The 139,808-nt window shown below is 48.2% G+C and overlaps 7 protein-coding genes and 2 non-coding genes across 24 annotated transcripts in view; 4 read left to right on the top strand and 5 right to left on the bottom strand.

Moving 5' to 3' along the window:
* Window positions 1-15,050, bottom strand: part of AMBRA1 (autophagy and beclin 1 regulator 1) — a 189,589-nt gene extending 174,539 nt beyond the window's left edge. For all 6 annotated transcript variants that reach the window (XM_027837760.1, XM_027837762.1, XM_027837761.1 and 3 more), the window contains exon 1: window positions 15,006-15,050. The gene's annotated coding sequence lies outside the window, so the exon portion shown is untranslated. The remainder of the gene's footprint in view (window positions 1-15,005) is intronic.
* A 4,089-nt stretch (window positions 15,051-19,139) lies between these two features.
* On the bottom strand, window positions 19,140-28,483 carry HARBI1 (harbinger transposase derived 1). Its single transcript, XM_027837767.1, has 3 exons — window positions 28,396-28,483; window positions 25,214-25,993; window positions 19,140-19,838 (listed from the first exon to the last, which is right to left on the bottom strand). Exons 2-3 carry the CDS (start codon window positions 25,881-25,883, stop codon window positions 19,462-19,464), a joined length of 1,047 nt encoding a protein of 348 aa, XP_027693568.1. The 5' UTR covers window positions 25,884-25,993; window positions 28,396-28,483; the 3' UTR covers window positions 19,140-19,461.
* A 929-nt stretch (window positions 28,484-29,412) lies between these two features.
* Window positions 29,413-67,638, top strand: ATG13 (autophagy related 13). Of its 4 annotated transcripts, XM_027837675.1 has the most exons (18): window positions 29,415-29,516; window positions 45,391-45,472; window positions 46,454-46,534; window positions 47,002-47,121; window positions 48,017-48,063; window positions 49,315-49,455; window positions 54,026-54,066; window positions 54,559-54,655; window positions 54,958-55,056; window positions 55,824-55,917; window positions 58,521-58,619; window positions 59,374-59,484; window positions 59,917-60,053; window positions 60,875-60,989; window positions 61,570-61,647; window positions 61,861-61,977; window positions 62,720-62,848; window positions 64,780-67,638. In XM_027837675.1, exons 2-18 carry the CDS (start codon window positions 45,404-45,406, stop codon window positions 64,855-64,857), a joined length of 1,653 nt encoding a protein of 550 aa, XP_027693476.1. In that variant the 5' UTR covers window positions 29,415-29,516; window positions 45,391-45,403; the 3' UTR covers window positions 64,858-67,638. The 4 variants fall into 4 exon arrangements, with proteins under 4 accessions (XP_027693474.1, XP_027693473.1, XP_027693475.1 ...); XM_027837673.1 differs by lacking the exon at window positions 59,374-59,484 and having other exon boundaries at window positions 29,413-29,516; window positions 62,723-62,848; XM_027837672.1 differs by lacking the exon at window positions 59,374-59,484 and having other exon boundaries at window positions 29,413-29,516.
* A 1,926-nt stretch (window positions 67,639-69,564) lies between these two features.
* Window positions 69,565-90,202, bottom strand: ARHGAP1 (Rho GTPase activating protein 1). The gene is made up of 13 exons (XM_027837800.1): window positions 90,098-90,202; window positions 82,897-83,062; window positions 82,625-82,720; window positions 76,826-76,913; window positions 74,252-74,383; window positions 73,891-73,977; window positions 73,685-73,783; window positions 73,478-73,585; window positions 73,314-73,390; window positions 72,876-72,953; window positions 72,048-72,176; window positions 71,727-71,830; window positions 69,565-71,569 (listed from the first exon to the last, which is right to left on the bottom strand). The coding sequence occupies exons 2-13, from the start codon at window positions 83,033-83,035 to the stop codon at window positions 71,387-71,389; spliced, it is 1,320 nt and encodes a 439-aa protein (XP_027693601.1). The 5' UTR covers window positions 83,036-83,062; window positions 90,098-90,202; the 3' UTR covers window positions 69,565-71,386.
* Window positions 90,203-93,989: 3,787 nt separating this feature from the next.
* On the top strand, window positions 93,990-108,697 carry ZNF408 (zinc finger protein 408). Its single transcript, XM_027837746.1, is given in 11 exon segments — window positions 93,990-94,075; window positions 96,457-96,515; window positions 96,760-96,849; window positions 96,851-97,002; window positions 97,937-98,033; window positions 98,065-98,679; window positions 98,681-98,822; window positions 98,824-98,969; window positions 98,971-99,270; window positions 99,272-99,446; window positions 108,641-108,697. Coding segments are annotated over 10 exon segments (1,833 nt in total). The 5' UTR covers window positions 93,990-94,075.
* Window positions 108,698-108,775: 78 nt separating this feature from the next.
* F2 (coagulation factor II, thrombin) lies at window positions 108,776-118,515 on the top strand (the record flags this gene model as incomplete). The annotated part of the gene is made up of 14 exons (XM_027837745.1): window positions 108,776-108,962; window positions 109,563-109,726; window positions 109,873-109,897; window positions 110,196-110,249; window positions 110,861-110,966; window positions 111,107-111,243; window positions 112,769-113,080; window positions 113,606-113,728; window positions 113,854-113,980; window positions 115,304-115,471; window positions 117,166-117,339; window positions 117,466-117,644; window positions 117,833-117,903; window positions 118,229-118,515. Coding segments are annotated over 14 exons (1,971 nt in total), but the record flags the coding sequence as incomplete, so codon positions are not given.
* A 4,680-nt stretch (window positions 118,516-123,195) lies between these two features.
* The window catches only part of CKAP5 (cytoskeleton associated protein 5), a 97,613-nt gene continuing 81,000 nt past the window's right edge, over window positions 123,196-139,808 (bottom strand). For 7 of the 8 annotated variants that reach the window (XM_027837682.1, XM_027837681.1, XM_027837678.1 and 4 more), the window contains 17 exons: window positions 138,986-139,111; window positions 138,015-138,164; window positions 135,434-135,637; window positions 135,118-135,253; window positions 134,395-134,588; window positions 133,234-133,406; window positions 131,911-132,084; window positions 131,561-131,681; window positions 130,850-131,029; window positions 130,297-130,484; window positions 129,161-129,236; window positions 127,508-127,696; window positions 127,274-127,411; window positions 126,267-126,350; window positions 126,008-126,167; window positions 124,645-124,796; window positions 123,196-124,556 (listed from right to left, as the gene is read on the bottom strand). In XM_027837682.1, the coding sequence (XP_027693483.1) occupies window positions 124,308-124,556; window positions 124,645-124,796; window positions 126,008-126,167; window positions 126,267-126,350; window positions 127,274-127,411; window positions 127,508-127,696; window positions 129,161-129,236; window positions 130,297-130,484; window positions 130,850-131,029; window positions 131,561-131,681; window positions 131,911-132,084; window positions 133,234-133,406; window positions 134,395-134,588; window positions 135,118-135,253; window positions 135,434-135,637; window positions 138,015-138,164; window positions 138,986-139,111 (2,694 nt within the window). In that variant the 3' untranslated portion in view covers window positions 123,196-124,307. The remainder of the gene's footprint in view (window positions 124,557-124,644; window positions 124,797-126,007; window positions 126,168-126,266; window positions 126,351-127,273; window positions 127,412-127,507; window positions 127,697-129,160; window positions 129,237-130,296; window positions 130,485-130,849; window positions 131,030-131,560; window positions 131,682-131,910; window positions 132,085-133,233; window positions 133,407-134,394; window positions 134,589-135,117; window positions 135,254-135,433; window positions 135,638-138,014; window positions 138,165-138,985; window positions 139,112-139,808) is intronic. The other variant, XM_027837680.1, reaches the window with a different exon arrangement.
* Window positions 131,406-131,515, bottom strand: LOC114024766. The gene has a single exon (XR_003566948.1). It is a non-coding gene; the product is annotated as a small nucleolar RNA SNORD67 (small nucleolar RNA).
* LOC114024765 lies at window positions 137,333-137,439 on the top strand. Its single transcript, XR_003566947.1, has one exon. It is a non-coding gene; the product is annotated as a U6 spliceosomal RNA (small nuclear RNA).

The following is a 139,808-nucleotide window of genomic DNA, read 5'->3' as shown; positions in this document are numbered from 1 at the left end:
AAATCATTTAACCCTGTTTGCCTCAGTTCCTTAACCGTAAAACAAGCCAAAGAAGGGAATGGCAAACCACTGCAGCATCTTTGCCAAGAAAACCCCAAAATGGGGTCCCAAAGAGTTGGACACAACTGAAAAATGATGGAACAACAACAAAAGGGAACTAGTTGGAGTATGGATAAAGCTCCCTGTTCCAACACTTACCATGTGTGACTCCTTCTGTGTACCACTGGGCAAGGCACTTCACTGTTCTCAATCTTGGTTTCTTTATCTGTGAAGTGGTGATATATGCACTTCACTTAACCTGTCTGCCTTAGTTTTTTCACGTGTAAAATGGGAGTAATAATAGCACTTACCAGGCAAGGTTGTTTGAGAGGACAAAATGAGTTAATGGACACAAAGCTCATTGCAAACTACAAAGTACTATAAAAGGCCAGTTATTATTAACTTCAAAGTACAGCCGCTGACTTTGGCCTTTGAATATCCCAGGTTATTTTTCCTTCTTCTCATGAATTCAGTGTGTGACTCACAATCTCCCTCTCCATCCCAATTCCACCCCTTCTGGTAGAGATTTCAGTACTGATGCCCCATCTCCCAGGTGCTCAAACAGCTCCTTCACTCTACCTCCACTCCCAGTAAGAAGGCTCATACCCTTGATCTTGTCATCAACCACCAGGGCTCCACTTAAATAAATCAATGGTCTGCCAGTCAGTCAATAAACAGTTATTAAGTGCCTGTTCTGTGCCAGCCATGTGCTAAGCAGAAAGGCAAAAGATAGTCCCTAATCTTAAAGAGCTCCCAGTCTAAAAAGGGAGACAACTTAAAACAGTTATGTATAAACAAGCCATAGACAGGATAAAGTGGAAATAATCACCAGAGGGAAGGTACTAGAAGGAAAGGACATCAGAGAAAAGACTACACAATTCCTTTATCCTATCATAAACTCCTATTACTCCATCTCTCCCTGAGCCTAACTCCTCCCTAACCTCATCCTTTGTTCTCACCATCTCTCCAATTCATCCACCCCACAACATTCTCCCAGGTTATCACCTCAGCTCCAGCTCTACTCTCTTCCCTTCTCAATCTTCACCTCTTGGTAAGCAAGGTCACATTGCACTATCCTCTACCCTTGAATCCCTCCCCCCTTTGTCATATCAACTACCATGCCTTGTAAACCTGATCATCCAATTCCTCCACTCGTATGCCTCCTGCTCACAAGCTTCCTGACCTGGGCTGGAGGAAGGTATACAATTGTACTGACAGGAGTCACTAAAAATGGATGGCACCTCATCTCCCCCCAAAATGCAATAAAACCATCCTTTTACTTCTCTTTAATTTATGCTCTATCTCACTCATGATAGCTGTTTAAAACCTGCTCATCTCTCCTTAAGCCTCCCATGGGCACCTCTCAGCTGAGGACCTCACCTCCTACTTGACCAAGAAAACTGAGTTCCCTCTTCCCTCCTTATCTCACAATTCCTTGACATCATCTACCACTATGTCCTTCTTTACTTTAGTCTCTGATGAAGAGAAGGCCTTTGTCATTGCTTACCACCCTCCATGTACACTTGATCCCCTATCCCTCCTTTCCTTTTCCAGCAGACTTCCCCCTCAAGAATCACCTCTTGCTTATCTTTCATCTTTTACTGGTTCTTTCCCTGCTGACCACAAACAAATCCGTGGCTCCCCATCCTTCACACACACACACACACACACACACGCACGCACGCACGCACGCACGCACGCACGCACGCACGCATGCACGCACACACACACATCATTTTCCACCATCCCTTACAGCTATCATCTTCTATCTTTCTTCCTTTTCTCATCCAAACTCCTTGAAAAACATTCAGTTGAAGAACATTCCATTCTTCCACTTCCTCTCTTCAGACTCATTTTAAAACCCTCTGCAATCTGGCTTCTGACTTCATCACTCAGCTGAAACTGCCCAATGACCTCAACTGTCAAATCTGAAATTATTATTATTTTTTTTTTGGCTAGGCAATGGGGTTAAGTGACTTGCCCAGGGTCTCAACTGTCAAATCTAATAGCCTCTTCCCAATCTTCGTCCTTCTGTGCTTCTCTGATTGCCCTCTCCTCACTTGAGTTTTGTGACCCTGCTGTCTCCTGATTCTCTTGCTATCTGTCTGGCCTCTCCTCAGTCTCCTTATCTGTATCTGCATCTATGTTACACTCCCTAGCTGTAGGTGCCCCAGAGGCTCTGTCCTCAGTCCTCTTCTCTCTCTACAATCTCACTTGGTGACCTCATTAGCTCCCATAGCCGATAGTGTCATCTCTATAGGAAGAATCCCAGATTTATATACCAAGATCTAGTCTCTTTCTGGCCTCCAGTCCCACATCAAAAACTATCTATTAGATATTTCAAACTGGATACCCCAAACTCTAAGGAGTGAGAAACCTGCAGCTTTGAGGCCACATGTGGCCTTCTAGGTCCTCAAGTGTGGCCCTTTGACTGAATCCAAACTTCACAGAACAAATCCCCTTAATAAAAGGATTTGTTCTGTAAAACTTGGACTCAGTGAAAAGGCTGCACCCAAGGACCTAGAGGGCCACGTGTGGCCTCCAAGGCTCAGGTTCCCCATCCCTGCCCCAGAGGCATCTCGAACTTAACAAGTCCAAGATAGAACTCCTTATCTTTCCCCCCAAATCTACCCCCTCTTCTCACCTTCCCTATTACTGTTGAGGGCACTATCATCCTTCCTATTACTTAGGCTTGAAACCTCAGCGTCATCCCCAGCTCCTCCTCTGAACTCACCCGACATATGCAATCAATCAGTTGCCAATTCTTGTTTCTGCCTCCATGACATCTTTCAAATATGTCCCTTTCTCTCCATTCATAGTCACTGCTCTGATATGTGGCCCTCACCGTGTCAGGCCTCAAGTATTTATAGTCAATAGGCTTCTAGTTATTCTCTTTGCCTCAAGCCTCTCCCCACTCCAATCCATCCTCCTCAACTCAGGGCTGCCAAACTGATTTTCCTAAAGCATCTATTGTATGTCTGATTCTGTCACCTCCCTCCTGGATAAGCTCTGGCTCCCTACTGCCTCTAGGATCAGATATAAATTTCTATTTAGCATTTAAAGCTTTTTACACCTTGGTCCCTTCCTCTCCTTGCAGTGTTCTCACATATTATTCCCTTCCTTGTACGCTACAATCCCTTTACACAAAGGTACAAATATGTTCTTTCATCTGTACCTCTGCACTAGCGTCCCCCCAAACCGAAACATGCTCTTCCTCCTCTTCTGTGCCTTTTAGAAGCCCTGGTCACCTTGAAGATTCAGTTTCACCTTTTACATAAAGACTTTCCTGGGCCCCTAGCCATGCTGTTACATGGTACTCATTTTGCAACGATTTCATATATATTTATACAAGTACACATTGTCTCCTTTGTTAGTACGTAAGCTTCTCATGGGCAAGGACGGTTTCACATTTGTGTTTGCATGCCCAATGCCTAGCACATTACCTGATACAATATACTGCTTAATAAATGCTTATCACTTCTATGTGCCCACCCCTCACTCCCAGTGTCAATCTCTCACACCAGCTTACTCCCAGCTGTTATTTTCACTGCAACTGCAAATATTTTCTAAGACAATAGTGTCACTAATCCATAAACCAGTATTCCTGTGATTGACTTTGCTTTAAAATGTAACATGTTTTCTTGTATTTTTATCTTGTTAAATAATATCTCCATTACATTTAAGCTGGTCCAGGCTACACTAGGAAGTGCCTGACACCTCTGCTCTAAGTCACAGTTGTCCCTTCATGGTCTTAGTTCACTTTTTTCGGTGGACAAGGCACAGGATGTACAATAGGTGCTCAACGATCCTTTACCAGACTTATCCATTCAAGTCTATTTAGATCCCAACCTAGACTAGAACAGGAATGTTAATTATGTGATATTTGGTAGGCTTTTGTAACAATGTAATTGCTACATAGTTCATACGGGGGCCTGAAGACAGGAAGAGTGGAGTTCCAATCCCAACTCAGACACTTACTAGCCCCGTGACCATTAACTTCTGTTCTCAACTGTCTCCTCAAAATAAGGATAATAATAGCACCTATCTCCCACTGTTGTGAAGATCAAATGAAATAATACTGTAAAGTGCTTAGCACAATGCCTGGCACATAACAGACACAATAAATGATTATCCTCTTCCCCCAAAACATCAAAAAATTCCAGAATCTGTTTCTCTTTTCATACAAAGAATTATAGAGGTGAAAAGACTTTATATGTCATTTTAGTTTAATTCTCTTATTCTATAAGAGAAGGGGAGTATAATTTGCCCAAGGGCACACAGCTAATGAATGGCAAAGCTAGGACTAGAACCCACATCTGATTCCTAACCTTGGGCTCTTTTGGCTATGCCATAGTATATTTTCTTTAAGTTCAACAAGCATACTTTTTCTCATTAGTCCTAGGTTAATTGTCTCTAGGATCACATAACTAAAGTAGCTTAAACAACTTCATCTTATCAAGAAGCATGTTAGATATCCATTCCAAATGGAAAGATTACCTGGTTTTGCTGAGGAAGAAAACACGTCATCTTTTTTTGGGGGGAGGGGGGGAAGAAACATCACCATATATTACACTAAAAAAAAACAAGGTAATAAGTGAGAAAAGCATTTTGCTGCATGTGCAGAAATGTTTCCACATCATTTTGAGCTATGACACAGTTTTCTAGCTGACATTTCTAAAAATTAGTCTCACCATACTGCAGCTCACAACAAGGGCTATTTTTCTCCACAGTTACTCACAAGGGTAGAAGCAGCCTACTTCAAGGTAATTCCCTTGTATCCTCAGTGTCCAGCACAGTGCCTTCTATACAATACACAGGCATAAATACTTGTTCACTGAAAAGGAGGCCAGAGATTTGACCTCTCCATACCCTACAAGTCCATCCAGTATCCTCTTAAAGCAAACTCAAATATCTGTTGATATGATGATATTCTTATTTCCTGATTAACCAAAAAAATACTCTCACTTCTCCTACCACTAAAGTAAGTTAAACCTATGAGACATTTCCTAGAAATACCAATACAAATAGATCCCCCCGGGTCAGTTTCTCAATGACCTACTTTGTACCAAAACTATGTGTCAATACTAAGACAAATTTCTTCTAGGATGTCTTAAGACAAACACTAAGAATGAGGTCCCACCACAGAAGGCTGACTACAAGATAATTACTTTTTTAGCCATAGCAAATCATGAAGCCCATCTACTAAGATAATATAGTAGGACTGCAATCTGCCTTCATGATGGAACTACTCACACCAATGAATTCATGATCTTTACAAAAAATGAAGAAACATGAAGCAGATGAATTAATGTTGTTTTAAGAACTTTAACTTTGGCATTTCCTGAACTGAGAATTTAAGCTGGCACCCTTCATGAGTGTTTTATTTCCATGTACTACACCAGCTGGGTTTGGTGTTCAGCCGTGCTTTATTACCCCATCTTTTAACCTTCAGTTTCTCCAGGCTCCAAAACTCCAAAACATCTAAGTATCCCTTCCCCCAAGCAGTCTCAGACTGGACTAAGCATGGTCATCAAGGATCCATTACCTTAATCTGTTACTGATAATTTGTTCCCATTTATATACATGCAACTGAAACCCAAAACAATTGAACCCATTTTTATAAACTCAAAGATACTCAGTTCCAAAATAAACCCAGCTAATGGCTTTCAACTCATACAATCTATGGTAGCATTCACTGCAGGAAACAGTCTTAGTCCCCATGGTTTAGGAAGGCTCACAACAGTGCTATATTTAGAACCAAGAAAATACTCACCCAAAGCTGGGAGTATTTCCCTATACTTTCACCAAAAGAGTAGGAGCCAAGGAGTCTCAACGCCTCTTATCTTGTATTTTAATGGATGATTTTGACCAACTCACCTATACTCTCAGATTCAGTCTCATCATTTGAAAAAGTGGAAATATATTCACTAACATATATACCACTGGTAAATTAAGCAAGAAGGGAAATCAGAGTGGAAATGAACTTCAAGAGATCATCTAGCCCCTTCACATAAGTCATTTAGCTAGCCACACTTCTACACAAGGCCTCACCTATCTATCCCCAGTTGTCTACCCTTTTCCCAAACCTCTGAAGAAAGCATTTCACAAGCTCCAGCCATTCCAGTATCTCACAACCTCTGTAGTCAGGAAGTAATCTACATATCTTCTGTTGCAATTAAAGACATTCCCTCTTGTCTTCTCCTCAGTGGAAAGAGAACATCTGCTCCCCACCACCTGTGCAATCTCCCTTCCCAGTGATTAAAGTGTTTAGAAAATAGAGGAAGGCCCATTTCCATTTAATGCAGCATCACTCTAAATGAGTTAACCTAAACAGAGAACACAATTAGGAGCCTTCTATTCCCAGTTCCATCACAGGCTTGCCATGAACCCTGTTGGAAGTCAAAACCACTCAGCTTCCCCATCACTAAGACACAAATAAAGAAGGGATATTGGAAGATGTAATAAAGATACCGCCCATATAGTGCATACAGCTTCTCAGTCAAATCATCATCCCAAAACCAAAGTGGGATTATATGTATACTCTCAATTTTCACTCTCAATTTTTGTCCCAAAGTGCCTAATTAGATCCCACGTACCAAGAGCAGTACACAGAAAAATGACAGTAAGTCAAAATGCAATACACCTTCAGACCTAGCAAATACTGTGTTATATGAAAGGCAAAGCTAGAAAAAGTTAAATAAGCATCTTATCTGACTACAGCAAATAATGGGATTATAGAAAGGCAATTTTAAAAAATTAAGATGAAAAAATGAATCCACAACCCATTAATACAAATGGCCAAAGACAAAAACAGTAAAAACAGTACCCAAAATTTTACTTGAGTATCAGATGGCTATCAAGACAAATCTATGAAGACCATTTGAAAGATAACTCTAAAGACAAGATAGAATGAAAAAAGGCAATAAACAGAGAGTAAAGGAATAAGACAGATGAATTCAACATCAACTGAGACTGAAGACAATTACCGTGCCAGCTAAGAGGCCACTTAACTGCATCCTTGTTTTTTTTGGGGGGGGAGAGAGAAGGGGGTTTTCATAACTGTTTCTTCTTTTTTAAAGAACTTGTTCACTCTGTCATGTGTTGGGTTTGTTTCTTTAATTTATCTTGATGTCATTTATTTTTTATATCATCTTAATTTCTGAATCTATCCTTTCCCCATCTTCTGTCCATGGAGGCATCCCTTACAACAGTTATGGCTTCACTGCAAATGGTATGGCAACTTTGGCTGTTACGCTAATATCCTGCCTTCTCTCCCTCCCTCCCATCATTTCTTCCCACTACTGTCACCTCCCTTCTGCTGAAGGATCCCATTTGTATCCTGTCTCAACATCAACAAGAGGGGTTATCTGCACCCCATGCTACCCAATGACACCTCCCAAGGCCCAAAAGACAGGACTATCTGGCTACCAAAATCCATTACAAATTTCTGTATAATCCGCCATTCATGCTTGTCTCCTGATTTCTTTCCAATCTTGCAGCTTTCCAAGTTTCTTCTGCCCCTTGAAAATCAATCATTTTATTTTGACCTTAAAGGTTATCAGGACCCCAGGAGATGGGGGAAGGGAGAGGGAGAGGAGAAGAGAAAGAATTTCTTTTAAGTTTTTTTAGATACTTTTAACTTTAAACTCCCACTTATCTCCCCCCCCCTTCAATAACATCTCTTCATGGAGTTATTCAAAGAGTGAAGGGGGCTGTTCTTGTCTTTGGGAAAAGATCTTGTCAAATTTCCACCTGTGCCAAGTAGGAAGAAGCATTCCTACCCAACTCTAGAACTTATACATGTTAACCAAACTGACTTTATGAAACTTACTGAGTTAAGACTTAACAGAACTTCAATTGCCTCACACCATAAATGCCTCAACAGAGTGACTTAGGATAATGCATTTGAACACTGCACCAGTTCATTCCACTGATGAAGATACAATGCCTAGGAGTATTATAATTATAGAACTTTGACTTAAGCAGAAAGCTCCATTCAAGATCAAAGTATCATTAAGTACACACTAGGCAACAGAATTATGTTCTGAAATTTCTCTCTAGCTTTCAACCATGACTGCTAGTTATATTCTCTTACATATTCTGGCTTATTCCTTGACACAGATCCAGTTCCATTAAACAGGAATTTATATACCTACTCTGCACCTGATACTCTGCTAGGCCCTGGGAGAGAAAACCAAAACCAAAGCAGTCTGCCCACAAGGAGCCTCCATAGTACTGGGGCGAGGGAGTGCCGAGGGAAACAATATGTCCACAAATGGGCAGTCCATACAAAGTATAACAAAATAATACAAAGTAATTACAGGGTGAGAGCAGTGCCAACAAATGGGGCAATGAGAAAAGGCCTTATGTTGGAGCGGGCACTTGAGCAGAGCCTTGAAGGGAGAGGGCATTCCCACATGAGGGTCAGCCCAGGAAAAGGCCTGGTGACAAGAGATGAAACCCTGTGTAGACAGAACAGAAAGGAGGCCACTGTGATTGAGCCGAGAGTGCACAATGTATAATCAGCCTAGAAAGACAGGCTGGCATCCAATCAGGAAGGGCTTGAAATGCCAGAGAAGGCCCATTATTCTGGAGGCCACAGATACCCCCGGAAAGCTTCTTCAGCAGGAGAGGATCTGTATGTCCCACTTTAAAATGGCCTTTTAATAGAAGAAAAATAGGTACTGAAAACTTCCAATCGATGACACTTGGTAATGGGTTTTATCGAGGTACACTAAAGAAACATTATCATCTGCTGTGCCAATGCACCCTAAGGACCACTGGGCTTTTCCACATGACCCAAAGTTAAAACCTCCTTTATGCTTTGTCTCCCCTCACAGAAGGTGAGCTCCTGGACAGCAAGAGCCATCTTGCTTTCCTAGTTATATCCTCAGAGTTTAGTCTAGTGTTTGACACACAATTATGACTTAATAAATGCTCATTCATTCATTTATTCATTCAATGCCTCCATCAAAACACTGAAAATCCTTAAGTTCTGATTCTCATAGCTGGCAAAAACCAATGTCACCACATATATGGCAACAGACACAAAAGACACCATCCTTCTATCCATCTGAAAGAAGGCATGGAGTCAGGATGACAGCAGGCTAATTTCAACTTCCTGAATCATGGCGGGTTAATGCTCCAACTTATTTTTTTTTTTCAGTTGAACCACTGATGCCACAATTGAAGAATGAGCACCCTGGGGAAAATCTTCATCTCCCTTTAATATCAAATCTTGTCCTCTCATCCTCAATACTCTCTAACTCTTTTGGTTTTTATGACACTGCTCTCTCCTGGTCCCAATCTAGTCCATCTATTTTACTAGAACATCACCTATAACTGGGTAGGTCTGTCATGAGTCCTCTTCTTTTTTCTCTCTACACTCTCTCTGTGACCTCATCAACTCCCACTACTTTAACACCCTCTTCTATGCAGATGATTCCCAGACCTCTAGAGTCAGCTCTGGTCTCTCTCCTGATCTCCAGTCCAGAATCATCAACTATTTATTGGACATCTCAACACAGATGTCCCCCCAGCATCTCTAACTCAGCATGTCCAAAATGGAATTCCTCATCTTTACTTCCCCAAACCCTCCCCTCTTTCTGTCAAACACACTACTGTCCTTCCAATCTCCCAGGTGCATAGACTCAACATTATCATCCATCTCTTGCTCTCTCAAACCCCTCTCTTTAATCACCTTCCACATCTTGCCATTTTTATCTCTACAATATGATTTGCCTATATGCTTTCCTCTCTACTCAACAGCCCCACCCTAGTTCAGGCCCCAATAGCCTCTTAATAACAGCCTCTTCTTGGATCAGTCTGCCTCAAGTCTTTCCCCATTACAATCCACCACCCTCCGCACAGTTGGCAAAGGGACTTTCCTAAAACACAGATCTCACCGTGTCACTCCACTACTCAATAAAATCCTGTGGCTTTTTATCACTTCTAAGATCAAACAGAAGTTGGGTTTGGTATTCAAAGCTCCTTTCCAGCCTTATTCCCTTATGCCTCTTCTCCCCCTGAGGGTCCAACCAGATTGGCCCACTTATTTCTCCTCACACATCACTCTGTCTCCCACCTCTTTGACATCCACTGGCTGTCCCCCGTGCCTGGAATGCACTCCTTTCTTGTCTCTGCCTCTGAGAATCCCTATTTGCTTTCAGAACTCAACTCAATCTGCATCTTCTGTATGAAGTGCTTCCTGATGTCCTTAGACTCCAAGCTGCCTTGAATCTCTTTTGTGTATGTTTTGCATGTACCTATCTCTGTATATGTTTGTCTCCCCTGGGGAGATATCAAGTCAACAAACATTTATTAAGCACCTCCTATGTGCCAAGCACTGCTGGGGATACAAAGAAAGGCAAAAACTGTCCTTGTTCTCAAGGAGAGCCCCTGTTGGGGAGAGGGGACACACAAACAACCTTGTACAAACTAGGTAAGTACAAGATAAATTGGGAGATAAATTCCAAGGGAAGGCACTAAGATTAAGGAGGACTGGGAAAGACTTCTTACAGAAGGAGGGATTTTAGTTGAAACTTGAAAGAATCCAGGGAAGCCAGGAGGCAGACAATTCCAGGCATGGAACATAGCCAGTGAAAATGCATAGAGATGGGAGACAGTGTCTTGTGACAGTAACAGCAAGGAGACCAGTGTCAATGGATCACTGAGCAGGGGGTGGGAGGTGATTAAGACGTAAAAAAAACTGGAGAGGCAGGAAGGAGCCAGGTTATGAAGGCTTTAAAGGCCAGAGATATTTTTATCCTTGATACTGGAGGCAATAGGGAGCTAAGAGAGTTTACTGAATAAAGGGAAGTCATGGTCAGACCTATCCTTTAGGAAGACACATCTGATAGCTGAGTGGAGGATGGACTGGAGCGAGAACAGATGTAAGGCAGGAGCCTGCTGCAATAGTCTGGGCACAGGGTGATACGGGCCTGAACCACAGCACTAGTACTATCACATGAGAGAAGGGGGGTGTATACCAAGGTAAGATCAACAGGCATTTACAGCACACTGGATGGGGAGGTAAGAGAAAATAAAGATTTGAGGACACCACATGAACCTGGTTCTTTGGAAGGATGGTAGTGCCCATCAGTAATAGGGAAGTTCAGAAGAGGGGAAGGATATGTTGAGCTTAAGATGTTCAGTCCAGAAGTCCACTGAGCAACTGGAAATACAAGACAGTAAGTCTGCAGAGAGGTTAAGGCAGCACATGTAGATTGGAGAATCATCTACATGGAAATGATCATTCAATCTATAGGAGCTGACAGATTACCTTCTACACACATTATCTCATTTGACCTTCACAACAACTCTGGGAGGTAGGTACTATCCTCATTTCCATTTTACAAACAAGGAAACTGAGGTTAAGCAACCTGTCCAAGTCCTAAGGTCCTGAGGCAATCCAGACTCACTCTCAAGCCAGCTCACTATCCATCACACCAGGCAAAAAGGAGTATACTACCAAGAGAGTGAAAAGTTTAGGTTACAATGTTGAATAACTGTCACAGCTAAGAATTTTCCCATCCCTGAAAGTTGGGACAACTGAGAATATCAACATTTTCTCTGACAGAGCAAGTCAGAGAAAATGACTGCTCTGCTAAAGCAGGTCAGGTTACAGATCATGTGACTGGGACTAAGTGGAAAAGGGATGACAAATTCCCCTTGGCCCTCCCCAATCTGCCTTCACCTCCAACCGGCCTTTCCTCACCACCCTAGAATGTGCACTTACTTCTTTTGGCCAACATAAGAGCAGTAAGGGACTTCATGCTTGTTCAACTGTCTCTACTGCTCAGGCCTGCGGACCTCAATGTTGGCAGACCAGAGGCAAGTTCTTTGAAGGGGATGGTGGGCTCTGTCTACACCTACGGTCTACAAGCTCACACACTGCCTTATCCTATTTAACACCAATACTTTCTCACAACCTTACCCTCCATGACTAATACTAACTTTATGGTAAACTGGGTAAAAATATATAAAATGTCTGGAAGAAGGAAATGAAAACTATGCCTCCTAAATCACAGATGATAACATGAGACTACAGTACAATACTCCAACTAGAACAAAAAACATGACAAGAAAGTTTCTGAGTTTGGAAGTGACAATGGGGAGGGGACAAAAAATTACTAGGAACTGAAGAAACTTTGGAATCTTAATTATTAGTTAACCACCTAGGGAAAAAACTGTTCATCTCCCATTCCATAATAACTCTATCAATACTGATGCAACTCCAGAGGAAGAGACCTTCTGAAACATCTCCTCTAGTTACTAGGATGAATAACTGCTATATTAGGATTCCTAAGGATTTCTCATATCATAATGCTCAAAGGAGGCAGGGCTAAAAGAGTCTTCAGAAATCATCTAATCCAGCTCTTTTGTTTTACAGAGAAAGAAATTGAGGCCCAGAGAAGTTAAGTGATTTGAAGAAAGTGGCACAGGTAATAACTAATAAGCAAAACTTGGGCTCAGATCCAAGTATTTCACCTCCAAGGTAGGCTGCTCCTTCTACAGTCATGGAGTATTGAGGCAAAAGGTCCACCCCTGTCACTATCACTGGAACACCTAGACATGTTCAATGTCTGGCTTCAGGGCTGATAAGTTGCATGGAAAATCCCAAATACAGGTAGTATACCCCTAGAACAGCCAAAAGCATGACTTTATTTTTTATATTCAAGGCACTAGCCTCTGTCCCCGACCTGATTCTGAAGCACATTCAAAGCACCCCCCACCTGGAACAATCCCAAACAAAGTCCTCACAAAAGAAGAAAGCCCAAAAGGTCGCAAGCCTTTGCAGAGTAGTCATCAAACCAGTCAACTGCTGAAGGTGCAAAAGGAAACAACAATGTAACCTTAGTTTCAGAGAGAGAAATGTATTTCAACTGTACCAAACAAAAAGTAAATTAAAATCTCACCTTCAATTTCCACAAAAAGCAAGAGAAACAATAATTTTTAAAATATATGTCCTTACAAACTCCAGTTCCTGACTTTCTCCATAACAAGTTTTTTTTGTCCTTATTTCAATAATATCCCTTTGGGCAATGATTTCCTCTAGGAATATAACTGGAATCCCCTAACATTTTCACCCTCTTAGTGACATTCACAATAGCTCTATTTAAGTCTTTGCTCCTCTATGTAGAAAGCAGTTCTCTTTTAACATTCATTAGCCACCAAGGGGATTGCATTTTAGGCAAGGTATAGGCTAGGTACTTACTTTTGCAATACTCTAAGGAACAATCGGGTACTCCCGTTCCTGAACTCTTCCTACACTTCACTTCAGCCACCTATGTCTCCCATTCCAAGAAAATGAAAGTTGCTGGCCCTTCACCTCTGATTTTGGGGCACCGGATGTCCTGGCTAGGAATAAATTTATGACCACATGCTCTTCATTTAGACCTGGCTGAAGACCATAAGAACTTGAAAACTCAAATCTTCTACAAAATCGCATCATGGAAAACTTTAAAGTCATCTAGTGCCTGCTGTCCCTTTTGAGCTTCTCCTGCCTAAAAGAAAATCAGGTTTGTAGACAAAGGCTATCCTATAGACACCAGCATTGTTTTTTAAAGGCATCTTCCTTCTTCCTTAAGACCTCTCTCCTGTTCCTTATACAACTTCCATCCATTGAGTTTACCCAAGGAACGCTTGTTCTACAGAGAAATGAAATGAATTAGGAATATATCACTGATGTCGCTCTAATGAAAAGGAAATGGAGAGGACCATTACAATGGCATGGCCTATAACCACTTGTCCCAGGTATTATACAGGCAATTACTATTAAGATAAAAGTTATACTAACGACTTCTGAGGGCTTCTCAGTCTCTACTATTCTATGCTTGAAAAAAGTCTGTAAGTTGGAAATAAAAGTAGAACAAGTCATTCGATTTCCAGAATGCTAGCTCCTGATTTCAACTTTTTATTGTACATGTGTTTTTTCCATCCCTAGCATATTGCAATGGCTGAGCCACTGACACCAAACCAAATGCTGTTACCAAGAAGGCTCTTCTATTTTCTTTGAAGGCTTCTTGGAAAGCACAGCACCGAAGGCCAAACATCTGCCATAAACTCCCAAAACATTAACTTGTCAGTTCCTGGTCACTTTAAAGAAGCATGCATCGTAAGAGCTGAAAAGGACCCAAGAAATTATCTAACGCCAAAAGCGCACATTTTAACAAATGACACTGAGAAGAGTCTCAGGCCACACAACTAGCTCGTGACAGATGCCACCTAATCTCTAAAACCAACTTCTTTAGCGGAAGCATCAGTAACAGTAACTCAGACTGACACACACAGCCTTCCTCGCAACTCTTTGGGGTAGGGCAAGGTTCAAAAGGGCTGGCCCGGGACCACATGGCTTCAAGCCGGTGCGAGGGAACCTGGTTATTATTGCCATTGTACAAACCAGACCGAGCCTCGTCAAGACCAGACGTGCCGGCCTGGAGAATGGGAGACCCAGGTGCCTCCTTCCTGCCCCTCCCTCTCCAGAAAGCCAGATGACTTGGTGAGGAAGGGGGTGGGTCGGGCGTCGCTGGCCGATGTCACCGGGGCACAAAGAGACACCTCCCCGTTCGAAGGCACGGGAGCTGCCGCCCCCGGACTCCCGGGGTGACCCGGTGACCGGGACGGGGGGGAAAGCACGAGGTGCGGGCGGGCGGCCCTGGCGGGGCGAGCACGCGGCTGCAGGCGGGTGGGGGGCGGCCGGGGCGAAAGCCTGCAGGCCCCGGGCTGCGCCGGAACGCCGGGCCGGCTCGGGCCAGCCCCGCCCTCTCTCTAGGCCTCAGTTTCCCCTAGTGTAAAGGGGCAGCGTTGGGCCTCGACCGTCGCGCAGCCCCCTCCCCTTCCCTCCCTCGACGTTACCAGTGAGAAAACTGAGAGCCAGGCGGGGGAGGGCCAGGGGCACCGCTGCCGGTGCCCCGCCGTCCCGGCCGCCGAGCCCGCCTCAGTTTCCTCGGCCGGGGCCTACCTACCTGCCTCCCTCGGGGAGGGCGGTCGGCGGCGGCGGCGGCGGCGGCGGCGACGGCCGGGCCTGGGCTCGCGCGCCGGCCGGCGGACTGCGGGGGAAGGGAGGGGCGGGCGCGGAGGCGCGCGGGAGGGGGGGGCGCGGCAGGGGGAAGGGGTCTGAGCGCGGGGACGCGGCCGAGCCTTCAACCCTCGTCCGGCCCCGGCCGCCGCCGCCGCCGCCGCCGTCGCCGCCGCCGCCGCTGCTGCTGCCGCTGCTGCTGCTGCGGAGACATCGAGCGAGCAGGCCGCGCAGCCGAGCGCCGAGCCGGGAGCGCCCGGCGTCCGGCCAGACAGCACACGCCGAGCGCCGAGCGCGTCCAGGCCCAAGCAGCAGAGCCCAGGCGCCATGGATGGAGCCCCAGGCGGAAGCGGGCTTGGAGCCCTCGAGCCCACAGCCCTCCTCGTTTCTTTGAGTGCTGCAAGACTTAGAAGGCACACTCCTAAAAAATGATTTTTATTAATGTCTTTTGTTCTCCTCCATCCCCTCAGAACCATCCCACATGAAAAAAAGGAAAGAAAAAGGATCAGTGTAACTGACCAATACGGCGCGGGTGGGCAGCGTGGAGAAAGTGCCGGACCCGAGGCCAACGCTAAGAACCCGCGGACGTGGCCTCCCTTCCGCAGAGCCCCCAGGAGCAGCGCCCGGCCACAGAGAGGAGCCCCGGCCACACCGGGAGGGCGCGTCCCCCGCGAGCAGAAGGATGGGATGGCCTAGGTCCAGCAGCGACGCACTGAGCACGTGGCTGGTGTCCGACACCTCGGGCTGAGCCGTCGTCCTCTGCTGAACGAGGGGCTTGCGCTGCGCAGACCGTCCTAAAGCCCGTCCAGCTCCGCTCTTAATAGAGGCCGGCCTCCCCCTTCCTCTCTGAAAGGTTTGCATGTTGACGCAGATCAGCTCACCAGGAGACAGAATAACAAAAATTATTGTTACAAAAGCAGTTGATGCTTTGGATCAAAGGTATGGTTGGTTAAGAATCGTTTATTTTTATGCAACGGTGGTCTGAGACTTTCATAAGCTTCTCCCAGAGGAATTTTTTTTTTCTATTTTCACACATAATCTCTGTGGTATTGGATGCAACTCCATCCAGTTAGGATTCAGAATACTTACCCGTATGCTATTCCACGAACATTAAGCACCCATTCTCCCATGAGCTAGGCACTAGGGGTAACAGGCTAACAACAAAGTAATACCACTTGTCCTCAAGGAGCCAGTATGGGGGGAGGGGGATTAGGGAAGAGAATACGGCAGTAGAAAGTAACTGGCACAGGGCCTTGGGATGACAATAACGATGCAAAAAATGGCACAAACCAGCTGGACAAGTAAGAGGAAAAGAGTTAAGCAAACTAGGATATATTAACAGTGTGATTATATGTGGGTGTACGCACACATACTATAAAAATAACTATGTGTCACTAGCACAATTAATGGAAATTTGTACATGAAATAACGTTCGGTGAAAAAAAATCAGAATGCAAAATAGTATGTACACCCTGGCCCCAACCGTGTAAACTGTCATGTTCAGACAATCTTGGAATCTCATAATTGCCAGATACCTCAGAGGTCTTTTACTCCAACTCTTTATCTGAAATGTTCTCATTAGGTTAAGGCTTTTGGTATTTTTGTTCATAGTAAAACAAACAAAAAAAACCATGAGGTTTGTTATGTAATTCCATGTTATCTTTCAGACAGTTCTGAGCTGTGTAATTAGTTCCAGGATCATTTATTTGCTTTCAGGTTTTGAGTGATCAGTCTATGGAGGGCTAGCCTTTTGCATTCTTTAAATGTTGCAGGCTTCAAGACTCTCTTCAATACTCTTCAGTTCTTTTACTGGGAGTTTCCCTGCTGAAGGAAGCAAAGTTAATTAGCTGTGGCTGACACTTTTGGGAAACTTCCCACAACCCAGTCACCCCCATCCCCAACTTCTGTGGGCCCTTTGACCTCATTCTTAACTTGGTAGACACATAAGCCTGTACCTCTTGAGAAACCCTCAAGATGGCACCTCTACACCCCAGTCAACTGTTAAGGAAGGAGATCAAAGTTACATGCTAGAAAAAACATACCCCAGAAACTGTTGAGGAAGAAAACTCAGCTTCTTGAGATCAGGCTGTCCCCAGCACTTAGCCTCACTGAGTGACAGACTGATTGAAAGGATGCTGGAGCTGGGAGGAGATGCCTTGGCTCAAACAACAGCTCTAATTTTCTATTATTATGGGTAAATCTCAGAACTCCTTAGGAATTCACTTTTACCTGTAAAATAAAGAGTTTGGAGAGGATGGTCTCTAAATCCCTTCCATATCCGTTGAGCATTTAATCAGTCAGGTGCTAGGAATACAAAAAGAGGCAAAGGGCAGTCCTGGCCCTCAAAGAGCTTACAGTCTAAAAGGGAAGACAACAGACAAATATGTACAAAGCAAGCTATATCCGGGATGAATAGGAAATAATTAACAGAGGGAAGGCAGTGGAATTAGATGGCGTTGGGAAATGCTTCCTGTATAAAGTGGAATCATAGCTGGGATTTAAAGGAAGCTGGGAGCTCAGTAGCCAGAATGGAGGGAGAGCATTCCAGGCATGGGGGACAGCCAGAGAGACTGCCCAGAGCTTTTTACTTAAAAGTAAAAATGCCTCTGAAATCTGTCCAAGATCTTCCTTCCTACTTACTCAAGCCTCCTTTATGTTATAATCCAGAGTTTGATTAGCCAAGTCTTCATTTGCTTTAAAAGGTTCTTTTGAGGACAGACTCCCACTTTTGTCCCTCAGGGCATCAATAAGTACCAACTTTTTTTGATGCAGGGGGTCATAATAAGTGTCAAACCCAGATGTGGGGAACAGAGGAGAGCTGAGGAAAGTGGCTTGTGAGAGCCAGAATAGGCCAGGGACACCGGTTAAACTTTACAGGAAAAAAAAAAAAATAACTAGGACAGTACTATTGCACAATGAGAACAGAGCCGAAACTCGGCCTTCTTTTATTTATTTGCCCCACCTCAATGACGTCACCACCCTCATGACCCCTTCCATAGTGTGCCCAACCTCATACCTGCCTTCCTGCCAAATATACCCACTAGCTGCACAGCAGGAATCATAGTGACGGGAAATAGCATTCAAATTGGAAATCAGCAGCAGATGATAATCCCCAATTGTCTTAGTGAGTCGCCTCCATCTATGTCCCGTTTCTGTCATCAGCTGCTCATTTCTTTGCTTTGACAATCACCAGACTAACACTTCTGACAGCAGATAGGAGCAGATCAAGAGGACAGGTCAGAGACAGCACATGACTGGCTGCTAAGAATCTGGGAGTAAGAGAATCCTAAGGAAAGGCTCCTTTCCTTTCATGAGTGAAAACATGAACCTGTGAACCTAATTCACACATTCGTTATTCCAATCAGGTTATTTTTAAATCAGTATAATTTTAGAGCAGGGGCTTAGTTGAGGATTGTTTATTGCCTGGGAAATTTGTGCATCACTTGGTGTTCACAAATAGGATTTTAACCCTGCCCCTGCCATTGGGAGGGGCCAGGCGCATTCCAGAACCCACACACTAGGAACCAAGTTTCCTTAATTGTCCTTTTCGATCTCTCATCTCTTGCCTTCTGTATTAGGAAACCAGAGAAGGGAAAGGGCAAGCCTTGTCTCAGTACCATCTTAACATTAAGAACCTTGATCCACTCAGGTACAGGCTGTCCCCAAAGTGGGCAAACTTGTTTCCCTATTAGTAATAGTGAGGCTGCTACAAAGGAAATTGCTTTAATGAGATTTCTTTCGAAAGAAAGGATAAGATGGCAAAGGCTTCTTTGATCGAAACTCCTCCATCTATTCTGATGTTCTACATAAAAGGATGGGGAAGGTAGGAGAACAAGAGAAAAGCATTCAGGTTTGGTCCACACAGATTAGGTCCAGATATCTGGAGACTTGCTTCAAAATTTGAGTTGAAAGGTCCAGGCTGCTATCAGTCTGTAATTATCCTAGTTGGCAAGATTCTCTTGTCTGGGTAAAGCTTCAATCAGTAATCCGTACCTTGTAGCAGACCATTTCTTGGTCAAAATCACATTGACCTCAGGTTATGTCTAAATGAAAGGTAGAAACAGAAGCACTACATTGATAATTTAAGACAAGAAAATTTACTTTTATTAGAAATATCCTGATAACTGATGCATAAGTGGCATCGGGATTTGAATTAGCTGCTAATTACTTTAGTTTCCCCTTTTACTTTGTGTATGTAAACACTTGAGATTTTGCCAGCCATTTTGTTTCAAAATAAGTGGATTTCAAACTGGGGTTCACCAAAAACCCTAGAACTGTGGGCTTGATTTAGTTACTGAATTGGCAGATAGATCCCATAAAGCGCAGACATTGAGTACAAAGGGATGACAGGCATCCTCCCACTGGCAGAAGTGGCTTGGCCAAGCCCCCTGTTCCACTCCAGACTAGCTAAAGTGAGTGAGCATCAGCTCCTGCCGCATGCGGTCAGCTTCCGCGTCCAGGGCCTCCATGTGCTCGTGTTCCTCCTCTGGCTGCTCCAAATGTCCAGTCACTGGAGAAGACCACACATCCATCCCATGTTCCAGGGACATGTTGTGGAGCACACAGCAAGCTAAAATGATGTGACTGGACTTTTCTGGAGAGTACTGCAAGGCTCCCTTGGACCCGTCCAGGCATCGGAATCTCGACTGGATGGTTCTAAATGTCTTCTCAATTACATTATGAGTTGCAGAGTGGGCCATGTTATAGCGATATTCTGCAGGGGTTCTCGGAATATGAAGTGGAGTCATCAGCCAGGTTCGAAGAAAGAAGGAGCTATCACCTATATGGAAGAGAAAACATCAACATTTTTTATCAGTGCTGTACAACCTAAAAAGGGAATTGCTGAGAAACCACTCTGAGACCACGTGAAGAAAAGCAATAGATCCTAGGGCCATGGTCCATGAAAAAGACCAATGGGAGAACTGTAAGGAAAGCCAGCATCAGAGGCAGGACCTCTGGGCCTGGTTGGTAACAAACAAGAGGGGAAAACCCTAAAATGGTGGCCTCCAGGACAGCGCACATCTTCAAGACAATGGGAAGGTAAAGCTAGCAGAGGAAAAGAACCCCGGGAAATTTCCATGACACTGAAGATGTTGCACTTTAACAAAATTTCTTCACTCCAACTAACTGTCTAACAACCCAATGCTCCTACCCACAGAGTTCACGAGAAAGGTGTCTCAAGACACCTTTGTGAAGATGAAAATTCCTAAAAACAAACATAAACATTGGATTCAGAAAACATCAGTACTTCCCAAATTAATTTGGCCGTGGAATAATTTGAGGCTTAAAGTATAACTGATGAAACTCATGAATGTTATTCTGGGGAGTCTGGAATTTTCCCCAGGGATAAAGGAGGGGGTCATAGATATTTGGGGGCAAAAGCTAAGACGTTAAATCTAGTCCCAAGTCAAAGACTAGCACATACACAAGTTTCTGTTTGATATTTTAGAGAATGAATGAAACATTGCTAGCATTCACATATTTTCATCACATACAGCAGGATTTGTGGACAACAGATCATTCACCTTTCCCAAACACCTACTACAGGGATCAAAGGATCATATATTTAGTAAATGTGTAAAGGACCTCAGAAGGGATCACATCAAATCCTGTCACTTTTCAGATGAGAATCTAAGGGAAAACAATGTAAATGAGGCCAAATAGGCAGAAGTAGCTAAGCCAAGCTTCCAACCAAAGTGCTCTATGACTCCAAATCCAGCACACTTTTGTCTGCTGTATCATGGAGGAACTAGGCATAGGAAAGAAAATGAAATGCATGGTCTTAGCATAAGTGGCAGAAAGTAGAGCAGAACCCAGGATTTCAAGGGGATCCTATTCAATACAACCATATCATTTTTCTAGACCAGAAATGTTCACAGAAATACCAAGGCCTGAAGAAGGTAAGTTGGTATGCTAGAAACAGTTGTTAGAAAAATTAAAGCAGAGATCAACTGAACAATATAACTAGGGCATTTGGTCTTAAGTTACTGTCCTGATTGAATGACCCAGGAATGCTGCAAAAAAAAATTGGAGTACAATGTCCTAATCTAACACTGTAATAAGTGTATAGTGATATTTAATGATTATGACTCACTGGTAGGTGAAAGGCCACACACAGGGTCACAACCTCCTGAACCTGACATAAAGAGCCCTTTGTCAAGTCTCCTCTTGTCCAACCGCTGATCCCTTGACATCTACCCATGATCCATTTCTGTGAATATCTATGGAATGCTCACAGAGCAGCGTACTAGGCACCATAACAAACAGACAAAAGATATAGAAAAGTTCCCTCTCCTTTAGATTTGCTATCTTGAAGAACTTGATGACTTTTAATAGTTAAAATATTTCAAATTGTGAAACATTAATACCATAATACCCAAACTGAAATTCTAAATACCAGACCAAGTCACGGTTTCATTGACAGTTTATTTTATAAATGTATTATCATTCCTTGAAAATGTGCCCAGAGTTCTGCAAATGGGCAAATAGTTTGATCTTCAGTCTAAAAAAATTTCAAAAACAGTGCATTAGATAGAAAAGCTTTGAAATATTTTTCCTTGGCTACTTTTTTTTCTCATGGTTTATTTGTTCCTTATCCAGTCTTAGAATTGCTGACATTGGCTGGAGGGTAAAATAACTATTTAATTACCTAATTCATCAGGCACCTGGAATTATTTTCTAATCTTTAGTTTGAAAAGAACAATTTGAGGTCTAGAACACAGTCCCAAACGTGTCTTCAGCTTGTTGAGAGGAACTGAAAATTCACATCAGCGCCTGGAAGGAACCCTGGACAACAAGTCAGGACACCTTGGTTCCAGTCATGCTTTTGGTAGTTCCAAGGTTTTCTATATTAATTTTTTTTTTTTTTGGCTAGGCAATAGAGTTAAGTGACTTGCCCAGGGTCACACAGATAGTGAGTGTTATGTGTATGAGGCCAGATTTGAACTCAGGTCCTCCTGACTCCAGGGCCAGTGCTCTATCCACTGTGCCACCTAGCTGCCCCTTTCTATATGAATTTTGTGGTCTTTTAAAGCTGCCTTACTGACACAATTGTGCTAATTGTAGATTATGTGTTTTGTTTATTCTGCACCACTTCATACATGTGTTCCTGTATTTCTCCGAATTCTACAAACTAACCCTTCATGAGGGCATAGTACCAGTCTATTCATATCATCATCATCATAGCTCATACTTCATCAGTCAGCAAACATTCATTAAGCATTTACTATGTGCCTGGCACTGTGGAAAGTGACAAACATATAAAGACAAAAATGGAACAGTCACTACCCTCAATTAGGTTGCAGTCTTCTGGCAGAGACCCATAGGTACAGAGGGAGAGAGATGAGATCTACCATACCCCAGAGATCTCCAAGCAAAAGCTAAATGACCACACTTGTCCAAGAAGTTGAGGATCCTGGGCAGATACAAATTGGATACATCCATAGCTCCCGAGTCTCTGAAGCATCAAAATCAAAAGCCAAATTATAGGGAAAAGAACCTATTTGTACAAAAATATTTAGGCTGAGAATTGGAAATTGAGAGGATGCCCATCAATTGGGGAATGGCCAAACAAGTTGTGGTATGTGACTCTAATGGAATACTACTTTGCTATAAGAAATGACAAGCAGGATACTTTCAGAAAAACCTGGAAAGACTTGCAGGAACTGATACAAAGTGAAGTGAGCAGAACCAGGACAACAACGTACACAGTAACAGCAACATTGTACAATGAAGAGCTGTGACTGACATCCTCAACAATACGATGATCCGAGACAGTCTCAAAGGACTCAGGATGAAAAATGCCATCTGCCTCCAGAGAAAGAACTGATGTTGTTTGCACACAGACTAAAACATACTTTCTTTTTTTCTCCCGTTTTGAGTCTTCTTGCACAAAATGACTAATATGGAAATGTTTTATATGATAGCACACGTCTAATTTATATCAGCTTGCTTACTGTCTCAAGGGGGGGAGAGGGGAGGGAAGGAGGGATAGAATTTGGAACTCAAAACTTAAAAAAAGAATGTTAAGAATTGTTTTTCCATGTAATTGAAGAAAAAAAATTAAGAAAAAAAGCCAGATTATATTGGCCAATATGATCCGCCCAGGAAGGAACGTGGGCTGAGACCTTTGGGGAACACGCCCACCGGGGTGGAGCAAAGAACTCAGGCTTACCTGTTTGGAGGAGAGGTAAAGCCAGAGCAGGAAATTAGGTCATTCAGTCTGGAGAAACAGACTCCATGGAGTCATGTATATAGTAAGCCTCAGCCTTCAGGCCCAGCTACTCCTGTCTCATGTCCGACAGATCTCAGGGTGTACTCTGGACTGGGAGTATAGCCTTTTTCAGAAAACTTTCTATAATATCCTGGGAAGACGTGGGTTAAATCCAGCCTCAGTTTCCTCAACTGTAAATGGGGATCATAATAGTACCAACCTCACAGAATTGTGGGGAAAAAGTGAGATACTATTTGTCAAATGCCCAGCCCGGTGCTAGTCACATAGTAGGTACTTAATGAATGCCGGTTTTCTTCTGCTGCCCTCACTGCCCCATTCCTACACTTTCAGGTATAACCCTCTTTTCAATTCTATTTCGTATATACAAACAACATTTCTTTTTGGTGTCTGTTAAATTTAGACTAAGAACAAAAATTTAAAAAACACCTGCTCTCTACAAAGTGTCCAGTGACTCTGTTTGCCAAATGCAACGGCCTTTCCTCAGGCCTCATCCTTCTGGACTTCTCTGCAGCCTTTGCCACTGCTGGTCCTCTTCTAGAGACTCTCTCCTCTCTGGCTCTCCTGATTCTCCTCCTCCCTGTCTGAGCTTTCATCCATTACTATTAACGGCGGCTATCCTCCAACGCTCTGGCTAGGCCCTCTTCTCTACTCCTCCTAGACTCTTTCACTTGGTGACCTCATCAGCTCCTGTGCATTCACTTAGAGGATGCTCAAATTTACTCACCCAACCCTAAGGCCTCTCCTCACCTCCAGTCTCGTCTGCCCCTGCCTACTGGACATCTTCAACTCCACATCCCGTAGTCATCTCAAACTCAACACACACAGAACTGCCCTCCCTTCCCAGCCTCCCAGGGCACCATTCTCCTCTCAAGTCACCCAGGCTTACAGTCCCAGTGTCATGCTCAGCTTGTCACTGGAGCTCATCATCCCACAAAGCCAATCTGCGGCCATTCTGTCATGTTTCTCCCTTTCCAAAAGATCTCCTGTACATCTCCTTCTGTCTACTCACACAGCATCACCACAGTACAGGCCCTCACTCCTTAGGCCTGGCCAATTACAGAGATAGGTCAGAGTTCATCAGGATCCCCAATGCATCTTGCTCGTTACCATACTTTGTGGACATCTGAGGCTCTGGGTTTTGTCACTGGTTCCTTTCTTCCTACCAAGCAATATGGTAGGAAGCCACACAGCCAAGTTTTTAAATGTAAGGAAACCACATCTTTGACTTATTTTGTATTTTCCAACTCCATCTAGTATAGAGCTGGACACATAGTAGGACCTTCACAAATGCTCCTAATTTAACATTCTTACTACTAAATATGTCAGCATTTATAGTTTAAAATTAAGTATGATACTATTTCTTGGAAACCAATAGAAAAACTGGATTGCAAATAGTAAAATAAGGTCATAGTTTTAAAAAGATACCAATTTGGGGCAGCTCAGTGGTACAGCGGATAGAGCACCAGCCCTGAAGTCAGGAGGACCTGAGTTCAAAATCCTATGACAGAGGCTGGGGAGCAAGTGGAAAGTCAAACTAAGCATCTGCAGTGAAGACGCTGCCCCTGGAAAAGGGCTCTAACTGGTTGGGCAAGAGCGGAGAGATTAAGGATGATTATTTGAGGGGTGGCAGGGTCTGGTGAAGGTGGTTCTAAGACTTAGGCATGTTTAAAAGTAGTGTGAAAGGAACCAGTAGATAGGGAGGTCGAGGATTCAGGAGTGTGAAGAGGGGAATGAGATCAAAGGCCCGTTTTGGCCTCAGGAAGAACAGCCACCTCACGCTGTGAGACTCGGAAAGAGATGACAAGAGGGGGATGTGGAGCAGCCCTGCTGGGCCTTCAGGTACTTCTCTGGGCGACTGGCTATGGAATGAAGGGCCCATCCCAGTATAAAACCAGGTCTTTTCACCCTACCTTCAGACTTACCAAGGAGCCAACAGTCTTTATGCATCCCGGCTTCAAACTGACTCCTCAGGGCCGACTGCTGCAGCACAGCCCAGTCCCGGAGGCTGCCTGGCCAGTTTGTCTCCACGTTCAGCAGGGCCCCCCGGATGTCACACACCATCAGACAGTTTAAAGAGTGCAGGCCCTTACGATTCACGTAGGAGAGGTCTTCAGCATTGGGAGCCTTGATCCCTACGTGGATGCAGTCGACTACTCCAATCACTCCTGGCATTCCCGCTAGCCCATAGAATTCATCCTTCAGACTCTGAATGGAGGTTTCGTCTGCTGGGAAGCGGATGAATTGGGAGGCCCTTTCCACCAGGGCTTCTGTGACATTGGCAACACAGCGGCTCATCGAGGCCTGACTGATTCCAATGGTGTCTCCCATCCGGGTCTGGAAGGAGCCAGATGTGTAAAAGCCCAGTGCTGCAAGAATCTGGGTTTCTGGGCTGATGGCCCTGGACCGCTGAGTGGGGCGAGAAAGGCTGGCTCCCAACAGATTCACCAAGTAGTAAATAAACTGGCGTGGAAACCCATACATGGCCATAAGGTATTCATCAGTCACGTCATCCAGCTTAAAGCGGTCCAGAGTTCGGTGACCGCGACCATAAAGCAAGAGATCACAGTCCAGCACTGTTATTGGTATGGCCATGCTGACCTCACTGGGCCAGCAGCACCGTCAGGATAGCAAGAAGCTACATGGGGAACACTCCGAATTCAACTGGCGACTTTTAAACAGTTTAACGGTTTGTCAACTTCTGCCTGTGAAGATCAAATGGAAAGAAGTCACCAAACTAAGCCAGAAACTTGAAGAATGCTTTCTTGGCCATGTCTTTGTGGTGGCGGGCGATGTGCTAGCCTTGGGCTAGCCTCCTCAAGATGAGCTGATTTACTCAGTACTTACTTGGAGTTCAGGTTGTGCTCTCATTTAACAATTAAGTTATTCCCACACAAGAAGAGCAAACATCTGATGGTTGTGATGACATGTATCACAAACTGTGTCCAACACGCAGTAAGGTGGGAGGAGTGAGGTGAACTGGAGTCAACACACCGGAGTGAAACCTAGTTCTAGAACTAAGTGGGCCCGTGGCCATGACCAAGTCCTTCCAGACCCCTGGGCCTCAACTTTCTTACCTGTGAAATGGTCCTTTCAAGCCATTTTCACAGAATTCTACCTAGCCCCCTAAAAAATGTGGTATACGACAAAGCCACTCCAAACTGAGACCTCTAAGCAAGAGTCAGAAGTCCATTAAGCAGTCAGCTTCTAGAGAACAAGGACAGTCTTTTATTTTATTTTTGTTTTTTGTCTAGGCAGTGGGGTTAAGTGACTTGCCCAGGGTCACACAGCTAGTAAGTGTTACGTGTCCAAGGCTGAGTCTTTTATTTTTCTTTGTATGCCCAGTATTTATTACAGTGCCTGGCATGTGGGGGGGGGGGGGTATGGGAGAAGAATGGATTTAGCGCTTACTATATGCCAGGCACTGTGCTAGACACTTTCCAAACATAACCTCAGTTGATCCTGAGAACAACCCAGCAAGGTAGGTGCTGTCATAATCCCCAATCTGCAATTGAGGAAACAGAAGCAAACATGGGGGAAGTGACTGGCCTAGGGTCACAGAGCTAGTAAGAATCTGAAAGCCGAATTTGAACTCAGGGCTTCCTGACTCCAGGCCTAGCTCTCTATCCACTGAGTCACACAGTTGGTGCTTAATAAATGCTTATTGTCTGACATCAGCAATTCTAAAATCAAAATTGACATAGAGACTGGGCTGGGATGGGAGATCACATCAGCCATTGCCCTTTGCTATCTCTTTCTAGATCCTCTACTTAAGGAGGGAGCCCAAGACAGACACCTTAATATTTGCCACCTTGCTCCACATCAGGACTTCATCATTACCTCCAGAAACTCAGTCTTCCGGAAGGATCACATCTACTCTGAAACTCATACCACCTCAGTGTCCTTCTTTCAGTTTTTCATGTGTTCTCTTTGCCCTCTTTAGACTCTGAGCTCCTTGAGGGCAGGGACTGTCTTTTGCCTTTCTCTGCATCCCCCGAATTTAGCACAATGCCTGGCATATAGTAGGAGCTTAATAAATGTTTACTGACTCTCAGGACACCTCATGATAATAATTACAGCTAGCATTTACATAGCGCTTTTACATGTTACTTCATTGGATGCTCACAACCTCCATGAGAGGTGGGTGCTCTTATTATCCTCATTTTACAGATGAGGAAACTGAGGCAGAGAGAGACTTGCTCAGCGTCACCCAGCTAGGGGGTGTCTGAGGCAAGATTCCTGATTCCAAGTTCTTCACTCTACCCACTGATTCCCCACAGCTCCATCCATCACAAAGATGAGACAGATGAAGGTGGTCTACACTTTGCACCCAATCTATCCAAACAAGTGTTTATTAAGCACTTGCCGGCCAGTGGAGAGGTCTCAGCTGAAGGCCAGATGGAGGGCCCACGGTCCTCAGGGTGCATCAGCAAAGCACATGCAGTGGACAATGCTGAGGACTTAGGGGACCGAGTCAAGTGCTGTGACCTTGGAAAGCTTCGGGCCCTTCACAACGTTCTGGCTTGCCCTCTCTGGGTCTCAATTCTATTCCACAAATACTTAAGAGATTGACGGGCAAAAAAAAGGAGAGCTGCTGCCCACAAGGGCCTGTAATCTTACCGAGGGGAGGAAGGGGGATGCACCAAGCACCCAGATCCAGGAGCCCATTCCAATGTCTGGGTCCTGGGGAAAGGAAAAGTTTGCTGGTACTATGGAGAGGGCATTCACTGGCTTGGGAGGTCCAGGGCATGGGTTCGAATCTCAACTCTGCCATCACTGTCCCTGGAGGGCCCGGCCTCGCTATAGAACCTCTCTGGGCGTGGCTTTCTCCTTCGCTAAACGAGGTGGTTGGGCAGGGCCCTCCCAGTTCTTATCCCACCAAAGGTGGATGAGCCCATCCAACCCTAGACGGGTTGCCAACCCCCAAGCAGGCCCTGCCCTCGAGAGGCTTCCCTGGTCCTGCGGGTGACGGCCGGATGGTACAAGACCTCAGTTTGCTCCTCTGTCAAGGGCCCCGAGGGTGAAGGGCCACGGATGGCTTGCGCAGCCTTCAAGGCTCTCCCCAGCCCCAGGCTCCTCCGCCCTGCCCCCTCCGCGTGTCACCCACCTTGTCCCTCCCCAAGAGCGGTCAGTCGCACGCCCGCTCTGCTCCAGCCTCACCCCCAGCCCCAGGGGTGTGCCGCGCTCCGTGCCCGCCACCCGCCGAGCGGCAACCCGCGGCAGCCCCTGCAGTCACCGCGGTGCTCCCTCCGCCTGCGAGCCAGAGAGTGTCCGCCGAGCCGCGCCAACTGCGCCGCGGACTGGCCAAGGCAGCGACTGCTCCGACCCCGCGGAGCAACCGCCCCGGTGCCCGGCGAACGCCGGCCTATGCCAACTCCGCGGCGCAACCGGCCGCTGCACCGCGAGCCCCGGCCTACGCCAATTCCGCGGCGTAACCGCCCCGCTGCCCGGCGAGCCCCGGCCTACGCCAACTCCGCAGCGCAACCGTCCGCTGCACCGCGAGTCCGGGCCTACGCCAACTCCGCAGAAGATCCTCCAAGCTGGGCCTGCGCTGCCTTGCGCTGACTTCGCAGACGACCCGCCGCCCGGGGGCGACCGAGCGGCGTCCCCAGAAAAGTCACGCCAACTCCTGCGCAGAATCGCTGCTCAGGCTGCCCCGCCCCCTCCCCGGCTCCTAACAGCGCCCATAGTCTTTAGTTTTTTCACGACAGATTCCACACAGCGCCTAGTTCCCCTTTTCCTTCTCCTGACCCTCGTTTCTCCGTTTTCTGCACCGTCCTAAGTTTGACCACTGGCCACGGGAGACTTGTGGCGAAGACGGATGGAAGTTCAAGGGGGATCCTGGGCCGCGAAAGGACGAATGGAGGCTGTGGGTCCAGAAGCGAAAGTGCGATTGCGGATGGCCCCCGGGCTTTTCCTGGGCCTTCCCCTCCCCCCTCGCCCAGCGAAGCGGATGAAAACAAACAGTAGCGATGGCGGCGCCAAGATCCGGGAGGCCGCGGGGCTGGAGCTGGAGCTGGAGCAGGAGCAGCGCGTGACAAGCCCGGACCGGGAGGCGGTGGAACCCGCAGCGCGGAGGGGGAGCACGGGCGGCCGGCCTTGAGCCGAGGCAAGCGCAGAGCCCAGCGCCCCGCGAGGAGGGAGGCCCCCGGGCGTCCAGTGGCGGGGCCAAGCCCGAGGCCGGAGGAGGCGCCCCGGGCCCCGGAATGCGAGCCCCGAGCCCCACAGGTACAGCCTCCCCAACCGCCTCCTCCGAGAAACCGAGGCCGGAGAGGGCCCACGGGCCCGTGAGTGCGTCCTCTCGTCCAGCCCTACCGTTTGCAAGTGGGGAAACTGAGGCCGGAAAGAGAGGAAGTGTGTTCGTGGGGGTGAGGCGAGGAAGGGCCCTTGCTCTGAGCCCGGGGGAGCCGGCCTGGCACGGTGACAGACCGCGGGGTCTGAACCTTGCCCGAAGGCCTCAGCCTCGGGGCCACAGCTCGGAGCGCGTTGGGGGGCTCCCTGCCCAGCCCCCCCATGTCACCCGTAAGGGGCCCGAGAGGGGTGGGGAGGTGACGTTAGATCACGAGGAGGGAACCTGAAACCTGGACGGTGGGCAGCCCCAAGCCCAGGGTGGCCCACGTAGGAAATGGCCGAGCTGCGGTGGGGGGGGTCCTCGGTTTCTCCTGGATTGCCCCAGATCCCGTGCTCTTGGGGGGCGGCCAAGTCCAAGGAAGGTGCCGATGAGGAGGGGAGGCACGAGAAAGCCTGGACCAAAACCTAGTCGCCTGTGAAGAGTGGGTGACGATTCTGGGACCACCTCACCCCCAGGGAGGCATGGAGGCAGAAAGCCTAGCTCTTAAGGCAAAGTTAGTGGTGAACAAAGTCAGCTGGGGCTCGTGGCCCCTCCCGGCTCCTAACCACCATGCCGCACCGAAGGGCGTACCTCCCGGTGAGTGCCTGAGCGTCGGCAGGGGGGATTCTGGAGGACAGTGCCTGTTTTCGTCTCCTTGGTGTCCTCAGCAATTGGCACATGTTGTGGTCCAGTTGTTTTCAGTCATGTCTGACTCTTCATGACCCAGTTTTGGGTTTTCTTGGCAGAGATGCTGGAGTGGTTGCCATTTCTGCCTCCAGTTCATTTTACCGATGAGGAGACTGAGGCAAACAGGGTGAAGTGACTTGCCCAGGGTCACACGGCTAGTACTCCTCTGAGGTTGGATTTGAACTCAGGTCTTCCTAACCCCAGACCTAGCACTGTACCCGCTACACAACCTAGCTGCCCATTGGGCCCATACTAAGTGCTGAATAAATGCTGACTGGCTGGCTGACTAAGGATATTTTGGCTTATTGCTGACTCCTTAGCTGCTAGAGGATTCTGAAATTAAATCCTTCATATCCTTTCCCAGCAGAAAGATCATTTTTTTTTTTTTGCCTTCCTTACTCTTCCTTCAAGCCCCTCTCCACCAAAAAAAAAAAAAAAAGTTGTCACTCATTGGACACTTCAAGCGAAATAATAGAGTGGATAAAGTGCTGAGTTTGGAATGAAGAGCACCCAGATTCGTATCCTTCCCCTCTCCCTTCCTAGCTATGAAACAAGTCACTAAACTTCTGAATTTCAGTTTCCTCTTCTGTAAAATAAGGGTAATGACACCTATAGTACCAACCTCACCTCTATGTAAAGTGATTTGTAAATGTGATCAAATTCATACTGTCTGTGACTTTGGGCAAGTCGGTCCTCTAAGCCAGAACTTCTTAAACTTTTTCCACTTGAGACCCTTTCAGTGCTTCTTAAACTTCTTAAGCCCCAAATGGGGTCTTGCTTAGAGTCTAAGCAACTCCCTTAGACCAGAACTTACAGAGAACATTCTGACCTGTGTTGGTTAGAAGGAGTTTTCTCATCTGGGAATCCAAATCCCACTGAGTCACAGGTTCGTTTTCTGTTCCTGGGCGCCAGGTCCTGGACTCCAGGTTGGGAACCCAAAGAGAAATGATAGTCCCTGCCCCAGATGCCCCATGTTTCCTGACATGGACTTCCCAGAGAGTGGTAGATTTTATCCTCAGTGTGACACCTGGCAAACTACCAGAAAATCCTTGTCATTGAATCACTGACTTAGTACTGGAAAGGGACCTTAGAGTCATGTAGGGCAGTTTGTGAAAAGTGAAGTGACTTCTCTGAGGTAAATTCTGGGAACAAACATTCAGAGCTCACGCTCTAACTTCTCATTCTGAATTTGTTTGCTTCTATGCACTAATGCTTTTTGTGTTTATATATTGGGATTTTATTCAACTAGACTGTCAACTTTTTCATTTCTCTTTCCCCTTTAGAACTGTAGGACCTTTGTAAATGTTTGTTCGGTTGATTAATTACAGTACTGTGAACATGACATGGGTGCTCACTATATAGGCCCGAGGTAGAATGGCTCATGTACAAGTCGTCTGTACTGCTTGTTGTTTGTCCTTCATTCTCAGAGGGCCATGACAGCTTGAAGATGCCAAGACTTGCAAGTGAATTAGATTTAAGTGAGGGAGGGCTATGCAAGGTCACCAACCTCACTTTCTCCTTCAGAGCCATTTGGGTCCAGTGGCCAGATATAGATCTGGAAGACTGGTGATGGCCCCTTCTATACTGGTGGATGTCACTTATGTGCCCCATTTTAAAATAGCTTAGACAGCAGGGACCCGGTCTTCTGGTTTTCCGTTCAACCAAAAAAAAAAAACCAGTTCAATTCAACAAACAAGTGCTTACCTACCTTAGGGAAGGTGCTGTGCTAACTAACCCCTAGAGATAAAAATGAAACAGTCTCTGCTTTCATGAAGATTCTGCTCCCAGTACAGTCTCCCGGGACCTTCTTCTTGGGGACTACAATAAGTACAAAGATAGTTATGTACTAATGGTCCCCTTAACATTTTATGACTGTGAAAGAAGAAATGAGGAAGGCATTCATGAAATCACAAATCCTTATGCTTTGATCTCCTTTTTCTTAGTTATTTAGGTTTGGGGTTTTTTCCCCAAGTGTGATTATTTGAATTCAAGTAAGCAAACTCCAATCATGAACTGATGAATATTCTGTCTTGAGGTCACAGGGCTGTGTAAGGGATTTTTTTGTGTGTTAGGACGAAAAGGGAACTAACTACCCCATGAGGCTGTGCTTGATGGTTGTGCGTGGCCTGTGCCCTCGGGGATGGCTGTTGATTGGAAAACCAGTTCTTTATCTTGGGAACCATAGGGACGTGATATACTGGGGATAAGAATACCTCAAACATCCTGAACTCCGAAGACTTGTGTGTTCCCTTTCTCATCCTCATGATGGGCACATTTGGTTGTAATACTGTGATTAGTTTACAGAACAGACTAAAGAATGCCCTGGGAATATACTGAAAAATCAATCACAGGGTACCCTATGGTATCCTGACTGTAACTTCAACTTTTAGAGTTTTGCTGTATTTCATGAAAAGCTGCTTCTTTTTTTTTTTTTTTTTCAAACTGAGGTGGCAGGGAGCAGTCTGGAACTATGAGTCATTGGTATAACTTCTAATCTTTGAGAGTTTCCTATATATAGCACTGGAAAGTTAAGTGGCTTTCATACAACCAGTCTATATAAGGCAGAACTTGAACCCAGGTCCTCTGTGCTTTGGAACTTTTTGCTTTTGAAATGAGACCCTTAAGTATATTTAAAGTTTTGTGAAACCGGTAATCATAAAATGAATTGTCTGTAAACCAAATGTTCATATGCTTTGGAGTTTACTTTTAAAACTGAATACCTACATCTCTGAGTAGAATAGAAGGAATTGCCTTCATATTAGCATTTTAAAACATCCAGCATTGTCCCTCTAGAAGCAAATAAATGCCTACTATGTGCTAGACACACTGATTAAAAACAAAATTGTCCCCTTCCTTAAGGATCTTACATCTCAAGGGGGAAACTGTCTACATAAAAACAAAAATTGAGACTAAGTATTCACAGCTAGGTGACATAGTAGGTACAGCACCTGGCCTGGAGTCAGGAAGACCTGAGTTCAAATGTGTACTTTAAGTACTAGCTGTGTGACTCTGGGCAAGTCACTTAACTCTCTTTGCCTCAGTTTCCTCATCCATCAAATGAGCTGTAGAAGAAAATGGCAAACCACTCCAGTATCTTTCCCAAGAAAACCCTAAAAGGAGTCACAAGGAGTCAGACTTGACTGAAAACCAGTGAACCAACACACAAAATCTCAGTGGAGAGCACTATCTCTAAGGATGTCTAAAAGACCATTCACTGGGACAGGGGTGGTACTTGAGCTAAACCAGTAAACCAGTAACTTTTGAGTTTTCCGTTGTTATGGAGGGTGGAGGAAGATTACATTAGCTAGAAGTTAAGGGGGAGAAATCTAATGGAAAAGAGGTGTGTAGTTTTTTAAATGTTAATGTAGCTTTTGTTGCTTCCTTTGTATTAATTGATGGTTTTATAAATTGGTGCTAACGTACCCTTAGTTTCCCCAGATTAAAACTGAGCCATGGGCTTCCCTATTAGAGCTCGACAGCCCTGGTTCCTCTCTGCCGTCCTTGGTCACCGAGGGAGGGTGAAAGAATCCAAATCACCTGCCACACAGAAAAAAACTCAGAGCATGTGTCCTGCTGAGCATAGGTCAATGGTATCATCTTGGGGAATCAGCTGCTCATTTATGGAAGCAGCCGATTTGGGGGTATTACTGTTCGGGAATGATCCTTTCTTCTTTTTTTATTCATATGCATATAGAATGATAGTAATTGCAGACATACAGTGCTTTGTAAATCTTAAAGCAATAGCCCTGTGAGTTAAGGAGGTGCAGTTGGTACAGTAACACCTGTGGTATTGATTCCCACTTTACAGATTAGGAAACTGAGGCCACCTACAGTAGTTACGAGAATAATATTGGTGGGGTGAAAGATCCTGGACCCTGAATTTTCCCATACATTTCAGTAGCCCAGATCACTGATGCCTCTGCCCAAGGCATCTGGCCCACCCCAGCTCACCTCAATTACCTAATTAGTTTATTTGATACTTCTTAATCCCATCTAGACGCTGTCATTGCTTTCCCCTGGCCCACCCCAGACTACTTACCACTCCTTAAACCGATCAAGATCTTTTCACTGACCCTTTTCCCCTCTTTTTGTATGTTATCAGTCCCATCCTCGTAAAATTTGCTGGTTCCCTAAGAATCTCACCCAGGCTTCTGTTGGTTTCACAAATTAATCTCATTACTTTGACTGAAAGAAGGCTTGAGGAGCTGAATTCTTTCTAGGCAGATTCGCCCTTACCCTTACATTTCAGGGTTCCCAGCACCCCAAACCACAGCAGTATCCGAGGCAGGTCTCCTAACTCTCCCAGTCCGTCACACTTTCCATGACACAGGGATCAACAGTGAGTTCTGTTTTGGATGTGTTAAGTTGGAGCTGATGACAAGACATCCAAGTGAGATTATGCAGCAGGCAGTTGACATGGGGGTGTAGGACTGTATATATTTGGATGACTTGAACCATCCCGGGTGCTCTGTAGTAACTGATGAGATCTGTGAGAGAGAGGAGGGAGCTCTAGACAGAGCCTTGGGGCCTGCCCGCTCCCTATTGGGGGTGGGGGTGATGATCCAACAAAGGAAATAGAAGCCATTGAACCTCATCATTCAACTGAAACTGCTCTCTTCAAGTTACTCATCTTTTGATCACCACATCTAATGCCCTTTTCTTAGTCCTCATCCTTCTTGGCCTCTCCTCCTTGATGCTTTTGTGGGTTTTCGGGACACTGTCCTCGGTTCTACTTAGGTGACCACTCCTCAGTTTGCTGCGTCTTCAGCAGTCACACCCCTAGGTGTGGGTCCTCTTCTCTTTTCCCTCTATATTGCCTGGTGATCTCATCAGCTCCCTAAGATTCATTTATCCTGTTGACTTCTAGATGCTTCCTTCTACCCATTGGACATTCTGAACTGGGTATTCCATAAACATCTTAAATTCAACATGTCCGGGAGAAGCTAGGTGGCGCAAGTGGATAGAGCACTGGCCCTGGAGTCAGGAGGACGGGAGTTCAAATCCAGCCTCTGACACTTATTATTAGCTGTGTGACCTTGGGCAAGTCATTTAACCTGATTGCTTCACAAATAAATAGATAGATAGCTAAATAAATAAATAGACTATGTCCAAAATTGAACTCATAACCCCACATACATACACACACTCACACACGCTCACACTCCCCTTGTCCTATGGAAGAAACTACCTTCCAGTCATCCAGCCTCAAAACTAGCTGTTGTCCTCAGCTCTTCACTCTTACCTCTCCCCCACGTCAAATTTGTTGCCAAGGTCTGTCAGTTTTACCTTTATGACATGCCCTTTGTCTCCTCTGATACTGCCACCACCCTAGTGCAGGCCCTCATCACCTCACAACCGGACTATTCCAACAGCCTTCCACAAGGCTTTTCTCCATTCTGTCCTCCACTTAGCTGTCACAGCGATCTTCACAAACTGTAGGCCTGACCATGTCAACCCAAGTAGCTCCCTCACATTTCCAGGATCAAATATAAAATCTTGTGTGACATTCAGAGGCCTCCAGAATCCCTCCACTACCACTCCTTTCCAGTCTTCTTACACCCCAGCCCCCTCAGATATCCCATGCCACTGGCTTCCGTGTTGTTCTTCTCATAAGATCTCCCTCTCTTGGCATTTCTCTGACTGTCCCCCATGCCTTCGATGCCCTCTCTCCTTATCTTTGCTTCCCGGCTTCCTTCGGGTCCCACCTTCTCCAAGAAACCTTTTTTGATCCCCCTTCATTTTAATGCCTTTACTCTGTTGGTTATTTTCATTTTATCCTGTTTATCTTATTTGTACCTAGTTGTTCTCTAGTCACGAGGGCAGGGACTGCCTTTGTATTCCCAGCACTTAGCACAGTGCTCGGCAAGTAGTAGGGCTTAGTGTTTACTTGACTGACTGATTAGGAAGAGAACCAGAATCACATTCCTCCTTGACACCTCTTTCTTGTCACTTATCCTTTTTCCTTTCTTTTCACACAAGTTTTGGTTTTGTTAGCCCTTAAGTCTGTATCTTCAGTGGAAAAAGTCAAGCAGCATTTAAGTTTCCCGTTATTAGTGGTACTGTGTCCCAGAGCAAAGGTGGATCTGTTGCCTAGGCCTGTCTTCTCTTCATTGAAAAGGCCTTTCTGAATGTTGTGACTTTGGATGAGTCAGTTGTCCGGCCCTCAGCTGAGCAGGTTGGTCTAGATGAGCCCCCTAGTTCTCTCATTGTAACAATGATGGTGATCATGATGGTAGCATGCATTTGTATAGCACCAGAAGGCTCGTGAAGCACTTTTACATATATTATTTGACCATCACAACAATCCTAGGAGGTGGGTACTATTATGCCCATTTTACAGATGAGGAAGCCAAGGCTGAGCGGTTGAATGACTCACCAATGGTTACACAGCTGGTGAATGTCTGAGGCTGTATTTAAAAAACTGGGGTCTTCCTGACTCAAGTCCAACACTCTATCCTCCATACCACCTTGCTGCTTCACATGTTTGACGATTTCTTGTTCCCATTGCCATCATCATGGTCCTGTCCCTTTACCACCTCACATCTGGACCCCTCTGATCTTTTCAAACAATTTTGCTTCACTTTCAAGGGCCTCAGTGACTGGCCTGCTGTTTGTTGACTCCTGTCCAACACTAGTCCCTGAACTGTTTCCCATCTACCCCATCACAGGCCCTGTTTGTCTCCTCCCTTTTCCCAGGCCTCTGCTTCTGCTGAAATGCTTTCTAACCCACTTGGCCTGACTGCTACGCGTTTTAAAAGGCTCAACCCAGATCCTGTTTCTTCCAGGAGATCTTCCTTTCAAGATAAACTGGATCCCTCTTGGACTGTTTTCTATTTCATAGTTTCTGTCTCCCAAACTTGATAAGTTTTTTGAGTTGAGGGAACCAAGTGTTATACGTATTTACTTCCCCCATAGCACTTAGCACAGTGTTGATTACATAATAAGCATTTAGCAGACATTTAACACCTGCTATACACAAAGTGCTGTGCTCAGTAAATACTATCGGTTGATTGGGGAAAGGACTTTTAATTGATAGTTTCTGTGACCTTGTGGATCCCTGGCAGGGAACTTTCCTTCTGTAAAAGGTCACACCTACAGGGAAAAAAATTAAAGGCTATATACAAGTATAAAGGTGTAGGCAAGAGCTCAGCCTGCCTTTGTTTTGGGGGGAGAACGATAGAGCTTGCAGCTCACAAAACTATTCACTATATTTAACACATTTACTTCAGTTCCACATTGTGGCTGTTGGTACATAGGGAAAGGACTAAAAGAAGAAAAGCAAAGGAAAGGGAGCGCTTTCTTCCTCAGCCAGTCCTTTCTGGCCTCCTCTGCGGCATAGGGGAGAGCCCTGGGCACGAGAGTACCTTTCACATACTTGCACCTCATTAGTGTTTGTTCAGTCTAGCGCCCTGGGTTTTAATGCCAGCAGCCCTTCCCTTGGAGCCTTCCCTGCTATTGTCAGCCCCACCCCTGTGGCAGTCTGCCTCGACTCTGCTTTTTCCCCCTCTCAGAATTTCAAACTCATTTATCGTATATAATGTAATTCTGAATTGTTTTAATACAGAATTTTCATTAGTGAACACTTACCATCCCCATTTTAAGGTGAGCACCCTTTGAGAAGTAGATACAGATTTAAAATGGGCCAGCAACGGAAAGAGCACTGGATTAGGAGTCAGAAAACCTGGGTACAAATCCTGGCTCTGCTCCTTTTTACCTGTGTGGCCTTAGCCTGGACTCTTACCACCTCTGGGCCTCAGTTTCCTCATCTGTAAAACCGAGGTAGGTGGTTAGACTCAGTGATCTAGCCATTTTTCCAGGTTGAGCATAAATGGGATGGATGAGTATTTGAGCAAGGAATAGGAGAGCCAGAGCCAGAGCAGCTCCCAGTCACCATCCCGGCTGTCCCCAAAGTTGGTCTGCTCACAAGTCTCAGTTGGCACATTTCCTTTTTCACCAGTGTGTGCGGTAGATTTTCACGAATTACCTTTTCTTATGAAGCTTCTTTTTTTTAGTTAGCACTTCAGTACAATAGTGAGTAAAGATTGGTAACAAGCTGCCATTTGTAAAAGCAGATCCCTTTTCCTCCATTGGTGACAACCTGGATCCTGGAATCCAGAAAGATGCACTAATAGATGACTTTAGGACGGTTAGCAAAGCCCCAAATTCATTACCCTGCAGCCAACTTCATGATGAGCCCCTCTGAACTCCAGCTAGACTGCTCCTGTGTGCTAGTGGACGTGTGGCCTGGCGCCAGGACCGGCTGTGGAGCCTCGCCAGCCTGGGCCTCTCATTGCCTGTGCTCTTGCCATCGCCTCTGAGAAGCCCTAGTCACCTTCTCACCCCCCTGGGGCCATTAGAATGGGACTTGAGAAGCGGGGTTGTTATGGGAGCACAACAAAACTGGCATGTTGTATTTTTTCAGATGTTTGTTCCAAAGGAAATTGTTATCCAGTTTGTCCATGGCCTTTAACAGTTTGGCATTTGGGGGCCAGTAACCACACAAAGCTGGAAATAGGCTTTTCATTTGTGTACATTATCATGAAAAAAGGCACCAAGGCTGATTTTGTTCATTTTAAGTGCTGCGTGAATCAGTCTCTCAGCTTGAAAAGTGGTAAGTGTGAGTTAGGGCAAGCAGGTGAGGTTGAGGCTTGAAGGAATCCATACAGATGGTTGTGGAGATGTTGGGATATGGGACAGCTTGCACATACACTAAGCCTAAAGAAGGCATTTCAGACAAAGTGAGATTTTATAAGAGATAATAATATAATGGAGAGAGCTATTAATTTTTCTCCTATATATCTGTAATTATATATGGTGATTTTTAAAATTTTTTAGTTAGTTTTAATTTTTAAAAAAGGCTACAGGTTTCTCAAATGAGATTACAAATTCAGCTTGTTATCAGAAAAAGGGAAAAGAAGTCGAAGAACTTGCAGGAAAGTTTACCACCTGATCAGGAGACTAAGGTTTTCAGGTATGAAGTCCAAAACCCTGTGTCTTAAATCAATGACCTGATCCCTGGAGTCCTGCCTCTGGGTTGAGTCCTCAAGCTGTCTGGGCTCAGTACCCAAGAGTCAGACTCCTGGTACCTGTCTGAAAAGGAAAGTGCAGTTTAAGGAAGGGGACTAACCAGCCAGCCCCAGATGGGCATCCTGGCATCGTTACACCTCATCCCCCAAGAAACTTCCTTTTCAGCAGTGGCTATGTGGTGGGGATCATCCTTGGATAGTAGCTTGCCTGGCCCTTCGCCAGTCTTCTCTTCTCCAGGCTAAACATTCTGAGCTTTGTCAGCTGGTCCTCTTGACCTGGACTCAAGGCCTTTCACCATTCTGGTTATCCTCCTGTGGACACTGTCCGTCTCATCCATGTCTTCGCAGGAAAGTTTGCCACGTGGTCACCAGGATCCATCCCAAACTGTGGTGTCCGGAAAAGAACAGATTCCTTAGGATGGGGTGTGCCCAGCTCAGTGCACAGAGGGTCTGTCACGGCTTCATTCCCGAGAGTTCTGCCTTTCTTAAAGCACCCTGAAGTTGCATTCAGTTTGTTGAGTGTCACGTCATCCTGCTGGCTCGTTGAGCTTGCCGACCCATGGGTTTTTTTCAGAAAAACTGCTTTATAACCATGTCCCCACTCACTCTTTTCCATTTGGTATTAAGGCATTTGCTTTTTGAACTCAACTGTAAGATTTTGCATTTATCCTTACTGTATTCGTCTTACTTGGTTCAGCCCAGTGCTAGAGCCTGTACAGGGCCTTTTGGATCTCAACTGTGTCATCTAGTGTCTTAGCTCTTTTGTGTCATTTCCAGATTTTGTGACATCTGCGCTCTTATACAAGTCATTAATAAAAATGTGAACTAGTATAGGGCCAAACACAGATTCCTGGGATATTCCCTTGGAGACTTCTTACAGGTTGACATTGAACCATGAATGGCTATTTCTAGATTCCAGCTAGCCAACCAGTTTGGAATCTAATTATGTTACCATTTATATTCTAGATCATGCCTCTTCATATTTTCTGCAAGAATAGTATGAGATACTTTATCAAAGGTTTGTTAAAATTTAGGTAAACTAGATCTGTAGTGCTCTGCCGTGATCTACTAGTTTAGTACCTGTCAAAAAAAAAAAAAAGAAAAGAAATAAGGTTATTCCAGTATGTCCTCAAGGAAACTGTAATCTTGGAAGTTGTGACTGTTGAATGACAAAACCAAAAAGGTGATGTGGTCTGCATGTAGTTAGGAATTCAGAAAGACACAAATGACGAGGGATAATATTCTCAATACGGTGGACAGCCTGTGTAGAAGCAGTCCAGTCTGGAGAGGACAATTTGAAAGTCTGCCAGAGTTGGCTGGATCCAAATTGGGAAGGGTTTGAAATGCCAAACAGGAATTAGTAGGTAATGAGGAGCCATGGAAGCATTGTGAATGAGGGCATGACGTGTAGCATAGTGGAAAGTGCTGGATTAAGAGTCAAGAGACCTTCATTTCGTTCCAGCCTCAGATGCCTAATGTCCTGGGACCCTGGGCCGACTTGTGAGGATACAGTGAGATATTATTCCTAAAGTGTAAATGTGAGCTGCTGTTAATAGTATTATGATTATTATTATTACTGGAGTATGAATGGGGAGAAGGAACTGTAGCCAGGCTGCAGTTTATATGTGCTTATTTATGTGAAGTCATGGATCTAAATGTAAATCAGAATGACTGCACTCAGTATGCTAGTGGTTTGAGGATCCTTAGAATTCATGCACAGCCCTTCAGAGGTCCAGGAACCCTCAGTGGGAATCACTGACTTAGAAGTCCTTCAGCATGGTGAGGACAGGTCCACCTGGAGGAGGATTCATGGGAGGATGTAGGCAATATGACACAGGATGAAGATGGATGGATGGGTTGGGACCGGTCCAGGTAGGGGAAGCCATGTCCTTGAAATAAAAGAGGGGAGCTAATGAAAGAGCCTCGGGTTCCACATGAGGCAGCAGTTCAGCGGGGGGGGGGTGCAGTCTCTGAGCTTAGACCAGTGACTGTGCCTATTTTATTTTAGAGGGAAGGATTGTATTCTTACCGCAAGATCACTCAACCAAGGCAATACCTCAGATTACAGATGGTGCCTGTGACTTGATGTAACTGAAAGTATATGCAGCTATAGTTAGTTATTAAGCCAAAAGGATGAGGTCACCTCTGGAAAGATCATTCCCAGGGGGCTGCACCCATCAGGCTAGTCAGGCTAGTCAGGCAAGTGGCTCCCTCAGTTTTTACAGGATGCTTTCTTTCCACCAGGCCGCTCCTTCCTTTGCTCCAGGCGAGGTCACCAGAGGTGGGGAACTTGTGGTCCTCTAGATCCTCAAGCGTGGCCCTTTGGCTGAATCCAAACTTCACTAAATAAAGGATCCCAAACAGAATTCTTTATCTTTGAATGAAGGCTAATGCATCTATTGAGGCTGGAAACACAAATACAAAAGTGAAGACAGTCTCAGTGTTCCAGGAACTTAAACACTAGTAGAAGACAAGGCGTAAAGAGGAGTGATGATCAAGGACGGGTGCTTTGGTTTGGAATGGCAAGTGGGAGCTACGGAAGATTAGATTAAAATACCTTCCTTTTTCAGGAGCACAATTGATTTGATCATTGTTGGGGGTGGGGAGGACGGGGCACTGGGAACAAAGGGAATTTGGTAAGAAGATGGCTAGGGAGTAGGGGTCAGGCAAAGCATGATTGGGGCCACTTGAATAGGGGCTTGGTGAGGCTTTCCCTGGTCATAGTGGGGACTAGTGGCGAGAGGACCCTGGGGAAAGGGTGAAGCCCTGCAGAAATTCTGTTTCCTTTATGTTTCCCCCCTCACTGAGGAGTTTTAAGTGGGACCTCTCTATTTTAGGTGTTTCCAAACCCATGGATGAAGCTAAAAAAATGAAGGGATAGAGAATTTTGACCAGTCAGCCATCCTCTTTCAGCTTTAATCTCTTTGCTGGGAATATTCTTAGGCTTGTGTTCCACTACAAGAACATGCCTCTGATATGTGCCTGGCAATGCTTGATTCCTCATCAGTCAACTACTCGCTTAACTGCTTACGGTCTCTTCTCTGTCTCTGTGTCCCTCCAAGCTCAGTCACCTCCTGATTTGATAACCTTGTCTCAGTTTTCATTTTCCAGCCACCCTCTTCTTGCAGAAAAATCCTCCCGTGCCTCTCCAGCCCGTAACTCTGACTTGATGCCTTCTCTCCCCCTTTGCTAGCTCCACTTGCTTCCCCACCTCCCTCATCTTGGGGATTCCTCAAGGTCTCACTCATACCGTCTATTCTGTTTCCAGTGGTTCTCTCGGGGTTTAATCTACTTCCATTGCCCTGGATGTCACCTCGACACACGTGACTCCCAAATCTGTGTCTCTCGCCCCACACTCTCCTAAACTTCACTCCTTCGTTTCTGAGTGCCTGATCCACATTTTTCCCTGAATTTCCTACCAACACCTTACATTGTCTGCATCTGAAACTGCACTCGTCTCGTCTCCCGTTCTGCCAAATTAGCTCTTCCTCCTAACTTCCTTGTTTCTAACCCTTTTACCACCGTTGTCCTGGCCACCCAGCCTGAAAACGCTGGCTCTTTGCCTCAGCCCGTCTGTAACATCCTTCACTTCCCTCACCTTAGGTGGTGATTTGGGCTTTGAAATCTCTTGTATCCGTTTCTTTTCTTTCTGTAGCTGTGCCCCGCATGTGTAGTGAACTCTTGACACTTAATTGCATGTGTAACCTTTGTTGGACCAGACGGTCTGTATGCTGTACCTTCCAGCTCTGAGTGAATCCTATGAGTTCTGACCTCATTCAGGTCTTCGTTACCGCGAGACGATTACAATAGCCCTCACTAGTTTTCTTGCCTCCACATCCCTGCTTCCGAGCCTTCCTAGCCCCTGCCGCTTGGTGCCCTTCCTGAAACCCTTCTGATCACCTCACTCTTCTGTTCAGATGCTGTCACTGGCTCCCTCATGCAAGATCCTTTGTGCTTCAGCTCCTGCCCACCTCTTCAGAGTTCTCTGCTTCTGCTCTTTTACAGAGACAGCACCCTGTATTCTGAACTCGTCCAGAGTCACACAGCTAGTAAGTGTCTGAGCCTGGATCTGAATTCGGGTCTTCCTGACTGCAGGCCCGGCACTCTGTCTGCTGGATACCTACTGATAGTCTACTGATATTTCAAGGAGAGGCTGAGGGTTGTGTCCTTCTTTGATCACCTTAGCAGTGAGCAATTGCTCGCTTAGAATAATTACTTCTCTGTGGTCTTTTTTCTTCTACTAGGTTATCAGGGCCTTGAGGGCAGAGACTTTTTGCCACATTGTAGATACCCTTAATAGAGAGTCTTATACATCATAACATTTCTCTAATCAAGTAATTTTAAAATTCTATGTAATTTTGGTTAAGAAACACCATGGTACTGTGGTTTAGTTCTATCTCAGACCATTGCATTCTTCCCATCTGAATTTTTCCTCTTAGTTTCAATTAGTTACCAGGCTCATCTTTATTTCCCATTATAGAACATAGCTACCAACTTTTGAACAATTGCCACATTTGAATATTGCATTAAATGATTTTTCTCTGTGGGAGCATATGTGAGCATGAGCTTGTAAAATTCTTTGGCCACCTTTTTGGTGCCAGGCACTGGGCAGGTGTGAGTTGGTAGAGGTGCTGTTTTGTAGTAAAGACTGTCTAATAAACTTTGTGCCTGGTCATTGGGGATAGCGGGGTTGCTTGCCAGCCAGGCCTTGAGGAATCTGCACAGATTCCAGGGAATCTAATTTTATGGGATGTGTGGAAATCACAGCTTCCTAATTTCTGTTCTTTCTGTAAATGCAACTCCTTAATATTTTGAGAGAAGATAATTTCCCTTGGGAGCCCTTTAAAATCAGTGCTTACCAACTGTCTCCCAACAAAGTGCTACCCTCTCAGGATGCTACCACCAGGGTAGTGCAAATGTCTTCATTTTTTACAGAAAAGGAAACTGAAGCTGAGACAGATTAAATAATCTGTGCTGCCAGAGCCAAAATTTGAACCCAGACCCCCAAACCTCTGCTTCAAGTTAGTCACGCTTTGTCCTTTGCCCTATCACCACTTTATATGTGCACATACATGTGGGCGTAGATGACTTGTCCCAAGCAGAAACCTCCAAAGGCTTGTATTCTTGGGAAAACCGTAGCCGCCACATTCAGCTTTCCTTCTGCCATGTGAGAACTTTCCAATATCCCCTGATACAAGTCCTTAGTATCCAGGACTGAACTGAACCAGTCTCTACAAAGGCCTATACACACACAGTGTAAATAGCAGTGGATTTGTAGTAGTGTGATTATTCCCTTCTCTGGGAACCGAAGGGCCCTTGTTTCCATTACAGTTCTTTTGTGTTGTCCCAGCCTTCCCATTGAACATATCTAGATTTCATCTTTCAAAATTTTTGAAACCCTTCTCTAGTTGGTTTGCTGTTTGCCCCAGGCCTTGCCCATCATACCTCTGTAGCTCCACACAGTCACTACAAGTCTTGGGCGGAAGGCCATAGAGATACTTCTTATTTGACTTTGACCTCACCAGAATGTTTGATCCGCCAGAAGCTTATGTTCACTCAACATATGGGATAATATAGCATATTTTCTATATTTCTAGGAAATTTTGATACTGTGCCCTTGTCAAGAAGAATACACTAACAGGTCATCTTATCCTCCATGCACTAAGTTGATGTGTTATGTGATAGCTAATCATTTTGTAGAGAGAGAGAGAGAGAGAGTGGACAATGGGCCTGGACAGTGCAGTGGTTTCTTTTACTTAACTGTACTTCTTTGACCCAAATGGCCTCTGTTGGAGGGAAGGTGTCTTGGGAGGGCGTTGCCTTGCTGAAAAAGATTATCAAGAAAACACTGTTTAAAGGATGGCTTTATTACTCCCTAAAGGAAATTTTTGCTTCCAGTCCTTTCCCCTTTCGCCTGCTTTAGTTAACTAAAGACCTCCATTTCTACCCTGCCACTTTCCTGAGCCGACATTGAGTATAGAGCAATTTCCCTATGTGATTTGACAGAGCTAATGTCCAGACATTGGTGTCATGCTGCATTCGGTGTTATATGTTTCAGATTTGTGTATGCAATGGACACTGATCTCAGTTCCCAGGACAGGAAGGACCTGGACAAGTTCATCAAATTTTTCGCCCTGAAGGTTAGTAATATGTTCTTGATTCATTTGTCCCTAGAACTGTTAGAAATAACTTCCATGCTTTTTTCTCCAGTCTTTTGAAACATACCATGCATGACAGCTTGCAGCTTGCCTGTTTGAGGGGGTAACTGGTATAAGTTCTGTCTCTTGTAAACCAAACTGTGAAGGCCTGGGGGCGGTGGAGGGGGTGTAGCTAGGAAGTAGCTTCCAATTTTCCAGTGGGGGCTGGGGTTGGGGGCAGACCACAAGGCCGTTTGTCAGCAGAAATGTCAGGCTATAAAGCCACATTTCTTGGCACAGCGTGTTCCCGTGGGGTGGGAGGTAACGCAAGTGTTGAGTAGTAACCATGAACATCTTTTAGGCATCTTCCCTTAAGCATATACTCCCCCTGACATTCCCATTTTTTTTACTTTTTATAACTTCCTGGCCAATGGGGTTTTTTAAACTAAATGTTGAAAGCTGTGCAAAGTGTTTTCCTAACTCTTATGTGAAGTTCCCTCATTATTGCTGTGCTCAACCAATCCAGACACAAAATCTGGTTCTGAAATAGTTTGGGAGCCTTTTGCCATCTGGTTATGCCTGTGTGACTGTGTAGTGCTTTCTGGTTCAAGCCTGCATGAGTTCATGGCAGTGCATATTCACATCCACAATTGAGCTTGTATTCATGGGAAAAACATAGCCGCTACATTCAGCTTTCCTTCTGCCATGTGAGAACTTCACTTATGTCATACTGGCAAACTACAGGCATTTCCACTGGCTGGCATTGGATCTCCAAGAGGTTGTACAGTATTTTTTTCTTAGGCAGGTCAGCATTCTCTCCCCTTCTGTCCTTAGGCCTTCTAAACTCTAGGAATCCCTTTCTTGTAGCATAGTCTGGTTGCATTGATAGCCTATCCTACTAACACCTCAGTGTTTATCAGGAGCCATGTTGTTGCGTAAAGTCCTTTAAAATCAAGCCTTTGGGGTTTTTATTTGTCTCTGCAGACAGTCCAAGTGATAGTCCAGGCCCGGCTTGGAGAGAAGATTTGTACTCGCTCGTCATCCTCCCCAACAGGATCTGACTGGGTAAAACTTTATTTTTTGTGGGATTATACGTTCTCTCTTCACACAAAAAGTGGGTTGAAAGTGTTCTTCAGTATAGGTGCTCTGCAGTTTAGTAAGCCAGGATTTGGGGCCACTGACTAGACAAAGCAAGCCTGCTCTCCACTCTCATGCTCTCCTCTTAGGTTTGGCTCTTGGCTTCTTGCAGCCAAGACAAAGGAGGTTTGGAGGAGGAGAGCCATATGTTGGGTTTAAAGACAGTTCACATCCTGGCTCATCCAACTGCACACTTGGAGCTCCATCAAACACTCCTTTATGAAGAAAGGGGGGTGTTAGTGAGGGTTTCCACTTACTGCAAGTAGAAAATGTCTTCTCCCTAACAATAGCAAGGCCTTCCTTGAAGTGAAACGTATTTGACGTGCCTATAATGCTCCTCCAGGCAAGAGCCCCTGTAGGTTTTAACAAGAAAAATGATGCTATTCTTTTTGCAGTTCAACTTGGCCATCAAGGATATCCCAGAGGTCACCCATGAGGCCAAGAAGGCACTGGCAGGGCAGCTGCCCGCTGTGGGGAGGTCCATGTGCGTGGAAATCTCACTCAAGACTTCGGAGGTGACAAGGCAGCTGAGCTACAGATCCTCAGACCAGCTTGGGATGCTTGGGTCCTAAAGAAATCAGAGCTTCTTGACTTGTTTTCCACGGGGGTCTAGCTCAGTCTTCGTCCTCGTGGGTAAAGCAGAGTGCTGCACTTTGAAGGAGGATGACCTGAGTTTACATCAGACACTAGACTAGCAGGGTTACCCTGGGCAAGTCGATGTGACAGCCCCCGCTTCCCAGATCAAATGTGATCGTGTGTCTGCAGTACCGCCCTTCAAGCTCTGCAGAGTGCTGTCACCTTGATTCATTGTTGTCATAGTTATCATTCTCATTAATGTTGTTGTGTCTCTCCTTCTGGGGAGACGGGGAAAAAGCTGTGTTCGGCCAGGTACACCAGCGTCTTTTGGATCTCGGGACAAAGCTTTTCTTTTTATCTTGGATCCTAAGAGAATGCCCAGTAACCAGTCACCACTGGACTCATTAAGAAAGCTCCCCATTTTTAAAATGAAGGCATGAGAAGTTTGCACTTCATCTAGAGCTAATGCTAGTCTTCTACACACTTGCCTAATCCAGGCTCACTCCTGAACCTGAGCATTTCTGTCCTTGTTTCTCGTTGGTTTCCCTTAAAAAAAAAAAAAAAAAGGTTTGCTTATATTTAGATTTATGTATCTCTCCTCCTTACTTAGTGGCAAACAGAACTCTTGATATTAGTGGGATTGAAGGGCTGTCGCCTCAGTCTTTACCCCCTTCTCCTTCATACCCATTGGGTCCAAGTCTTATCTCTAGGCCGGTTGTCTGGGGGGGGGTGGATGTATGTGTGTGGGAGCACCCCTATCACGAGTCTCTAGAGTTAGCACAGTTCTTCAGGTGACCAGAAGAGTGATTGGTATTCTCCATTCCTTATTTACAGGGAGATTCCATGGAACTAGAAATTTGGTGTCTTGAAATGAATGAAAAGTAAGTGGTGTTTCCCGATTCAGGAGTCTTGGGGGTTGTGTGACAGAGCACATCGTACTGAAGAGAGATCAGAGCTTGTAGCCCCTCACACGCCAGGCTGGATTGAGACAGGGCCTGCTAGGGAGACTTCTTTTCAAAAGAGAAAAAGGGGGGAAAGAGGTTTTGTTTGCCCCGAAAACAAGTAATATTTTGGCAAAATCCCTTGGGGGCTCTTACTTCCCGAGTACTTCTTTTGCCTGTTCTTTGTGTGACAAACCTCCAGGAAGATTTCCATATGACCATCCTGTTAAAACAGGTGTGTGAGATCCAAGGATTTTCCTCTTTGTTTTTTTGTTCTTCAGAAGTTGGCCAGTCAAGTTCCTGTCTAAAACTTTAAAGAAAAAATGTACAGAGAAATTAAAGAAATATTAAGTATAAACCAATTTCATCAATATATATGAGTTACATATGGGTTTATTTTATAGTAGAAAACTGTCATCACATTGAGGTTATAAATTAAACTCCCGCAAGCAGACTGGTCTCCTGCAGTTTACCTGTTCAGTCCAGGCAGCTCTGATATTCCTCTCAGTGAGATAGAAGTAGTGCGTGAGGTTTGCATCTCTGTTCTGTACAATTATATGTAGGAATCACTGCTTCTAAAGATTGTATGGGGTGGGGGAGGATAACTGCTTCAGAATTAGTGGATGGGGGCAGCAGCTAGGTGGCCCATTGGATAGAGCACTGGCCATAAAATCAGGGGACCTGAGTTCAAATCCGGCCTCAGACCAGACACCTCACACTTACTAGCTGTGTGACCCTGGACAATTCACTTAACCCCAATTGCCTAAAAACAAAAAAAGAGAATTAGTGGATGGGTTAGAGGAAGCACCTTCTGCTTCTTCACTTCTCTTACCAGCCACGCCTGGTACATTGATCAGTAGGTTAAGAGGAGAGAGCTCTGTTGATTCCTTCTTTAGGAATGTGTTAGCATTAGCTGTTTGTAGCATTTGGTTCTCCAACTGCCACTGGGTGTGAGGCTGAAAAAGTTGCCTTCAAATAAAAAGTGGATTCAGATCAGCTTAATCAGCTGGGGAAAGGGGAAAGAATAGGGTGGTGCAGAGAGGAGGGGGTGACAGGGGAGGTGAACTTGGGAACATTCCCAAGTCCATCTCGCCCCCTTCCCCCACAACTGTTTAACGGGTCTCCTTGCAGAGCCAGCTTTCCCCTGGATGTAACAGGAACAAACTAACACCTTCTCATGCTCCTGTCCAGGTGCGACAAGGAAATTAAGGTTTCCTACACTGTGTACAATAGACTGTCGCTACTGCTCAAGTCTCTGCTTGCTATCACTAGAGTGACACCAGCCTATCGACTCTCCAGGAAGCAGGGCCGTGAATATGTCATACTCTACAGGTAAAGGGGATTCCTCTCCACTCTGGTTCTCTAGCGGGAATGTGGTTCAGCTGGGCTTGGCCCAAACCAGCTTGCGTCTCCTGGCCCATGCAGCAGTAATAGCAGCTCTCGGTGCTCTTGCCCCTTCCTCCCCCAGGCCCACTTTGGTCAGACTCCTCTGTGCCAGCGTTCCTGGGTAGCCTGCTCCTCTGTGGCCCCACTCAACACCCTGTAACTTTCTGCATCAAAGGGTCTCTCCCTGGCCTGCATGCTCCTAGGTATATTCATTTTCCTCATTACAGCAGAAGATCCTTGGGGGCATGAACTATCTTTGCTTTTTCAGTTGTATCCAGCTTAGCTCAAATGTTGTGCACACAGTAAGTGCTTTTTCATTCACTCGAATTTCTTTCCTGTTTCATGCTTTACAAAGGTCTTTACTCATACCCTCCCACCCTGGGAGGGACATGTATAGCAAGTAATATTGTCCCTATTTTACAGATGAGGAAAGTTACATTCAGAAAGGGGAAGTGATTCAGGAAGGGGCCTTTAGCCACTCTGCTGGGGAATATCGGAGGCAAGACTGGAACCCTGCTCTGACTCCAAAGCCAGTGTTCTTTCTGCTGCGCCACATCACTATTACAGGCTTGATCCCTGGGGGTGGGCTTTTATACTAACAGACAAGTACCTCTGTGAATTATGGGGTTGGAAAGGACCTAAAAAGGTCATCTTGTCCACTTGCCTCCATTTTTTAAAAGAATGAATTTTTATTGATATCTTTTGTTTTTATGTCACCTACGTCTCCCATTGTTTTCCTCCTCTCACCCACTTCCAGAGAGCCAACCATCATAAGAAAAAATTTTTGAAAAGAAAAAAAAAAAGTTCAATATAACTAACCAACATATAGAAGAACTGCCATTATATGTGGTGTTCTGTACCCATGGTCCCCTTCTGCCAAGAAGCATATACAGGGAGAGGAACCTTCCCTGGAGGCAGGCCGAGCCATGATAATTTTATTGCATTTTGTTTTTATCGTGGTGGTGGTGCTCTTTATATTTCCATTATTGTAGTCGTTGTGTACATTGTTTTCAGTCTTCCAGGTTTTTCCATATTCATCGTTTCTTATAGCACAGGAATATTCCATTATTCTCACAGACCACAGCCATTCTCTCAGCCATTCCCCAGTCAGTATCCAGTTATTTGCTACTACAGCAAACATTTCCTGCCTCCATTTTTATCCCAAATAAATGATAGTTTTCTAGGAACCACCAGAAATTCCTAATTGGAGACAACTTGAAAACAGCCAGTCTAGACCAGAGGTGTTGAACGTGGGCAACGGCATTTCAAGTGCAGCCAGAGCCAGATTACAGTGCAACCGGGGAGTATTTAGTGAAATAAACAAAAATAAGGGAAAAGAAAGCTAGCGAGGTGGCCCGCAGGGATCCATGTGTACAGTTTAGTGGCCCCATTTCTCTTCGAGGTTGGCGCCCCTGGTGTAGACTGTAGCTTCCTGGCTTGTTGATGAAAGTACCAGAGAACTTAAATATCTCAATGTGTTCCGTCTCCTCCCTCTTCCACATGGCCTGCCACCCTGTGTGTCAGAGAAGGGAATGAAATGGTTATGGCACACCCGACTTTATTCCTCCTCAAGCTAGGTTGGCTGTTTTCTCATCCTCTTCAGCAGAGTTTGCTAATTTCACAGAACCTCCGAGGGCTTCCGCTGATACAGCCCATACTGGTGACATTAATTCTTTCTACAACATCCCAGGCTGGTGGGCTTCCTATAGCCTTGGGCCAGAGCCCTCCCATGAGAGAAAAGCCAGTACACCCAAGGGCAGTCCAGCCCACTTTTGAACAGCCTTCCTTATTAGCCAGTGCTCCTTGCTTTCTTTCTGGGGCCAAGCAGAACAATGTTAATACTTATTCCACAAGCCCTTCAAATACTTCAAGACTCTTTCTATCTCTCTTCTTTCACCTGCCAAGTCTTCTCTTCTGGTTAAACATCCCTAGCTCTTTCAGCTAATCCTTATGTGTCCTGGTTTTGAGGCCCTTTAACAGGCCTGGATATTTCTGACATATTCTTATATTTTCTTGAACCTGTGGTGTCTCATCTATAATGCTTCAGGCTGTTCCTTTCCTTGTTTTTTTATTTACCCAACCTTTTGGAGAGTGTGATCCCTATGAATTCTTTTTGTTCTCCCCCTCCAGAAAATTTTTTTAACATTCTTTTTCAAAATTTTGAGTTCCAAATTCTCTCCCTCCCTCCCCTCCCCCCTTATTGAGAAGGCAGGCAATTTGATATAGGTTATATGTGTGCAGTCACGTGACTAATATTTCCATATTAATCATGTTATGAAAGAAAATACAAACCAAGCTCCCCACACACACACACACACACACACACACACACGGAAAATAAAGATTAAAAAGTATGCTTTGCGGGGCAGCTAGGTGGCCGAGTGGATAGAACACTGGCCCTGGAGTCAGGAGGACCTGAGTTCAAATCCGGACTCAGACACTTGACACTTACTAGCTATGTGACCCTAGGCAAATCACTTAACCCCAATTGCCTCACCAAAAAAAAGAGGAAGAAAAATTATGCTTCAATCTGCATTCAGACTCCATCAGTTCTCTCTCTGGAGGTGGACAATATTTTTTTATCGTAAGTCCTTTGTAGTTGTCTTAGATCATTGTATTGCTGAGAAGAGCTAAGTCATTCACAGTTAATTATCATACAGTATTTCTGTCACTGTGTACAGCGTTCTCCTGGTTCTGCTCACTTTACTCTGCATCAGTTCATACAAATCTTCCCAGGGTTTTTCTGAGAGCATCCTGCTCGTCCTTTCTTATAGCACAGTAGTATTCCATCACAATCATATACCACTTGTTCAGTGAGTCCCTAATTGATGAGCATCCCCTTTTATGTGGTGGCAAATAATTGAAAATTGAGGGGATGCCTACAAATTCTTTTAAAAATAGTGCCTGGGCGGTCTATAAGAGAATCTGCCAGTTGCCTACAGAAGCGCGCCATTAATTCTGATGGACCAGAACACCTCCAGGTTTTTCTCCAATGTTATCTGCTTGCTAATCTGGATCCTTCTAAAATTCTTAATCAGAACTATACTCAAATTTATCTTTGCACTCTTAATGGAAAAAGGATTTGCAGAGTTAACACAGGATAGGAACACAATTGTCAGGAGAGATGCTTAATGGCTAGAAGAGAATAGACTCTTCATTATAATGAGGGAGATAGACCCACTACCTCTTTATGTGTTGCCAGCAACTAAGAATCATACCTGAGGGGAGAATGTGAACTGAAGAAACATGGGCCAGGCGATCAGCCAAGACTGAACCGTTTATTCATCTGAGGGTCACAGCATATATAGGAAAGAGTTTGAAGCTTCAAAGGATCCCTTGTGTGGGAAAACTATGCATATTCTGTAACTGTTACTGATAACTTTCAAGGTTCAGAGTGCGGTTAAAAAAATGCTTTCAGGACATACATCAAAGGAGCATACAATAAAAGTATCAAGAAAAGGATTACATCATTTTAAGCAAATGGTTACAAGATAGAGATTAACGGTCAATTAACAGGCCTTGACAATCATTCTCAGGGCTGTCTCAGGTTCTTATCTCAAAGTATGTGACTAGTCCTCCCTAGTTTGCCACATGTTATCCCTCATGCCAGATTTTTATGTGTCATGGTCGGGCAGTTCCAGGAGCCCCTTAATGAATAGGAGAGTGCTGAGCCAACATCCTGATTAAGTGAGCACTTGAAAGTAAGAACAGACAGGAATTAAATTCCAACCTGAATTCTTTAACCCTTTGCTGGACTGATCAGAGCTGGCCCTCTACATTTATGAGTATTTAGCTGTTCTGTATGTCCTTAAATAATTAAAAATCATTTCTTTTAAAATGTCCTGTGATTCAGACTTTTCCCTAATGTCAGCTTCCTAAGAGAATCAAAGAGGTTCTTACTAGGTTTTTCAAAGCTGAAAGTTCAGCTAGTTCTTCCAGATCAGAAATCTCATTGGATTGGAAAATCTCGTTTCCCAATTATGTGCTTGTCTTGTTTTTAAGGGGAGCAAAGTGTGAATGAATGATTTCTCTCGACAGCTCAAGCTAGTATCTTGTGGGAGAATCTTAACTCTCTGGGAGGGCTAGGTGTTTTTGGTTCTATGAGCAGCAAGTACATGATTTCAAGAAAGGAAAGAAGTTACCATGAGTTTTTGATCTTACTTCAGGGTTGCAATTATTTCATGACTAAGAATTGGGTGAGTTCACATCAAATACTCTAATCAGCTAAGTGCAGGGCATATAAAGAAAGGCAACACAGCCCTACCTCCAAGGAGCCACAAGGGTGGGCGTGGCAGACAGAGGAGGGTGGACAGCTGGTTGGCCAGGGAGGCACGAGGCTTAGCGATGTTGTCTTGGTGACGTGCTTCTCCTTAGATTGCTAAGACTAGTTTAACTGCGGCCCTCAGGACACCGTCCACTGAGGCTGAGCAAACCAGCTATGAACCCGCTCTTTTACTTATTACAGGCCAAAAATAAATCTGAATTCACAAAGCATTCCTTTGTCTCCTTGTCACAGGATATACTTTGGAGAAGTCCAGTTGAACGGCTTAGGAGAAGGTACTACTGTTCTGTCTGCACAGCCTACATGTTAGCAAGGCCTTTTCACTGTGTGTGGGGGGGGGGGGGACGGTGCTTCCCCTTACGAATGAGCCACCCACGGGTCTCCCCTCAGTAGGGATGACTCCTGAATGTGCTTCTTTCTGGCAGGGTGGTTTCTGGGCACCTGCCCCTCATGTCTGTGGTGCAGAATGCTGTGGGGGTGGTCACAGAATATTAAGACTTCTCAACCTGGACCTGGCGTTCCTTGTTAAAGCCAGTGTCCTGTTTTCTTGTCCTTGACTATTTGGTGCCTGTGAAAGAAAGCAGGGGCCTAGGGCCACATTGATTGAGAGAGAGAGATTTTGTGTGTGTGTGTGTGTGTGTGTGTGTGTGTGTGTGTGTGTGTTCATTTCTGTGAGTGAACCTTGTAGAGAGTCCTTGATTTAGGGAAAGGCCAGCACCTTAGGAGCCTGAAGGAAGTCAGAAAAGCTTACCTTCCTTCTCTTCTAGGTTTCCAGACAGTCCGAGTTGGCACAGTAGGCACCCCAGTGGGCACCATCACTCTGTCCTGTGCCTACAGAATTAACCTGGCCTTCATGTCTACCAGGTGAGCAGGAGCATCATCCCTTTTCTTGAGCCTCGAGAACCGAGCCTCCGTACCGGCTCTGCTCTTCCTGTGTAATACATCCCCATAGGAAGCTTAGGATCTTTGAAGGAGAGAGACAGAGAGAGTAAAAATGGCCTGCGTGGAGTAGCTCAGGGACCTAGAGCCTGTAGGTCCAGGATCTCCGGTTTGGTGGAGGGTTCATAAAGTTGCCAGGCTAAGGACACTTGTGGACCCTACTAGCTGGTGCCAGGGGCGGGGCCAGGAAGACCCACTAATCATACAATCTGCTTGTTGCCTTGCAGGCAGTTTGAGAGGACCCCACCTATCATGGGGATTGTCATTGACCATTTTGTGGACCGTCCCTACCCCAGCTCCTCGCCCATGCACCCCTGCAACTACAGGTGAGGAAACAAGGGCACTACAAGCCCCTGGCTTGCAAGGCCAGACAGGCCCCTGCCTGCAGCACCCGTGGGTGAGCAGGGGCCTCTGGAGAAGGCCCCACAGCTTCCCTTCTGTCAGCTGGGAGGCGGGTCTCACCGCAGGCACAATTGGCTCTCAGGATACTAAGCTGCCAGGTGCACTTTGGATTGGCTTGGTAGCAAGGGGCTCTGATGAGCAGTTTCCTTGGTCAGAGAGTGGTATTCAGAGGCTTAGCTGGCACTAGCTGGTTCTGCCAGGGGACAGCAAGGTCCCACAGAGTGGAAGGGTTTTTTAGGAATTGGAACAAAGGTGTGTCACCCAAGGCCCTGCTGCTTACGGCTCTGGGTATTTGAGGTTGCTTCGTTGGATATCTCATAGTGACAGCTCACACAGACAAGTTCGCTCTGTCCACTGTCCTTTTGTGGCACTGAGTCCCTCAGGGATAGGAAGGGGTAGGGAGAGACCCTTTCCTTTGAGAGCAGTGGGGTAAGGAAGTAAGCTAAGAGAAAGCCAGGGACAGATGTCTGGACTCCCACTCTCTTCCTCCATTTGTGACGGCTGACATTATTTCGCTTGCCTCCTTAGACACACTCTGACATAGAGGCGTTTCTCGACATTTGTCTTTCCCTTTTTGATGCTGATTCTTTACCTGAAACTTTCCCTTCCTTCCATTCCCACAAACCTACTTGTTTTTGTTTCTGAGGCTGTCCACTGCTGCTATGAAACGTTCTCTTTTCTCTGCCCATAGGACCGCTGGTGAGGATGCTGGGGTAGCATATCCATCTGTCGAGGACTCTCAGGAAGTCTGCACCACCTCTTTCTCAACCTCCCCTCCGTCCCAGGTAGGAGGAAGGGAGAGGTTTGGGGATCCCTTGAGAGCTGACCGAGTGGCTGGGGGGTGGGAGGTGGGGGCTGAGCCATGGGATCACACACCATTTGTCCCTTTGAGGTGAAGCACCAGGATTCCCTGCGGATCCCATGGGCCTCGATGTCAGGGAAGGTCAGGCTCACACCTGGGCCCTACAGCTGGTCCAGGGAGGGCCAGTGTCCTGAGTTGGGGCCATGGTTCCCTGGAGGTTGGGATTAGACAAAAGACACTGATTGACTGGAGACGAACCCCTAGGAACATGGGCCTCGGGCTGCCTGTCTCTGCCTTGTCTGTGGACATTCTTAACCCTACCTGAGATCACTCTGTGGTGTCAGATGCCAAGTCAGTTAAGGCAGGCTCCCTAGGCAGTGTTTTCAGCAGTCTTGATTAGGAAAGCATTTTGCCTGTTTGTGCCCAGGGGCTTAGGTCATCAAGGAACAGCCCCTCCATGGCACCCAACACCACCTAGATCTGCCAGATAGTCTTCCCTGAGTCTTGTTCCTCATCCCCCACCCTCTCATTCCAGAGTGTCTCTGCCTTGCACTTGAGGTGACCTAGCACTCCTGGAGGTTTCTCATCCATTTAGCAGAGTACTCAGTGGAAGGCCAGCCCACATATGCGTAGTGGGTGACATGACACCAGCGGAGCATCCTCATCCCTTTCTCTTTATCTTTTAAGGTAGAAAGGCCAGAATGCTTGGTTCACCTACTGCTTGGGGTTTTCTCCAAAGCAATAAAATGTTTTAAAGCAATTGGCATTTTAAGTAGGACTTGGCAGGAGTATGGCCTAGCTCTGAAAAACTGGTTTGGTGCTCATTGCGTCCCATGCAGAAAGACAAGAGGGCATCTAAGCCTTCCGTAAATTGGATTTAAAGAAGTGAAGCTGTGTGGGCCTATCTCAAGAGGTTTGGCCCTGGTTGTGGCCCTTGAGCCACGCCCTTCCCGGTCCCATTCCAGGCAGAATCAAGAGAGTTGGATTTCTTTGGGAGAGAGGGGTGCTGGCCTCTCCACACAGCTCTGAACCAGCGCGCCGCTTCTTCACTGGAACCCCAGCTCTCACACTGCGGCGGCTTCAGGATGAAAGGTCCTGAGGCCCCTCCTCAGTGAATGCTGTGAGCGCTGAGTAGCTGAAGCTGGGCCAAGAAGAATCCTGGTCCCTCATCGCCCTTGTTGGAATTCTTCAGTCAGTTGATGTTTGTTTGTTTATTAAGTGCCTACTGTTGCCAAACATTGTGCCACGTGCTGGGGTTTCAAAAAAAGAGGGGAAAAGATAGTCCCTGCCCTCAAGGAGCTTACACTCTGTTGGGGAGAGCAAGCTATATCCAGAAGAAATAGGAAATAATTAACAGAGGGAAGGCACTGGCCTTGGGAAAGGCCTTCCTAGAAGGTGAGATTTTAGTTGGGACTTAACCAAAGCTGGGAAGGTCAGTAGTTGGAGCAGAGGAGGGAGAGCAATCCAGGCATGGGGATGGGTGGGATGGAGATGGACAGATAGGAGGAGGCTTAGAATGCCAGAGAGAGCATTTTATATTTGATCCTGGAGGTTAACAGGGGAGGGACATGATTGGACCTGTTCTCTAGGAAAATCACTGGTGGCTGAATGGAGGATAGATTGGACTGGGGAGAAACTTGAGGTCAGCAGAATCCTCACCCCCCCCCCCAGCTATTGGAGTGGTCCAGGCCTGAGGGGACAGTGTCAGAGGAGAGAAGGGGGCGTATGGGAGAGATGCTGCAGAGGTGACATCGACAGGCCTTGGGCGGAGTCCAGTGTGACTCCTGGCCTGTGATTTGGGGGGACTAGGAGGATGGTGTTGGGAAGGTAGTTAGGGGGGAGGGGGAGGTTTTAGGATATCTGCTGGACATCCAGTTTGAGATGTCAGGCAGGTGATCAGCAGAGTGTGAGGTGGTAAAGGTAGATCTGGGAGCTGGTGACATCACCACATGAGGTGGTACAGAGGCAGAAGAAGAGAGGGGCGTAAGAACACCTAAGGTTAGAGGGCTTGGTCTGTTGGAGGATCTGGCAGAGGAGACTTGAGAAAGAGTGGTCTGCTAGGAAGAAGGAGAACCTGGGGGAAGGGGACCCGTGTCCCAAAAACCTCCAGAGGAGGTAGTGTCCAGGAGGAGCAAGACTGAAAGAAGGCCTTAAAATCCCTCTAGCTTGTGTCCACCAAGTGTCTCCTGCAGGACACAGCTAGGATGAATGGCAGTGGAGGATGTGGCTTGGGGACTTCTCCAGTTGAAAATCCCTGTACCTGCCTCTGGTTCTCAGAGGCAGCTCCCCCACGTCCCCTTCTAGCAAGGGCTCCACTCCTCAGCTGGGCTCCTTTTGATAAACGGAAGGAGAATATCTCGTTCGTGTTCCTAGAGCTTGATCGGTGCTCAGTGCTTGCACATGTGTCCGCTTTGGGCTGCAGCCTCAGGAATCCTAGCCATGGGATAGTCAGACGGGCCTTCTCCTCCTCTTCCTCCTCCATGCCCAGCCATCTCAGCTTCTAACAAGTCCTTTCCAGGGCTTAGCTCCTTCACGTCTTTTCTGTTTTCTTTCTTCCTCTCTTGTTTCTTCTGTGTCTGTGTCTAGTGTGTGTTCACGGTTAGTAAGGCACATTTTCAGACCCCTACTCCGGTGGTGACGGATACCCTGAGGGTCCCCATGGCAGGACTGGCCTTTTCCCACCAAGTGAGTCCATAATGGGAAGAGAGGGAATGATTATATGGTACCTTATATTCTCTACCATTCAGTACTCCCCGATGTCCTTTGGGATTTATGGGATTGTTGTTCTGGAATGGGATGTGAGCAGGACCGTGTCAGCCCAAAATAGGACCTTGCATTTGCCCCTCCTTTTTCCATTGATGTGGCAAATAAAAGGAGTTATTAATATCTTGTTTCCAAATACACAATTCGAGGCTGGTAATCTCCTAAAATATAAACAAAAGCTCTTCCACTTTCTGGGTGAGAAGAGGGTTAGATCTGAAAAGATGGGCTTCTGTCACAGAGGCACACCAAGGACAGAAGGAAAAGAGAAGGATTTTGGAGACAGTGACTGATACTAGAGGCTCCAAGAGAGCCCTTCAGCCTGGTTCCCCTTAGCTCTGACCCCTCGGAGTAGACCAGTTCACCCATAAATTCAAGCTTTTTCCAAAAAAAAAAGCCAACCAGCCTCCCACCCCACTGCACTTCTGTACCTTTTCATCTACAAAGAAATGTCCAAACCTGTTGAGTCTTTAGCTCAGGTCCCTCTTCCAGCTCACCTCCCATCCCTCCAGAGGGTGGGCTGGGGTTCTGAACTTCTCTGCTTTCTTTGCGAGTCCTTATTACTGCTCACATTGCTGGACTTGCCCTGTTTTCTTCTCTCTCTCTCCCTCCCTCTCCCTCCTCCCCCCTCCTTCTCCCCCTTCCTTCCCTTTGCCTTCTCTGTTTTTCTCTCGCTTAGCTCGCCAGCTCCCGCCTTTCCTATCAGCCCACTGTTCTGGGAGTTGGATCAGCTGAGCTGGCCCATCCAGTGGTCTTTGCTGCTGGCTCAGGCACTGCCCACCCTCACCAGGTATCGCTGAAGTCAGGACGGAACGACCTTCTCACCATGTGGCCCTGGGGAGGTCCATTAGCCACGCAGGGACGTCATGAGTATTTGAAAGGACTAGGAATTAAAACCTCCAAATGGATTTCTCACCCTAAGGGAGACCCAAGTGACGTTCAACCAGAGATCCTTGGGCCCCAGGTGAGATGAGTCCAAGGGGGGAAAAGGTTTCTCCCGGGTGTGTCGCTCTATCCTTCACCCTGTTGGAGTCACTGACTGTTTTATCTCCAGCAGAGCTAGTCTGGAAGCAGGACTGGAGGTTCCTGTCCCCATGCAGATGTCAATTGCTAGAAGAAAGACTTGACAGTCAAACCAGATGCCCAGTGTAGTAGGACGGGAAGCTGTCCCGTCTGCCATGCTGTAATCACTAATTGGATATTTATCTGTTCTTCTCTGGAGTTAATGGTTCCAGGGAAGGAAGGTGGGGTGCCCCTTGCTCCTAGCCAGCCTGCCTACGGCACCCAGGCCGACCATGAGAAGATGGCAACCTGTACCCCTTCTGATGGTGCCCACTACATAGTCACTCCTTCCAGCAGGTATGGCTCCCCCGACCTCAAGCTCTTCCTGCTTGGGGGCACACATCGCTCAGACGAGAAGGAACTCTGTCTTTTGCTTAATGCTCTCCATATGTTGTGGGCTCCTGACCAGTCCCCTGAGCCCACTGGGGGAGGTAGCCACTCCCTAGCTATGGGTCCACCTGTGGAGAAATAAATGACTGTTTTCTTATTTTATTCCAAGAAACAGGAAACTTTTCCTGGCACATGTCTCCTAACAGATGAAGAATGGGTTTGCAGCAGGCAAACACTCCTCCCTTATCAAACCCTTCCGTTGTGGCTTTCCCAGTACTTTTCTCTTGCCTCGTATTCTTTTTCTTAGTGTCTTTCTGCCTTGGGCTCTTAAAAAGACTAGTTTACTAGAACCCAGGGGCAGGAGGGGAACATGAAGAGTCTTAACCAGACAGCATGAGGCAGAGGCCACTGTAATTGTCTTCAATCCCGGCTCTTGGGAATCAGATCTAGGACCTTGGGCCTTTTCATCCGGACAGCAATGGGTGGTGGTAATTGGGCCGTCCATGGTATCAGGAAAAAACCCATACAGTGCTAATTATACATAGAGAGTAGGAGAGAGAAGAGAAAAACTAACCTGAAAATCGACTTGGCTCTCTAAAAGAAATGCTGTGCACTGTATGGTGAGACTGAGGTGGTTAGCAGCTTGTGTGCCGTCCTCTGGCATGCTTGCCATGGAGTGCTTGGCTGGCCCTTAGTGGCACCTTAACAAGGAGGCAGATGGAGAGGGGGGCACAGGAGTCTGTACTGCAGTTAGTCCAGGCACAGCCAGTTTTATCTTCCTTCCCCAGTGAAGACACCGAAACCGTATCCAACAGCAGTGAAGGCCGTGGGTCCCCTCATGACGTCCTGGAGGCCATCTTGGTTCGGAAAGTGGGAGCGCTCGTCAACAATTCACTGGATCAGGTGATTCTTCCAGCACCGCTCCTCGAGGGAGCTCACTGGCCTTGCAGCCTTCTCCCCAAAGCAGGAAGAGGTTGGCCCAGATTCTAGAGGCAGTCAATGCCCCAGTCCATCTTAGAACGCCATTCCTTCTTTTCGTGGGGATCCAGGTTTCCCCACATTCACTTCCTTGAATCTGCTGCTCTCTGGGTCCCTGTGGAACACAGACTCCTGGATGTAATGTAGAGCAGACCTCCAGCATCTGCTTTGTACAGCACACTGAGCTCAGCACTTGGAGACATAACCGAGTCTAGCTGGGACCCCTCCTGTCTGAGTCTATGAAGGGCAGCCGCAGTCAGCTCATTCTCTGCTCCAGGCATGCAGGGCCCTACGTGGGGAGCTCTTGGGCAGCAGGGATTGCTTCTCTATCTCTGCGACTTTTCCAGGCCCAGGCTCAGTCCATTGGCTTTGTAGAGTAGATGGATGGATGGATCAGGGAATAATGGCTAACCCACTGGGCTCCTGCCTTTACTTCCCTTTGCTGAAGGGCCTGTATGTGTCAGGTGAGAGCTGGCACTGATCCTTTCTTCTTGTACCTTTCCAGGTAACAATGACCAATTTGGACATCCCCTTTGCCATGTTTGCTCCCAAGAACTTTGAGCTAGAGGATAATGATCCCATGGTGAGTTTCCCACTGAGAAAGCTTCCAATAAGACAGAGCAGTCCCCAGGAGTGCATCTCCCTCTCCTGTGGGCTACATTGCCCACCTAGGACGTTTCCTCCTGGATTGTGGTTGCTAACATACGTTGAGTGTAGCCGGCGTGAGGTCCCCAGATTGCTGGAGATGGCCTTTAGCCAGGGCACTACAACAAGGTCTTTGTGGTTCCCCGAGCAGGTGAATCCTCCCGACTCCCCAGACACGGAATCTCCTCTCCAAGGCAGCTTGCACTCTGATGGGTCCAGCGGCGGCAGCAGCGGAAACACGCACGATGACTTTGTCATGGTGGACTTTGTAAGTGGCTGCCGCTCCTTACCTTTTGTCGCCTCATGCCACAACGCTTGTTAAGTGGTTCAAAGGAGCCTCGGCTCTGTTGGCAGGGAAAGTGCCATCATGCACTGAGTAGACAGGACCGGAAGTTTTCCTCACCTCCAGCCTCTGAGGCTGGTCCTCCAATGGGCGCCTGTTGCGCTCTCTGTCCCTGAAGCCTTTGAGCTTGGTGTAGGCTGTCACAGCTGGTGTGTGACTGCCGCAGTGACCTCCATGCCACTGTGAGGCATTGTGAGAAGGCACCACCAGAATACACAGGAATGGGTCCTCCCCCACCATCCAGGGTGAATTCTGGTAGTGAGTGCTGGGACTGGCTCGGGTGCTAGATGCACAGCATCTGAGGAGCTGGGGAGCCCCTCCCACGGCTCCTTCGGTCTCAGCTTCTTGGCCGAGAGCAGGAAAGAAGCATTCTCAGGATGGGTCTTTGGGCTTTTTTCTGTAAGGAAGTAAAAGCAGATCTGTAGAGTATTTGTCCAGTAGCATCAGTTTGGTTCATCTCATGCTAGTGGTGCTAAGGTTAAAAAGAGAAAGGAACTCTCTTTTGAAAGCGAGGGCAGAAGCTTGAGAGGCAGCCTCAAGGGAGAACAATCTTCCGGTGCGCTCTGGAGATGAGTACAAGGAAAGGAAGTTGACTCACACTTTGTGTGTTTCCCGCTGAGCTTCGAAAGAGGCCCTGATGCCTGCTTGTCTCGTTTTTGTTTTTAAGAAGCCAGCCTTCTCAAAAGATGACATTCTGCCCATGGACCTAGGGACCTTCTACCGGGAGTTTCAGAATCCCCCTCAGCTGAGCAGCCTGTCCATTGACATTGGGGCTCAGTCCATGGCCGAAGACCTGGTATGAAAAACCTTACTCCACCCTGATTTCCCGAGAATCAGAACTCTAGAGCTGGGAAAAATCTTCGCATGTCATCGAGCACCATCCCCTCATGTTACAAAGAGAGTTGTGTGACTTACCCAAGGTCACACAGAAAGTCAGTTGCAGATCGTGGCTCCCCATGCCTCATGCTGACAGACAGCCTGACAAGAGTTCTGCCCCCCAAAGAAAGTTAGAGGAGGAGAAGACCCCGTTCCATAGCACAGGCTCGTTTTTTCAAACTTTTTCTCTGTTACCATCATTCTCTGGCTTTCTCGGACACATCTCTCACTTTCCCATGAACTCTCTCACCATTACTTGTTCCTCTCCCCTTTTCCCTAAGACGTAGCTCCTCGCATTTAGCCATTTAAACTCGGAGAAGTCAGCTTTCTAGGCCTCGTTGGCAGATTCCCCCACGGAAAGTATGTCTTGGTGTCCTGAGTAAAAGCAATCCAGCCCTCCCTGGGGGAGGTGGTTTCCTGATGGAGAAGAGGATTCTGAGCACCTCGAGCAGGGTTTCCCAGTGGGAAGCTTTCGTTCTATGCTGGGGTATTTATCAGCTGCCTCAGGGAGTGCCTTAGAGAGCCTGCGGCCAGCCAGCATGGGAACTCTGTCCACGAGGGCAGGTGGCAGCCCCTCCGTGCCTCACTGGGCCCTCTGCAGGAGTTGCTGTGACCTCTTGGTCCAGCCTCTCTGAGCTTCACACACTGGTCCTCAGACAGTCGATGGGCCAGTCCTCCACAGGCAGCGGGGCCTTGCTTGATACCCAGAAAGGGCAGTGAGTGAGTGCAGGGACGGCAGCAGCGTCGGAAGGTTGGCAGAACACTTGGGCTTCGCCCAATGGCGAGGGCAGTGGGAGGATAGCCATGCTAGTGCTGCAGCCAAGCTGTGTGTGACAGTCATATAGGCTGTCCTGGAGCAAGGTCCTGAGTTCAAATTCAGTCTCAAACACCTGACATTTCCTATTTGTGACCCTGGGCAAGTCACTTAACCCCATTGCCTAGTGTGCACACACACCCCCCCCCTCCAAAAAAAAAAAAGGAAAGGTGTCAAACATAACCCTGACCTCTGCCCAGCAGGGCCCTCTCAAGATGCCAGAAGCCTCCCTGGGACCTTTCGTCTCCATCATGACCCTGGCAGTCATAGAATACCCCCCAGGAGGTCAGCTTGGCCCTTCTGCCTCCATGCAGCCTTGCACTTAACGGCCTGTGGGACACATCCAGTTCTCGCCTTGGCGTAGGAATCCAGGCCCATGTTGGGCCCTCCCTGGCAGTAAATCTTTGTTACACTGGAACCCCTTCATAATAAGTCGTCAGTGGAGAGAGGGACCAGCTGGGCAGGATCTTTTTTTCCCCCAATAATAATAGCTTTACATACTTGAAAAACAGCTCATTTGCCCCTTGGCCTCCTCCTCTGGGAAGGAGGCCCAGCTCCTCTTTCCTCTCCTCACAGTTGTATTGTTTAGGACTTTAATCCTTTTTATTAGCATCTTCTCCGGTTTCTCGAGCTCTGAACTCAACTTCATCCTCTTAGGAAAGCCCCCCTCCTGTCCTGGGTATGTTCCGTGTCCTCGCCTTGACCTTGTCGTTGTGCTGCGTCGGTCAGCATGGAGCCTGCTGGAGGCCCCATGTCATCTCTGCCCAGACTCGCAGGCTTTCCCAATTACAGCTTGGAGAATAGACGTTCCCTCCTCTCTTCCCCGTCTCCTCACCATCGGCTTCTTGTCCTGCCCCCTCCCCACCCCCCTGTAGAGTATATTATAACAGTAGTGTATGGAGGAGGGAGGTGCTAGGATGATGGTGCCAACACTCAGGGCTGAGGGCACCCCGCTGTCCGCTGGGCCAGGCAGTCCTGGGGCTTCTGGCCGCACCCACACGATGTAAGCCTTCCTGATCTTCCCACTTCCTTTTCAGGACTCACTCCCAGAAAAACTGGCCGTGCATGAGAAGAACGTGAAAGAGTTTGATGCCTTTGTGGAGACCCTACAGTAAAGTCATCGTCCTCCCCAGGCCCCAGCAGCAGCAGTAGCAGCCCCTTTCTTGGACACCCCTGAGGACAGAGACCATTCCACCTAGCGCTCTTCTCCCTCTCTCTCTGTTATTTATTCAGCTTCAATCCAGGCCAGAGAGTGGAAGGCAGAGGGAAGGGGCTCCCCCACTCCTGCCTTTTGGCTCTTCTCCGCAATCGGACCCAGGGGCCAGCATCGAAGAGGGCCCAGTCCCTGGAGCATTTGAGTTCTGGGTCATAGCCTACCCTAAGAGTCAGGAATAAGCACAGCTGGTGAAAAAGGGAGCTTACCCACCCCAGTGTAGAGCAGAGCAGCTGATCTCAGCCCCTACTGCTTAGCCAGCTGAACACGGCCATCCAGTTTGGCCTGTAGAACTATGGATCTTCCACCCACCATGAACTGAGCAGCCTCTCCCCTTGGTACTGGGGCTCTGTCTAAGGCTGAGGACGCTGAGTATGACTGCCTTACCCCAGTGCCCCAGGAACAAGAAAGGAAAGAGGAAAGTCCAGTCCACCAGCACCACACACAGTGTAGAGGCCCGGAAGGAAGGGGCATTTTACTTTCCCATGCCTCAGTACTCTGCCCACTAGAGAAAAGACCCATGTGTTTGTGGCTGCTCTCTGCTCTGGAAAGGCTGACTGTCCGCAGACTAACGTTTTTGGCCCAATGCAGTCTGTCTCCCTTGTAGTATAAGCGCTTTCATGACACTATGCAAGGCTGCGTTGGACTGCCCTGAATGACTCATCAGGTTCCCTGTCCCCTGCTCCTGACCCATGATTGTAAATAGAAACTCAGCATCCTATTTTGTTAGGGTTGTGCCGTTGGGAGACCAAGATTCTCTTTTCCCTTCCTCTCCTGCTACTGTTGCTGCTATATGCTTATAGATAAGCATCAAATAGTAAATATTTATTGCTTTAAAAGAAATCAGATTATTTTTTAAAATGCATTTGATGTGGGCTGTTTTAACCCAGCTGTGGTTCTGGGAAGGCTGGGTCTTTCCTCTGCCCAGCAGGGCCCTCCTAAGATGCCAGAAGCCTCCCTGGGACCTCTCGTCTCCATCATATGCATTGAGAACAGAGGCCTGGAGATAGCTGCGGCCTCGGGAACACTATCTTCTCCCCACAATTGCTGCATTTCACCTGACCCCCCCACCACCAATTTTTTGCACGTGTGGCGTTCTCCCTGCCCCTTCCAAGAAACTATTTTTTGCTGGCTGGGATTCTGGAATTTTCTTTCTGTTGCCACATTGACTTCATGACAACATGCCAGCCCTTGTGATAAATGGCCACACGTGGCCTCCGCCCTTGAGAGACAAAGCCCTCCTCAGTGCTGTGCCACACCCCAAAGCCCCAGCCCCCCGGTTGCTTCTGGCTGCCTTGGGGGTGTCCCCCAACAGGCCTAGGTATTCCTGGGTGATTAGGACTTGCTCCCTCCTGTCCACCTCTAGAGCCATCCGAAGGGGCCAGAAACTTGAACTTGAAACATGGGTCATTGGGGGGGGGGGGTGTGAACACTTCCACCCCCAGCCTCTCCATCTCTGACTCTAGGAGACAGGACATTGCCCTGTTGCTTGCCAGTTAGATCTGAAGCCAAAGCCAGGCGTGGGGTTGAGCCAACCCTTCTACTTGTCAGCTGCCTCTCACTGCCAGGCCTTACCTGTGTGACATCATCCCCACTTCCACCCCTTCCTGTAGGGATTGTTGCCTTGACCGAGGGCCACTCTCCAAGGTGGATGAAGCTTTCTAGGCCGTGGTGCACATCGGTCCTTAGGAAGCTGCCAAATGGAACAGATCGCCTTCTTGAGTCTTTCATCATCAGCTGCATGTGACAGAAATGCTCTGACCTGCACCTTCTGCTGCCCCCACTTGAGCTAAGCTTTGTGCCCTGTTGATCACCTGGCCGGTGTGAATTTTTGTGCACAATGTCTGCTACTAGGAAGACAGAAGGGACCTCAGCCGTGATGGGAAGGGGACAGCTAACAGGTAGATTTCACTTAGAAACCCGCCCGTCACTAGAGGCCTGGTTTCTTCCAGCCTTGAGGGTACAGTCCAGGGCAGCCTTGACCCTAAACCATCCTTGATCCAGAGGACAAAGGTGAGCACAACCACAGGGTCGACCCAATGGTTTTGGTTCAGTGTGGGACAATCCTAGAAGTACCGGTTCGTGAGTTGGCCAGGCCAAACAGTTTGACCCCGCAGCACCAGGGCTGTATGAGCGGGGAGATAACGTGGACCTTGGAAACATTTTCCCCATCTCTCCAATTCTCCCAGCTCCTGGTTGGTCAGCTCCGTGGACACCACCTCTGACCAACTTCCCCTTGGCCCCTGCATGAAAATGCTGTGGTATCCTAGCCAGGAGCAGTGTCGGTACAAATGCTGCCCTCTGCAGGCAGTAAGTGACCCTTCTCCGTTGCCAGTTTGCTCAGGGCTCCTCAGTGGAGGAAGGAGCTAGGTGCTCCCCACCTCACCAAGACTGGAGTTGAGCATGGCCCATGGCAGGCGGTATGTTCCACACCTAGTCTGTCAGCCTTGCTCAATGCCAAGGGATCTGGGCCCTGGACTGGTTCTTGGGCTCTCTATGTCTTCCTGAGGTCAGTCAGGCTGGTGTCAGCATATCCAGGACAGACCTGGCTGGTGACTGGGTATTCAGATGCTTGGCCTGGAGAGGAGCATCTTCACCCTTTATCTGGTTTGAAAACATTGAGCTGTTACTTTCAAACATATTCTCAAGAAATTTCCAATAAAATTTTTCTGTACACAAAAAAGTCCTTTTCTTCATTCTCCCCTGGCCAAGAAGCTCTCCACTCCTAGAAAGTACCCTGACTGGGACAGACCCAGCCTGTTGTGAGGGGGCAGACAGCTGGTGGCTGAGTTTTGAAGGCGGGTTTAGTGCCCAGTCCTCAAAGGATAGAAACTGCCACAGCAGAAAGCCAGGGTCCCTGGAGTTTATGTCATTGATGTGGGCGTCAGACCACTGTGTCAAAGGATGTCGCGTCAGAGATAAGGGAGCCAGAAGGCCTGAGTTCTGGTTTCTGTCCAGTTGCTGGGTCTAACGTAAGAGCAGTTGCAGAGGCTGGCCTACGTAGCCAGCAGGCGTGAGGGTGGACTTTAGTCCTTGCCCTTCCCAGGGGAAACAAGTCATCCAGCCAGCCCCGAGCAGCTCCTACTTGTGTTTGCCAGGAGAGGGAGGAGCAAAGGGGGAGCTAGAACCCACAGCAAATGGGCTCTTGGGGTCTACATTCCTGACAAGGCAGGGAAGCAGAATCTCTCTCCTAGCTCATTTGTGCCCTTGTGTGCTCCAGCCCCAGAAGGACAGGAAGCCCATCAAAGCTTGCCCACAGAAAGGGGCTGCAGATTGGATGAACCTGGCCCTCTTGGCAGTCTGGCTGTAGTCTACCTCCATGGGCTAATGCCACCAATGCCCCTTCACACAGCCTACAGTCCATGCAAACAGGCCTGCAGAAGCTGCTGCCCTTTGGAATACACTTTGAGAACCTCCAGCTAGCTTCCCTCAAGATTCAGCTCCCCCAAACAGAATGTAGCTCCTTGAGGGTAGAAGCTATTCTTGTGTTTATCGGTTTCCACATTTCCTGGCACACTAGTTAGTTGTATTGAGATCCAGCATCCACTGAAAAACATGGTGGGTAGAGAGGGCACAGGAGAAAGTGAGAAAACCCCCAGCTAGCTCCCTGTGCCAGATGGACATGTTGCCTAGAAGGGGTGTGGCCCGTTCTCCCCACCCTCAGCCCTGCTTACTGAAGAGGTCTCAGGCAACCAGAAAAACAACCAACCCCAGCAGGGTCAGTCCTCATGCCTCACATCTGCCTGGCTTAATAGCTTTGTCTTTCTGCTCAAGAGGAGTAGTTTCATGGGTCACCCCCTTCAGAGGTGCTGAAGCTGCTCAGAAAGGCAGTGAGGGAGAGAAGACTGCCAGGGTCCAGTTGTGCACTAGGCAAACTTTCCAGGGCTCCCCCGCTCTGTTTATAACAACGGCCGTAATAACACTGGTTGATGCCTCCAGCGTCCAGGCTAGGCAAGGAAATGTAAACACAGTGACCAAGGCCACCATTACCTCCTGGTTACAATTCACATCGAAATAGCTAGAACCCAGCCAGGGCTGCCAAATGAAATATTGCAAAATTCTGTCTGCAAAACTAACCCAAGGAAGAGCCCGAGCCTGCAAACTGCAGCTCAGTTCCCCAACAGTGGAGAGGAAAAACTGGTTCCCTCTCTCCTCCCTGGTGACTCCACCCAGGTGTAGACAGCCCAGCTGCTCAGATGGGTGAGGTTTCTATTCCATCCCTTCCCGCAGAAGCCTAGAGAAATGAAATGGCTAATTAGCATAGTAAGAAATAAATTCCTTGTGCCCCCCCTTGCTCTCAATGGACCAACCCCACCAGATTCTGCTAAAGTGAGAGGGAGTTAGGAGTATCCTGACCCACCCTGTGACCTCAGCCAAGTCACTTCCCTTTTCTAGGACTCGGTTTCCTTCACTGTAAAAAGAGAGGACTAGATTAGCTCGCTCTTAATTAAGGATCCCACCCATATGTGGACTAAACCGAGGCAAGGAAGAACAAGGCGAGGGGGGTGCAGATTATGGCCTGGATTCTGCCCCCTTCCCATCCAACCATCCCATCAGCTCTCACCCCGCCTCTGTCTCCTACCCTTCCCTGAACACCAGTCAGCTGGGATATTTTTTGATCTCTATTTTTATTGAAATACAAAAAGTGCAAATGGTGAAATACACGATTGGTGCAGAGGAAGTCGATAAGTGTGAATGTGAACTCATTTCACAGTCGAGCCCTCCCAGAGGCAGACCAGTGGGAAAGGCCGCTAGGAGGAAAGGGACGAGACAGCTCAAAAAACCTCCCCATAAAAGGCAGGGAGTTGGGGGGAGAGGCCGCAGGCAAATGCAGTACACACATGAGGACCGAAAGCAGAAGGGGCAGATAGGGACAGGGGACAGCTTCCAGGGCCTCACTAGTACCTGTAACCTCAAGAGGAAAGAGCTCAGTCAGGCCAGTGCACAGCCTCAGTCCCCCAGACAGTGGGCAGGAAGGGCTGGCTTAATCAGGTCAGAAAAGAGAGCAAGAGGTCAGCAAAGGCCACGAAGATGCTGAGCTCCAGGCAGATCTGCTCCTGCCCAGGGATGTGGGGGCAGAGGAACAAGGAATGGGAGCTCCCCCAGGGCTGAGGGGGGAGGGGACAAAAGAGGAAAAGGGGCAGATCAGCTCTGGACACATACTAGTGGGACAGGTCATAAGGGACATTTTTTAAATGGCATTATAGAAGGTTCTCAAGGACAGCGGGTGGTTGGCTCTAGGCTGCCTGGGTCTGTAGGGCTGCATGGAGTTATCATGGACTCATCTGACAGGAACATACTGAGAAGAGCCCCATGGCCTGCAGGAGCCTGGAGACAGGCCTGAAGGTCCAAAGGCCAATCAATCAAAGCCACCTCTACCCTCAAGGCACAGCTACAAGAGGCCCTTCAAACCCAACCTTCAGGAAGCCCCTAGAACACGGAGCAACAAACGGTGCTCTGATTCCAGTGCCCTGCTCCCAAGGGGCTAACTTGGCAAAAAAAAAAAAAAATGTTAAGGTCCAAGGTGACTGGCACCCCGGGTTTGACACAACAGAGTCCACACAAGCCCTGAGGTTTCAGGAATCTCGTCTAAGGCTGGGAAGGAGTGGATGGAGGCACCTAAGGAACGTGGACAAACCTGTCACTGACCAAACCTCAGGGAGATACTCTACGACTCTGGAGTGGAGGGAGGGGCTTCTGAGTCCCCAGTACCAGAAACCAAGACCATGAAGGGGCTTCCCCTCTTCCAACGCCACCATCCAATCCGGAGTCCTCTGACCGGTCAGCAGACAATGGGAATCTAGGAGGTGGAAAGGGGTGTAGAGCCAGGTGCTACCTGGCAGGGCCAATGTCACTGAAACTGGTCCCCAAACCAAGGGACCCCCACTGTGGGGGGGTATGGCCTTAGCCTGGCCCGGAACGTTTTCTGGGAATCGGGACACTCTCCTGGTCACACTGAACACAAACCATGGAGGCGACAACCGGCCCCAGAGCCACCAGCCCCGTGGGCAGTCATCTGCAGGTACCAGGGCAACAGGGAGGGCAAGGGGAAAACAGCTTGTCAGGGATGCCCCTTTCCCCATCTTGAAAGCCAGATTTCGGCATCAGGGAAACCTCCAGCATCCTGGGCACCATAGAGACAGTGTAGGAGTATAAGGCTGCTGAGAGAAGGAATGTTGAAAAAGAGAGGCCTCTGGAGCCTCAGTGGGGTGGGGGGCCTGGGCGAGGCTGTGGGCGCACAACAGAAGGGTTTCCCTGGCTGGGAACTCTGTACCCATCACAGAGGAGGGCTCTCCCTCCCGAGCACTGGCACCTCTCAGGACCCCGAGGCTTATTCCTGCATGGGGAATCCACTGGGACGAGGCCAAGGGAATGGACGGTGGCTGCCGGAGAAGAGGGGGAGGAGGGGGTGGGATGGAAACGAGGGGCACTCAGGGCCCCTCTGAAGTGGGGAACAGCTCTGCTTGGTGATCCAGCAGGAACTTGGTGAAGGTGTTGATGGGATTGATGGCTTTGAGAGTGATGGCAGCATCCTTAGCCCACAGCAAGTTGGGCCCGAAGACCACAGCCAGGTTAGTGTTGGTCATCTTGTTGTGGTCGCTATGGCCGGAGATCTGGGAAAGGGCCAGGAGAAGAAGGCTGCAGCAGGGAAACACGACCATCGCCTTCCACCCTGCCCCCTCTCGGTGGAGAGCTTCCCAGAAGCCCCCAAACACCCACCAACACACGACCCTACTCGTCTGCACCTCTTTGGGAAGCCAAGCCACTGACCTGGGCCAGGAAGGCTGTTAGGAAGCGCAGCACCTGGTAGTTTTCCTCAGGCAGGGTCTGCAGGACTTGGAGGGTCACTGCCACTCTCTGGTCCTCGTCAATATCTGCAACAGACGGGGCCAGGCCACAGGGGCAGGTGAGGGCCGAGCCATCCCAGCGGCACAGCCAAGGGGATGGGTAGATGGAGAGGGGGAGGGCCAGCTGAGGGAGCCGCTGTGCCAGGGAGACTCTCCATCTTTCCTCTCGCCTGCCCCGGCCTGCCACAGAGGAAAGAGTGAAGTGGACAAACGGTGGGACCGACAGCCAGGGTAAGGCACTCACTGAGGAAGCCCACAACGTGGGGGTAGAGGTCAAAAGTGAGCAACGGCTCAGGCAGCTCCCGAAGGAAGGTTTTCAGGATGACCGCTGGGAGGTGCACATCGTCATACTGCTCAAAGTTTACCGGCAGCCCTGGGGTGACAGGAAGAAGGCGTGAGCCTGGCCTCAGGCCCAGCCTGGCCACCCTGACCCTTTGACACGGGCACCAGGCCTCTTGGGAGAAGCTTCTCACCACCCTCGGGCCCAGGGAGTCACACTAGCCCCCACACTAGCCCCTGGGGGACCTCTTCACTTCCTTCCCCGGCTAGTGTTAATGACAAAGACTCCAGCTAGGGTTTTGAGAGCTTGTCACCAGTTCAAGCCATCCCCAAGTGAAATGGATGGCCTCAGGACACCGTGGATTGTCCATCATGGGAGGTTTGCAGATGGAGCCCAGAACTGGCCGTAGTAATAATGGAGGCAATCCGTGGCAATCCTGGATTTGTAAAGGACTCACAAATGCAGCCCTATTCATGTCTTGGCTGACCCCAAGGGCAGCAGTCTTTGGAGACACCGAACTCACCCTCTCTCTAAGAAGCTGCCCCCATCCATTACAAGTTAGGGATAACCAGAATCCAAGAACGGGTGCTGATCACGGCACCTCCTCAGCACGGGGACACTCCAGGCTGCAGGCTGGGTGCCACCAGGATCATAGGTGTGGGTGGGGAGGTCCAGTGTCACTAACCAGGCCCCCACAAGGAAAGGGCCCTGGCCACCTGCTGGCCCCCTCCCCCCAGTGAGATGGGGGGGCGAGGGGGGGGCGGAGACAGAAGATGCCCAGGCCACACTCACCCATGTTGTACTTCTGCTGCACCTCCCGCACAACCTGAGTGTTGGCTGATCTTCGGAAAATCCCCTCTGTGGTAAGAGCTGGACAGCGAGAGGAGAAAAGTGAGGCCCGAGAAGGGAGCCGGGCCAGCCCCCATCAGCATGGCTCAGCATCTCGGCCGTTCCATGGGACACCGAGGCACCAAAGAAAACGAGGCCAAGGGCCTCGGCCCCAGGGATGCTCGAGGTAGAGAGTGCACTGTGATCCTCTCCACTGCACAGATAAAGAGGCTAAGGCTGAAGTGAGCTGCCCCCCGGCACACGTAAAAAGTCAGAGCCAAGACCTGCAGCCAGGCCTCCTGCCTCAGGAGCCCCATGTCCTTCCTATGAGGCCTATGAGGCAGAAATGGGGTGGAAAAGGCCCAACGGACCTGGTTTGCTGGGGAAGGGCCCTCCACTCACCATGGGCTTGCAGGTAGGCAACAGTCTCTCTGAGGACAAGGGGCAGGTGTTCAGGCTCAGCGCTCTTCTCCTGGAGGCTGCAGGAGAAGGGTGGGTGAGCTGAGCCCCGAGCTGCCCCTTCCGTCGCTGCCCTCCAGCACCCACGGCCCTGCCTGTGTACTCACTGCTGCAACGAGACCCCAAACTGCTGGTTGGGTAGCGGGGGCCGAGGGGGCATGGGCTTGGGAGCTGTGGCCGGGGTTTTCTGGGTGGATTTGAGGAAGTCGTCATACCTGGGCAAGAGGGGTCCGGGTCAGAACAGGCAGGCCACAGCCACCGGCCAGCCCCTGGCCCTCTGCCCCTCCCTTGCCTCCCCAGCCCGGGCATCTCACTTGAGCACTTGGCGGGGGATGCCCAGCTGCTCCAACTTGACGTGCTCACTCAGCTCACTCAGGTAGTTCACATAGAAAATCTTCCTGCCGAACTTGAAGCTGGCAACACAGGAGAAGATGCGTCTCAGGGGCAGGCCTGCGCTCTGCCTGAGTCGCTCGGCTTCCCTGCAGGCCTGCCTCAGGGCGCTCCCTCCCGCCAACCTCACCTAATGAGGGGTCTGAAGAGGATCAGCAGCGTCTTGATGAACATGGTGGGGTGCACAATGTACAGGGCTTTAATGTTCTTCTTGTACCTGGGCAAGGAGGAGGGCGGCAGAGGCCTGAGTCAGAGGGCATAGCGCAGGGACAGGAACAAGCAGGAAAGCATCCAGAAGGGCAGTGCTGCAGGAAGCGACTAAGGAGGTCTACTCTGAGAAGACCTGGGGGTGATGAGAGCCTCGCGGGGACCGGAAGAGGCACCGGTCCGGACCTGCTTGGCCCCAGCGGCAGAACCCACAATTCCCTAGGATGAGCTGGAGCCCCCAGGGCCCCCAAGGCCTTCCTCCCTGAATCCCCACCCCCACTCACTTGCGGTCAAACTCCCGGTAAGCATCCCGGAGCCAGCTGAGGGAGGGCTTATTCTCACTGGTCAGGCCGTGGTGCAGGTACAACAGGGTGTAGTCACTCTCCACATACTGATCCAAGGTGTGCTTCAGGTACCTGCAGAGACACCCCCACCCCGTCACTCCAGCCCCCAGCCCTGCAGGCTTCACCGGGGCCTACACTTAGGGCCAGGAGCTTCCAGTCACTTTACAGAGAAGGAAGCTAAGGCCTAGAGAGAGGAAAAGAGCTGTCCAAGGCCACAGAGGGTCCAAGATGGAATGTGAACCCTGTCTCCTGATTTCAAACCCAGGGCTCTTTTCGCTATACCCAGAGGCCACCAGGGGGCGGTGCAGTGCACAGAGCCCTGGCTCAGGAAGACCTGAGTTCAAATTCCGCCTAAGACTTACTAGACATATGATCTTGAAAAAGTCACTTCATCTGTTTGCCTCAGTTTCCTCATATATAAAATGAGGGGGTCAGACAGGGTGAAATAAAACTCTCAGAGCCGTGAGGGATCAAACGAGATAATAAAGCCTTTAGCACGGTACATGGCACATAGTAGGTACTATATGAATATTATTATTATAATTTTCATTATGATTTCTGTGATGCCTCTTAAAGCCCACCTGACTTGTAATGACTCACCCTTCCTGTTCTCAGCTGTGATTACTGTCTGGGGAGTAGGCTTTGCTTTGTTGCAAGAAAAGATTCAATAAGAGGGTGGAGGGGTAGAGCTAAGGATTAAGAACAAAAGTCAACAATAGAACATAAAAAGAAAGAAGAGAGCGCCCAGCCATGCATGTTCTTTACCCTTGCCTAAGAATGCCTGAGGACAAATGTGTGTGCATCTGTGTGCATGACTTTACTGTCCCAAGAGCAAGGGCCCCAGGACCATGGACCTGAAATCTCTGAGGCCACGGCCCTTATTTTATGAAGAGACTGAGGCCACAGAGGGGAAAGGGGTTGGGTGAGGCCACGCAGCTGATAAGCACCACCCCTGGGTCCTGTGACTCCTAGGGCAAAGCTGTCTCTACCAGCCCCTCCCCCCTCAAGACCCTTGAGTCTTCTGGAGCCAGGTAGAGGACTATGTACCCCTCAAGAGCTCAGGAAGGAAGGAGGAAGGGCTATCTTGTCTCCACAGCACAGCAGAGGGAGGGCCTGAGGCCAGCACACCTAATGGCATCGTGGGATCACAGTCCTCAGAAATGCAAGCAATGCCAAGTGCAGCAAGCCAGTGGAATTCACCCACGCCTATAATGCCCGATCACAGCACACCTACCCAGACTCACCTCAGCTGATACAAAGACAGAGGCCCTGCACTGCACTGCTGTGGCAGGGGAGAACACATCAGGTGGGGAGGGAGGGAGGAAGATGATCTGCTCAGGGGGCAAAGCAATGGTAAATGCGGTCCCTAAGCCTAGGGAGGAGGGTGGGAACTGCCAGGCCTGGGAGCAGCCTGAGCTCAGCCTCAGGCCCAAGCCCAATCTCCTGGGAGCTGGAGCCAGGAAAGAAGCAGTTCTGAGTCTGGGATCCCAGGAACCAGGGGAAGCCAAGTACCCCCAGGCCTAGGCCAGAGAGCTCCAGGGGACAGCAGGAAGCCCAAGGGGGCTGGGAGCTGGAATGCTCCTCCCTCAGCTGAACCAGGGAGTCGTCCCAAAGCCAAGCCCTTTCCTACCCCTTTCCTTGACTTCTTCCCACTGAAGTCCAATGTCTATCGCCTTTGTGATCGAATCAAGAGAGAGGCCAGGAGACTGAGTCAGCTAACAGAGCTGACTAGGCACATCCCTCTTCTCTAAGAAGCGGGGGTTAGGGAGGAAGAGTCTTTGGAAGCCAGATGGAGAGAGCCGAGGCCTGAAAGCTAAGCTTGGACCCTCGTGGCGGTCATGCAGAAAACAGCCCCTCCCGACACTCTCCAGCCATCTCCCCAGGAGACTTCTATCCCAACCACACGGCGGGCAGCATGTGGCCCGTGGGTACTGGGCATTAGCATGTACTCACACCAGATTTATCTGTGCTATGAAAATAAAAGATGGCTATCATAACTGTACCAGGAGAAGTGAAATAAAAGCAAGCACGTCAAGAGAACTACAGAAGTGGAAGGCACTAGTCTGAGTCTCCCAAAATTAAATAACTTTCCTAGGATGAGAAGAATTCATTACGGCAAGCAATCCAGTATCCCCTGGCTCTCCCAGCAACAGGGCAGGCCTCTGGACAGCCAAGGGGCATAGTGGAGTCAGGATAATCCAGCCTCATTCACTTACTAGTTTGTGGCTCCAGGCAAATCACTTAACCTCTGTCTGCCTCAGTTTCCTCAACTGTAAAATGCTGATAAAAATAGCACCAACCTCCCAGAGGTTTTGTGAGGATAAAAGGAGATGATATTTGTAAAGCACTTGGCACAATGCCTGGTACATAGCAGGTGCTTAGTAAATGCTTATTCCCTTTCCCTTGTTCCCTCTTTCCTCCAGGATCCTTTCCCACAGAAGTAGCTCAGAAAGGAACTTGCTGATTGGGAAAAACTGGGAGAAACTCCCACCTCCTCTCCCCTACCCTACTCACTCCAGGAGTTTAACATGATCCAGCTGGTGGCTTGGAGGCATCCTACAGGCACTGAATACGATGATCTTCCGCCCATATTTGTCATCTCCTAGAGATGGAGACAGAGAGGCCAAGTCAGAGAGAAGAACCTGAAAGCCGTCCCCTGGGCCTGGGTGTGCTGAAGGCAGCTCCCAGGGTCTACAAAGCACAGCCACAAAGTACTGGGATTTTAAAAAAAAAAGTTGCGACATTCAATGATCTATCTCATTCAAATAATCATAGTACATGCTTACATGACACCCTCGATTACAAAGCATTTTCCCTAACAACACAATAAAGCAGGCGGTGTGAAAATTGTCACCCCCATGTTACAAAAGGAAAGTGAATCTCAGAAAGGAGAGCCGATTTGCCCAGGACCACACCGTTAAGTTATGGTCGCACATCTGTGGTCGCCGCTCCCGAGAAGGCAAAGGCTGGAGGATCACTTGAGTGTGGGAGTTCTGAGGGGCAGGAGGGCTAAGGCAACACGTGTGGCACAACACGGCAGGCCCCTGAGTGAAGGGCCACCAAGGAAGGATGAACCAAGCCAGGTCAGAAAAGGACAAAGCAGGTTAAAGCTTCTGAGCTGATACATATTGGGGTCAGACCCAAGAGTAGCCATTACACTTCCCGGTTAGGTGGGATGAGACCCCTTCTCAAAAAAAAAAAAAAAGTCAGAGACAGGAATCCGGCTCAGGTAGTCCAGCAAGCCCAACACTCTTTCCACGCATCACGGTTGCTGCCTATGAGCTGTGTGTATCTCAGGAGTCATCATGAGAGGCCACACATAAATCCCTGAAATACTATCACGTGTCTGGACTTGGCTTTGGGAACTGCCCTCAGAACCAGTTGAGAAGCCCTGCAAGGAAATGTGCGTCTCCTTTGTAAGCGTGGGTCACAGGGCGAAAGCTGGAAGACAGCCCGGAGGCTGTCTGTCTAGCCCAACCTCTTCATTTTACAGATGAAGAAACTGAGGCCCGAGGAGATGATTAAGCAACTTGCCCCAGGTCACCGAGAGAGTCTTCTGATGCCAGAGCCAGTTCCACTGGACCACACTGTCTCCAGTTCATGCCCCACATCTGAGTCAGAGGCATTTTGGGGAAGAAAAAAAAAGAAATCCAACCCCACAGGATAAAAGATCTGTGCTCAGCATACAGCAAGTGCTCCAGAACAAGAAAGGATGTATGTGCTACTGGTTGTGAAGGCGGCAGAGGGCATCTGAAGGGGGACTTTTTTGAAGGACAATGTTTATTTTGATGTAAAAGTTCTGTCTGTTTAAAAGTCACTCAGAGTCACAGATGGAATCATCCTGAAGGGAGGCCCTGCTGTGGGGCCTTGGAGCCTCTCAGGGTATATGATGGCATCTACTTAGATGAGATGCTCCTTGCTGTTGAGAATGGGACAGGGATCCCTTCAAGGACTCCAGAGTCCTCACACAACACGGCTGACGGCTGCAGCGCCTATCTGTCAGGGAGAAACACTACTGTCCACTGCCCTCCTCCTATGCTGCCCTCATTCCTGTTCCTTCAGGACAAGTTATAATGAGGATGCCAGGAAACCTCATGCCCATCCCAAAGCAGCCACATGCCTCAGTCTTCTGATGCCAGCGGGAGGAAAGGGAATCAAGAGCTTAGGAGCAGAATCTGGATCCAGTATCCAAAGGTTATTTTAACATAGGCCTCTTCAAAAGGAAAAGATTTTCACCCAGATGCAAATAGTTGCTATAGTCAGACCTCCCAGGCAAGGACAAAAGACACTAGTGTCATCTTCATGAACATAGTATAGGAAGTCGTCTTTATCTGAGGATGATTGGTACTGGAAAATGGCCAACATTCCGAGTAAATAGTGGGAAAATGTTTGATTGGGGTTCTATCTTGAAAAATGGAACATAAAAATGCACTTTTGGTCTTGCATTTAATAAAATTTAGGTTATAGTTGCAACTGTGCACAAATTCTTAGGACAAGGATGGAATCAAATGTTGGGGGAGGGGCATGCCAGAGGGATACAACGCTTCATTTCACAAAGACATCACCATGCAAAACTACTCCAGGTGTCACCAATTTTCCCAGGATCACCCCACCCCTTACTCCTGTGATATTCAGATCTTTCTTTTAAACCCAGAGAGTGAATGATGAAGACTGACAAAGTCCCGGACGCCTGGGTAACAAAAGGCAGGGCCAGACCCTGGTGGTAAACTCTAACAGCCCTCGAGTGGAGCCTCATTTCCCAAGGGATCGATGTATTAGCGACTATTTTCAGGGCGTGATGACTTTGTTTCCTTTTTCAACCTTCTAAAGTGGAGAAGGGAGAGAGCCTTGGAGTCAGACCAAGTGGTCTGAGACAAATCACTGGGGGCTCTTGGCTCTCCGGGCCATCTCTACGACTCTTCGGTAGGACCTCATTTCTTCCAGTGTGCTGAGGAGTGGACATGAGAGTGATACCAATCCCAAGCTGACCCCTGCACTTAGGAGAGGGTGTTACTGTGTTGATTTTTTCAGCAGGCCTGGGCTCTTACGAGCAGTGGGAAGGAGGCAGAGAGGAAGCGTCTGGCCTGTGTGCCATGGAGAGGTGGCTTTTCCAAAGTCACTGGCCCCTGCTTAAATTCCTTTAATCCCTAACAGCCCTCTCCCACTGCCATCGCTTTTAGCGGTTCCCTGAATCAGAATCCACTGAGCTAAGAGAGTTCCTTCTTCTCCCTGCACCCTGGCCCTGGCTCTTCCCCAGAGGACTTCTCCCTAGGCTGTCCTTGACTTCTTCCTCCCACCCGTGCACCACAAGCAGCCTGAGAGGGGCCCCTGAATACACTGTAGAATAATGAAGCCGAGCTGGAGACACAGCAGCCCAAGCGTGACAGTCCTGGCTGTGGAAGGCCCTATTCTATGAGCAGGGAAACACTGAACCTATTAGGCCTGTCCATCTTTACCTCCCTTTCAACTCTAAGCTCCCAGAAGGAAAAGGTTTAAGGGAAAAAAAGAGATCTACTCCAACAGCAGGTGCCCCTAGTCCAGCTACCCTGTATCTCTACCCGGAAGAAGCCAAGATGAACAGAAAAACAGAGCATAAGAGCCCTAAGCTTCTCGGCCCTGTGTGGGTAAACTGAGCCAGGGGCAGGGTGGTTAATCTGTGGAGCCTGGATGTAGGGGGACCACGGAATTGGCTGGAAAAGAGGGAGGTGCTGGGTCTCCCAGTGAAAGAGACGGGACAGGAGCAGCAACTCACAAAAAGGAGACCCCTTCCTGGGCCACTCTTTGGCAGAAGAGGCCAACTCTAGAATAAGCCTGGAAGATCCCCCATGGGCAGCCAGAGCCTGCTGGCCTCAAGAAAGTCCCAGGGAGAACTTCCCCACTCTGGATTTGAGGGGTGAGAAGGAGCAGGAGAAAGGACTGCACTGGGGATGGTCACTGTTTGCTGAAAGCACGTGGGTCATCTGCACAGCAAGGTCTCTGCTGCACTCCCCAGATACCAATCAGCAACTCTCCCCGGGAGGGTCTAGACCAGAAAGTTAATCAGCAACAAAACAGCTCCTGCAGCACGGTGGAAACGGCCACACCCACGACCCTTGCACAGCTGACGAGGAGGAAGGTCCTAGTGGGGAGCTGGAGGAAGCTTTCGTACAGGCCTCCAAGCTCAGGAAAGGAGCAGTGAAGCAGGGGAGGGAATGACCTGGCTTCACACCCTCCTCACTGCCCATCCTCCAGGCCACTATGGACAAACTCAACCTTCTGTTCCCATGGCCCGGGGCCCTCATGACACTAATGATGTCAGTGATGTCTATGCTCCACAGGAGGGATGCCCTGCCCAGGGATGTTCTCTGGAGAGAAGCCTTGGTTCCAGCCCTGATCTGGCTCAGCTTCTGGATTTCCTGGCACAGACACCCTGCAAATCCTGGTGGGGTGAGGACAGAAGCGGGCCAGACACCTCTCTTCTCTGAGATCCATTTTGCTTTAGTTTCTGCTCTGGGTCCCTTCCTGGATCGAGTCATTGGCTGCACCTCATTCCAATGCCACCATCAGCCACCAGGAGAGGGGCTGCAATCCCACCAGCCCCACACAGCCCCCACCAGAGAGCCCCTCCGGATCAACACCACCAGCGCCTGGGAGCCCCAAAGGCCAGAGTGCAGAGCCCAAGGACCCCACCTACCTGGCTGGCCCCCTTCAGGCTCACCACACCCTGGAGAGACAGAAAAATGTTGCAGCACCACTTCTGCATGATCCCTTGGGTGGGGGCAGGGAAGAGAGCAACCATCCCCTGGGTACAAGACCCCTTTCACCTCCCACTGTGCCTAGAAGCTCGACACCACGGCATCCAGGATGATCCCATAAGGACTCGCACAACATCGGACGGAGCTGAAGCCCGAGTCTGGAGGATGCAGACAGGTTCCAGAACCTCCACGAGGCCACCGTATCTCCAGCTGAGACCAGACTGTTGAGTGCTCCAGTCCTTCCCACCAAGACTATGCAAGTCCAGGGGTGAGAACATCTGAGCTAATGTATGCAACCCAGACCCAGACACAAAAGGATTCCACAGAACGTTAATGAAGAGGTGCTGGGGGAGCGGCGGGGGGGGAGGGGAGGCGACCTCTTCATCTTTGCTCCCTCTCCTTCGGTGCCCCTCTTGAGGACCGAGCTCCACTGTCTCCCTCTCCAGGACTCAAGAATCTGGGAGAAATGAGGCCCTGCTCAGTTCCTTTGGGGGCTCTGCTGACCCCCAAGGCACATCATGCTGCCCAGACTCATTCAGTATCACCCCCCCTCAAGGGGCACAGTCTCTTTTGCCCAAAAAGCTGCTCCTGACTGCATAGAAGACTCCAATTTGTTCTCCTGTGAGAGCCCCACCCCAAACAGCTCCCCAACTTTTCCCATCAGTGGCAGATGACTTTGGATTTCTCCTTCCAATGTTCTCTCTCTTCTTTGAGCAATGGCATCCCCAGGGCAAGGGGCCTCTTTGTGACTCCCCCAGTATTTAGCTTAGAGCCGCCATGCACGTTACCAATGTTACCATGCACGTTGCAAGTATCTGTTAATGACTATGTGAAAAGGCTCTTCCAAGAGAAGGGGCAAAGGGGTGATCCTCATCACCATCATACCAGCCACCACAATGGTGGGGAGGAGACCTGAGTGTCGGGGTTCTGGACCATGGGCCTACCTTGAGCCTGGACCTAGCAAGGCTATTATAACTGCCCAGGAATTAGACAGGTGGCACAGAGCTGTCGATACGGTTCAGTGGGAAGGACCCTCGTGGAGCAGGAGGCCTGGTCCCAATCCTGGCTCTGCCCTGGACAATCACTGAGCCCCTGCGGACTTTGCCTTCTTCTTCTATAAAACTAAGGGGTTGGACCAGGGGTGGGGAACCTGCAGCCTGGAGGCCACATATGGCCCTCTAGGTTCTCAAGTGCAGCCCTTTGACTGAATCCAAACTTCAAGAACAAATCTCCTTAATAAAAGGATTTGTTCTGTAAAACTTGGGCTCAGTCAAAAGGCTGCACCCAAGGACCTAGAAGGCCATATGTGGCCTCCAGGCCACAGATTCCCCACCCCTGTTGGACCAAGTGAGCCTTAAGGTTCCTTTCAGCTCCGAGATCTGTGACCCCATGAGCAAAGGCTGAATAGGAGGCAGGTCTCTCAGACCCTCCGAGCCAGCCAGAGAGAGGACTACCATCACTTTCTCCAGAATGAAAAGGTTGCAAAGCTGCACCTCTGGAGAACAAGATCTCCTTTTCCTATATCCCCCTGAGAGGCTGGCCAATGCCAGGGGCCCCAGCCTGACCCTGGAATGCTCACCTGCCACTTCCACAATCTGGTGTCGGGCTATGTCATAGTAAGGGTCGTCCCATTTCAGGTGTGTGACAGGATCCGGGGAGCTGCTCTTGGAGTCATCTGAGAAGCAGGCAGTCATAGCGCATGGTTAGGAAACAATCTGGGGGGCCCCTTCACTCCTGAACATGGCCTTCTGCTAGGGCCCCAGGATCTCCTCCTCTGTTCTCCCACCTTGGGCTCCCTCTGTTCCCCCATTCTTCCACTCCTCCTGCAACCCAGCGTCAGTAAGTGCCTACCGGATTTGGGAAAGTCAGGCATTTCATCAGACGGCCAGTTTTTATCATCAATGGAAGCCAGCTTCAGCTGGTTCAGGGCCTGGTTGGTGTTGTCAAAGGCTAGGTCATCCTGCAGATCGGAGAGAGGATCCATGGCCATGCTGCGCTTGGTCGTGCCCTGCAGAGCCTGGAAGACACCGAAGGGGTCACAGAGCTGGTCAGTGGACAGACTCTTCCCTGCCAACTATAACTTCCACAGCAAGCTTCCCCCTGCTCCCCCGATCTGTGATTCAGGTTGCCTGAAGTTCTGGGTCTCCTTGCCTCCCACAGATTGGGGATCTTGCCAGAGGCGGCAGCTGGGATGCAGGACAGCTCAACTCAGCGCCTCCCTTTGAATCTCCCAGCTGGGTGGGGGAAGGGTTGTGCCAGGCTCTGCACTGCCCACCTCCCAGCTGCCCAGGCTACAGCCTCATCATCGTGGTCTCCAGCTACAAAAGGAGAAAGATGGTCCATTCCCAGCTGACTCTGTTGGGCGGTTGGCTCCCTTTCCAGGAGAGCTAAAGAGCAAAAAAGGCTGTGCAGCCAGCTAGCAAAGCTAGGCTCGCCTCAGGACTGGGCCCTTAACACGCCCAGTGGAAAGGAAATCTTAAAAAGCAGAGGCCGATTGGTGCATGGGCACCTGCCATCTCAGGCCAGGCAGGAACTGCTGTTGGCCTTGCTCGGGTCTTACTCTTCCATCCCTTCCAGAGACTCCAGGCCTACCCTGGCCTCGCGCTCAGTCATTCACTCCAGGAACAAGCAGTTCAAAGCACTTGCCATGTTTCAGGCCTTGTGCTAATAATAGTAAAAGGGGAGGGAAACAAAGGGGCACCCGCTCCCTTTAACCTTCTGGGGGCAAGGACATAAAACGCAGACACAGGAGGGAGCTAACCACTGGGCAAACAAGGAAAGGCCTCCTGGAAAAAGTGGGAGCCCTGGAGCTGAGCCATGAGGGAGAGATAAGGGGGGAATTGTCTTCCAGGAGGCAGGACCTCAGGAGAGGAACATCCAGGGGCCGTGGCTGGGAACTAAGGTGTGGGAAAGGGAGTAATATGTGATAAATTGGAAAAGGGGCAGGGGCCTGATTTTAATGGGCTTTCAAAGCCAAGCAGAAAGATTTGCACCTTTCCTAAAGGCCACCGGGGCCACTGGACCTTCTTAAACAGGGCAGCACCATGGTCAGCTAGCACAGCATCGGACGCAGTTAAGAGTATAATAAAGGTTTTCTGACTGTCTGATGGTCAAAGCTGTGCTTCAGAAATATTAATTTGGTAGCCATGTGGGAGAAAGACTTGAGAAGGGGGAGCCCAGTTAGGTAGTGACAGCAATAGTCCTGGTGAGAGGTGATTTGGACCTAAACTAGGGGGCTGGCCACTCAGCTGGAAAGACTGGGATGGACGTCTATTCTGCCTCCACAAAAGACTCTTTAGAAACTGTTTAGAAATGGCAGGAGGAGGAGGAAAGAGTCAAAGATTCTGCTGGATGCTTCAGAGCCATGTGGCTGCAAGGATGGTGGTGTCCTCACTAGAAACAGGGCAGCCAAGAGGAGCAGTGGGTGTAGAGGAGATCAGATCAATTTTAAGCCTGTTAAGTTCAGGAGAAAAAGTGTAGGGCCCCAGATAGGATCGAGTGACTGAAACCATGTAGGGGATGGACAGGGCTACAGGCAAGGCAGGTAAGTACCCAGAGCTGCCCAAACCCAGCTCTGCCCCTCCAGGACTAGACAAAGTTGGATAAGCAGGCTGGAGGGGAGGTGGCGAAAAAAGAAAGAAGAAACATTCATAGCCCTATGACTTGGGAGAAGAAGATGGAAAAATATTCCCAGGATTAGAGATCTAGGCAAGAGCAAGGCCCAGAACTGGGATTCCTTCAGACTCCCTGGGGCTTGGATTCCAGTCATAGAAAACAGGGCGTGGTAGTGTGTGGTTAGGAGGTGGGTTCTTGGGCCTCTCTACATCCCCACAGAATCCCAGATCAATCTGCTCCCCACTAGAGGTCCCAGGAGCAAGCCTGCTCAGAGCCCAGACACATTCCAAGAGCCCAAACGAGACATATATGGTCAGAGGATCGGTAGGAAAGATAAGGAACTCATTGACAAGGCTCTGATGGGGTGGCAGTGAGGAGGAGGGGAGCAGAACCTGCAAGCTCTGGGCCCAGACCCGAACTCCTCTGGGCCATGAGGTAATGCAACAACTACGCAATGACGGTCCCAGCGAAGGGCTTGGGATGGCAAACTGCCTCCCTGCACCTAGCAACCACCACCCTGTAACCAAGGCAACCACTCTGACTCAATGTTTAAAAGCTGTTCTGAGCTCCACATCAGTTTCCTGGGGAGCTCAGAGCCAGATCTGGGTAGCCCTTCAACCAAAGAAGAAACGCTCCTGCTTGCCCCCAAAAGACTGCTGCTAACCCTAACCTTTCCCACCAACTTGAAATACAATTTCCTTCCCCAAGAGCACTGTTCCTTATAAGGAAAATATCATTTCCCTTCTTAATAATGTATTCTTCCCCCCTCTACTCCCAATCCTCAGCCAAGGATCACCGCCTTATAACTACTGACTTCCCAGGGTGGCTGCGAAGAAGGTGCTTGGCAAACCTTAAGTCCCTGTATGAATATGAATTGCTTTTTTTTTTTTTTTTGAAGGGAGACCATTTTACAAATCATAAATCAGGACACCGTCCAGCTTCACTTTCCTGTCCCAGAGCAGGAAGGTTAATATCAGCCGACCTGGCTTATGCTCCCGGCTACATCAAGGCCGGATTCTGCCCTGCCAGATGAGCCAGCTAACATACATCACTCCCAGCTTGTCTTCTTGGGCCGATGGGATCTTTCCTTTTTGTGTAGTTTGTATAATTATTTTTACTAAGCTCATTGACTTGATTCATTCAGTTACTACCGGCTAAAATGTCACTGGGAAAGTCTTCAGTACCGTACACAGACCATGGCCCTGAAGTCAGAGGCCCACGGTTCGACTGCCAGCAGGGCCTGCCTGGTAGGGCACAGGGGGGAGGAAGGCAGTGCTGCAGGACAGTGCAGACAGCCTGCACTTGGTCTCAGAAGTCCTGGGCCTGACGCCTGGCTTGGTTCCACTTAACCGTGGTATAACCAGCAAGTCATTCCCTGGCTGAATCTCAGTTTCCTTATTGGTGATAAAATTCCCCAAAATTCTAGTGACTCAAAAATGGAAAGGACTGCTCCAGAAAACAGGGGACTCCCTCTGTCCCAAGGTCTTCAAGTGTAGGCTACATGGACAAGACCTCCATGGGGGAAAGGACAACATGATGTCTCTGGGGAAAGCTGGCTTTCAGCCAGATGACTGGATCTGATTCCCAGCTCTGCCATGGGAGAGTCACTTTACCTCCATGGGCCTCAGTTTCCTCACCTGTAAAATGTCAGATTTGGTCTGGAAGCCCTTGTAGTTGTAGCTGTGTGTGACTTCATGACTATTTTTTTTTTCAGCCAAAGACAAGGTTTATTAAAGATCCGCCATATTAGCCAGACTCTTAAGGAATCTGAGCATCTGTGAGGTATTGGCTAGATTGTAAAAATCTGAGCAGTGGCTAGATTCTAAGAATCAGAGCATTTTAATGAAGACAAGATGGACCTTATATACTGAAAGATCATGGGAGGGATCTAGGAGTGGCCAAGTATGAGGTAATAGAACTCCAAGGACCTGGAGGACGTTACGACTACCTGACACTCTAGGACATTTCCTGGATTTATGAGGACAACAGTCTTGACTGTTTGTAATTGGGACCCTCCTGGAAAATCCAGGATGTCTGTTCAATAGAGGCACACCTCACCCCACAATGTGACTCCCCTACTTTCCAAAAATACTGCTACAGAATCAAAAAATGTCAGGAGGGCCATGAAATCACGTGGCCCAAGGCCACCTGATTTCACACCAAATTAGGGGATCTACAAGTTAGCAGGGACATCAGAGGCTCTAAAGCCCAAACCACACCTGTTCAGGAACCTTCCCCATAACACAGGAGCAGAGATGTATAGCTAGAAGGACCTTTGAGATCATCTAGGCCAAAGTCCTCATTTTACAGATGAGGAAACTGAGGCCCAGAGAAGGGAAGGGACTTGCCTGAGGTCACAGGGGTCTGAAAAGGCGGAGCTAGGAATCAGACCCAAGTCTTCGAAACTCCCGGGGTCAGCAGTTCAGCCTTCACTAAGGCCTCTACAGGGCAGTCCACCGGGATCTTCAGATGCTCCAGTTCTTAGGAACTAGAGGGAATTGAAGCTCAGCTGGAGAGCTGTTGTTCAGGGAGGTGATGTCACGACTTACACATGAACTGTTTTAAGCGAGGGAGGGCTGTGCCAAGTCACCAGCCTCACTCTCTCCTCCAGAGCCATCTGGGTCCAAAGGTAAGATACAAATCAGGACAACTGGAGATGGCCGTGGATGCAGCGGGACACCATGGCCTTTTTTTCCATCTGGAGAGAGTGACTCCACCACTAGTCAGTGGAGCCAGCCACACTTCAAACCCAGGACTTCTGACTCCATACCACGACACCACACTGCTTTCCTCGTGCCCTCTCCATGCCATGCAGGCCCTTCCCTGGAGAATTCCACTGCTCACACTTCTGTGTCCCAGGGACACAAGGAGGAAGAGGCACTGGAGAGGGCAGCTGCTAAAGGAGCCGCACGCCAGATGCTCTGCTGACCCCACACTGAACAGCCCCAGATCTGCCAGTGGGCCCACTGGGCCTCTCTCTGGGCCTCAGTTTTACCATGGATGAAATAAAGAGCTACATGAACTCTAAAATATCTGTCCAGCTCTGAACTAAAGGACAGAGAAGCTTGGAGTTCAGGTATGTGCAAGAGAGGAAGGAGGCCAACGTTTGAAAAGAGGACTGAACTTGAAATTTCACCGCCTTTCTGCAACTCCACGGCTTTCACTTCCTGACTGCAGCCCCTTCCTGGCTGACCCCTATCAGCGCCTCTGAAGCTATAGCCAACAAATGCACCCCAATCACAGAAAGCTGCTCCCAAGCTCTCCCATCGAAGAGGTGATGTATCCTACTGGCGCAGGGAATTTCCAGCCTAAGCTGGCTCACAGACCCTGATGTGGAAGGGCTTGGACTCTGTGCAAACCACTTCTCACTCAAAGATTCAAATTCTCCCTCTCTGGAGAAAAAACCACCAATGCAGCTCCTTGGAGTAAAACAAAAGGGCAGAGATATTGTGTGGTGCCACCCCAAAGTGTGCACGGGGATACCTGGCGTGGATCTAAGGCTTTACCCACCCAAGAATGCTCAATAGCTCAACTCTACCAGTCAAGTCAGGAGCCCAGATACAGGCTTAGCCAAGGTAGATCACCCGGACCCTGAAGAGCGTAAGGAAGGAAGTTGTACACACCCTATGGCTTTCAGGGAGCTCACCGTGTGACTGTCCCTACTAGGTCACTCCCACCTATATCTGAAATTGCTGTCTCTTTACTGCTACAAGATAAATGGGGTAGTGCTACTTTGAACTTGAATGTCTCTCACTTCTAGGTGCCAGCTCAGAATTAAAGCACACTGGTGCCTCCTGGATAATTTCCTTTTGACATGCCCCATACCAGGGAAGTCTCCTTTATCTACCATCTGAGATTATGACAGCAAACTCACCTGGGACAATCTACAAAAACCCCAGCCTGGCAGGGCCTATTCCCCCAGGAAGAAAAGAGGGAAGAGAAGGGCTGAAGATAGGTATATGGGCTACGGGCCCAGGAGGAAACCTGACGAAGACTGGATCCTGCTAGGGTAAAAGGTTCCTCCACCCACAGAGACCCAGTCCTGCCCCTACCGAGGCAGCCGAGGCTCTGTCCAACAGCCTTTGAACCCAAATGATGAACACCTGCCCCTAGGTCCTCCCGGTCTCACCCAGCCTCACTTTTGACCAGCTTCTCTAATAAACAGCATTGGATTTGAAGTCAGGGGACCTAGGGATGAACCCTGGCCTTGCTGCTTATGAGCTGTGAGACCCCCACTTCAAGCCCACTTCATTTGAGGGGGGTAGTTCTCAAGTTTTCTTATCTGTAAGATGAGGGAGTCGGGGTACAGCAACCCTAAGGTTCTTTCCACTTCTCGATGCTATGACTTGGAGCCTGGTGATCTGGATTTGACTCCCAGCTCTGATAATTAGTAGCCAAGTAACACCGGCAAAGTCATTTTATACTAAACTATAAATTAAACAAACGTTTATTAAGCACAGGATCAAAGCATACCTATACTTTGGTCTTCAGATGTTTTAGGACACTATTCTGCCCCACTGCTAAATGAGGAAGGATACAGACACTTGCCAAAACTGGGTCGAGTATTTGGGCACCTACTATGTGCAAAGGGCTCCGATGGGGAAGACAGCAAGCATGGCTGTATCTACAGCTGTGTACTCGCCAAGCCCTCTGGAGGAGTTAAACCCCTCGGGGGCGGGGATTATGTCACTTTTCATATTTGTGTTGCCCGTGCTTACTTAACTAATGCTTGTGGAGAGCCGAAATCAACACCAAAGACCAACTCCCCGGTGTTACCGATAACAAAAATAACACCGGACACGTCCATGGCCCTGCAAGAACTGCAGAGCACTTGACATGGTTTATCTCATCTGCACAACGCCCCGCACACAGTAGGACCACAGATCTACGGCGGGAAGGAAGCGCAGAGGCCATGGGGTCCAACCCCCTCGTTTTACAGAGGAAGAAACTGAGGCCCCAGAGCAGTTTAATAAATGCTTATTGATTGAACGAGGTTTACAATCATAACGTCAGGGAGGTGCTATTATATAGCCCCCCCCCCAGGTGAGGAAACTGAGGCTGAGAAAGGGGAAGTGACTCGTCCAGGGTTACGCCTCAAGGGAGGGGAGGGTGGGATTTTACAGATGAGGAAACCGAGGCACTGAGAGGCTAACTGACTTGCCCTGGGCCACACTGACGGAGAGTCCGGAGCTGAGGATTCCTCCTGGCCCCAGCTCCCGCGGACACCCACTGCTTCGTACAGAGGGGGAAACTGAGGCCCGGAGAGGGGGAAGGGGCCATTCGTCCACGCTCTCGGCGCACTGGAGACATCAATCCCCGAGCCTCAGTTTCCCCATTTGTACAACGGTCCCAGCCGGTGGGAAGCTGGGCTGCCCCTCTTCTCGGGGTCGGGGTCCCGATTCCCTCCCCTCCCCCGCGCGGCCCCGGCCCCACTCACCGCCGCTGCCGAAGCTGCCTCTGCCGCCGCCTCCTCCTGTCAAAGCTCCGCCAACATCCGGCTCCGAAGCGGACGCACGGGGGGAGGGAGCTCCGGAGAGAGGACCGCCGCCCCCCCTCGCGGGCACACTCACCCAGACCCACACCCACCCCGGAGCCACCGCCCCGCCACTTCCGCCCCGCCGCGCGCCCACTTCCGGCCTGCTGCCACCAACAAACATGGCCGCTTCCTGGGGCTCCGGGTCGCTGCTTCCGCCTTGTGCCCGCCACTGTCCGTTACCATTACTTCCGGTTCCTCTCCGAGGGAGAGAGGAGGAGAAATAGGGTTCCGCCTTCACTGGGAGGCCCGCGGAGTCCTACGCTCTGTGCGCTTGCGTGTCTCAGAAATAGAGGCTCAAAAAGACAAACGGGCAGCTAGAGCACGGGCCCTGCAGTCAGGAGGACCCGAGTTCAAATTCGACCTCAGACATATGACACTAGCTGTGTCACCCTGAGCAAGTCACTTAACCCCGATTGCCTCGCCAAAAAAAAAAAAGAAAGAAAGAAAGAAATAGAGGCTCGCAGGAGTAACATAAAAAGGGAAAACAGGAAAGAAAAATCATAAGGGGCTTAATAAAGTTAAACTGTTTGCATTTCTACACAGGAAGATACTTGTAACTCCTAAGAACTTTCTCCTTATTAGGACACTTAAAAGGAATACACAGGATGGGATGGTTATCCAAAAAAATAAAATTAAGGGTATAGGGCTTACCCTACAGGAAAGTAGGAGGGGAAGGGGATAATAAGGGGTGTGGGGCTGACAGGGGGAGGTAAAGTCAGAAGCAAAACGCTTGAGAATGGACAGGGTGAAAGGGGAGAGAGAATAGGGTATACAGGGAAAATAGGATGGAGGGAAATACAAAGTAATCGTAACTGTGAAAAAAATTACATCAAGTCTCTCGGATAAAGATCGTATTTCTCAACTATGTAAAGAACTGGGCCAAATTTATAGAAATTAAAGCCATTCCTCAATTGATAAATGGCCTGATAAAAGCTATAGTGATAGGAAAAAATGCTCTAAATCACTATTGATTAGAGAAATGAAAATTAACTCAGCTACCTATCAGGTTGGCTAATTATGACAGAAAAGGAAAATGACAAATGTTGGAGTGGATGTGGGAAAACTGAGACACTAATGCACTGTTGAAGTTAGACACTAACTCAAACATTCTGTAGAGGAATTTGAAATTGTAAAGAGCTATAAAACTATGCATACCCTTTGACCAAGCAATACCACTCCTAGATCTATATCTCAAATAGATTGAAAAAAAAAGAAGAAAAGTCCCTATATGTACAAAAATATTTATAGCAGCTCTTTTGGTGGTGGCAAAGAATTGGAAATTGAGGGGATGTCCATCAATTGGGGAATGACTGAACAAGTTGTGGTATATGATTGTGATGGAATACTATTGTGCTATAAGAAATGAGGAGGGGGGCAGCTAGGTGGCAGCTAGGTGGTGCAGTGGATACAGCACCAGCCCTGAAGTCAGGCGGACCTGAGTTCAAATCCAGCCTCAGACCAAACACTTGACATGTACTAGCTGTGTGACCCTGGGCAAGTCACTTAACCCCAATTGCCTCACTAAAAAAAAAAAAAGAAAGAAATGAGGAGCTGGATACTCTCAGAAAAACCTGGGAAGACTTGAATGGGCTGATGCAAAGTGAGATGGGCAGAACCAGAACCCAGAACATTGTATACAGTAAGAACAATATTGTAAGATGATCAACTGTGAATGATTTGGCAATTCTCAGCAATATAGTGATCCAAGATAGTTCTGAAGGACTTATGATCAAAAATGCTATCCATCTCAAGAGAAAGAACTGACGAAGTCTGAATGCAGATCAAAGCATACTTTTTCTTTCCTTTATTTTTCTTGGCTGGTTTTTTTTTTGTCTGTCTTCTTTCACAATATGACTAACTTGGAAACATGTTTTGCATGACTGTACATGCATAATCTATATAAAACTGCTTGCCTTCTGGGAGGGGAGAAGGTGAAGAGAAGAGAAGAGGGAAAGAATCTGGAAGTCAAAAAAAATTTTAAATGAATGTTAGAATTTGTTTTTTACATGTAATTGGGGAAAAACAAATATTTTTTTAAATTTTTAAAGAAAAAAAGTGTTTCGTTGGTCAGTCAACAAGCATGTATTTGCTATTCACCTGCTATCCCAGGAATAGGGACACCTGGAGGGGCAGTGGATAAAGTCCAGGCCTGGAGTCATGAAGACCCATCTTCCTGAGCTCAATTCTGGCCTCTGACACTTCCTAGCTGGGTGACCCTGGGCAATCACTTAATCCTGTTTGCCTCAGTTTCCTCATCTGTAATATGAGCTGGAGAAGCAAATGGCAAATCACTCCAGTATCTTTGCCAAGAAAACCCCATGGACAGTATGGTCCATGGAGTCATGAAGAGACTGAACCGAACAACTGTATATGTTTATTGAATGAAGGAATGAAAGGATCAAATGAGGCGATATCTGTAAAGCACTTCAAGTGCTATGTAAATACTGGTTACTATTACTGTTATCATCAACGTTATTATGAAGGGGACTCCCAGGTAGCACACTCCCTCCCTCAACAGAGATTGCCACCCGTCTTCCCCAGTGGTCTGAGACTTGCTGGGGGCACTGCATCCTCCCCAGATTCACCAGTTCAAGATGTGTCACTGGCGGTCAGTCAATCAGCATGTATTAACCGCCTTCTGTGTACCAAGAACTGTGCAAAGCGCTGGGGATACGTAAGGAGCCAAAAGATAGTCCCTGCCCTCAAGGAGCTTCCAATCCAACAGGGACGCTTCCTGCTGCCAGGTGCAGAGAATCCTCTTCACTCATGCCTGCTCCCTCGTCTCCTCTGGCGTCAGTTTCCCCTGTTGGTAAATGAAGGAGTTGCACTGAGATTCCAGACGTTCCCAGGACCTCTCTGCACGCCGGCTGCCTCCCACTACAATGATGATCATTCTGTTACGACGACAATCAGCTGGTGGTGCCGTGCGCAGAGCGCCGGGAAACCTGCCAAAGGCAAGCTCAGACGCCCGCTAGCGGTGTGACCCTGGGCAAGTCACCTAACCGCCGCCTGCCTCGGTTTCCCCGGCTGTAAAAGGCGTAGGTGGTGCCGCCGCACCGCCCAGCTTTAGCGCAGCTCTCCAGAAGTCCTGCCGCGTTCCACGCTCAGGCGGAACCCGAGGAGCGGGAGCAAGTTTCCGGGGGTAGCCGAGCGGGCGGCGCTCACTTCCGCCGGCGGCGGAAGCGGGCCTGCTTGGCCGGTGGGGCCCCGCGGCGGCGCCGCGGCGTGCGCGAGCTCGGGGCCGGGGCTCCACCTCGGCCCCCTGGCCGCCGCCCTGGTCCTGGGCCCGTCGGGCGCCGCGCTGCGGCCCGGGCTGCTCTGGGGGCCCCTGGAGGAGCGGGCGGCCGGGCCCGGCGCCTCTCCCTGGCTCATGGGAAGCCTCGCGTTCAAATCCCAGCTGGGCGACCCTCTGCCTGTCAGGGTCCCCCGAACTTGGCCCCCCGACCCGGAGCACGCGCCCCAAGCGGCCGGAGCCCCGTGTCCTGGGGGGCCTGTGCCAGGCGGAGGCAGCGGCTCCTGCGGACAGGGACCCTCCCCTCTCCTCAGTCCGGAGCCGAGGCTCCTCCGGGAAGGGAGGCGGCCTGGCCGGCCTTGCCCCTCCCTCAGTGGACGGAGCGCTTTGGGATCCCCCGCCTGTGGACGTGCCTCACCTTCCCCGTCCGTCCGGTGGGGTGATCGAATAGCACCTCCCTCCCCTGAAGAGGGTCCCGAGGGCTCCGCATCTTCTCTAAACTGAACCCCAAAACCCACAGACCAGACAAGCGAAGGAGACCCGCGTTTAGTGCCTGTTTCTGACCCGCTCTGGGCGAGTCATGCTCTTCTCAGCAACAGGCGCCCGGATACATAAGGGGGTAGAATACCAGCTTCCTGTGGGCAGGGGTTGGTGTGATTTTACTCTTTTGCACCCTTAATTCCCAGTACGGCTTAGGTGTCCAATAAATGAGTAAATTCTGGTGGATTGATTGATTGGTTGCTAGTTGACTCATGAGTAATTTTTTCCATAGCACTCCTTCCTCTAATGGCCTTATCGCTTGATAGCATTTCGTGTAGTTACCTCTGTCTCATTACAATGTCCATAGAACACTCCGTGAGTGCCTGGGGGTGCCGTTTCTAGACTTGTCTTGCTTCTCACACCCGGGACAGTGCTCTGCACAGAGTAGTTGCTCAGTAAATATTGTTAACTAAATGAACACAGACCAGGCACCTGCTCTGAGGGAAGCCAGGTACGGGCTACATAGATGAGACTTTGTCCCAATTCTCTGAAAGCTTCCAGTTTAGTCCAGGACGGGATAAACGTGAAACAGAGGAGTCCTAAAGAGATGCTGCAAAAGACTTGCTGGGGAAGAGATTCTTTCTAGCCAAAGGAACCCCACACAGACTGGGGAAGGGCAAAATGTTCAGATTTTTCAAAAAACAGCAGAAAAGAGAACCTGCAAACTGTCAGTCAATTAATGAACATTTGTAAAGTGCCTACTGTGTGCCAGCTAGGACTCATAAAGCAATTTATATCAGTTAATTGATTTGGTCTTCACAACCAGCCTGGGTGGTAGGCGTTATTATCTTTATTTGCAGACGAGGATACCAGCACAGACTTGCCCAGTTTCATACAGCCAATGAGTGAGTGTCCGAAGCAGGAATTGAAATCAGGTCTTTCTAAGACGAAAACTAAAGAGTCTTTGCCCTCGAGAGTTTACGTTCTACTTTGGGGATACCACATTTGAATCAATAACAATGAATTAATGAATGAAAAATCGGTCACAGTGGGCCAAATGGGCAGGAACGTGGTGCAGTGCATAAGCCTGGTGTCAGGAGGACCCGATTTCCAATGTGGCCTTAGATGCTTCCTACCTGTGTGACCCTGGGCAAGTCACTTAACCCTGTTTGCCTCAGTTTCCTCATCTGTAAAATGAGCTGCAGAAGGAAATGGCAAACCGCTCCAGTATCTTTGCCAAGAAAACTCCAAATGGGGTCAAAAAGAGTCAGATGCAACTGAACAACAAAAATGTGGCAAGTACTATTGTTGTGTTTGTCCTTCGTTAACAAAGAGGCCCAGGAGATCAGGGAGGTGATGCCATGACATGCAAGTGAACTAGATTTAAGCGAGGGAGGGCTGTGCAAAGTCACCAGCCTCATTTTGTCCTCTGGAGCCATCTGGGTCCAGTGGCCAGATATAGATCAGGACGACTGGAGTTGGCCCAGGATGCAGTAAGAGACCTTGGACTTTTCAAGCTAAGGTCTTTAACAGGTCTCATTGACTGAGGCAACATCCATTCAGTGATTCATTAAGGCTTAATTAAAAATGAGACAGAGAATAGCCTCTTTCACCTAATCAAAAAAAAAAAAAAAATCGGATCTGAGAGGGGAAAACCCTCAGGATTTCTAGCCAAAACAGGAACGATTGTTATTTACATTCATTCTGAGCCCATCAGGGCCCAAACAATGACCAAGTAGGGTTTGGCCTGGGACCTATTGTTGGCCAATCAATGAGGGCCAAAATAATTTGGGTTAAGGATGGTCTTTAAGAAAGGAAAAAAAAAGTTTCAGAGATCAAAATATACATTGCCTTTGGGCAGAAAAGAGGAAGGAAGCAAGCAAGCTGTGTTGCCCAACTGCTCAGTTCCACTTTGGTCCCCAGCGGGCAGCTCCTTTTCTACTCACAGAGGTGGTTGGTTGTCCTTCGTTTTCAGAGGCCCACGACATCAGGGAGGTGATGCTATGACATTCATGTGAACTGGATGTAAGTGAGGGAGGGCTGTGCAAGGTCACTGCCTCACTCTAGGAGAGAGCCAAGTACAATGCTAAGCACTGAACATACAAATAGAAAAGTGGAACCATCCCTGGCCTGAGAGAGAGAGAGAGAGAAAGGATGCAGTGAAGAGATTATAAAGGCTGTAGTGCTTAGGGTGTGGCTACAGGGTGGCTGGCAAGGTCCAGGGCTCTGAGCGTCAGGGGACAGGCAGGTGGTCCTCAGTCTTACCAGAAGGAGGCCTAGTTGCTGACTCCTCATTAAAAGTGTGAGTGGTCATTCTGAGGACATCATTTCTCCGTGCCTCAACTTGGTCATCTGTAAAATGGGTGGAGTCACACTTGCCCAGTCTACACCACGGAGTGATTCATTCACTTAGTAAACATGTGTTTGTTTCCTGAGAATGGGATGCGATGCTGTGGGGGCGGTTGTGAAGACCAAATGAGATGGTGAATATATAAGCTTGTAAACTGTGAAACATTATACAAGTTTAAGGTGGTATTATTTTTTTCAGATGTTGTTGAGCCTGTGGAGGGATGTGCATTTATCTGAACAGAGCTCAGGTTGGGCCAGGTGAGTAGGAGTGTGATGGGGAAGTTGGCGAGTCTGCCCCTTACAGCCTGGAACGCAGGCTTTCTGAGGGCAGACACCATACTACTGTGTTTCTTTTCACCATAACATTTAGAAGGGGCTAAGTTCTCAATCAGTAGCAACATCTGAGACATTAGCAGGGAGACTATCTAAGTATGTAGTGCAGGGCTTTGGGGGAATGCGGCTTCATGAGGGCCTCCTAACTGTCCTCGGGCCCTCCTCACAGTTTGGTGCAGCAAGGTCGGTGAGCAAAGGAGGGGTACGTGGCCCGGGTGAGAATGGGTGAGAGGCTTCACCTGCAGGTGTCTCAGACCATCGCCTGGCTTTGAGCTGCTGCTGTGGCCCCAGCCTCCCAGTGCAGCCCCAGGCTGTGCAGAGAAACAGCCACTGGCCATGGGGCCAGCGCCAGGGATTGAAGAGCAAACCAACAAGGTGTCACCTGGAAGGGATGCTACCAAGCCGTGCACAGGTGCGCTTTTGATGGGGACACCCTGGAAGTGGTCCACAGTCCTTATGCCATGGGGGGCCACCCAGAGACTAACTCTTGCCAGTGTGGGCTCCTCTAGGAGGGCCCAGCCCTGATCCCAATAAGAGGCATTGAAGCAGAGGAAAGACAAGGGATGCCAAGGGGCCCCAGAATACACAAAGCACTGGGCCTAGTGTCAGGAGAACCTGAGTGCAAATCTTGCTCAGACACTGCCTAGTAATGGGACCCTGGGCTTGTCACCTAACCTCTACCTGCCTCAATTTCTTTAGATGTAAAATGGAGATAATAACAGGCCCTACCCCCCAGGGCTTGTAAATCTCTTAGCCCAATGCCTGGTACATGGTAGGCACTTAATAAATGCTCATTCCTTTTCCCCTTCCTTAAGATCCAAAGGTGAGTCAGTCCACGTGTCTGAAATTCAGCTTTGTCAGCTGTAAGACCAGGGTCCCAGTCTTTATATCCTCTACCTTAACAGATGGCTATGAGAAAAGTACCATCTAAACTTTAAACGTTTTCTTAAAGAGTATTTTATTTTTTCCCAATTACATGTAAAGACAATTTTTAACATTCATTTATTAAAATTTTTGAGTTCCAAATTTTCTCCCTCTCTCAACTCCCCTCTCCCTAAGAAGGTCAGTAATTAGATATAGGTTATGTATGTGCAATCATGTTTAAAGCTCCTTCTGGGTGTGAGTTGTCACGACCCAAGTGAAGTGTTCCAACATGTTGGGTTAGGAGAAGGCTGTGACTCCCCTGGTATGCCTGGAGCAGCATCTCCCCACCAGTCCATCTCCCAGAGAAGTTGCCTGTCATTGCCTCACCCAGGGAGCCAGGCTGGCTGGGACAAAGTACAATTTCTGGGCAGCTGCCTCATCTTGTTTTGGGCCAACCCTGCTCTCCTCCCCTTCCCTTTCAGTCATCTCTCCCCAGTGGGACCCTGCCATCGAAGGAGCAGCAAAACAGAACCCCCAGTTTGGACCTGAACCCCAGGGAGAGACTCCCATAGGCCCTTGGTCCCCGGAGCCCCAGGAGTACATTGAGGAGGGAGGAGGAGGAGGAGGAGAGTGAAGGAAAAACAGTGCCTCTGTCAGACGGCCCCAGAGAGGGGTTGCAGCTGCCCCGGAGTACCCCGTCTGTAGGTCCGGATAGTCCAAGCCCCAGTGACATGGCCTCCTCACCCATGACTCCTGGTAGGGGCCCATGGCTCAGCCCCCACTTGGCTAACAAATCCTGTAAGCTGTTTGGCCCTGGGCGTTTCCCCAGTGTCAAGAGCTTGTCTCCCCAAGCCCACCAGGGTGGAGAGACAGAGCCTTCAGGCTTCACCAAGCCTCCCAGGGACAGGAGGAGCCCAAAGAGCACTGCCCAGCACCTCTCGAGGCACTACCTTTGTGCGGTGTGCAGCAAGGCCTTCCTGCAGCTCTGCCATCTGAAGAAGCACCGGTTTGTGCATGCTGGGCACAAGCCGTCCCTCTGCACAGAGTGCGGCAAGAGCTACAGCTCTGAAGAGAGCTTCCAGGCCAACATCCTGGGACATCAGGGAGTGCGGCCCTTCCCCTGCCCCCGATGTGACAAGGCCTATGGCACCCGCCGTGACCTATGCCAGCACCAAGTGGTACACTTGGGTGCCCGCCCCTTCACATGTGACCGGTGTGGGAAGGCTCACCCGACGGCCTTCCTTACGGCCCCACCACAAGACGCACCAAGTGCCTGCCCCCACCCCGTGCCCCTGCCCCATCTGCAGATGCCCCCTGGCTAACCGAGGCTCCCTGCAGAACCACATGTGCTTCCACACGGGAGAGAAGCCCTTTCCTGTGCCCCTATTGTGGCCGGGCCTTCCACCAGTATGGTAACCTGTGGAGACACCTGCACCTTCACACTGGCTATAGGCCCGACTGCTGCCCGCACTGCACGGATGCCTTCCCTCAGCTGCCAGAGCTGCGGCAACACCTCATCTCATAGAGGCGAGGCCCTTCTCTGCCTAGTGTGTGGCAAAGCCCTGCGGAATCCCCACACACTCCGAGCCCATGAACACCTGCAGTCTGGTGAAAGGCTCTTTTCCTGCCCACAGTATGGCCAGGCATACACTCTGGCCACCAAGCTGCGACGCCACCTCGAGTCTCATCTGGCAGACAAGCCTTTCCGCTGCCCAACCTGTGGCATGGGCTACACCCTGCTGCAGAGCCTCAAAAGGCACCAGCTCAGCCATCAGACTAAGACCACCAGCAGCTTCGCCTCTGCCCCAGCCAAGCCCGCCAAGCGAAGGGGATGCCTCCCCCACCCCAGCCTCTCTCCCAGCGGATGTCATGGAAGTCACCATTTTAGAGAATGAGGACAGATGCCTTGTGGTTCAGGAAGAGCCAGGCCCCGGACACAACCTGGTCGTCATTCAAGAGAGTGGGGTGGGGTTCAGCACTGTGGCGTAGGTGGTGAAGTGGAGACGAGCCCCTGACATCCCAGCTGGCCCTTCCACAAACTCCCATCTTATATATAAAGGTGTCTGTTTTCTAGCTGCTTGTGTCCAGTGTCTCCCTGGATCCAATTTTTGTTTGTATTTGTCCAACTGGAACCAGAAGGAGAAAGTCAAATGTCCCTCCCTGGGCATGACCTTGGCCAGTCTTGGGAAAGCTCCTGGTCGTCTGTTGGTGGGAGTTGTTATCTGCTCTGAGCCCAGTTATCCCCAGAGGCCCAGTGGGGTGTCAGGTGTCTCAGCACACCTGGCTTGTGAATTGAGCCTCAGATTAGACAGAAGCTTCCCACCTGAGGCTTGTGAGCCAGTCCCTGCCTCACCAGGGAGGCTTGGGAACCTCTGCTGGGAGAATGGAAAAGTGGGAGCAGCATTCGGCCTCTTAGAGGCCAGAGTCAGGAATAGCAGTCATGTGATGTCCTTTTTCAGCTCATCAGATCCCAACTGAATAAACCAGCTGGCTTCAGGCAGTCAGCAAACATTAATTAAGCACCCATTCTGTACCAGGCGTTTAAAGAAAGGCACACATGGCCCCTGGTTTTTGTTATACAAGAACACAGACTGAACAACAGCTTGGTGGAATTGGAGGGAGGAAAGCCTGGGTTCAAATCTTGCCTCCGACACTAGTGGTGTGACCCTGGGCAAGTCACTGATCTCTATGAGCCTTCATTTTCCTTAGCTGCAAAATGGGGCTAATAACCATATTAGGAATAAATGAGATGGTGTATATCAGGTGCCCTATAAATTTTAGCTGTTATTATTGGTGGGACACTATTTTGGAAGAGGCCAGATGTTAATAATAGCTGGTTAATTGAATATCTTGAATGCACTGGCATTTCCTCCAAAAGAACACTGTGGGCTAAATTGTTCCCATTTTATAAATGAGTAAACTGAGGATCCTAATGAGAACTTAGGGGATCAGGGACATAGTGGATAACTTGACTAGAGGCTAATGGGAAGGTCAGACTGTCACAGAGAGTATCAGCCCTGGATCTCATGGAGCCTCAGTTGAGGACAGCAGTATTATACGCCGAGTGTTTGCGTGGGCCTGGCACGCTGTCTTTGGGGAGGGGATTTTAAAAAGTAGGAGACATAGTCCTTCCTCCCAAGAAATTTAGGATCCATTGGTCAAAGAAGCACAAGACAATCGGGGCATATGGGAGAGTTTAACAGGCCCTAAGGCTGACAGGATTGAAAAAACCCTTACTTTGCACTGGCCATCAGTGCTGGGGTGCAGATGCATTCAGTCCGTGCATGGACATCAGCACCTGCTCTGGCTTCCCTCCAACCCACGCCAGGCTGCCTTTCTTCATGTTACTGGTCAGAGGAAAGAAGAAAAGGTGAACAAGGAGGGTAGATGCCAACCGTGACAGCTAGACAGCTAGACTTAGAACTGGAACCAGGCTTTGAGATGATCTCAGCCAACTTCCTCCTTATACAGAGAAGGAAACAGGCTCTGAAAGGGAAGAGGCTTTGCTAAGGGCATGGCACCAGCCAGTTACAGCCAGCTGGAGAGCTTGAGTTTCCCCTTCTGGTTGGGCTTCTTTTCACCAAAGGATGAGGCCACAGGTCCGGGATTTATCGATGGAGACACTTTGAATTCTTTGCTACAGTGAAATTCTTTAAGAGGAAGAGCATTCCTTCCAGTTTGCCCTGAACAGCATTTTGAGGAGACTTATATATTTTGTATAGAGATTATACAAAATTCCAAATTTGAAGGAGAGCAATATTATTCAGTTTAAGATCTGTTAGGTTTAGAATAAAGTCATCGCAGAGTTGTATTTTGTATTAGATATAAAATATAGTACCATGGGACCCAAATCAATATGTACAGAAATTTGTTCTCATTTTTTGGAGTAGAAAGAGCCCTGAATCTGTGGTCAAAAGAGCTGACTTTTAATCAAATAATTAAAAGGGCATGCTGGACAAAGTGGTCTCTCAGCACCCTTTCAGTTCAAATGTTCTATGCTAATAACTTACATTCATTTAGTGATTTAAGATTTGCCAAGCATTTTATATATATTTTCTAAGGGACAGCATGGGATGGTCAGCCCTGGAGTCAGGAAGCTCTGGTTTCACGTCCTGCTGATACATTAACTGTGTGACCATGGACAAGTCATTAGCTTAGTGCCCTCAGCAACCTTCTAAAAGCTATTAAAGATCTCTGTTGATGGAAAAAGGTCCATGCCAATAGGTTCCCAAACAAAGTCAGGTCCAGACCAAAACAAAGAATCCTGTGATGGAGGTAGCATTCACATTTTCATCCTCATTTTACAAAGGAGTGAGCTAAAGCTCAAAAAAATTCTAAGATTATTAGACTTTCGGAGTCAAAAAGGACTTACCTTAAAGACCATTAGTCTAGTGATTTTCACAGTGTGGTCGAGGGATTCTTGGGGGTCTCTGAGACCCTTTCAATGGACCCATGAGGTCAGAACTATTTTCACAGTCATATTAAGATACTTTAATTTTTAATACAATAAATATCAACAGATAAAACCCACATAAAATCTTGGGGGAGGGGGCATCCTCAATTTTTAAGAGTGTTAAAGGGTCCTGAGACCAGAAAGTTTGAGAACAGCTGCTCTAGTCCAACTTCAGTTTACAGAGGAGGAAATTCAGTATCATCAAGGTAAAGTGACTTACCCAAGGTCACACAACCATTAAGTCATGAAATTACACAGGAGGAGAGTTGGAAAGGGCGTTAGTGGCCATCTCATCCAGCCTTTACCCAGAAGGAATCCTTAGTGTTATATAATCATCAACTGGTCATCCAATGTCTGCTTGAAGACCTTAACAAAGGGGAGCTAAGCACCTCTCAAGGCACTCCATTCCATTTTTGGATAGTACTAAACGTAAGCAAGTCTTTCCTGACGCCCTAACTAAATTTGTTCCTTTGCAATGGATGCCTGCCAGTTATCTCTGGTTCTGCCCCCTGGGGCCAAATGGAACCAGCCTAATTTATCCTCCTCCACATGATGGCCCTTCACATACTTAAAACTGTCCAGTCCCCTGTGACTCTTTCCTTTAGGGTAGCACTTCCATTTCCTTCAACCAGCCGATCCTTCCATAACAGATCCAAGGCCCTTCCCCACCTGGGTTGCCCTCCTCTGGACACCTTGTAGCTTGTCGGTGTCTTTCTTTAACTCGGGTGCACAGAACTGAACCCAGTATTCCGGATGAGTCACCTTCATATTCTTGGAAGCCGTGTCTCTCAGCGTGGCCCAGGATCACGTTAGCTTCTTTGGCAACTGCATCACAAACTGTTGACTTTTGTTGACTTTGTAGTCTGCTACAACTCCCAGCTCTTTGTCATAACTGCTGTCTAACCATGCCTCCCTCACATTGATCTATGCCCCATTGTAAGACTTTACAAATTCACCCCAATAACATCATCTGATTAGATTTATCCCGGCCCTCTGCCCTGTAAATATCTTTGGGGATCTTGATTATCATCCAGTGTGTTAATTTTGTGTCATTCGCAAATCTGTTGAACACGGTGTCCGCACCTTTGTTCAAGTCATTGATAAAAACAGTAAATAGCCCAGAGCCAACCATAGATCCCTGGGACATAATGCTGGGTCTTCTACCTCCTCTTGCTTGATTCTCTTTTGTATTACACTATGCTGTCTTCCTAAAATTCCTTCAGCTCTAACTTTCTGTTCTGTATTCTGCAATTGTTTCCAGCTCTTGTGCCTGAATTTAACTGTATCTTTGGATTATAGTATCCCTTGTTTTAGAACATTTGATACATTTGTATATATATGTATATATAATATATATGACACATGCCACATTTATGACTTAACATGCCTAACTGAAGCATTTCAATATTGATATTCTCACTATAAAACCCAAAAATAAAAGTCTATCGCAGCTAATTGGAAGAATGGCTCCCAGATCTTCCTGAAGAGCCAAATAAAAGTCAGTCGAGTTGGTTTCATCATACACCCAGAGACAGTATTAGTTTGCTGGACAATGAATTATCATGCCTTGCAGTGCTCAGGGTGAATATAAAACAAAAAGAATGTCATGGAGATCTCTCTAGCTTTCACACCAATATCTGTTGCAAAGTATAGAGAGAGAGAGGAGAGAAATTTTACACAAACTTCATCAGACCCTCCCAACTAAGTCAACGAGCCTTAGTATGAGAAGACTTCAATGCAAGTGGACCTAGGAAAGATAGGCCAAAAATATGCTGGAAAATATGGTTCTAAAATAAAAAATTAAAGAGGTCAAAGGCTGGTTGACTGTTGGCAAGCATCATACCTGTGTATCATGAATACTTTCCTTAAGAAGTAAGTCAAGAACGTTTAAGAACATTTTTATGGATATAGCGCTGCCTTTGGAGTCAGGAGGCCTCAGACACTTGATGTGTACTAGCTGTGTGACCCTGGGCAAGTCACTAACCCCAACTGCCTCACCAAAAAAAAAAAATTTACCTGTAATTGGGAACTATTTAATGAAATAAATTTTTAAATTAAGTCAAGAGACAGTGGATATAGAAAAGCACCCAACAACAACAACAAAATCGAATCGGTGATGATCTAGGACGTAGTCCTGGTTACTGATGTGGAAGCTGTTAAGGAATCAGTTGTTTGTGTGCCATTGGAAGAACAACTTGTCTAAAAGGTAGAAAAGGTAGAAATTGACTGAATCAGAAGAATAAATATGAGAAGGCCTGACATGTGGTTATAGAAGCTTCATCTGGATCTATCCAAATGCCCTGTTGACACTGAAAATTAGAAGTGAATAAAAGAAAAGACCTTGAAGCAAATTCCCTATGTTTCCTTATAAGAATTTAATTGGTAAAAAATTATCATCTCAATTAAGTGAAGAGTCCAGAGAGTGCCTTATCCAGAAAACGCTTGATATTGCCAAACACAGGCCTATGTTGGTGAGTAAAAATTCACTTGGAAAACTATGGAGAAGAAATGGTGGAAGATTAAGAGCTCTGTTGCCTCATAAAATGGGGGAAGAGAAAAATAAGTCTGCAGAAAAGTTGGCATGAGACCCAACTAAGCCAGATCTTTGCAAGAGTATTTATAGACAGGAATGAGGACAAGAGACAAAAAATAGAGCCTATCTCTTTCAGCATTTCCATGGCAGTATTATTTGGACTCTTTAACCCCTTATTCTCCAGTGTGCCACATGAGTAAGTGACATAGTGCTGAAGTATAGGAAGCCACAGAGAACGCCTGGTGCTGACCATGGACACACAGAAGGAATATATGCTTGTGACAGTACAGTTTTGAAAGCTTTAAGGGATTGATTTTCAAGATATTGGAAAGAGGGGAAAATCCTAAACAAATGGGAGAAGTCACACAGGGTATTACTGGAAAGGAAGGTCAAGACACCATTAATAACCATCCATATTCCTACTTTTGATCTTTGTAAAATCCTTAAGAATGAGCTGTATATATATCAAGATGATCTTAGATGAAAATGGGAAAAGGGAATGGGCAGTCTTTCCTAACAGTTTTCTGCAGTATACTTCTAGTGCCAGCACACAGTAGGCTTGTAAGAAAGGCTTATTTGAATTAAATCTTCACACAAAAAAAATCAAGAAGTGTAGTAAAGACAGGATCCCCTAGTATTAACCATTGATTACAAAAATATTGAACTCTGTGGAACAAAGTGAAGCCTTAACTGGATCTCCTCCACTAAGTTGTGTCCCATGAATATATTAAGAGCATATAAGACTTCTTCATAAATACAAAAAAGCTTTGTTTAATATTTTTCTGGTTATCACTAATAAGCAAGGTATAAATCCAGGGAGATGTATACCATGTACCCAGGCTGCATGCAACTGCCGTGGAGGATATTTATCATAGGATCCAAATGGAAGAGGGATTCCCCATAGGTGAGATTCCCCATTTGGAGGGCTGTCTATGGGTGACATTATGCTGATCATATGGACATACGGATAGATAGATAAATGCATATATATTTGTGTACATATGAATATGTGTATATACATATACAATTCCAGAATACTAGAGCTTCCTCAATGGATACACAAAATGCAAAATATTTTGGATTAACAAAGCACACAGAAAACACTAACTGAATGAAGAATGTCCAGACTGAGAATTGGATAGACAGCCTCTTGAATTATTCCATCTGTGTGTATATTGGGGTGTGTGTGTGTGTGTGCGTGCGCGCACGGGCATGTATGGTTGCTGCTAAGTGGCACAGTGGATAGAGTAGCAGGTCTGGAGTCAGGAAGACTTCCTGAGTTCAAATCTGGCCTTAGATACTTACTAGCTGTGTGACCCTGGGCAAGTCATTTAACCTTGTTTAGCTAAATTTCCTCATCTGTAAAATGAGATGGAGAAGGAAATAGCAAACCACTCTAGTGTCTTTGCCAAGAAAACCCCAAATGAAGTCACGAAGTCAAACAAGACTGAACAACAACAATATTTGTGTATACGTATATAGATAGATAGATATAGATATGTGTGTGTGTATTAGGTGGCACCACAGATAAGACTGTGAGCTGTACTCAGAATTGAATTGGTAGCAAGAGAGTAGGCTAGAATGCCTTTGAGAAGTTAGTCAGCACTTTCAATAATCCCACATGCTCAAAGACAGAGAAAAAAAAAAGTCACCCTAAGACAACTATTTCAGGAAAAGCTGTGGCCATGCTCCACCTCACTCCCAACTCTCCTCAGTAACCTCACACCTGCTGGAGGTTCACATTCTGGAAAAACATTTGCCTGGCCCTGTCAAGGAGACCTTCTCCCTTAGCACTACTCTCCTTTGTCTAGAAATGGCAAACCCCTGATAAGATGAATTTGTCCATTGTTTGTTTGGTTTTTTTTTAGTTTATTTTTGGCCCAGCAAGTGGGGTTAAGTGACTTGCTCAGAGTCACACTGCTAGTGAGTATCATGTGTCTGAGGTCGGATTTGAACTCAGGTCCTCCTGACTCCAGGGCCGGTGTTCTATCCACTGCGCCATCTAGCTGTCCCCCAATCTATCCATTGTTAATGGATAGGTCTTGTCAATCTGTTCCGGCCATCCTTGTATTTCCCCTGGCTGAAGTATCCCTCCAGTATTCTGGTGATGCTACCTAGCTGCAAGCCCTAGAAAGACAGAATCTCCTAAAAGGACAAATGCTGGCTCATCCAAATGGGAAACAGCATGGTTGCTGTAAGTGGGCCATGGTTTATTTCCAGCAATGATACCTACCTACAAGAAATATAAATATTTTCCAGCAGATGTACACTCAGAAAAGAAGATGACCCCATTGTACAGGGTGAATAAGGGATAAAGTCAATGTGAGCCATAGAATGTTAAAAAACCTAGAGGAAAGAGGATGGAATCATCTAGTCTGACCCCTCTCATTTTACAGCTGAAACTTAGAGGTGGAGAGGTGAAGTTAATCGCCTGTCCCCAAGTCACACAGACCCAAGATTTGAACCCAGGATTTCTGACAATCCAGCACCCTTCCCACAACTCCCTGCACTAAACATTCTAGTATTTTATAGGAAGTAACATCTAAGCTCAGCTGCCAGAAGCCTGACTATGGGCCTTGCCCTCCCTCCCCACCCTTCCCTGATCAGATTGGAGTAGCATGGGTTGGCTCAATCAGCGGACACACCTGGTTTCCCCTTCTCTTTCATTCCCCTCCACTGAATCCTTGGCTTCAACCCTAACTTCCCCCTCCCACTGACCTCCCCAGATGGCACATGACCCTAGGCCAGACCCCAGCAGGACAGACCAGGAGAGACAGAAGAGAACTTTTAATTCCCTGTGGACTGCTCTTTGTCCCCAGTCCTCAGGCCCAGGGCTAATATTTACTCTTCCCACCCTCTACCTACAGAAAACAGGAAGTAGGAGAGGGAGGATGGAGGGAAAACAAGGTCTGGACGGCTACCCAGGGAAAAAAGAAATACGCCTCCAGCCACAGGGGGACGGCTGGGGCCCATGTCAGAGCAAAAAGAAGCCTCAAGCCCAGCAGGCCAACGGAACACGGCATTCTGGCCAGCCCCACGCACGGCAATGTGGTGGGCAAAGGACCCAGAATCCGGGGATTCTTTCCACAGGGTAGCCAAGTCACTACTTGGGGCACTCTCTGGCACATGTTGGCTAAGCTTCTGTTTCCTCTATTTCTGTGTCTTCCTTTCCAAAGATGGGCAATTTCATTGCTGATCACAAAGGTCTCCATGAGTCTTGGGGGCCAAAAAATTCACGGCTGTTAATCTTCTGGATGTAAATGGGAATTTTGGGGATAAAACCTTTTTGTTGCCTGTCGTTTGTTAAACGTCTAGGCAAGCCCACCCATTACGTTCCTCTTCCTTCCCCCAGATTATCAAAGCCAACCCAAGTGGAAAATCGTTCTGGGTTTGTAGGCTTAGCCCCTGGCATCAGGTTCTTGTGAGGCTTTTCTGGGCCTCAGTTTCCTCCTCTGTAAGGGCCTTTCTAGTTTTACATCTATGATTCTATGACTCAGCTACTGCCTCTCAGCTGCAGTTCAGCATTTCATGCCCATAGCCCCCCACCTCTCAGCCTAGCAGGGAAAGTGACCTTCCACTGTCATTCCTCTGGAACCCAGATTGGCCATTGCCCTGATCTGAGCTCTGCCGTCTTTCAGTGTTGTTTCATTTCTATTCTCATGGTCAGCACGAATATTCTCCTCTGCTTCACTTCATACAAATCCTCCCATGTTTCACATATAGTAACTTTTTATTTATGACACTTTTCAGTCTTTTATTTCTGGTACCACAGAAAGAATACTAGGTTTGAAGTCAGAAGAGGGGTTCAAATCCATATTCATCATCACCATCAACATGCATTTATTAAATGCTTACTGTTTGCCAGGTACTATGCTAAGCACTGGGAATAAAAAAAAAGGAGCCTTTGCTACTTACTACCTATATAACATTGAACGCATCACTTAACCCCTTCATCTCAGTCTTCTAATGTATAAAATTAGGGCAAAGGACTGGTTCATCTCTGAGGTCCTTTCTAGCCCAAATCCTGTGGTCTCTGACCTCCGAGAGGTAGGCAGCAGAGGCCTTAATAGCCCGGTTTTTCAGACAAGGGAGCAGACAGGCCAGTGACTCTCCCCACGTCCCACAGGCAGTACCCAGGATCAAAAGTCCCTGTCCCTTTACAGTCAAACCTCTGGTCCATTGCTCTCTCTTTGGGCCAAGACAGGAGCCCAACACAGCAGCATCAGTGCCCAGGACGACGTGCCCCCAAGCACATAACTCCTGGGTTTTTCCTAGCCAAGATCAGAAGCCAAAAGTGGGGGTGGGCAGAAGCAGAGGCTGTCCCTCCAGCCATGACCTGCTGACCCCTTCTTTCTGATTTCTTCATGCTGGTTCAACATTAACCCGGAGGGGCCAGATCGGCCAGCCTGTGATCCCTACGTCCACAGCTTCTCCACGGGCACCATGATGGGTGTTCAGGGCCTGACCCTACAAAGCTACCTGACCCTAGGAGTCTTGGTATCTCTTGCTCACTGTGAACATGGTAAGGACCCAAACACTGTAGCCCCTAGAACACTCTTTGGGGTCCGGATGGGGGAATGGGGTCCAAAACACCAAAGAAAGGTGACATAGACACTAGGGAGAGGACCCGCGTAAACACCTCTGATCAAGAGAGACTGGTGGTTTCCATCTGAAGGGAGAAGAGGAAGAAAAGGAACGTGGGCAAAGGGTGGTTTTGTTGGGGAGAGGTGTTAGGGGTCTCTGGGATGGAGGGGGTCAGGTGGTTTGTCTTTGTCACACTCCAGAGACAAGCCGGAGAAAGAGGGGCGAGCCCGGGGACTAAGCCCTGTTCTTTAGCACTGGGTTCTGATCCTGGCTCTGCTACCTACCAGCTGTGGTGTCTTGGTTCAGGTTCCCTCAGCTCTCCAAGATTCCTTGTCCATAAAGCGAGGCCAGGTTACTCCAGATGAGTGGGCAGGCACCTCAGAAAGCTAAATCCTCTGATTCAGACTCTCCTCTTCCTCCCCTCTGACCTCCAATGAGGGCCCTTCCGAGAGGAGGCTTAGGTTTGGGCCTCTCTGGGCTGGCCCTGCCCTGTTGGGGGCTGCAGGCTCACGCCTCCCCTTCCTCACCTCCTATACAGTGTTCCTAGACCAGCAGCAGGCACTGTCTGTGCTCCAGAGGGTCCGGCGGGCCAACAGGGGCCTCCTGGAGGAAATGCGAGCAGGAAACCTAGAGCGGGAGTGTCTGGAGGAACAGTGCAGCTATGAAGAGGCCTTCGAGGCTTTGGAATCCACGGCAGCCACGGTGAGAAGGGACCAGGGGAGCTGCAGGGAGGCCCAAGCAAAGCAGGCCGGGCTGGGGCGTCAGGAAAGGAGGGCTAAAGGCAAGGGGAGAGGGACAGTAGCCTGCAGGTGGTCCCAGCCCTTCAGCACCTGCCTTTATCCTTACAGGATGCATTCTGGACCAAGTACAAATGTGAGTGACATGGGCAGGGGTGGGATGGCAGATGCTTAGCCCAGGACCTTCCTGGTCACAAGCGGGAATCTTTTGACCTCTCATCCATCCCTGGGGACGGCCTTGCCCAGCCACCCTATTCCCTTTCAATCCCAGCCCTGGGCCCACAGCAGATGCCCCAGGTGTCTCAGGTCTTTCTGGGTCTCAGGAGCTTAGGGGGCCAGCTTGTGACCTACCCAAAGCCGATGGAGACTCAGAGGCCCCCTGGCGGCTAGTACCTTATCCCTTGCTCCCATGGACATTTCTGGCTCTTTCCTAGTTTGTGAATCTGTGAGGACAACCTCAAGAGTTATCTTTGATGCCTGCCTAGAAGGTGAGAAGGAGTGGAGCACATCAGAACCATGGGGTGCTGGGCCAGGGGGTGAAATATGGGAGAGGAGAGAGCTGTGCTCAGGGCTTCGCTGGTCGGGGGCAGAGCTTTGTCCAGGGCATAGGGCTGTGCAAGCTGGACAGAGCAGAGAAGCAATCCCACGGCATGGGGCTATGCCAGGAGTTGGGAGGAGAGGTAGGGGAAGAACCGTGTCAATTATATGGGGCTATGATCTGGGGCTGAGATGGTAGCTAGGTGTCCAAGTAGATAGAGCTCTGGGCTTGGAGTCAGGCAGATCTGAGTTCAAATCCAGCCTCAGACATTACCTGTGTGACCCTGGGCAAGTCACTTCATCTCTGTCTGCCTCAGTTTCCTCAACTGCAAAATGGGGATAATAACTGCAGGGTTGTTGGGTGAATCTAATGAGATCATATTTGTAAAGCGCTCTGAAAAACTTAAAACAGTATAGAAATACCAACTGTTATTATTATGAATTTGGTGCAGGGCCCAGGGCCATACACAGGGCAGGGAGCTAGACTAAGGGTGAAGAGGACACAGTAGGGACCAGAGCAGAGCAGGGCTCAGTGACCCTCCCTGGACCTGGTCTGTGGCAGGAAATTGTTCAGAGGGCATCGGGTTCAATTACCGGGGGAACATCTCCATCACCAAGTCTGGGATCCCGTGCCAGCTCTGGAGGAGTCGCTACCCGCACAAGCCAGAGTGAGTCTCCTTCCCATCCCCCAGCTCCCTCCAAATCCCATGGATGGAGAGAGACTGGGCCAGGGATGTCCCCCAGTTGACTCCTGTATCCCAGCCTGGCTCCCCATCCTCTCTCTGGGCTGAGTGCTTTGTTATTTCAGCCTCAACTCCACCACGCACCCTGACGCTGACCTCCGGGAAAATTTCTGCCGAAACCCAGATGGCAGTTCTACCGGACCCTGGTGCTACACCAGTGACCCTACCCTGCGGAGAGAGGAGTGCAGTATCCCCATCTGTGGTGAGCCCAGAAAGAGTGGAGGGGAGCCAAGGAGGAGAGAAGGCCAAGGCAGCTGGGGGAGGGGTGAGAGCAGGAGGTGAGGCCAGAGCAGCTGGAGGGGCAAGAGGAGGAGGAGGGACCAGGGCGGCGGGGGGGGGGTAGGGCAGCCTGAAGCTAGAGCAGATGATCACAGTGCCTCACCCTGAGCGGCCTCAGTTTGCATACTGTGTAGCATCATCAATATAGGGTTCAGAGGGAGGGGAGCCCTTGGAATCCTCTGGTCAGACGCCCTCATCTGGCACATAAGGCACCCGAGGCCCAGAGAGGGCGGCTCCCTGCCCTGTCCAGACCGGCTGGTCCTGGAAGAGAGGCGGAGCCCCCCTGCTCCTCAAGGCTGTTTCCAGGCTCTCCCTCTGCCACTACCACTCAGCATCTTCTCCAAATCCATCCCCCATCTCCGGATCCCAGCAGCTGTTGCTGCCTGGGAGTTCAGTGGCTGGCTCACTGTCTTCCTCACTCCCCCAGCTTCTGCCCTGCTGCCCATGGGGTCTTCAGCATAGGTGTGGACATGCCCTCAAACACACTGACCTCCCGATTTGTCAGTATCCCAGGATGACCCCCTCAGGCACACCCTGGGATGGCCACACCCCACCTAGATCAGGTTCTTTACCTGGGGTCTGTGAACTTTGTAAAAAATGTTTTTATACCGGTACTTCAATGTGATTGGTTTCCTTTGTAATCCCATGTATTTTATCTTATGCATATGCATTTAAAACCACGATTCTGAGATGGGGTCCGTAGGCTTAAGTAGGATAAGGCTGTGCCCTGCATCTTGTCATTACCTACAAATGTCCTCGTTCCAAGACCAAAGCCTGACCCTGATTCCCTTCTCTGGTCACAACCTCCACAAGCTCATCTCTCTCTACGCCGCTCCCACCCCCAGCCCCCCACCCCAGACCTGATCTGGGTCTTCACCAAGTCCTGCAATCCCTCCATTCCTCAGCCCTTTCTCAGGCTAACTCCTTTGCTCTGACTTCACTCTTCTCTCTTCCCAATCTCCACTCCATGCTGTCATCTGCTCTCCCACGCTCCTTATGCTTTGCCAAACCCCAACCCTAGATTAGTGCCACCATCTTCTTCCCATACAGAAAAGAACTGGAGGAATTCCTCCAACCCAAGCTGACCGTCTGCTACGGATAGCAGTGATCCGACTTCAGTTGGGCCCTCCCCGCAGCAAGGCAATCCTGCATATCCCATATTAGTAATCACACTCCTTACAGAGATTTTTTCAAAATTCTCTTACATTGTCTCTCCCCTCCAATCTCCAATACTTCCCAGTATGCTGGCTCCATCACTGCTGCCTACAAACACACCCAGGTCTCCCCCATCCTAAAAAACAAACAAACAAAGATCTTGCCTTCCCATTCATTATCAATAAAATGAAGGCATTGACCTCTGACCTATCTTGGGTGCTTCTCATGGGGTTGGGCACAGAACAGACTCTCAGGAAATTGTCTCTGATGAACTGGTTTCCCAATCTCTCCAGGAAAGGACAACAGCTTCACTGTGCCTCTGACCCCAAGAAGCCCCAACCTGTTGGCAGAAAGGAGCTCACAGCCTTGCATCCCCGATGTGGGACAGAAGTACCAAGGACACCTTGCTGTCAGTGCGTCTGGGGCCCCCTGCCTGCCCTGGGCCTCTGAGCAGCTGAAGTCGCTTCTCAAGGACAACAGTTTCGACCCTGCTGTGTCCCTGGATAAGAACTATTGCCGAAATCCGGATGGTGATGAGGAGGGCCTCTGGTGCTTTGTGGCTGGGAACCCCATTGGTCCAGAATACTGCCAGGCCAGCTACTGCGGTGAGCCGGGGCCTAGGCTGATGCTCCGAGTGGCTCAGGGCGAGCCAAGGCTGTGGGGAGAAGATGGGGCCCCATGGGCATCTTTCTGGAGCCTGGGAGAGGTGGGAAGTGGGGAAAGGGATGGGGAAACTGCAGATAGAGGGCAGCTCAGGGTGAGGAGACTGGCTGAGGGTGGCAGGTGGGGAGGATTCATAGGATTCTAGAACGGCAGAGCCGGAAAGATGGGACTTTAGAACCCAACGTCACATGGGGAGTGAGTGGCCCAGCCAGGTCCTATGACTCCAGATCTCCCACTTTCCACATGGCCATGTCGCTCCCCCGTTCATTCCAAGAGTTCTCCCAGGTGGGTGGGACTCACTTCTTCAGCAATAACCATTGGGCAGCTACTATGTGTGAGCGAGGCCCTGAGTGAGTCACTGGAGGAAATCCAAGACGAGTGAAGTCTCTGCCTTTGTGAACCCTGTGGGAGGGAGGCCAGGGGCCGCGGAGCTCATGGTTTCCCTGCACCGCCTGTCCTGCCCCCAGACAGCCCCATGGATGAGGTGGATGGAGACTTGGAGCCGGAGTCCGAGACCATCGGGGGCCGGACCACAGTTCAGGAGTACCAAGTGTTCTTTAACGAGAACACCTTTGGTGCCGGAGAAGCAGGTGAAGGAGATGGAATGGCCCGAGCAGGGCCTGGTACGGGGTGAGCTGGCCGACTGGCCGGCAGGCGGGGGGGGGGGGGGGGGCGCCTGGCTGCTTCACAGACCGGGGCTACTCTGGCTTTGCAGGCTGCGGGCTTCGGCCCCTGTTTGAGAAGAAGGGGCTGGAGGACAACACTGAGAAGGAGCTGATGGAGTCTTACATTGGCGGGCGCATCGTGCATGGGGACGATGCTGAGCTGGGCAGTGCTCCCTGGTAAGACGCGAGCCCTTCTCCCTGTGCTAGGGGGTCTGCAGGCTGCGTCCTCACTCATCACTGCCCCAGAGCCTCCCCGATTCCCCATAATGGCTGCTTGAAATACCCCTCTTGTCCCATCCCACAGGGCTGTCATGAGGCACAGGTGAGACACCTGAAAGTGACCTATAAATGCCCCGATGTTGTTATGATTATTGTTATTATGATTATGATTATTATTCTCTTCTCTTTTCCCAACACCACCCTACCATTCACCCTTAAATCTAATAATCCATTCTGCTGGGAGCAGCTGGGTGGCACAGTGGATAGAGCACCAGCCCTGAGTTCAAATCCAGCCTCAGACGCTTACTGGCTGTGTGACCCTGGGCAAGTTTCTTAACCACAGTTGCCTTGAAAAAGAAAAAAGAGGAAAAAATAATCCAGTCTGCTGCTTTACAGGTTTACTTACTTTTCCTCTTTTGGGAGATTTTATTTCCCACCTCCATGCCTTTGCAAAAGCTGTGCTCCATGCCTGGGAATGCATTCCCTCCTTGCAGAACTCCCTAGATTCCTTCCAAGAACAGCTTAAGTGACCCCTCCTACAGAGGAGGCCCTTCCAGACCCAGAGGGGCCTGTAAACCCCCCAGCATTTGGCACAATGGCTAACATACAGCAGGTACTTAATAAATGCTTATGGAATGGCAGACTGAAGCAGACCTAGTATGAGCTGGAGCAGCTCTGCACCTTTGCTCCCCATCTCCTCCCCTTCCTGCTCTTCTGGGTGACTGAGCCCCCTCCCTGTGCCCTTAACCTTAACACTCCGGGATCTACCAGAACTCAGCCCCCGAACTCAGCCCTTCTGTCTCTTCTCCTCCCAGTCACTGCTCAGCCTTTTGAAAAGGTTGTCTTCCCCCAAGGCCTCCCCTATCTCACTACCGGCTGTCTCCTCAGCTCCTTCCATTCGGAATCACTCCTCGATCACTTCTAATCTCCAGATTGAATAGAAGTTAACCATGGATTAGTAAATAGATCTCTCTGGATTCAGTCACAACACAGGGGTTCAGGTTCCAGCTCAGACGCTTATTACCTGTCCGATGATGACCAAGGAACTTAATCTTTCTGACCTCAGTTTCTTCATCTGTAAAATAGGGCTAAGAATACTAACATCTACCTCCCAGGGTTTTCAGGATGCTGTTTTCAATATTTTAGAGGATTTTTTCTTTTGGCCAGGGTCACACAGCTAGTAAGTGTTATGTGTTATTTTGGAGGATTTTAAGGGCAATGTCCTGGCTCTAGGTCCCAGGGCAGCAGTGACTGACTCCTGGTGTGCCCTTTTGTCTCCAGGCAGGTGATGCTTTTCCGGAAGACCCCTCAGGAACTGCTGTGTGGAGCCAGTCTCATAAGTGACCGCTGGATCCTCACCGCTGCCCACTGCCTCTTCTACCCCCCCTGGGACAAGAACTTCACAGTGGAAGACGTGCTAGTGCGCATTGGAAAACACCATCGCTCCAAGTACGGAGTGGGGCCAGGGGCAGGAGTGGGTAGGACGGCCTTCCTAGGAAGGGCTACCCATGGCCCAGGGAGAGTCAGGGAGAAGTCTGACGCTGGGGAATGGCTTATCTTCAGTTTTTCTAATGGAGGGCTGTAATAGAGTGAGAGATGGGCCCGAATTCAGGAGACCTGCCTTCACATACCGCCTCAGGTGCTCACTGGCTGTGCTTGTGAGCTGCTTAGCCATTCAGAGCCTTGGTTTTCCTTATCTGTCAAGTGGGGATGATAACACTTGCCTTCTCTACTGTAAAGCCTGGTAGAAAGGGGAGTTATGTTTATTGCTCCGGAGATCCCCTGGATGCGGGTGGTCCTCCAGTGCTACTGAGCACAACTGTCTTTGCCGCTGCTGTCAAGTGAGGGGGTTAGATGTCCAAGGCTTCTCCCAGCCCCAGGCCTGTGATCCTGTGACCCAGCCATGCCCACCCAGCCTTCAAGACTGATTAATCACAAGGGGCGCCCTTAACCTTGGGAAGGGCCTTTCTCAGATTCCCACAAATTTTGCTCTGCACCCTTCTCATACCCTCACCCCCTAGTCATCACTATGGGAACCTAAAGAACCTCACAATGGCTCTGGGGTCCTTAGGGATGATGGTGCTCCTAGGATGGAAGGCTGGGATGGCCCTTAAATATCTAGTCCATCCCCCTCATTTTCTTTCTTTCTTCTTTTTTTTTTTTTGGTGAGGCAATTGGGGTTAAGTGACTTGTCCAGAGTCACACAGCTAGTGAGTGTAATGTGTCTGAGGCTGGATTTGAACTCAGGCCCTCCTGACTCCAGGGCCGGTGCTCTATCCACTGTGCCACCTAGCTGCCCCAAATTATATTTGTTTTGTGTTTTGAGTTTTTCTTTTTCTTAATTCCCCTCATTTTCAAAAAGCAAATATGTACACTTGTTTGAAACATTGTTATCACCTCCCTTCTGACAAAGGAGTTGAGTCAAGCAGAACAAATCAAGCCCTTGGCCACATCTGGCAATGTCAGCCTCATCAGGTACTCTCCGATGAGGGGTGGCCCCTTGCTTCCATCTCAGTCCTGGGAAGCCAAGGTTCCAGCTCTCTCAGTCAATCAATTAATTTTAGGAACGGCTAACTGGGGCTTTGCCCCAGGTCTATGAATTTACTTTTAAATTTTGCTTTTATTTACCTATTGTTTAATCAAGAAGCATTCATTTTCTCTCTCTCTTACCTCCCCTCTACCCCACTGGGAAAAAGAAAACAAAACTCATGTGACAAATTGGCACAGTCAAGAAATGAAATTCCCACGTGTTGGTCATGTCTAAGAATCTATGTCTCATTCTGTATCTTCTAACTCCATTTTAAAATGGTCGAAATTCAGGCTGAGAAAGGGACATGTTGCGCCCAAAACGATGGGCTTTCATGAAAAGGGGATAAGTGAAATAAACAAGCACTTATTAGGTCCTTATTATGTGCCAGGCACCATGCTAAGCACTGAGGATACAAAGAAAGGCAAAAAGCACAGTCCCTGCTCTCAAGCAGCTCCCAGTCTAATGGGGGAGATGTAGATAAGAGAAGGAAAGTCAACATGTGGGAGAATAGGGCTCTCCCCAAGACACCAGGACAAGGCCCAGGTCCTGCTCTCAGCTTCCTTCTCAAGAGCCTTTGAGAATCCCCTTCACCCACATGCTGGGCTCTGGACAGGTATGAACGTCACATGGAGAAGATCGCCAAGTTGGAGAAAATCCTGATCCACCCCAAATACAACTGGAAGGAGAATTTGGACCGAGACATCGCCCTGCTGAAACTAAAACAGCCCATCACCTTCACTGACTACATCCACCCAGTCTGCCTGCCCTCCAAGGACGTTGTCCAAAAGTACAGCCTGGGCATGGGGGGAGGTGCCTGGGCTCGAGGGGGAAAGGCATTGCAGAAGATGGGGCTGGATGCTGCTGTCTGGGTTCTCCATTTGCTCTCCCTCATCTCCCTCTCTCCCCTCCCCAGGTTATTCCTATCCGGGTACAAAGGGAGAGTCACCGGCTGGGGCAACCTGAAGGAGACGTGGACCTCCTCGAGAGAAAACCTGCCCACCCTTATGCAGAAAATCAACCTCCCCATTGTAGACCAGGCCACTTGCCGGGGCTCTACCAGGATCAAAATCACAGACAACATGTTCTGCGCAGGCAAGTTTGTGGGGTGGGAGGAGGGGCTGGGAAGAGGAAACTCAAAGTCCATTCAAGCAGCCCGAGAAAGAGCGGGTAGAAACCGGCGTGGCCTGCTGCCCGGTCATCTCCACCCACGCGTCCTTGGAGATAGGCAGAGTGGGTGAGGGTCTGATTTCTGAAGCAAAGGACTATCACCCCTTCTCTAGGGTACAAACAAGATGATGAGAAGCGAGGGGATTCTTGTGAAGGAGACAGCGGAGGGCCTTTTGTTATGAAGGTGAGTGTCACTTCTGGGTAGATGGACATTTGGGAAAGCATTGGGCTTGGAAAGGGCCCTGAACAGATCTAAAACTAGGCCAGGGCAACTGGAGCTTTGTCCTAGGGTTCCAATATTCAGAAGGCGTTAACAGCGTCATTCTGGGTTGTGCTTCATACACTCGAAGAGAGATCATTCTCATCCCACTCTCTCTGTCTCATGTGCAACAATTATTCTGTATGGCTCTATTCCCGGCACGGGGTAGGGATGGTGGTTTGAAGAGGCAGTTACTAGGGAGGGTAGGTGGAGGCATCCCTGGGACATCTTACATCCTGTCTTCTTTAAGAGCCCTTTCGACAATCGCTGGTACCAAATGGGAATCGTGTCCTGGGGTGAAGGCTGCGACCGAGATGGGAAATTCGGCTTCTACACTCATGTCTTCCGTCTAAAGAAGTGGATACAGAAAACCATCCATCGACCTGGACTTTAGGGGCCCACCTGTAAGGCCCTATCCCTGCCCCTGAGCAAGGAGCATGAACTAGAGAGGTCTCCCCATCCCCAATGAAGTGGGAAGGTTTTGTGTTTTTTATTTCTAAAATATCTATTTCCCAATAAAAATCTTTCCCTCTATGAGCTTTGGCTATCCCACTTCTCACACTCAGCTCCTCCTCCTGGGCTCAGATGGCCCCCAGAGGGGTTGCTTGGGACATCTAAGAACCAAGCCACCGTTTGGACAAATGGAACCAACTTGGGAAAAGAAATCACCATGGAAGGCAGGGGTTCTTATCCTTTTGGGGGCTATAGACCCCTCTGGCAATCTGGGGAAGTCTATGGACCCTTTATCAGAATCATGCTTTTAAATAATTAAAGGAAATATCAAGTTTCATTTAGAGGTTAGTGAAAACAAGGATGTAATTCTTCCCCATCCAAATTAGAGATACCCCTGAAGTCAATCCATAGACTCTAGTTAAGGGCCCCTGATGTAAAGAGGCCCAGGCTTGAGGGAGATGAGAGAATCTGGGGGTGCAGGGCATGGGCCAAGCTACAGGAACAGATTGGACCTAGCCTCCTTTCCCTCTAAGTCCAGAAGGCCCGACAGGGAAACTTCCCCATCTCATTTTCTCACTCCTGCCTGGGGCTGGCCTACTTTGCGCGTTCACACCAAATGCCTGGGCTGGGAGAATTGCTGTGACCTCAGCCCCCATTCTCTCTTCCTCCACTCAGGTCTCTGATGAAGAGGTGGCCCTTCTCACCAAGACTAACCCCCTCTACACATGGCCTTCCTTGATAAAAGCCGGCTTTTTAAGGGTTGCAAACTGTTTTACACGTCCTCTGATTTCATCATCCCAACTCTCAGAGCTGGGTGTTAGCATTATCCCCATTTTACAGATGAGGAAACTGATGCTGAGAGTTTAATGGGGTCACTTGGCTACTAAGTATTTGAGACAGGATTTAAACTCAAGTCTTCCAGACTCCAACCCCCATGATCTTATCTACATCAGTCCAATTAGCTGCCTGTTTATAAATTGGAAAAGGAACTTATAATTTTTTTTAAACAGTTAAGGGATTCATCGAGTCTTTAAGGCTATCAGAGAGGACAAACATGCCCTCTCATAACATGTCCCTTGGGTCAACTGTTGGCAACTGAGCTATGTGAGGCAGGACTGAAATTTCTATGTTCCTATGTAGTTGAGCGCTACAAGTGAATGAAGAAATGGATAAATTGAACATTTTTGTCAAAAATTTGGATAAAGGAAAGTTGTTTAGTCATTCATGTCTGACTCTGCGACCCCATTTGGAGTTTTCTTGGCAAAGCTACTGCACTGCTTTGCCATTTTCTTCTCTGGCTCATTTTACAGATGAGGAATCTGAGGTAAACAAGGTTGAGTGAACTGCCCAGGGTCACACAGCTAGTGTCTGAGGCCGGATTTGAACTCATGTCTTCCTGACTCCAGGCCTGGTGCTCCATCCACTGTGCCACCTAGTTGCCTCGTGGATAAAGGCACAGATGCCATATTTACCCAGTTTGTAAATGACACCAGGCTAAAGTTTCGCTAACACACTAGCTAAATCAGGCTCCAAACAGAACATGGGGCTGAATCTAAGAGAACGGGTCCCTGAAGTCCTTAAGCTTCAATAACTTCAGAAGTAAAAATGCTACACACACCCCATCATTTGAGAGTTCAAACTTTTACATTGACTTAGCTTTGTGAATTCCAAATGACCTTCATTTGAACAAGATGGGACCTGTCTTCCTGCACTGCACGTTGAACAGTTTCTGCACAGAACTTTCTCCGACCTGGGGATGTGTAGAAGCGGTCCCCTTGCCGAACCCCTCCAGTGACCCGATCTGTCTCTGGCTGTTTTCTTGTGGGGCTGCGTTCACACTGTCCCCTCTGCATCCAAACCTCATTCTTCGGATGATCTTAAGGCTGCGATTACCAAGGCAATCCTCTTAGTCCCTGGGGAGCAGCTAATGAGTTTTTTTTTAAACAAAGTTCACAAGACAGTGATCATATTGAATTTTATAAAGAAACATCAATATTTAAAAATTTTAAAAATTAAACCTTTCAAATGTGGCTTTTTGTAGTTGTAGCTTTTATACACAGGGCAGTTGGGTGGCACGGTGGATAGAGTACTGGGCCTGGAGTTAGGAAGAACCGAGTTCAAATCTGGCCTTAGATGCTTACTAGCTGTGTGACTCTGGGCAAGTCACTTCACATCTGTCTGCCTCAGTTTCTTCAACTGTAAAATAAGGATAACAATACCTGTTTCCAGGATTGATGTATATTTGTAAAGCACAGTGCCTAGTACATGGTAGTGTTATCTTCTAAAGTTGTTTTGTTTTTTTTTTTGGTAATTGGGGCTAAGTGACTTGCCCAGGGTCACACAGCTAGTTAAGTGTCAAGTGTTTGGTCTGAGGCCGGATTTGAACTCAGGTCCTCCTGACTTTAGGGCTGGTGCTCTATCCATTGCGCCACCTAGCTGCCCCTTCTTCTGAAGTTTTTAAAGCTTAAAACTGTCGTGAGACTTTTGGAGATGGCCTATATCTCAGCATTTACTTGGGTTCAAAAACTGGTTCTCATGAAAGCGAGATGAATGAGGGATGGCCAGACAGGGCAGGGACGGCAGCTCAAAAGGTGACAATGGTATAAAGTAGCGTCTTGGGCCACACACCTTTCAGAAATAGCATGATCACCCCTCCATCTGTCCTCTGAATCGGTCAGACTCCAGATGGCATTATGGGTTCCGTTCTGGCCCCCCACACTGTCGGACAGGGGTTGAGGCCACCAGCCCAGTGAGGAGCGGGGGGGGGGGGGGGCGGTGTTTGTCTGTGCCACAGGCATACTGGCTGAAGGATGCTTGGCTTCAGCAAGCCCTTCCCAGTGGTGCTGGGGGAGACAGGGAGAGGGACAGCACAGAAGATGCATCGAGGCTTCTGGACAATAGACCTAGTAACAGCTAGCATTTACAAAGCACCCACTATGTGCCAGGCACTATGCTAAGCGTTTTACAATTATTTCTTCATTGGATCCCCACAACCCGGGGAGGTAGGTGCGTTATCCCTGTTTTATAGATGAGGAAACTGAGGCTGACAGGTGAAGTGACTTACCCAGGGTCACACAGCTAGGAAGTACCTGAGGCTTCCTGGATCCAGCACTCCACCCACGATGCAACACTGCCTCTCCATTGCATTGGCTTAGAGGTCCAAGTGGATGCTGTTCCTGCCCTAGTAATTCTACCACGGAATCATCCCGGGTAAGCTGAGATGGACCATGGAAGTTATGTACCCGAAGCCATACCTGAAGATTACCGTGACATCCCCGACAAAGGTCATCCAGCCCATTTGAAAAGTTGCCGTGATTGAGAATCCATTGTCTCCCAGGGCAGCTCCTCCATCCCACTTTGGAAATTTGGTGTGATGGATGGAGTGCCTGGCCCAGACTCACCTTCCTGCGTACAATGCTGGCCTCAGATACTCATTAGCTGTGTGACCCTGGGCAAGTCACTCAACCTTGTTTACCTCAGTTTGCTCATCTGTGAAGTGAGCCGAAGAAGGAAATGACAAACCACTCCGGCGTCTTGGCCAAGAAAACCCTGAATGGGGTTAGAAGAGTTGGACGGGACTGAAATGACTGAACAACAACCTGTTCAGAATTTGAGACCTTGCATTTTCTGCCTGCTTCTCCTCCTGTCGCAGGCATGACTGGCTTAAAAAGAGACAAGTCAGGAACAGCAAGGTATTCTTGTGAACCTCCCTCAGCCCTCTCCAGCCTTCTCCCGTGGCCCAGAGGTAAAGAAAGGGGTGGGATATCACAGCGTCACAGTTACAGAGCTGGAGGGGTGCTTGGAAGTAAATCAACTCCAACTCTCCCATTTGACAAGTAAAGAAATGGAGGTGGCTTGGTGACTTGATTCGCCCACGGTTCTAACAGTCGTTAGAATCAGAGGTGGGATGAGAAGCCAGATCTTCTGGCTTCAGTGCAAGTGTTCTTTCCATGGTGACACACAGACTTCTAGGCATCATCATGGGAAATCCCTTCTAAGACTAAAGTCCTGCTCAAGGGACACCACAAAGAATCAAAATCCAGAAAAAGCCCAGCGCAAAGAACCAGACGTGTCCCCACCTCCACAGGACAGCCCCCTGGTAAGCCAGAGGAGAACATGGCGGGACCAGAGAACACTGTAGACTTTCAAGCACTTTACCTGTGCAAAGCCTTAATAAAACAAAGGGACTGATTGCCTTTTAGGGCGTGGCCTTCCCAACAGTGGATGGAGAGGCCTTCTGCTACGGGGGGCAGAAGTAAGCCCTTGACAGGGACAGCTTCCCTCTCAGGGCTTCATCAAGGCCTGCTGGTTTTCAATCAGTCCCTGGATGCTGAATAAACTACCGACACGTATCTCCTCCTCTAGGCTGCAGGTATTTAATTCTTTCCCCCATGATGGGGGAAGAGGAACAAGGGCTCCCACTGGACCAGGGAAGTTTAGCTCAGGTAGTGTAGAGGGGGCCAATCAGGCCACCGAACACACAGTACAAGACAAGGCCAGTCAGAAGCCCCTCACGTGACAAAAAGGCAAAGCTCAAGTCCAGCAAGGGAAAGACAGCTGCTCAGGGCTGGAAAGTCCACTGGTTTGAGCCTCCAGCCCCAAGCAGACTAAGTAAACTGCAGACACGCGGGGCAGGTCCCCACCTGGCTTGTAGGGACGCACATGTCAGACCACATGCTGCCGCTGTGCTTTAGATGCTATGAACAGGTTTCACTCCAGTTTCTCTCACTAAACTGCGCACACATGCATCAGCTGCTTTTGAACTGGTCTTTAGTCTCCTTTATTATGATTTAAGTGTTGGGGAGGACTTACAGCACTCCTGAGATAAGAACTGACGGATTCCATTCACATTTGCCTCACTGAGCAGAGAGGCCATCCTCATTCCAACGGGCCCTGAGGCAGCCACTGAGATGGCCCCTGAAGAGCCGCATTCCACGCTGCTCCCCAGTTCGCAGGCCTGTATCCTAGGGGTTTCACCCAAAGGATCCTGAGAACAACCGCTTCTACTGAGTGAGCCCCTGGCATTGTCCTGGGACCCATGGGTAGATGGGCAAGCGGTGAGACGCCCAAGGGCAGATGTACCACAGTCACAGGAGAGGCTGCTCTTAATCTGCAGACAAGGTGAACAGCGCTAGAGTGATGAGCTCGCAGAGCCAAGAACTCAACTGAGCTCCACGAGCGCAGGCAGCAGCTGGAAAGCCAGCGCAGGAGCTGAGGACGGAGCCCCTAACAGAGGGGGCAGGAGCTTCCTGGAGCCTCTGGGGGCGTCAGGTAGACGGGGTGCATGTCCTGTGTCCGGGAGTCACACTGCACCGGAAGTGACCCATCTGCCTGTGGCTGGCTAAGTCACAGATGTTCCAGGCAACAGAGAGCTCCGCCTTTCCAACTACGGCGTTGGTTCCTGGTAGACAGTTAGAGTTAATGCAAACTTTATTTACAAAAGACACTTAAATTAGCTTTATCATGCCATGCGTCCATACAGAATAGACCGACCCTTTAGGGTTACAGAGGAGAGCTCACAAACTCAAAGGAAAACCACTAAAGAGTTTCTAATAGTCAAGAGCTAGGAAATATTAAGTCAACTTTACAAATAATAGCAATTAAAAAAAGGGATTAGAACACAGTCTGAGCAGAGAAGGGCGGCTGTTTACAGGTCTGTACACTAAACTAATACACAGATAGTCTTCTATGGGCAGGATGCTCACGGAGAGAAGCAGAGTATGTACAAAGAGACTTGTGCCACAAGGACTCCGTCCTCCCCCAAGATCCGCAGTGTTAGACAGAAAACCAGTTTGTATTGCCTAGGCCCAGGCAGGCTGCTTTAACTATGAAGACTTCGAGTTGGGTGAACTAAAGCCGGGGAGTGCGTGGGGGGCTCATTTGCGACTGCTCTTTATTCTCTCCAGTCTTTTTTTCAAGTCATCAATGTTAGCAGCTGTGGAGGAGGAGGAGGAGGAGGAGGAGGTGGTGGCCGAATGCATCTGGTTGGAATCCAGGTCGAGGTGCTGGTGCTGTTCCCGGGACTCCCGGATCTGAGAGAGCTTACTGTGGAGCATGTCTGTGGAGGAGACCACTGTGGGCACCGACGGCTTGGAGAGCAGGGTCAGGGAAGGCCTGTCGTCCTGCTGACGGCAGAAGAGGACAGACGTAGATTCTCAGTTCTGCGGCCAGGATGGACGCCCCCGCCCAGCCCAGGAGAAAGGCCAGTCTTACCTTGGTGTTCTCGAGACCACATCGCTGCCGCAGGATCTTCAGCCGTTCCAGGTAGACGGAGGGGCCGACCTCCTCTCCGTTTGTGTTTCCCACAGAGGACACTGTGCTTGTAGGAGTGGGGACACACGATACCTCCATCTGAGGAGAAATCCCTAAGAGGGAGGAAGCCCAAGGCACGAGAGTCAGGCAACAGGCTTCGTGGCCAGCTGGTGCATGCACCTCCTTGAGATCTCCTCCATGTCCACATGCAGCCTGTCCTGGTGAGGGTTATCTAGTCCCCAGGCTCCAAAGCCCACCAGGGCACAGCTCAGAGAGAGCCTAAAGCCCGTCTCTCAGAAAGGACAGCTTTTATTTCTAAAGCACAGGGTCTGGATTGGACACCATAGCAACGTCCCAGCAATAAGACAGACTTCATGAATACACTCAGTGTCAACACAGACCAGTCCATCCAAAGAACATAGGGACTATGGCCTCTCAGACCTCCTGGGGCTATATAAATGAGCAAACTGTGGGAAGCCTAGGTCTTCCAGGATTGGGGTAGAACCTCAGGTATTTGGAGGAACAGCTGGTTCAGAAAGCAGAGGAATTCACCTTAAAACCTGTGAAAGGCACCCAAAGGCCCAAAGAGAAGGTGGGTTTTGAGAGGGACTTTTAGGAAAGGAGGAGTCAAAACCCTTGATGAAGATCTGAATAACAAACAGTTGGGGCAGGAAACACTACTTGATGGGCAGTCCTACTTCCAAACAGGACAGTAAACTCATTGAAGTTATATATTCCAAGAGGAAGTCGAAAATGGAAACTTTGAGTACATTTAGAAAGTCGTGCCCGACAGTTCCACATTATGCTACGTGGATCTTGCCACTGAGCCTTCCTCAACCCTGGCACCATTCTGTGTGAGCAAGTCCTGAGGGGCCAATGGACAGTGAGGCAAATGCTGTGGGCTTTATGGAATTTTACTTTTCAGTTATTCAATGAAACTCAAGAAGCTAGCCCAATACTTTGTACAGGAGGCACTCAGATGTTTGCTGAACCCTTCAGTTCAATCTTAATTCCATAGGACAACGTTCAATAGTAGCAGGGAGTTAGAGAATCAGGTCCTCTCACTAACTAAGGGAACTAAGCCAAGCACTTTCTTTGGATGAACTTCCCTCCTCTACCCTGCTCCCCTCCAAAAACAAACAAAAAAACAACACATAAGGTTTTTATCTCCTAATTCAACCATCCATCTTTTCCTTAACCCCCCCGCCCCAGCAATAAATCCCATGTGTTTTTCTCCTTTGTGGAAACAATGACAATATAACTGGTGTCTACAAACTCCTGGGCTGGGGAGCTTCATGGCCCTCACACTTGGAGGAAATTTTACCTGTTGAAGAGGTAATGCGTCCTTTGCCTTCCCTCTCCATTTCTATCACCCGGAGGCCTCGCTCTACATAGCTCTGGAAGAACTGAGAGGAGTTTTTCAGGAAGGGTTCAATATCTGCATCAGAGTATTTCTTCTTGTATTCATACAGCTCTGCTAGGCCCTGATGAATTAAAAAGAGAACAAGAGCACTATTAGCAGCAGAATGGATTCTTTCCATGAAGAGGATTCTCATGTGGATCTGGACTGTCTCCTCTCTTACCTCCTTAGTGTTCTCTTTGGAGCCAATCTTTTTAAAGATTTCAGCTAAGAAGTCACTCACTTTGGCCTTTGATGATTTTTCATCCTAAAGAGTTTAAGGACAAGAAACAAAGTTAAGACCAAGGTTCCCAATGGCCCTCTGGTTTTGTACATGACCTAAAAGGGGCCAGCACCTGTGCTGTGCATAGGGATGATGACAATATGCCAAGTCAATCCAGGAGCTGGATCAATACCATTTACAGCTGAAGGCTCTCTGGGCCCATTTCTCCAAAACACAGTAACGATCATCATATTTATTTGGTCTTGATGCTCAGGCAAGAAATCTCTATTGAGGTCTAAGAAAAACACTTACACATGACTTTGGCCCACAAATACAAAGGTTTGGATGGATGTGGTCATATAAGAAACCTGGGCTCCACCAAATTCTATAGAGAAGGAACCCACTATGCCCACCAGCCACTGCCACTGGTAGGGCAGGCAAGTCAGTGTAGCTACAGCAGAGAAGAGGCAGCATGTGCCAGGTGGGTCAAACACCTCAACAGCTGGAGACATGCTAGGATCCTGAGCCCTAAAGCCCTGGGAAGACCAGTGTGGGCCGACTCCACTACCCTGACCGATGACCCTGCCTCCAGTTTGGTCACCAAAGCCATGGGCCACTGAAGCAACCTTTGTGGATATGTGGCCTGCTAACTTCTCCTCCAGGTTCTACAACTTCTGCCTTCTCAGTAGCTACAATCTGGATAACTCACAAGGGAGTGCTTTTAACATCACAGTCCTTGGCACTACCAAATGGTTCGACGTCAGAAACCAATATGGTTTTATTAACGGAAACACACTAAAGAAGACGCACAAAGATCCGCATGAACCCAAAGGACCAAGCGGCCGAAACATCCTACGTGTGTTTTTGCCCTTAGGATGAGGGCTCCCTGACTTTCTCTTTGCATCCTAGTGCTCAGCACACAGTAAGCACTCCCCCCCAACCCTCACTGCTCTGGTTCCGTCACTCACCATCCGAGACGCTCCCTTTTCTGTTTCCTTATCGGACTTGCTTCCCATTTGGTCCAGACTGTGCTTCATCATCCTGCACAGATGAGCTTCCAGCTCAGACTCATTTTTGTTGTCAATCATGGTGAGGTGGTCCAGGATCTGGGGGAGAAAAGAAAGGGTCCCACTAGCAGTGACGCCATTCCCAGGCTGTGTCCTGGGCTGACCAGCAGCACACTGGTCATCTCTCTGGCTCACCTTGGGCCCCTTTAGCTTGCAGAGGGTATGCAGAAGAGTTTTCAGGGTCCGAATAGGGAATTCACTTTTACATTGCTTCAGTTTCTCCTTGGGGAAGACTTTCATGAAGATGTGGATATCCAGGAGAATCCTGTCCAGATTAATGCTGTTGATGGTATCAGGGAGAAGTCGAACCATTCTCCAGAGACACTGTTAGAAACACAGGGAAAAACAAACCAACAAAAATAAAAACCAAAGACTGGCTGCCCATGCGGAGGTCTGGTGGAAGGTGCTGATTCCCAGCTATTCTCCTCTTTTCGAGGCCAAGGGGTATAAGTATCACCCTGCTGCTAGACAGGGCACTTCCGAGTTTACAAACCCTTTCCTCACACGTCTTATAGGGAGTCCAGGGATCACTCAGCAGATAAGGAAACTAAGGTTCAGAAAGGTGTGATGACTTGTCCAAAGCCACACAAACGAGTCAGAGGCCAAGCTGGGACAAACACAGGCCTCTGCTCCAAGACCCATGGATCGCTTCTACAGTTTGGCTGGTAATAACATGCCCCATGCCTGGTTCAGGCTGATGAGGTCGTAAGGCAACACCCACCTGACTTAAGGGCTCATCAAAACCCCTCAGACTAGAAAACACAGGCCCAGATGTAGAAATGCTCAAGGGGGCATCTAGCCTAAAGGGTCTATTATGTTAGAACTCAGTGCTATGGACCTGTCCCAGAAGAGGATCCAAAAGGTCTCTTGCTAACAGAAGCATCTCCTTCTGACAAGAAATCATGTCAAATATTTCATACAGACATTCAAACTCAAGGCTACAGCCAAATTCTACTATGAAGAAGGAAAGAAAAAAAGCAGTGAGAAATGGCTCCCTTTCTTTTTCTTTCTTTCTTTCTTTTTTTTTGCTTTTTGTGAGGCAATCAGGGTTAAATGACTTAAGTGTAAGTGTCAAGTGTCTGAGGCCACATTTGAACTCAGGTCCTCCAGACTCCAAGGCCAGAGCTCTATCCACTGCGCCCCCTAGCTGCTCCCAGTGGCTCCTTTTCTAAACTGGGCACCACGGCATTATCATGGCCAGGCTTGGCAGAAGAGTAGAAATGGCTATGCCCTCCATCTGGGGAGTTGCGGGGCTAAGAGTATGACATATTATACATGCTGCCAGATGCAGTCAATATGGTGGAGGGTTTTGCTGATATGCTGTTAGTTTAAAAAAATTTTCTGTTATAAGAGAAGGCTCGTTGGGTAGAGTGGTCAGGAGGGTACATCTGAAGACACGTGTGAGAGAGCTTTCAGTTATTCTGTAGGCGTGAATTAGGATGGGGAAGATATAGGAAACCCACTGTATGTGGAGACAATGAGCACTAGTTTAGTTTGAGCATGTTTCTTATTATCTTAGTTCCGAGTGTCACTATAAGCAGGGTATAGTTCAAATCCAGCCTCAGACACTTTCTAGATGTATAATATACTTGGGCAAATCATTTAACCTCTCTCCCTCAGTTTCTCCAATTGTAAAATAGAGATCATAAAAGCATCTATCTCCAAGGGTTGTTGTGAAGATCAAATAATATTTGTAGAGAGTGCCTGGCACAGCGTAGGCAGGTGCCATGTAGACGCTTGCTCCCTTCTTCTTCCCTCCTCCCCACCCTGTCTGAATTCTGACTTCACCTTCATGACAAGCTCAGAGAACTTGGGAGAACCAGCTGTTGCTAGAAGGCTGTCCTGGAGCAGAACGAGCAGGGCACTAGGGAGAAGACAAGAAGCAGCATTTGAAAAACAAAAGGACCATCAACCAATCACCCTGAATCTGAAATTAAACACCATGACATCTAGAGGCCAAGGCTGCTGAGGGCTGGTCTACATCTTGCTAGGCACTCTCTACCAATCTCAGAAATGATAAGCCTGCTGAGCTCACTACTGAGCACGCCACATAACTTAAGACAATAAAGGCCAAAGGCCTCCCCCATGGTTATACCCATCTCTACTTGGTCTGCAGGAAGGCTTCTCAGTGCCTTTGGCTTCTCCTCCTCATTTTCCCCTCACCCTCTTCCCAGACCCAAGGCTATCCAAGAACCCATCCAGGATGGCCAAGAAGGGAAGAGCAACCCTCCCAGAGATGCCCTATGCCCTTTACCCTCACCCTTGTCTGGACTGCTCAACTGATCAGAGTCAGAATCTGAAGAGATGCATCAAACACCAGAAGGCCACCCTGCCTATCCGGCCACTGACTTCTAAGACCTCCAGCTCTTACCACCTACCCTATCTCAAGACCCCTGGGCCTTGCTGCTGACCCAATGCCATACCCTAAGAACCTCCTGGCCTAGCCGATGACTGTTTTTTATGTATCGTCTCCCCCAATTAGTGCAAGAGCTCCCGGAGAGCAGCAACTGTCTGTGCTTGGCACAAAGTAAGGACCTGATAAGGGTCGTCTCATTCATCAAAGAATTGGCTTGAATGACATGCCTTGGTAGAAGGGCAGGAGTGGAGTAAGCTCGTTCTGAGACTTATCACTGCCAGTCCCTGCCACAAGGAACAAGAAGCATGAATGAAAATGCTTTCAACTAAGCCCACTGTCCATTTCCAAAGTAGCTGAGCTTGTATGAGGTAACTGACTGAGCTATTATTAGCAGTTAGCAAAAATGACAGGTAATCATTAAAGACCCATTACTTCTGTCAGCAAAAAGAGGACAGTCCAACTTGTCAGGCAAACCTAAGCAGACCCAGTGCCATCCTTCCCATGCAGAGGCCTCTGCCCTAAGGCGAGGTGTTCTGGGGAAGAACCTGGTTCAGGTTACAAGTCGCACCTTAGGATATTGGTCTGGTCTGATTTCTCTAGCACCTTCACTACCAAGAGGTTGACGGAACGGAAAACTTGCTGTCCTTCCTCGAGATCTTCAATCCGAGAGTCCAGCATTAAAGTAATGAGCCCATGCATCAGGTCCTTCAGGACACCAGTGGAGGCCTCCCGGGCGAGGTTTTCCATCTGAAACAGCTAGCATTCACAACAGCAGGAACGTTCAGACTTCTGTCCCCAGTAATGTAGAGAATAAAGAGGGTGACAGAAATTGTTCAAAGAATGAAGAAACATCAACTATCTGACAAATAATATTACATGAATAGTACATTGCCTGGGCATATCCACGTGAGCACAGCACTCCTGGGCACCTAAAGGGCATTAGGTATAGCTATTCCAAACAGTTCTCAAGTAGCTCATTTTACTTCCCAATAACCAGAATCATGGCACAATGTCCCCTGTGGCAACCAGGGCAGGAGGTGCAGCTCTAGATGTCTCAGGTGATACACTGTGAGGACCTTTATGAGATGACAGAGCCCTCCCCCTGGGGGTTAAAGTCTTACTGAAATCATGTTTCCAATGATACAGCTATATAGCTTGATGATCTCATCCTTATCGAGTTTTTCGTCTGCCATATGCGTGTGATAGATTAGTCTTAGCTGCATGAAGGTGGCAATCAGGAACTGGTCGATGTGGCCAGACATAGCTTCTGATTTGTCTTCCTGTCTCAGGACCTCATCGATCTAAAGACAAAATCCCAAGACGTGCTGTTCCAGTTATGTTCTTCTAAGACAAACGAAACTCTGAATGGACTACTTGGCACTGATCAAGAAGGTGCTCCTGCAGGCCTGGGTTTAATGTAAAAATCAGCCAAGGTAGACACATGAAAATGTGTACCTTCTGGGTTTTCTCCATTGGCCAAATCTAGGATTTTATTTTTTAGGATTCATTTAAAAATTTATTAAAAAAAAAATCAGGTTCTAAGCAAACAATATTGTTAAAGGACCCAAAATAACAAAATGCGAAGTTCTGAAATTTTCACTAAAGTATCCCTGCTATCCCTGCACAAAAAGTTGCATAAAGTTAGCACTGTCCCCTATAAAGCAAGGAAGGACTGACTGCGAGTCAGATGGCCCCTGTGCACTTGGTTTGTCACCAGATTAATACTGAGTGTAGCCCGCATCACCTGATGCTGTGGCCACACTGATGTGCAACTCATCACTCTCGCGGTCAAAGGCTAGAGCTCCAATTCAAATATACAATGGCCTTCTTACCTGGGTTAGGGCCTGGACGCTGGTGTTGATGTCACCACTGGCAACTTGGGAGATAATGAAGTTGATTGTGGATGCTGTATTACTGTGCATGTCATCAAAATGGGGAGAAACAGCCCGAATCCTAGGCAGCAGCAGGGAAAGGGGAAGAAGTTAAATCGTCTAAGCCAGGCACCAGTGGTGAACAAGAAAAAAATCACTTTCTGTTAGGCCCAAGCCTTACTAACAGGAATATTATTATGCAGGCCAGATCAGCCCCAATCAGCTTATGTCTCACTTTGCCAAGCTCCCATCCCTACTCCACTGAGGGCGATCAAAACCAGGATTTTCTGGAGGGAAGAGTTTGGACTTACTTGGGTTCGGGGATAAGGACTGGCTCAAAAATGTCATCCAGTTTGTGCTGGACCAGGGCTGGCATCTCACATCGGACGGTACCGTTATCATTTTCTATTTCATCTAGGTCCAGCTGGAATTCGCGGGGTACTGTATGGGCCGCCTCAGAGTGCCCACTTAAGCTGCGAGCTTGGCTAAAGGGAGAAAAAAGGAGTTGACTGCATGAGTGTAGGATCTCTTCATCAAGTCGTACGAGCAGGCCCACCAGGGGCCAAAAAGCTTCCAAGCAAATGTTTAACTTCTGGTTTCACTCAACCCCCCTGACTGGCTCGAGTCCTTGATTAGGGCTCTTAGCTGTTAACTGCCCTGACTCATAGATATTCTGGAAGGGGAGCTATTAGTTAATTTACACTCAAAGATTAACGCAATTTTACTTGGAGAAGAACCAAGACTGTGTCTATATACACATGTGGCAGCACAAACCGGCTCAGAGCCCACCTCTTTGTGACCAAAGCATAAAAGGTCAAAGAGATGGCTCTCCCGCCCATGTTCCCCGCCAAATTCACCGGCATTAAAGATATGTTCATTATGAGGATCAGTTCAGGCAGTGCTCAGAGTGGAGCATCCCAGAGATGGAGTTACTTCTTTTCGTGGGAATATTTGTGGCGAGGAATGGATGCCAGCTCATCTGAACTTTGGATGTTAACACTTCCGGGATTCACAGGAGTCAACATCATCCTTGTGGCATGACCCCCAGAAGTATACCCCATGTGAGCCAGTTCTGGATTGCGTGCTTATCAGCTGTCGCCCCCAAACAGAATCTAGCTATGATCAAGCGTCACGATGCACAGGAGGACGATGGGCTGACAACGGGAGGCTCCCAGCACTGAACTGCCACATGTATTAGTGGTCAGGCTACAAATGCCTGTGAACAGGAAGAGGACTCAACTCTATCCATCCTTATGGACACCCCCACCACCCTGCTCTTAAACTCTAAGGCGGTCACCCTGCAGAGGGGATGAAGCCAAGTCAGAAGTTACAAAGATATAAGAGTCCTGCTAACAGGAGTTAGCAGGCAGTACTTACATCCTGTAAGTGCGATACATAATTCTGTCCACGGAGAAGCAGTGAAAGAAGGCACAATACCATTTAGAAGAGGTTTTGAGACAAAGACAAAGACAATGAAGACGGAAGGATCAAACATTGTTACATAATATTTGCCCAGACACTCTGTCATGCAAGACAATGGTTACAAGAACTCAAGATCCCATTACAGGACAGGCTCTGAGCATAAGGGCAGAGACCACAAGGAGGTCCACAGACGGTCACTTCCTGGTACATACTTGAGTCTGGAGGACATGTCCTCAGCTGGCCCCTTGCGTAACATGTTGGCATTGGAGTTCAAGTTCTGAGTTCGCTGAGGTCTCTCTTCCACCTGTTTTATCGGGGCAGCCGCTGGCCTCTTTGCTGATCGCTTAATCCTCTCCTCAAGCATGCTCATGTCCTTTTCAGAAAGCTGTGTGACAAATCAAAGTTGAATTCAAAGCATCTTTACGCTCTGTGAGCTTAGAATACTTGACATGTTCTCCCTGCTAGATTTCAAAGACTATAGATCAAAAATGAGGAAAGAGATATAACACCCACATTTGTATATAGACAGTTCTCACTTTATGTAAATTCACATTATGCAAATTCCTCTTCGAGGCCAAGCCAGCCTGGACTCTGGCTCCTGGCAGGAAGCAGTAGCGGGGCAGCCTGTGCCAAGGGTCCTTGAGGGTCCCCAAGCCCTGAAGCCAGTCTAGCTTCGGGCCTGCAGAGCCTCAGAAGGGGTGGGGCCATGTGGAGCTCTGTGAGGGGAGGGAGAGGTCTGCAGACTTGTCCACTTATGTCAAGTGAGAACTGGCTCTACATACAGATAAAAACTCTTACTGTGTTAATGCACAGAAAGCTGAAGTCTCTTTAACCACTACTAATTAATAACTAACTAGTGTCATGACAGAGCACATTACTAGTAGAAGAATAAAGGAGAAGCAACATCGGTAAGGATCCACCAATGAAAGGGGCAAATATGTATTATGTGAAGCTCTGTATCCCTGCCAGTATGACTATTCCTCCCCACTAATCACCTGCTTCTTTCTTTTTGTCTCAGTTTCTGAATTTTTAATCCTCCATCCACTCAATCCACCCCAAGGGCTGCTAGATTATACATTTCAAAGCATTTGGAAAAGTCTCACATGGATTGATATAAAGTGGTCTCCTTATTGTTACGTGGAAGGTCCAGCCATATTAGTGAACTGCTCTGAGTAAGCAGCCAGAAGGAGACTCTCAAACCTCCTCTAATTCATAATTTTAGGTCTGCCACAAGGCTGGTCAGTTTGCTATATTCCTTCAGCGGGTTATCTATGAAACACTGAACGGCTGAGACAAACACCAGGGTGTCTGGGGACCATCCATCCACACCACCCTGATGAGAGGATTATCTCCAAGAAAAAAAGGCCACTCACATTTCCAATGAGTTTGAACACTTGATCCCCATGCACATTGTAGACCGTCACAATGGTGTTGAGGGCAGCATTGCGAACGGTGTTGTCGCGATCGCCAATGTGGATAGCCATCTCCTTTAAGGCTTTTCCTGGGGTTGGCTGGCAAACATTCATGCCATAGGATTCAACCAGACAACCTAGCTCTTCCAAGCATTCTAAGGAAATCAAAGAGAAAACCCAACAAATCATCCAGAAAGGCTGGACTAACACAAGATGTGACCAAGAGACACCTGGTACAGTGATCTAGGTTTGCTGGACAGATTCTCCCTTGGGACACGTTGAAACCCCAACTACTCTAGCCCTGCCAGCCTCTCCTCTATAGAACACCTGTGTGAAACACATGGGGTTTCAGGTAGGAAGGCTGTGGGGCAGCTGGCCCCTGGGCACTTAGTTTTGTGACCAGGGTGTTAATGGGTAGTTCCCATGGGTCCATAAGGCTTCAACTAATCCACAATCTCCTAATCCAAGTTAAAAAGTGTGTGACCTTGCCATATGTAACCTTAACTAGGATCAACTACACAGGATATTCATGTGGAACCTGCTTTTCATTGCGGTCTTTTTATCATCCTCAGTGCCTAATGCACAACAGGTACATTTATTCAGTAGTTACTCAATAAATGCTGGTTGCTTGATCAGTAAGGAAACTCAATGAACTCCTGCCCCAAACTAAGTTACATACTCTACCTGCTCGCTGCTTGGAATTCTTGGACTTGGTTCCTTCCATGATAAAAGGGAACATTTTGCTGGCTGGATAGACAAGGCACATCCGGTTTAGGATGGCACGAACATCTTTGCGAATAACATCTTTTGGCTCCCCAACCTGGTCAACAAGAAAAATCCAGTAAAGCAAAGTACTTTTTATGTATTTTTCTCCATATACAGTCTGTTCTTAAAGAAAAGAAGGGGTGACACTGTGTAGCCAACCTAAGAATAGAGGAGAGATAAGAACGATCATACTGGAAAGTGGCTCATTATTTTCAGAGAAAGAAGGCCACCCCACCTTGAGGACGAGATAGGGGATGAAGGAAGAAGCCTCATTCTCAGTCAGGTGGTACTCTTCATCGCTCAGCAGAGTAAAGAGTGACTTCAGGTACTCCAGAGCTTTCATGAGGACACTGGTGTTGGTATCAAAGAACCTCAGGGTAAGCCACTTCAGGATAAGATCCAGGCAACTAATGACACCTTCCTTCTCACTCTCCAAGTGCTTGAAGACAAGAAAAGAGTACAACTCCGATTGCATAAAAGACGCATTTTCATTGAACAAATACCTACTTAACTGTACCATAGCTGAATACTGCAAACTATGGGCACTTGATTTTAGGTTTTTCCCTCCCCAACTTATAGCATAACTGTCAACAAAAACAAATACTTGAACAAAATAAATAAAATATATTAAAAGACCATGGCTTTTAAGAAAACAGAATCAAATAAATTAACAGACAACAAAGAATGCCTTTGCCCTCCATTTTCTAAGGCCCCTCTGAAATTCTGCTACTTTTACTACAAATTCAAACCCAGGGATTTCCCAACTCTGTCACCAGAACAGAGCACAAGAGACCACCTTGTCTCTTTATGTTTCTCTTCTACACAGCGTTAAAATACTCCATTCCTCTGAAAAAGTCCTATCCCTCTGTTTCATTACGGTACAAATGAGACCCTGGGTTCCAAAGACTATGCCAGCAGAGTGCCAGGCCTTGAAAGCTTTACCATGATAGAGAGGATCTGGGGTGTGGTCTAATTTGTTCTCCAAAGGCCAATGCAATTACATACAGGGAGACTCATCACCACTGAAATTATACTTAGTGACTGTTGTTGTTTTTGCTATAGAAACACGTGAAACAAAGTTTTACAACAATCTATATTTTGCGCCCTTGTATTTCTACGGTGATGGAGACAGAATGGTGGCAAAGAAGCAAGGCAGAAGGTGCTAGAAGTCAGTTTTTAGATTGTATGTGAGCATTAACCTAGCTGATGGTCCCCTAAAGGTGAGATCCTTGTCCGGGGACCATGTCATGGAGCACCCTGAATGCCAGGTGGAGAGAGCTGTTTACACTTGGTAAAAGAAAGTCAATGGAGGTCCTTTAACAGAGGAAGGGCATGATGAAAGGAGAGTTTTGGGAAAGTGACTACTACCTACACTGGGCGATTCACACTAACACAAGCAATACTGCAGAAAGAATCTATAAATCATTGCTAAGGATTATGAAAGTCTTGGGCAAGACTCTCAAGACCTTAGGGAACCAGTAGCGTTTTCATCACTGTTTTCCTCAGAAGACAAGAAATTCACACAAGAAATGCAATTGGGGCAAGAGAACAGCTGATGAAAATAGTATCTGAGAAAGAGTTTTGAATTTTAGACTAAGATTTAAATTAAAGCAGAATGAAAGGCTGCTGGCCTTTGGATGGAGTATGCCCAATAATGACAGGAATAAACCTATCTGTCTGGAGTCCTGAAATCTGCTTGGGTCTCAGAGAAGTTATATGATTTGCCCAGGTCACCAAGCCAATAAGTCTCAGAAGCAGGACTCAAACTCAGCTCTTTGGCACTCAAAGGCCAGATTTCCATCTAACATGTTACAATGCTTCTCTGAAAATGCTTAAGAACTGAACAAATGTGAAGTCTTAGTCTTAGATTCAAATAATCAACTTCACAAGTAAATATGGGTGAGGCATGTCTAGAAAGTACAGAAGGATCTGTATAAGCAGGAAGAGCTGGGAATGCTGACTCAATGATGCACATGGGACTCCCAGGCATCACCAAGACTTTGTGAGATGAGGCCTGGCACAGGAATGTGGCTCTAGAAGGACAGACTTTATTCAAAGGAAACAAGATGGGCACAACGTGGGTGGAGGAGAAGAGAGATGGGGCAGATGTTTCTATTGATAAAAAAGTACTCAGGTGCTTGCTTTGGCAGCACATATACTAAAATTGGAATGATACAGAGAAGATTAGCGTGGCCCCTGTGCAAGGATGACACGCAGATTCGTGAAGCGTTCTATAGTTTTAGAAAATTTGGAACCCAAAGTTTTAAAAACAAAAGTTAAAAAAAAATATTACACATGCATATTTTAAAAAAAAAGGACTCAGGCGAGAAAACCCAGAAATAAGAGTAGGGAAGTAGAGAATATGTGGCTGAAAATCAATGGAGGCAGAGATAGAAGCAATATGTTGATGACACCATCACCAGGGCTATGAGAAGCTACAGCATTGGAAAATGAATGGCAATTCTTCTGGGATTGGGCAGGTTTCTTACTTCATGTTGCTGTTTCAATGTTTATTTTTCATGGTACAGTTGATCAAATATAAGACCCAAATCTCAGCTGGGAATAACAACCTGTTCCCTCAATCTTTTTTTTTTTTTTTTAGGCAACTGGTGTTAAATGACTTGCCCAGGGTCACACAGCTAGTAAGTGTCAAGTGTTTGGTCTGAGGCCTGATTTGAACTCAGGTCCTCCTGACTTCAGGACCAGTGCTCTATCCACTGTGCCACCAAGCTGCCCCTCTCCCCTCAATCTGGCCTCTAACTGCTCAACCTCTCCACAAAACAAGCGTATGTTTTTACATTCTACTCCAAACTTACATCAACCATAACAGCCAGGGCTTTGTTGTGATGCTGAAAGTCTGAGTGAAACATCTCATCTTGTAACCATCTGGCCACGCAGCTGGACATCTGCATCTTTAACTGCTCGATGTACTCATCTCGGGGAGTGGTGAAATTCCATTTCAGCACCTGCAAGTGGTCACAGATAAGCACCTGGGGAATGGCTGAGCTGATGAGCCCAATGTTTGTGCAAAGGGATTACAGAAAGAACCCTTGCTTGTGATACGGCATTCTGGGTGGTCAGAGCCCCAGATGCCAAAGTTCAACAGGGTCTGTGCTCACAGATGAACTCACTTAAAAAAGGAAAAAAGCATGACATGCATTGACCTCTATTTAGCCTAAGCAGTCTTGTGTCCCTTCCTTCACGGCTCAGTGTCACCCTCAATCTAATGTTTTCAAGGGTTTTCTTGGTCCTCAAAATAACCTTGAATTTAATCATCTGAGCCCCCAGTGGAATGTCAGGTCAAGGGCAGTATCGGTCTTGCTTCTGTCTCTTTATCCCCAGTGCCTAGCCTTTCACATACCACATACTAGGGATTATGAAATGTTTGTTGAATGAACTTGGGTGAACTTGCACATGCAGATGTAGGGAAGGATCCTAGTCAAGTCTCAATTACTGATGTTCAGACAAAAGCTGGACCAGCCAGACACGCAGTCTACAAATGAAGCCTGATAATCACGATGAGTTCAAAAGGGACTGACGATGAAATAAAGTGGTTTGTGCCTTAGGAATTTTCCCTATGTTACAAAGCATATCTTAAGAGGCTCAATGAAGAGCTCTTCTCTGCTGAAACAAAAGGTATGTGGTAGATCTGTTCTACACAGTCTTTTGTAGGAATTACGGCTTTTCTAAAGAGTTTTATATTAGCTCCTGTAACACAGTAAGATTGAGTTCTGAGACAAGGCACCACCTGATACAGCAGTGATTCTGGACTATACTTGGGCTTTACCTTTAATGCCTTTTCATCCTTCATCCTTTGCTCCTTCCCGTTTGGTACAACAATGAAAATAGGACCAGACCTATCGTCTTCTTCTTTTAAGCTAGCTTTACTTGGCATCTTCTTTCCTTGTACACCCTGGAGAGATGGTGGGGAGAATGATGAGCAAAAGAAAACATGGAAGGGCAAATGATCAGCAACACAGCCAAACAAAGCTGTCCTCAGGAAGGCATGGGCTGCCCAAGCAAAGTGCAGATTCTACCACACTGACCCAAGGTGGCGAGCCAGTGCTTTGTTCCACATGAAAGAGAAACAAACGACCACAGAATCTCACAGGGAACATGCCACATCCTCTCTGTGTGTGCCCTACTAACAACAAAACCAGGTCCCTCCACCACAGCTGACCAAGCGCCCGTGAGAACCATACCCGTGCTTATGGTCCTGTTCCTGGGTACCTGTGTGGCTGTCCATTTCTTGCTCAGGCTAGTATTGCAGTCAGAAAAGCTGTCATTACCATTAGACAGCTGCAATAAGCCAAAAAATATTTTTGTTCAGGCAAATCAAAGTAATGAGCTACATGAAGCCCTCAATATTACTTCCAGGTATTTGCGCTAAAAGAACTCTGAAAAGAGGGCTACATTTCATATTCCTTAGGTCAAAAAGCTTTGTTCTATCCTTCAGTATGGAACGATTTAATCACAACCCCTTTGTAGCTCACTGTCACAGACTGACAATGATGTCGACCATAACAGCTAATATTTACATGGCACCCACCACGTGCCAGGCACTGTGCTAGGTGCTTTACAATTATGATTTATTTCACTTGATCCTCACA

The sequence above is a fragment of the Vombatus ursinus genome, unplaced genomic scaffold (assembly GCF_900497805.2).
Source record: "Vombatus ursinus unplaced genomic scaffold, bare-nosed wombat genome assembly UNPS02014822.1, whole genome shotgun sequence".
NCBI classification, from domain to species: Eukaryota; Metazoa; Chordata; class Mammalia; order Diprotodontia; family Vombatidae; genus Vombatus; species Vombatus ursinus.
The sequence above is the reverse complement of the archived record's forward strand: the minus strand, read 5'-3'. Positions and strand labels throughout refer to the sequence as shown.

What these genes read in the sequence shown, in the direction of transcription:
- ATG13 (XM_027837675.1), top strand. Translation starts at nt 45,404, where the DNA reads ATGGACACTGATCTCAGTTCCCAGGACAGGAAGGACCTGGACAAGTTC. An exon ending in TGTCTTGAAATGAATGAAAA is followed by an intron (nt 48,064 to 49,314) that starts GTAAGTGGTGTT and finishes GCTCCTGTCCAG; the next exon opens with GTGCGACAAGGAAATTAAGG. An exon ending in CAACCTCCCCTCCGTCCCAG is followed by an intron (nt 55,918 to 58,520) that starts GTAGGAGGAAGG and finishes GTCTGTGTCTAG; the next exon opens with TGTGTGTTCACGGTTAGTAA.
- ARHGAP1 (XM_027837800.1), bottom strand. Translation starts at nt 83,035, where the DNA reads ATGGCCATGGATCCTCTCTCCGATCTGCAGGATGACCTAGCCTTTGAC. An exon ending in TACCGGGAGTTTGACCGCAA is followed by an intron (nt 73,978 to 74,251) that starts GTGAGTGGGGGT and finishes CTCCTTGCCCAG; the next exon opens with GTACAAGAAGAACATTAAAG. An exon ending in ATCCCCCGCCAAGTGCTCAA is followed by an intron (nt 73,586 to 73,684) that starts GTGAGATGCCCG and finishes CCTCTTGCCCAG; the next exon opens with GTATGACGACTTCCTCAAAT.
- HARBI1 (XM_027837767.1), bottom strand. Translation starts at nt 25,883, where the DNA reads ATGGCCATACCAATAACAGTGCTGGACTGTGATCTCTTGCTTTATGGT. An exon ending in TAAAGACTGTTGGCTCCTTG is followed by an intron (nt 19,839 to 25,213) that starts GTAAGTCTGAAG and finishes TCTTCCATATAG; the next exon opens with GTGATAGCTCCTTCTTTCTT.